Here is a 144,179-nt window from a genome sequence, read left to right as displayed (position 1 = left end):
TTCCAGCCAGGGCACTATCTGCAAGGAATTTGTATATTTCTTTACCAACTGATCTCATAATCAATGTCCACCAAAATCAAAGCATAAATCCACCCCTGCTCTGGAGGCTATAAACTGGTAAAGCCCATTCATTTACAGGAGACCAGGCCTAGAAAGGTCCAGTAAGCAGGCCCTGCCTCGTTGTTCCTCCTGCACATTAAACAATTACCTTTGATGACTGGAATTAGTTGGGACTACTTAAATGGACATTCCAGAGCAGAAAAACAGCAAGATGGAAAATTATACTGTCAGAAAGCTTTACAAATATTCCTTAGATGTAATTGGTGAGAAACATGAGAGAAAGAACATTCCTTGCAGGTGTCAGCTAGTTTCTGAAAAACCACAGGGATGAAGTAAACTTAGATACCCTGAGATGGGAGGGAGTGCATAGGGTCTGCTGAACAAAATGGCTTAAATTTACAGAAAACCACTATAAAACCAGTATGAAGGGCTCCAACAGCTGTACTTCATCTGGTCTAATAGGATAATTCTCTCTAAATAATTCCCAGAGACTATTATCCCCACTGCTACTATAGGCACCATCTCTCCCTACTATACCTGCTATCCCACTGCCACAGCCCCTTCCCAGAGACTATTATCCCACTGTTACTATAGGCACCATCTTTCCCTACTATACCTGCTATCCCACTGCCACAGCCCCTTCCCAGAGACTATTATACCCACTGCTACTATAGGCACCATCTCTCCCTACTCTGACGAAGTGCCGAGTGCGCAAAAAACGCTATGTCCCAGACACTCACCGCTTTTTACATTGTACTACTAAAATGCGCACATTAAAGCTGAAGTTTTGAAGAAATATGTAGTCTGTGTCCCAAAGTGGATTTGCAGTACAGCACCTAGAGAGCGGGATTTCTTATTCTTGGATAGACTGCATCGACTGGCAAGGAGCTGCCGGCGTCCTGCATGAGGCAGCGTCTGCACGGACATCATGGCTGGGTGAGCTCTGATGTGGTTCGCATCTTTTCTTTACTTTAAGACCATCTCTCCCTACTACAGTATACCTGCTATCCGACAGCCACACTCCCTTCTCAGAGACTATTATCCCACTGCTACTATAGGCACCATCTCTCCCTACTATACCTGCTATCCCACAGCCACAGCCCCTTCCCAGAGACTATTATCCCACTGCTACTATAGACACCATCTCTCCCTACTATACCTGCTTTCCTACAGCCACAGCCCCTTCCCAGAGACTATTATCCCACTGCTACTATAGGCACCATCTCTCCCTACTATACCTGATATCCCACAGTCCCTTCCCAGAGACTATTATCCCACTGCTACTATAGGCACCATCTCTCCCTACTATACCTGCTATCCCACAGCCACAGTCCCTTCCCAGAGACTATTATCCCACTGCTACTATAGGCACCATCTCTCCCTACTATACCTGCTATTCCACAGCCACAGTCCCTTCCCAGAGACTATTATCCCACTGCTACTATAGGCACCATCTCTCCCTACTATACCTGCTATCCCACAGCCTAAGTCCCTTCCCAGAGAATACTATCCCCACTGCTAGCCTAAGTCCCTTCCCAGAGAATACTATCCCCACTGCTACTATAGACACCATCTCTCCCTACTATACCTGATATCCTGCAGCCACATTCCCTTCCCAGAGACTATTATCCCACTGCTACTATAGGCACCATCTCTCCCTACTATACCTGCTATCCCACAGTCACACTCCCTTCCCAGAGACTATTATACCTACTGCTACTATAGGCACCATATCTCCCTACTATACCTGCTATCCCACAGCCACACTCCCTTCCCAGAGACTATTATCCCCACTGCTACCATAGGCACCATCTCTCCCTACTATACCTGATAACCCACAGTCCCTTCCCAGAGACCATTATCCCACTGCTACTATAGGCACGATCTCTCCCTACTATACCTGCTATCCCACAAACAGAGTCCGTTCCCAAAGGCAATTACTCTTATTGTGCTTTCCTAACCTTTTGCTAATTACAGCTGTTGCTATGTGAGAGACCAATGTGTGTGGAGCCCAGGGCAATCATCTCATTGCTCTAATCAGCGACCTTTAAACTTAGTGAAAATACGGAGTTCATTTCAGTGGGGTTTTAAAAAAATGCTCAGAATTCAATTTGTTATTTAAATGTTAATCAAAACATTGCTTCTCGTAAATAACTTGCTTGATTTGTCATTTGCCAAAATAAAAATGAAACTCTGACTGAGTTCATCCCAATTGGAGCAGCGCCTGTGGGGGGGGGGGGGGGGGGCTTCTCATTCCCACTTGCTCTTCGCTTACAGACACTTTTTATAAAAAGAAAAAGTTCAAATAACCCTTAGGATCCTCAGAAATAAATATCTATTAAGTTCTGTATTTATGTTGTCATTGATTAATTCCTCACTACTTCATTTGGTTTCGATTCAGAGCGATTTGATTCTAATTTAATTAGCATATAATTTGAATGTGTATAATTACTATAATTATGACGTTCAGGTAAGGCTGCTTTATGCTGAAAGGCAATTTCACATTTACCAGGCAGCATCTCCTTGCGAGGGGAAAGAGCTTCTTGCCCTGATAATCCAGGCGCTAATTAGCACATTGCGTTATAGAGAATAGGCCGGTGCTCCTGGGGGTGAGGGGGACAGATTTGGCTTTGATGGAATCGTAGGGGTAGTCTGCCTCTCTCTCTCCTGTTTACACCTAATTCTTTCTTATTCCCCAGGAGCTGCAGCGCTTATTTTTGTTAAACCTTCATATACATAGTAATAATCCGATATTGAGCCAAACGCCCAGAACGGATACAAAACAGTCCTAGTCCCCAAGGTGAGGGACAAAGGGACTCGCGGTTTTTTTATATGAAAATAAATTATTAGTTGGTCAGTTCGGCGCGAACCTTATGGACGGAGCCAGGACTTGCACAAACTCACTGCTCTCCGCGGTGCTGAAACCCTCCAACCCAGCAGCTCCTCCTTACACTCCCAGAGGTGCGCCTGTATTCTCAAATATGACCTGACACACAGGCAGAGATATGAATAGAAATATATGTAAAGACAAACTCTTCAAACTCCATGATAGGGACTTCAGGAATACACACATTTATGATAAGTGAAAAAGAAAAACAGAAAAAGATGGATTAGACAGAAGATAGAGGACAGACAGACAGACAGATAGATAAATGATAGATATAGAGAGAAATAGAGAGAGAGAGAGAGAGAGAGAGAGAGAGAGAGAGAGAGAGATGATGATAGATAGATAGATAGATAGATAGATAGATAGATAGATAGATAGATAGATAGATAGATAGATAGATAGATAGATAGATGATAGATAGATAGATAGATATGATAGATAGATATAGAGAGAGAGAGATATGTATTTAAAAACATAGAGTTCCCTGGTTAGAAACGGATATAGACAGGCAGAAGTCAAATTGTAGTGGCAGATTTATAAATATGGAACTATCTAGCTCATAAGAATAACATCTCATTCCTAATACATATAGAGGCAAGACCCAGGGTGTACAGTAGATAGAGAGATAAAGAGAGCAGAGGCATGCGGTGGGGCCTAAATCATTGAACAGAAACGAGAGAGAGAGAGAGAGAGAGAGAGAGAGAGAGAGAGTTGAAGTCTCTTGAGCAGGCAACAAGGGATGAGACCCCAGAGCCCACTGTCTAGTTTTAGCCTTCCCATAATGACCAAAATGCCGGTTTCACTTAGTAATGAAGATTTTTTCATATACAACGTATTCCATGTAGGGTAAGTTTATGGCAGAATAGGAAAGATTCCTCTCGGAACACAGAATGTACATTCGCTATTAGTAAAGTGATTGTTGTACTAAAGGAAAACCAAAGCAGTGCCCGTGATGGCCGCAAGATGGCAGTAAAGAGTCAATATTATTCTATACAGATCCGACTGTATTTTGTAAAGCCCATGGAACTGCTGCATTTTTACTATTCATGTAGAGATGTAAAATGCATATATATATATATATATTCTTAAGGTACTACAAATATTGCTTCAGTTAAATTAATATATACGCCCGTATAGTGGCGAATAATGCATAAAATCTAGCACGCACAGCACCAAGATAAAGGTCTGTAAAAGTTATATTTGGATCAGATTGTTGACAAGACATTTTACATGCTCGTGTGTGTTTATTAGCAGCCCTTCCCTGCAAGTGCCTATTATTTAGCTGCATCAGAGGATCAGGCAGATGAGCTAAGCTCTACTTACAGGGGGTATTAGTGGGCCTAATAACAGCCCTTTATGGAGTTAGTCATTGCTGACTATTGAAACCTTCTATCTGGGGACACGCCCAGCCCTTTTTCTTTTTTGGGGGGGAGGCTCCATTGATAGGCATTTGTCTGACCCCCCAGGGCAGAGCTATAACCCTCCTCCCCAGTTCCTTCTTGATCACTGAACTGAGTCCTGCCACCCAAAGCCTGTCACAGCTCCTGATCTCATTCATTTCTTCCCTCCCTTGTTCTGCACTGAAGAGGTTAAAAAGGAACTAAAACTCAGAGACAAAAACGTCCAAAAGATGAATTTCATACATTTACTAAAGGGATGAGTGATGAATAATAAGCCAATTAAACTTAGCCATTGCTAATTACCAGCATGACAGTCGAAAGGAAATACAAACTCTTATTATTACATTTTCAGGCAAAAATAGAAAATGTTTACATTTTAAATTTCTAGGGTAAATGTGTGGCTACAATTTCAACAAATTCGTTTGCCCAGATCATAAAGCACTTGTAATTGCGACTTGTACTGAAATGAACAACTGTCACCTCCTTTCTATACGTGTTTCCACTGCTCCCTGTCCTTGTCTCCAGCACACAATGTCTGCCTCCTTTTCTTTTTTTATTTCAAGAAACCCAAATGACTTTAATTTAGCATTTTTTCCCCCTTTTAGTGGCTGGAAACAAGACAAACACCAGTTAAAATCATTTTCATTTCAATAATTGCCTTCTGGTCAATTTAACAGTGCCTTATTTTGAAAGAAGCTGTCTAAATGAGATTCCTCTTCCGAGTGTGTTCCCAGGCCTGATCCTCAGACTTTAATTATTCCTGACTCCTTTTTCTCTCTCTCTGCATAAGACGCTGCACTGGATAATCACAAAGAAGTCCAGAATATCCTTGAACCCCCTCAATAGCGTCCACAGAATATTTGCATAGATGGCCTGCCTTTGGAAAAATACATAGAAGAGAATAATAAAGGAGAGGGTGCTTTCCTACCGTTAAAAGGCTCAGTTATCAAATTAAGTGCTTATTTTAGAAGCTTTCAAATCGCTTACATTTTATCTCCACTTGCCCTTTACCGTTTGACATGCAAATTTCGTGCAGTTAATTTGGACAATTAAAATCGATCTTCAAGGGATGTTTTGTCCCAGGGAAGATTTTTAGTTTTTTTCCCCCTGGACTAGCTTAGATAAAGTTGGTCAGGACAAATGATGTCTAGCAGATTAATTAGGTATTTGATAAGACATGAATCTCTAATGAGGGAATACAACACACATGGGGTTGCTCTGTGTTCAAAGTCAAAATTAATAACAGGGAACAAGATTTCTATTTGAGCTTGGAATGTCTGCTGCAGGGTATTTATTCTAGGGCTTCCACTGGGATCATCTGTAAACCGAGATTTCTTCAATCTATTATTATTACCCTTTATTCCGTTTTTTTTATCTATTGAAATTATTCTGGACACAGGTTTGTAATGTTATATTTCGTTTCATTTACAGTTCACTGAGAATTGTATCTATTTTAACACAAATATCTCTTTCTCTGTATATATATAATATTTTATATCTCAGTTATTCGTCCCTGTTTTAAAAAAAAATAAACAAAAAAAACCCCCAAGGAATTGAATTGAATTTACAGTTCACTGAGAATTGTTTATATTTTAATAAAAATATCTCTCTTTCTCTCTCTCTCTATATATACATAATATGTTCATCTCTGTTTTAAAAATAAATAAATAAATAAATAAACAAAAAAAAACAAGGAATTTAATTTCATGATCAGAAGTCTTTAATACGAAAATCAAAATATGACCAGGTTTTTTTTTCTATAATACAGATAAACGCATTTAAATTAGATTTTTTTTTTAATTTAAGCGTCTGAGTGAAATGTTAAATCAACATTTTAAATATCTCTTATTTATATATATATATATATATATATATATTGATTTTCACAAAGTGCATCATAAAAAAGGGGGAAAAATGATCCTGAATTTCTGGAATCCACAAGAAATGATTGGAATAAACGTTTACAATGGAAGAAAAAAAGGAATAATAAATCAACAAGACCTATATGAAACCTGTTTTCATACAGACAATTGGAAATACAGAAGAAATCGTCCCAAATATTCCCCTCATTTTCTTCCATCCTCTCTGCGTTTTAAAGATGAATTGGGATTTTTGATCATAAAAAAACTGTTAAACTGCTAAGAGATCTCATTGGGGGGGGTGTTAGTGTCGTAATCCACAAAGGAATCAGATGGATTTTCTGTTTTTTATTGAGCGTTTTCATGAAAAGAGCAAGTCTCGAAGTGCGATATTTTCTAGTTCCAGTTTGCCTTTGCCAGTACAAAGGGTCCAGTGCACACGAGCAACAAGTAGCTATGAACCCCCCCCCCCCAAAAAAAAAATCAGTCATATTTCTAAGGCGTCTTTATGGGTTTTAGTCGCCATAAACAGGCTGAACCCCCAGGATGAAGTCTATAATGTGCCCCCCTCCTAGGAGTCATTCTCAGCGTCCTTTCCAGGCCTAACCCCTTCCAGAATGAGTTCAGGGGATTCAGATCTCGGGGTCTCCAAGTTGCTGGCGTCTGTGTCGCTGTCGCTTCCCTTTTTGCCCCCTCCACCCCCGTTGTGCGTCTTGATGTGTTTGCTCAGGTGGTCGCTGCGCATGAAGCGTTTGTTGCAGACAGGGCAGGCAAAGCGCTTCTCCCCAGTGTGGGTGCGCAGGTGCCGCTGAAGTTCGTCGGAGCGAGTGAATCGCTTGCCGCAGAAGAGCCAGTTGCAGACGAAGGGCCTCTCCCCTGTGTGCCAACGCAGATGCGCCTTCAGGTGAGACGTTTTGCCGTAAACCTTACCGCAGCCGGGAATGTGACAGCTGTGCAGCCCCTTCCTCCTCAGGCTCGCCCCAGCTGGCCCCAGTCTTTCTGCCTCATGACAGTTGGGGCAGTCGCAGGTGGCCCGGCCTGAATACCTTCTGGCTGAACGCCCTGACCCCCCTGCTCCCGCCCCTGCTGCCCCGGCGAGAATGGGGCCCCCAGAGTCCGGATAGGAGGGCAGCACCGGCTTGAAGGCGTCTTGGGTGAGTAGGTGCTGACCCCCTGGGAGCAGGTGAGAGGCGCCGGTGGAGCTGAAAGCCGAGTGGGTCAGAGAACTGAAGTCCGGACTGTAAGCTCCGAGCTGTCCATGTGCGGCAGCCCCAGAATGGAGGGCCCCTTGCGTGTTCTGTACCTCCAGCCAAGTGCTGGGAGCAGCAGCGTGTACATCCCACCAGGCCGAAGCGCCTCCAGACACCTCCGAGTGGAAGCCAGACTTATACCAGGACTCGTACGGGTGAGCCATTCCCACGCGCGGGTACAGACCTTCCGCGGAGGCGTGAACCTTGGAGATGAAAGCAGACTGGCCGGCTGATTCCTGCGGGGACACCCCCGAGGCGCTGGAAAAGAGTCCACTGTAGTCACTGCTGAAGGCAGATGAGGTTGGGGAGGTGGAGGCCAGGCAGAAAGCGCTGTTGGCTGCGGCTGTTCCCCCGGTTAGGGCACTGGAGGCCCTGTTGGTGGCTACTGCGAATCCCCCGAGGCTTGAGCCCAGGCTGCAGCTGGACGAGGAGCGTTTCCAGGGGTGAAATCCGCCTTTGGCAAAGGCGCTGGACTCCGGGAGGCTACTCAGGGGGCTGCTGTTCCCAATCTTATTGCAGGTGGCGGCCAACATGGCTAGGGGAGTGGTACCAAATCTCGGTTCTTCCTAAAGAGGACAAAAAACATTATTATATAAAACAATTAGTAGGTGTAGAAAAGATTAGTAGGTGAACCCTGTCTGTTCACCCCTCACTTTCTACTCCTATTTCTCTTACAGAACCATGATCCAATTATATTGACTAATGCTTGCTAGCAGCAACCTCACCCAAAAGTTACCCCGCTACTCCCACTACTGCTGGACACTTTCTAGGTGCAGTTTTCTGACTAAGTTGATTAAAGTCCCGTTTCATGTGCAACATTTGGTCGGGGGTCCCTTTAACTTTTAAAATTACAGATGCATCTCTCCTGTGTCACCTTCATTTCCAGTTTGAAGAAAAATTGTGACCTTAAATAAAACTCCCGTTATGAGACCCAACTGTCATTGAAACTCGCCTTAGGTTAGAGGGTAACTAGGCATTCTCCCCAAACCTCACTTAACTGACCTGCATGCTGCCCCTGCTTCAGTGCCCCTCCCCCAGTGGGGCAACTCCACAGTGTGGTCACTTACACAAAGCCCCCCCCCCCCATGTGCTGCCTCTAATGCTCCCTCCAAGTGACCCATAACCCAAGTCCCTGACACTTCCACATACCAGGCACAAAGAAGCCCTCCCAGAATCACCAAACCCTTCAATGTGGTCCTTACATAATTAGAGCCCATATCAACTGCCCAATTCCTGCTGATTTAAACCAATGTCACACCCAGCGCACATCCCAAGACTAATATTCCCAGCTTTTAGAATTAGCCCTACTATTGAGATTAAAAATAGGGGTCAGGAATCCGCTCCACCTGATTTTAATATCAGGAACTGGACCCTGTATAAATGGGGTATCCTGTCAGCTGAGATATCCTTTTTTACAAATGGTGTTGTCTGTGGCAGGAATTCTCTTCTTGCTAATTGGGGGTAGGTTACCATTTCTAGCCATTATCCCTGAAACCGAGTCCCTCTCCTGAGAACTTACACTAGGATCAGGTTTATGTCTGAAATCAAAGTGCCAATAAAACATTTTATGGCTGCAATTCTTTTTTTTTTTTCTTTGAGTTCAGGGGTACAATAAAGACCGTGAATGGAAATTATTCGCAATTGCATATGAATTTGCATATGAATTCCGAAAGAGCAATCCAAAATGAGCGATTTACAACAATCTAATCGTAGCGAGGGAGCGACTACAGTCAATTCCTTGACAATATTAGTTCATGTATTTCAAGGGAACGGAGGAGACAGTTCTGGGCTTAAGTTAATTCAACCCAAGTGCTGAAGTATCTAAATACTAAATAGATGGGCAGGGGTGCCAGGCAATAACCATGATAGTGACAGCGTCAGGCAATATCCATAGTGGTGTCAGTGTCAGACAATGCCCGTTTTAAAGGCAATGGCAAGTCATAGAAGTAGTGTCAGGCAGTAGTATCATTACTGACAATGCCAGGCTAGCAGCATGCAATGAAGTTTTATTTATTACCAATTGGTGATACTGCCAGTCGACATCTGTTTAAGAGATAGTGTCGGGCAATATGAGTGTAACTACCTCCCAATGCCAGGGCTAGTGCCAGATAATACCAGACTCAGTGGCAATATCCGTGTAAAGCCACTGAGTTTATTCAGGAGTTAGCAGCAGTTCTAGGCACTATATGTTTAAGTTTTAAGTGCCAGGCATTGGTATTGCCAGACAAATAATTACTGTCGGTGGCACTACCAGGCACTGTCAATACCAGGCCGTATAATGGTATATAGGCTGTAAGGTATTATCAGGATTAGTGGCAATGCCAAGTAATGCCGGCGGCTTTGGCGGTACCAAATTACCAGAGTGGGTGCCAAGCCACAAAGGGAATAGACTAACAGGAGCAAGCAGTATGGCATGAGGGAGAGGTAATCATACAACCAGCCAGATAAATGGCAAGAGTAATGCGGCTAATACATTTGGCACTTGGCTAATGACAGAACTGAAGTCACCAGCAATTGTGAGTGCCAGTCAGTAACCCAGAAGCAAAGCTGCCAGTAATATCTGTACATGTGTGTGCCCCCCCATAAGGTTCTTCTTAGGAGCACCACATCTGAACATTTAATTATAATATATATATTTATATTTTTAGTTCAGCTAGTAAAAGACTGTGGCCCTTCCTTGCAACTTTCTGTCCCTCTCCTGTGCTACACCTGTGCTGGGCGAGAGAGTGGAAGCAAACTTACCCCAAGTATCGAAGTAGCCATAGCCCGTCCCTTGGCCCTGGATAGAGATCAGGGTGCCTGGGTGGGGATAAGGTGCTGCCAGGCAGGGTGCTCCCTTCTCCTCACACAACTTGTGCAGACTGAGGTTCCTCCTACTGCCTCCAACTCACTTCTAAGCCCTTCCAGCCGCTGCTTTGAAGTACCGCTGCCTGCAGCTCTCCACCAATCAGGAAGGGCGGAACGCCGACTGGAGGAGCGTCGCAGCCAATCAGAAAGAAGAGAAGCAAGACATCTGTGAACCGATGGCAGAGAGCGGGGTCTGGAATTTCTATTGCTTTGGGCTCCAGAAATCCGACTTTCAGCCCTCCCCTGTGGCTGCAAAAAAAGGACAGCAACCCATTGGCATCTAGATGCCGTTTGTTTCTTAGTGAAACCTATAGGGATTGATTGGGATATGTCCTGACTGTTAGGCACATTGTGCTGTGTTTCTGTGCCGACAGATCTGATGAAGAAGGCAAAGGGGGGCTTGGGTGGTTAATTACAAATCAGTAGCTGGTCAATTTAATCCTTTCTTCTGAGCTTGTTATAAATATTTGTCTCCATCCCATTGCCGATCAATAATGCGTTTTGCATCCGAAAAAGAAAATGATGTCACAATCGACTTTTTTTTTCTAGCAGGTTCAAGTTAAATGGAGAATCCGCATAAGAGAAAAGGGAAGCAGAGCTGGTATCCCACGCCTGCCTGGTGGTTTCTCATTTGTTTTACAAGACCCAAATTTAAACATCAAAATTGACCTGAGCAAAGAGTCAAGCTGGGACCTGCCAGGGGTGCAGGATATTTCATTCTGCTTTCCCTATTTCGTTTGAAGGCATCACCTCTTAGAAGTTAATTCTCTACACCCCTCTTCTAATCTTTCCCCTACTGCAATGTTTTATTTTTCTTTCCTTTGACAGGTTCCAGCTTCATATCTAATCGCTCGCTCCTGAAATATCCCCAAGGGAGGCTGAGAAATCACTTTGGTGCCCCTTGTCATGTGAGATGCTGGGGAATTGTCACAGATGAGTATGGAGATGACCAAGACTTCTTTATTTGTCACCAAGAAGGAAAATAAATCGAAATATCAATGATCCAAATGCTAGGAACATAGCAGCCCACAACAGGTGAATCTAGAAGCACAATCCAGTCTTATTTCTACTAGGGAGGTGTCCTAAGGATCCCTGGATCTATTCACACAGGGTCATTTTCACATTTTCTTTTACATATCTATTCATACATTTATTTATTCATTTATTTATTTGTTTTTTGTTTTATTTATTCATTTATCTATTAATTAATTAATTAATTAATTAAAATAAATAAATAAAGGCATATAAAGCATACCATTACTCTACCTGCAATTTAGATTATTTTCTCATTCATCCCTTCCCATTACTGTACTGTAATTTTTATGTAATTTTATTAGCTTCAGCTCTGGATTAACTGTCACATAGCTGCTCGTTTTATTTCGCATTTATTCGCAAATTACGAAATATTGTTCCAAGCAAGTCGATGGTTGAGCTGAATTTCTCCCCTGGCTGCCAGTGCAGTTGCTAAAACAAAGCTCGGGGTATTATGCTAAAGTGGGGAGATGGCTGTTAAAACATTTGGGGAATAATGACAGCATAACAAAAGCCTGAGTTGGAGAGAATCATCGTCCTTTTTAAAAGTTAAAAGCAATTTGAGGAGGGGAGAATAGCTTTCATCCGACGTTTTTACATTATTCAAAGCGGTCAAATAATACTTCTATTATAGTGGCTGAATGCAACCAGTCAAGCCAAGTGCAATTTGTGCAGAGTCTGTGCCTTTAAACCTCCACTTCTTTCTAAGAGGTGAATATAGAACAATTTCTTGCAAAGCCAGACAGAGAGCTCACAAATTGCTTCCCTTTGCTGCAATCAGGGCAATTTAACTGCAATGCAATTAGCCCTATTAAATGTCGATTCTGCATAAACAAATTTGACTAAGACGAGAATGTGGGGTGAAAGAACCCTCTAGTGAGTTACTGAGTTGAAATGATTTTTATTTTATTTTTTTTATTTTAAAGCAACAAATTGGAAGCAATTGAAACACACCTTCTTCCTTCCCTTTTACATGTATTTTATATGCTTTAATATTCAATTAAAAATTACCTTTTTTTTCTCAGATTGTGGGAGACCAGATATCGCTATATGTTACCTTCCTCGGCCAGTGCATATATTTATTTATATATATATATAATTTTTTTTAATTTACTTTTTTTTTTAAATATTAAATGAAATGTTCCTTTCTTCTACATCCTCACTTCATACGTGTATACATTATTAATATTATATATTATATAACATTATTATTATATTAATAAATTAATTGGACATTGGATATGTGCTTGCCGGCACCCAGATGGTTAAACAATAGTAATGCCTATTTAAAATAAAAAAGTAAAAATAATTAGCATTTGTTGGTGCTGGCTAATCAGTTCCCATTGTTGGGGATAAGTTAATATTGTATCCGTTCTCCTGTCAATGGAGAGCAGATTATTCGTAGGGATTTGTCCAGTCTATTTCATAGTGTAATAAAGGTGGCAATAAACAATTCTTTAAAAAAAAAGGCAGAAACCTACAGAATGTCTTTTTTTTCCCAGGCAACAGAACGAAGGAGTCTGGTGTTTCACATCAGGCAACAATAATAAGTATCCTGCCATTCATCAGCAGCAGGGCACCTTAAGATACCATATTTTATAATTATACTTTCATTTACATTTTATACAATCGACTGGTTATTATCAAATCAACTGATGCTGATAAATTAACACCTTCAGGGAAGGGAGCCAGCCCCTGTACCTTCTCTGTAGGAAAAGGAGGGAGGATCTGCAAATACATTCGAATGGGACTATTTATACAGATCTCTGTCCACTCCACTCACACCAGAAGAAGAGGAACTATCACCGGTCATTTCATCTAAACAGTCCCAGTAACGAAATGTCACCAAATAAAAATAATGATTCATAATTGCCCCTCTGTTGTCTGGTTTCAAGGTGTATAATATATATATATATATATATATATACATATATATATATATATATATATATATATATATATATATAGATATATATAGATATATATATATATATATATATATATATAGATATATATATATATATATATATCACAGGCACATCACACACAGACATATTTACACACACAGATCCAGTTTGTTGATTCGCATATTTAGCCCGAATGCATGAGCTGCATCCAGCCTAATGTAATCTTATACCCAGACAAACTGTAATTTTAAATGGAGATATACACACATACATACATAGTGAATCCACCGTGTTTGATGATTTTAATGACTGCAATTATTGAGAAGGCTTTCAGCTTGTGTTCTAGGAGGGAAATAAAAAATAAAAAGTTTATCTGAAGGGGTATAGGTATCAGAAAAGGGGGACATTTACACTGGGCGTGTGCTGGAGCCCAGGGGTGTAGTTAGTATCAGAATATTGTAGGAGACTGGTTTAGAGGTGCTGGAGCCAACACAATTGCAAAATAATCACTGAGATTGTTACATTGTGACAGTTCAGCTGAAGCTCAGTGGAATCAGGCAGTGTGCAGGGGAAATCACTGGGGTAGTAATATTGTGACAGTGGGGCTGGAGCCCAGGGGAGTACTGTATGAGTAACAGATCATTGTAGGTGAATTACTGGGAAGGAGGTGCTGGAGCCCAGACCATTGCACAAGAATCACTGAGAGTTACATGGTGACAGTGGAGCTGTAGCCCAGGGAATCAGGCAGGAAGCAGGAGAAATAGCTGGTATAGTAATATTGTGATATTGGAACTGGAGTTCAGGGAATCAGGCTGCAGCAGGAGAAATAGCTGGTATAGTAATATTGTGATACTGGAGCTGGAGTTCAGGGAATCAGGGTGCAGCAGGAGAAATAGCTGGTATAGTAATATTGTGATACTGGAGCTGGAGTTCAGTTGAATCAGGCTGCAGCAGGAGAAATAGCTGGTATAGTAATATTGTGATACTGGAGCTGGAGTTCAGTTGAATCAGGCTGCAGCAGGAGAAATAGCTGGTATAGTAATATTGTGATACTGGAGCTGGAGTTCAGGGAATCAGGCTGCAGCAGGAGAAATAGCTGGTATAGTAATATTGTGATACTGGAGCTGGAGTTCAGGGAATCAGGGTGCAGCAGGAGAAATAGCTGGTATTGTAATATTGTGATACTGGAGCTGGAGTTCAGGGAATCAGGCTGTAGCAGGAGAAATAGCTGGTATAGTAATATTGTGATACTGGAGCTGGAGTTCAGTTGAATCAGGCTGCAGCAGGAGAAATAGCTGGTATAGTAATATTGTGATACTGGAGCTGGAGTTCAGTTGAATCAGGCTGCAGCAGGAGAAATAGCTGGTATAGTAATATTGTGATACTGGAGCTGGAGTTCAGGGAATCAGGCTGCAGCAGTAGAAGTCACTGGGAAAGTTACATTGGCACAGTGGCACTGAAAGCCAGAGGAGCATGGGTAGAATAATTGTGACAATGGTGCTGGGGCCCAGGGAACTATGGGTATCTGACCATTGCAGGATATATTTTTACTAGCATTTATATAGTGGCACATTTCTACAGTGCTTACAATCTTGTGTCCCTATCACAAGGGGCAGTTTTATCAGGAGGCAATTAACCTGCCTGGATGTATATAGTTAAAGGAAACTGAAGTAAGAAGAAACCCACACAGACAGCAAGAACATACAAGCTTCTTGCAGATAGTGCCTTGGCTGGAATGAAACGCAGAACAGCAGCACTGTTGTCTGCTACCCCTGTGAGGCAACTTGGACGACTTCAGAAACCGAAGCGATCCGAGCTGGCAATTCACATTCTTGCCGACGGGAAGGCATTTAGGGGAGATTAGTCGCCTGAAGAAGTGGAGATTTGACGCTGGGCGTCTAATTTCCCTTAATCACCACTAGTGATGTGCGGGCCGGCACGATACTCGCAGGGTCGGGTTCGGGTCGACCTCGCACCCCCATTCGCCACCTTACACCGCCAGTTTCCGATACAGCTTCCGATTTTATAGCTGCACGCCTGCTCGCCCCACCCCTTTTGTGACATCATCGGCAGGGTGGGTGACGCAGGTCTATAAAAGGAACCCGGAAGTCGGGCTCGGGCGGTTGCTGGTGGAGGGAAGGCGGGTTTAGGTCAGGTGCGGGTTTTACCCAACCCGCACATCACTAATCGCCACGTCTGCCATCAGCCTGAATTATCATGAATCACTGGAATAATTACATTGTGACAGTGGAACTGGAGCCCAGGGGCATGAGGTTTACAGCAGGATACATTACTTGGACTGTGGTGCTGGAGCCCAAGGAATTTTGGGTATTAGATAATTGCATTGGTGCTAACTATAAGTTAGTTTTTGAACAATAATATTACTAATTTTGGCTAACCATACAAGTATATTACAGGATCTCTAATGCCAGCTGGTTATTTCCCCTTACATCTCACTTTTCGTGGCTACATGGTGACCTCACATCTGCCATTCACATAGGGATAATTCTTCTCTTCATTTTACAAGCCCCCTTCAGAAAAACAAAAATGACTAATCATAATCTCCTCCAAATGCTTTCCCAGAAGCTCACATGTGATCCCCGCTGGGGAAACATACACGTGCAAAGTTGCCGCCAAGTTTCCTTGAGAGAAAGCTCCGTGCTACTCAGGAAAGCTGAAGTGACTCGTGTTTTCCCACTGGCGATTTATATTATTGCTGGCGGTAAAGCATGTTGAGAAGATTTGTCACCCACTGTAGAGGAGATTAATGGCTCATCTATCATTGTCCTAATGTGTCTCCTAACTAAGCTTCTGCTCTCCTCTGATTCTTCTCACCCACATCATCTCCAAACCTACAGTATTGTAGGGATGTTTTGAGCAGTTAAACAACAAATGGAGAACGACTATGAGGACTTACCTGGAATAAGTTAAAGAATCCAGTCAGTAATTGAGATGAGTCTAGTAGTAAGCATCTTCCATGGCCCTGAAACAACTCATTTGACAAAATGCATTTAACGTGTCCAACTTGGACACGTTAAATGCATTTTGTCAAATGAGTCCAAGTGACTCCCCCACTAGTTGCAGAAGATGTGTGACATTAGAGAAGAAGACCAGTATCAAAATACAGATGGTACCTAGGATATTTGACAAGGTCCAGCAGGTCTCATGTATAAAGTCTAGGGGCACCAACTTTCAACTACATCTCTAGTTACTCTTACATTAGGATACAAGACAAGGTCCAGCAGGACCCACAGTATGTATCCAGTCTGAGCGAACCAATCCATACCTAGCATTTATAGATATCTTAACAATGTTGACAAGGTCCAAAAAGTTTTATGTAAAAGGTCTGAGGGAACCAACCCAGATCTATATCATTTGATTTATTGACTTAGAAATGATTAGAAAAGATTCAACAGGCCATCATAAAGTAAAGAAAAGTGAGCAGACCCCACCTTGATCTCTAACTGTCACAGGATCTTGGGATCTCATGATTAAAGGGAATTTCAACTCAGACCATGAAGCGTTTCACGTTCAATTGGCAGTTTACAGCCCTCTCCTAGAGGCAATTAGAAGCCTATTACAAGCCATTAGACTGATCAATGTACCTTAAACAATACAGATGATTTATATGGCACTGCACTATGAAAAGTCCCACTAACATCCATTGTAATGTTCTAGAAGCCAGCCTGAACTCGCTCATACATTCATCACTCGTGTAAACAAGAGGAGCAGTTGATTAATGTGGACATTTAGCTATTTAGAAAGCTAACATGCAGATGGAGGGGCTGGGCTCCCAGACTGGTGCTAAAGGATCTCTCTTTCTTATGCAGATATCCCACTGTGGGCTGACTTTTATTGCATGATAGATAATATATTGTGAACACATTGTCCCCTTCTACAAATACATTGTGAAGCAGATCCTGCGATTCATATCGCCCATTTGCCCATCAATCTGTCTCCCAATTTTGGCTACAAGTGAGTCTAAATATAGGCCTGCTGCACGACCTGCCTTTCACACACCAACATCACATTAAGACTGTTAACTCTTTGGTACAGAATATCCAGTCCAATACTCCAGGTCATTTAGCAAGTCATAGGCTGGAATACCAGTGCCATGTAAATGAATTTGAAGGTGGAGAGCTACTCCCTTGGCTTGATCAGTAAACAAACAGCAGCATTCCACCGGGTCACATCAGGTCTGGGGGCCAACGATAGGATTTTACTGTAGGAGTATGAGGGCCTGCAGTATTTGTCTGATGGGGTTTTTAAACCTGCCTGATAGTTAGCTGGTTGGTTTAGGGGCAGATATTGGTCAGGCAGGTATTACTGAGTACCCCATACATCAGGGGTCCCCAACCTTTTTTGCAACACACACCAGTTTCAAGCAAGACAACTTTCCTCGGACTGTTGTGGGGGGGGGATTTGTGTGGGGCATTCCACGCCATGCACTGATGTGTACCTTTTCAGCCAATAAAATAAAAAAAAATGGATCAGTGTGCTACAGTACATGATATTTTCATTACTTTAAAGCACTTACATTTTTTGGTGTTACTGTTCCTTTAAAGGAGAAGAAAAGGCTTCGTGCACTTGGGTGCCAAATGTTAGGCACCCCAAGTGATTATATTGACTTACCTGAAACCTCGGGCCAGTGCTCCTATCAGGAGAAAACTGCACCAAACCGGGGTTACACCAATGAGCACCCGGCTTCTTCTTTCTTCAAATTTCCCAGGGCAAATGCATGCACAGTTGAACGAAATATCCAAATTTTTATTTAAAGTTCGGCTTTTTGTTCTACTGTGCATGCACAGCCGCGCATAGGAAAAAGGAAGATGGAAGAGGATCGCTCTGTGGTGCTCACTGGTATAACCCTGGGCAAATTTAAAAAAAAGTAATTTTAAACAACTTTCCAATATATATTAATTTCTAATGTTTTAAAATTATTTCTGCACTGCACTGCAGGTTCTCAAAACAATGTACATTGGATCCGTTATCCAGAAACCCCTTATCCAGAAAGTTCCAAATTACGGAAAGGCCGTCTCCCATAGACTTTATTTTATCCAAATGATTCAAATCTTTTTAAATGATTTCGTTTTTCTATTTAATAACAAAACATGACCTTGTACTTGATCCAAACTAAGATGTACTTAATCCTCATTGAAAGCAGAACCAGCATATTGGGTTTATTTATTTTTTTTATCATTTTCTAGTAGACTTAAGGTATGACTATCCAAATTACGGAAAGATCTGTTATCCAGAAAGCTGCAGGTCCCTAGCATTCTAAATAATAGGTCCCATACATGTAGTAGAAGTCAGCCTTGCATGCATCATTACAGGTCTGTTAATCAGCTGGTGTCTGCTCTAGGGCATCAGAGGGTGTGAACTAGCTGTCTACTTGTTACATTGTGCTACACACATGAATAATAAAGTCACTACAAAAATAAATCCTATATAGGATATGTAATATATAATGATCATTGTGCGAGCTCACAATAACGGACCAAAATTCACTGTGGAATTCTATTAGAGCCACTGTAATAAATTTACTGCTGCCTTGTTAAATCAGCTCTGGACAACTACAGTGTCAGTTGATAATGAGAGATGAGCAAACAATTTCAGTAAAACTTGAATTAGGGATGAATCAATGTGATTTGCTGTATTAAAATAGATTCACAAATTGATTTGAATTGATTCGCGCCACTGTTTGCAGTTACATGTGATTGCTACTCAAGCAGCAATTTGAGGACAGAACGGCTTGGCTCCAAGTTAAAGGTATTGATTGTTTCTGGAAACACTGTCTGATGGCTATACTAGATATTAGAGGCGAATTATACACGTGCTCAATATGTAATATATATATAAGAGATTCTCTTATGTCCCCATCAGGAGTGTGCAGATTCATTGTGGGAGGAGGATGACATTTATGTTTATGTAGAAGGCTGAGGAACTATATATGAATATATAACACTATAGATATATGAAGCCTCCCTAAATCTTTGCAATTCAAATCCTCCATCTATGGAGTAATATCCAGGTGTCCTTTACATCACACAGAAGGACCATAAACCCTTTGAATTGGTGCCATCAGTGGCCTCGCACATAATAATTAAAGAGGATTTTAGAATACAGAGAATAGAGGATAACAGGGTAATTAACTTGTAAATGCAGCAAAACAAAGCAGTTTTTATATTCTACCCTGCAGAGTATCAAATATAAAGTCAGTGAAAAAGGATTTTATTTTTTAAACAAAAGGCAAAAACTGATCTGTATATCCCCTCATCAGTGGGTACACAAACATGATTTAATAGATTTTAAGATGGCAGCACAGATCTTAAAGCAATAGCATCAAAGTGTATGGTCATGTATGTCACATAGCTGCCAGTCCAGCTACTATAGAGCCCACACTTGCATAGTGGATAACAGATATGGGGCTAATTTACAAAGATTGGTGCTAACTTGCACAAGTACAGATGCCCATTGCAACCAATGAGACTTTTGCTTTAATTTCCTGATACTAGATCCATCAAGTCTAATTGCTGATTGGTTATTATAGGCAACTGAACTTGTGCAAGTTAGCTTTTATTTTGTTAAATGAGCAACAACGGTTTAGTGATAAAGGATAAAATCCATGGCTGTTCACACAAGTGTAGGATGGAACACCTAAAATGAGACTGTTGCTGCCAATAAATATTTTATTTGCAGGGGCTGAGCAAACAGACACCCTTATGTGTTATGTTTTATTAAGGTTCATTGGGCTAGCTAGGGAAACTTCACCCTGGACGCAACTTTGTATTTTAGTGAATTAGCGTTGTCCTGGCGAATTTTCGCCTGGCAAAGTGTGGTGATGTGAGTGAAGCCGTCGCTGGCGAATTTCAGGAGGTTAGTGAATTTGCCCCAGAGTGTCTTTTGCTTACTTCCTCTAGGGTATCAGAAATCTGCAAATGTCAGGTCTGTCACCCCAGTACTTGTCCTAGATAAAAACTATGAATCTCCACCAGGGGAGTTTACCTCCCACACAAACACAGGTAAATTTCAGAGGGAACCAACTAGGAAGAGTTTTATTAACAAAGGGTTGAAATGCCCAACAGGATTCTTGTGTCCCGCTTCAATTAAAGTTTTAAAGTATTGGCTTCACATCAATGCCATAACCAAAACATTGGCACAGTTTAGGGAGGATTGGGGTTGTAATAGCTTATAGCTGGGAACTTGGACTAGCACCTGGCAAAGGCACATAAAGTGTTTCTACTATCTTCTACCTTGTATACTGATAAATACACCCTCTCCCCGGTTTTAAAAAGTGATGCTCAAAGTTGGAATCTTCCTTTCCCCTGTTGCTGGAGTTCAGTGCCAATTGGGTATCAGTTCATAGTCTAACTGCCAAATCATAGCTGACATAAACATCACTGTGGAAGAACAAAGTAGGGTCACAGAGGCGCTGAATTTGGAAGGTGGACTGTGTATGCTGATTAGCAAACAACAAAGCATTTTTCTTTTTATGATAAAGTCTAAATCAGCATGGCTTCTATTTACAGCAGGAAGAGACATATACTGATCAAAGTTAAACACAGATACGGCATGTGCCTATATGGAAAGTATTTTTCCAAATGAATGAGTATAACCTCAACCAGTTTTGAATCGGATGTGTCATTCCTACTGCAGAATGGAAAGGAAAGGACAATAATGAGCAGATTTATGGATTATAAAGATGTCGGTTATTATTAGTTCGCGATGAGAGAAAAATCACTTTCTCAACATTCTTGCTTTTTTTTCCAGTCGATTATTCCCACATTTTTGCTGTACCAAATAACTCTGGAGCTCAAACTTACTGACACATTCAAACCAATGAGTACACCAATATTTGTTTTAAGAATCTTTCAATCATTCTGTTCAAGATACCCCTTGATATCAATATTGCTACAAGCGGATCTCACCCACCTACTGACCAAATTGGGCAGATCCAATCTCAGGTCCATGGGACATTGATGAGATCATTGATGATATCATAGTGGGGGCCTACATAGATCCACTGGACAATGATTGCAGCAATATATAGATAAAGTCTTTATCAGAATGTTCAAACCTGCCTAATAGCTATCCACCTCTTATGACCTGACTGATTAATATAGGGGTTCTGTGACTTATAGATTATTTTAAAAAAGCACTCAACCTTTGTTCTTGAGTGTTTACATCATTATGGAGCTCATCAGTGACTTCTGATTAGGGATGATGAATCCCAGTATCGTTGGGAATTATAAGTCTTTTTGGCAGGATTCAGATTCCTGGCTGAACTGAATCTGAACCATTCAAATCACGTGACTTTAGACCGCTACATGATAGAAGGTGTCAAATCACATTTTTTGGGATTTAGATAATTTGCATATTCAAATAGCTTGGATACGATTTTGTATACTTCTAATTTCTTTATGACATACAATAGTTCAGCATTTTCTCTATAACTTCTATGTAGCTTTCAGACATTTCATTAATTTTAGCAAAGCTAATAATGCCAGTAGCGAGACCTGGTTGTACTCAAAATGCGATGAAATTAAAGACAATGGCAATAACAACATACCGTAAAACCACTATTTTACATCCCCTGATTTTAAGTTTCCCCTCATTTTACTAGGGATGCACTGATTCTTTCGGCCGAATCCGAATTTGCATCTGCAAATTAGGGGTGGGAAGGGGAAAACATTTTTACTTCCTTGTTTTGTGACAAAAAGTCACGCGATTTCCCTCCTCGCCCCTAATTTGCATATGCAAGGATTCGGTTCGGCCGGTTAGAAGGATTCGGCCGAATTCCGAATCCTGCTGAAAAAGGCCGAATCCTGGCCGAATCCCGAACCGAATCCTGGATTCGGCGCATCCCTACATTTTACATTGTTGTTTAGTGGTCCCACCTATATATGATGCATAATACATTTTTCTGAACGTCGCTTAGCTTAAGGCACAAATAAAGCTAGAATTTTTTCACCATAATCAGAGTGCTGCTGAAATAATTTCTTGTACTCATGTAGAACAGTATATTATGTTATCTTCAGCCAGTAAGCTACAGTGAAGAAATAAGTTATCCCCTGCTACCATAAACCTCATATTCTAGAATTGTGAAGATCCTTCCAACTTTCCCTGTAATTTTTAGCAAGCAGTGTTAATTAGCTTCTATTCATACTGTATAAAAGTATATATTTGCACTCTCCTATCATTTTGCACACACAGAGACTTTATACTATAAAGTCTCTGTGTGTGCAAAATGATAGGAGAGTGCAAATATATACTGAATGAAGTGAGGGCTTACAAAATGTCCTGTGTTCTCCCTAAATTGTTGTGTACGCTTGCAGCTTAACTCTGGAAAAAAACATAAAATCCTTATACCATTCTGCTGCATAACAACCATGTACCAAACTCTGGACTCTTTAACCTTCACCAGACAGAATAACTTAATATGAATTGATTTAAGCCCCCACCTTTCAATATCCATAATTCAGCCACAATCATTTGTCCCTTTGGAACACAGACACATGGGAATTTAGGACTTATTCACACAGAAGCTCTTGTGCTATGTAAAACGCTCACTCTACTTTATAGCTTTACTGAAGCATCTGGCACACACAGTCATGCCAATCCCACTGAAATGAAGGATGTGGTTTATGCACATCAACAAAATGTACCAGTATAATTAGCACAATAGTCATTTTATACAACATTTTGTCACTAGCAATTCAAACATATAAGCGATGTAGCATGTGCCACAAGTGTTATTTTGTTCCACAAAAAAATGGCTGCTTTGAATGCATTTAAGAAATAGTCTTGAACATGGAACAAAATGGACATAAAAGCAGTTAAAAATAGTAATACCAAAATGTAAAGAGCTCAAAAATAAATGCCGGTGAAAATCTGATAAACATACACAAGTCACAGGCAATCAGAGAGGGGATTTCACTGCCACATTTCATCACAATGTTTGTATATGTAACAAACAGAATGTTCAAGTCTGGGAATTTCACCTTGGAAAGCAGAGTTAGTAAGGCTTTTGGAGATTCCAGATACCTGTACTCTTCTTAGACTGCCTGTGTATACACTTATAATATATATATATATATATATATATATATATATATATATATCTCTATAGGATAATTTATTTGTATTTACATTTTCTCCAGTGGCACAAGCAAATGTCACCTGTAAATCCCCCAGAACAGTTTTTACCAGCCAATTCACTTATTTAAAGGTTATTCTATGAATGCTAGCTATTCAAATGCTCATTAATATATGTTAAATCTAAACTTGTCTCGCTGGAGAGAGAAAATAAACACAAACCTATATACCTTAAGGGAAAAAAAGAGGCTCCAAATCCACAATGGAATATTTTAAGATACTTAATGACATGTCTTTTTTTGGTAGCTGAAATGAGTGCTGTGTATCTTCGCTCACCGCTGATCACAGGTAAAAACTTATGAAGGAAAATTGAAATTACAGAGAGCATACGGAATGCAATCACAAGGATAACAAGGAGCCAGTTATAAACTAGAAGGTAGTTAACTACTTTAAAGAGAAATCATCTTAGTATCCGCTGGCCTTGATTGAAGCAAGTTTCTTTCGCTGCTCCTTCAATAAGCAAATAGCAATTGGGAAACAGAGGAGATCTATGCTTCATTTTCCAAGGACATTAACCTCTTTTCTGCCCTTATTTGTTCACGAGGATTTAAAGGTCAAAATGAAGGGAATAGCTACATATAAACACAAGAAGACACTCAAAGATGGGTTTAGGGCCAAGAAGAAAAACTGATGGGGCCCCTTCTTCTTCGCACTAAGCAGAAACATGCATTGTTACTATGTACCATGTTACTGAATTAGCAATAGTCCCAGAAATTGTGGGGTTTTTATTGGCTTTCTACTAGTGACTTAAAGTAGATCCCTTAAGATAATACTGAGAGTGCTCTGTCTCAGATGTACACTTACAGCAGGCCCCTTAAGCTATCCCTCCCCAGACCAGATCTTACAGGCTCAAGAAGATACCACTAAGAGTGTCCTCCCCAGGTCCACATTTATCCTAGGTCCCTTAGGGGACCACTAAGAGTGTCCCCCTGAGACAGGCACATACAGAAGCTCCCTTAAGGTCAGTAAGTAGGGAAGCACTAAATCCACTATTTTAGGATTCGGCCAAACCCCAAATCCTTTGTGAAAGCTTCGGTGAATACTGAAGAAAATCCAAACCCTTATTTGCATATTATGAAAACGAGGGGGAAAAAGAACTGCATGGGGTTAAAATTTTTTGATTTACTTGTTTGTGTGACAAAAGTCACATGATTTTTTGGATTCGGCAAGGAACTTGGATTCAAGTCCAAATCCTGCTGAAAAAGGATTAATTCTGGCCAAATCCTGGATTTGGTGCGGCCTTTATAGGTAGATTAGAAAGTATATTTCACACGTATTCCCTGCATCCAAATTTCCAGAGACTTCGGGGCCGATTCACTAACTTCGAGTGAAGGATTCGAATGTAAAAAACTTCGAATTTCGATGTTTTTTTTGGGCTACTTTGACCATCGAATGGGCTACTTCGACCTTCGACTACGACTTCGAATCGAAGGATTCGAAGTAAAAATCGTTCGACTATTCGACCTTCGAAGTACTGTCTCTTTAAAAAAACTTCGACCCCCTAGTTCGCCATCTAAAAGCTACCGAAGTCAATGTTAGCCTATGGGGAAGGTCCCCATAGGCTTGCCTAACTTTTTTTGATCGAAGGATAATCCTTCAATCGTTTGATTAGAAGGATTTTATCGTTCGATTGAAGAAATTATCCTTCAATCGTTCGATCGAACTATCTGCGCTAAATCCTTCGACTTCGATATTCGAAGTCGAAGGATTTTAATTCCTAGTCGAATATCGAGGGTTAATTAACCCTCGATATTCGACCCTTAGTGAATTGGCCCCTTCATCTCCCTCGTGCTATTGTGTAATTGAATTTCAAGGCACCTGGCTATTTATCTCTATAATGTAAAATAAAAATATCAAACAGTTTGTATGGGTCTAGGGCCATTCTCAGGATCACCTCAAGGCTTTATATAAGGTCCTAGGTGGACAGAGAATGAATAGAAATAAAAGCAAGCTATACTAATAAAATCTAATATTTGCTACACAATATATGTCTATACTTTTGGCAACTTCTGGGAACCACTCTGGTACTGGGGTACCTACCCTAAAGACAAACTTGCATCTCTTTATGTTACAAACCACATGTCTGTGATGAAAAGGGCATGCAAAAATATTCTACATTTGTTTAGACACAGTGTTAATGTAGCCTCCATAATGCTACATAATGTCTAGAAAACATTACAATTACAAAAGTTTATTTTTAGGGCATTTGGGGACATCTCATGAATATAAATTAAGGCCCCACTGAACACAATTAAAAGGGCTGAACACAGCGATGCTGCTAGCAAATACACTGTAGTTAAACTATAAAAAGAAATTTTATGCGTATAACATAGAAATAACTGGTATGTCAGTTCAATGATTTTTTTTGTGTGTTATTGGACTTTTAAAAACCTATACTTGGTTACCATCACATTTAAGTTTTAACACAGAACATTACATATCAGCGTACAAACAAGCACGCCCGGTACATATGTTTCAGATTGCTTCAAGTACCTAGCGAGCCCTGATGTTTAGAGTGTAAATAATATTTCAATGAAAATCTTTAACACACTAAATAAAACCAGCCATTACTGCAGTGAATGTTTATCAGTATAGGAGCCAGTGCAAGGTCAGTCATCTCTGGAAAAGTCTGTCTTCAATATAAGAATGTGAGCAATCTCTTCTGCCTTTTATACTGTATATAAAAAAAATAAATGATGTTCAAAAAATGCTAAATATGCTTGATATGGAAATATATTTAAATTAACGGTTTATGTAATTAAATAGGCGCTCCTATTTAAAGGTCAGATGTAGCACAGATATGTATATATGTTTTTAGAAAGAAATTTCCTGCTTGGATTTTACTAATGCTAGAGGTGTGTAGGAGTATGATGCTGCCTAATAGGCCATCAGTCACATTTCTAAAAGATAAACGAAAATAAACATGAAAATTTATGCCATGCACAATATTTAAAGCCTCATGGATATATCTTTTATGTACTGAGAATTAAACATTTGAAAAAGAAAGTGCAATTTTCACATGGAAATCAACATTTTTTGTCCCCCCCTGAAAGCTTGCATCATTGCATCATTGCACGCACACTGTTGTGTCTGCTACAACGGTGCACATTTTTTTATGAATGGTGGCTAGCATCTTTAGAGTGGACATTTCTCTAAAAACAACATTAGTGTCTGATTCTCACTGACCCAGTGTGTAGAATTACCGTCACATTAGGGTGCTGCTAGCTCCATGGTTTACCAGTGTTACCAGGTACACTTGCACAAGAATCATAGTAAAAGACAGGACAAATGCAAAGCTCCCAGTTTGTCACAATGCATTTGTGGATGTGCTCGTAAGGCTTTGTTTCTCTCTTAGCTATGGACTCATTTACACAAGTGTAGGAACAAGATAGATACATAACCCCTAATTACAGAATCCTACAAGAGTGAAAAGAGGGATGTAACCATTGCCTGGGAGGTCACTGCTTACTCATACAATGCTTACCTATATAATGTTAATTCTTTTCAGCCTACCAGATAGCAAATGAAGTCTATGCGCTGTACAACCACTCCCCTCCTTTAACTTATTTATTCTTTCCTCTCACTTGTATTATCCTTTTTCTGCTCCACATTCTTCTATGTTTCTCAGCAATCATCCCTGTTTAGAAAAAAAGTCCCCCAATCCTGGCCCCTTTCTTCTCCAGACCTCAGCATATTACGTTGATTGCAAATCTTTAATACAGTATTTTGCATTATCACCTTTCTCCTAATTATGTAAAAAGAGGATCTTTCAAAATACTTGTGATAACTTATAACTTAATATTGGCTTTGAGCCACAAATATAACTCAGACTCTGCCCATGATGTGATGCCTGATTTAAGATGCCCAGAGGAGTCTTAAACCTTAAGGGACCAAATGCAATTAAACACATTAATGCTGAAGTTGAACGTACCATCCGTACTACAGTTTATAAGTCAGTTTAGTGCCCATAAAAAATATCTCAAGGCGATCATAAAGATTTATATTCTGTTACCATTTACATATAGCGTTTTTCTCTGTGTTCTTTAATAGTTATTAGTCATTGTATTCTGCTTGTCTCTATATGCTTGCTGGAGTCAGCCTGGATACGGTTTCATTGTTGTTATGTTTAACACTTATTTTCTATGCAGGCCTTCACCTATTCAATTTCTACTTAAGTTACTGGCTGGTTGCTGAGGAAAGTGGAATCCTAGCAACTAGGTAACACTATAAATTCCAAACTTGAAAGCTGCAGAATAATATTTTATATATTTTCCTAAATCTAAAATGAAGAACTATAGTAAATTGTTTTAGAATATCAGTATCCACAGCATACCAAAGGGGGCATAAACCTTCCATCTGAGGGTTACCCCATCTAAACATTGATGGACTACAACTTTCATCATGTTTTCAAGAATAAAAGCATGGTGGGAGGGGATTAATAAAACACTACACCATTCCTTTGGGTCAGTGGGCAAAACATGCATGAAGATCCTCCAATATTAATCTTGCCTACTCTTTTTCACTAAATTCCTACCTTCTTGGTTTTAACTGAATCTCCCCTAAATTACCAGTGTGATTTCACCCACTACACTCAGGTCCCAGATCTCGCACACAGCATAATTTATAGTTTAAGGGAAACTTGTACTCATCACTAAACAATAATTGTAGGTGAGGGTGGGGCCGCAAAATTTATTGTCAGATATGGGAAGCATGGGGGATCAGTTGGTAGCACTTTCCCCTTACAGCATTGGGGTTAGCCACTGTCTGCAAGGAGTTTGTATGTTCTCCCCATAAATTCTCAGACATTGACAACTGAATGTGAATCTGATAGGGACATTATAATGTAAAGCTAGGGCTACACTGGGCTGAAATGCACAGGCAGATTTTAGATATTCAACTATGTAAAAGTAGTAGCTGTCAGCTCCTATTATCTTCTGTCAGGTGGTAATTCACATTTTAATTTATGGATAAAAAATATATTTTGTTTAAAAGGCAAGGGATTTTTACACAGCTTTACATATAAAATGTCCCTATGTCCTTAAAGGAGAAGGAAAGCTACAGAGGCATTTTATTGCCAATAGATTAGCTGCAATAGTGCAAGCTAGAATACTATATTTATTCTGTAGAATGTTTTACCATACCTGAGTAAACAGCTCTAGAAACTCTCTGTTTGTTTCGGATAGGAGCTGCAGTATTAACATGGTGTGACATCACTTCCTGCCTGAGTCTCTCCCTGCTCTGGGCTCAGATTACAGTAGAGAAGGGAGGGGGTGGGGGAAGAGGAGCAAACTGAGCATGCTCTTGCCCAGGGCAATGAGGTTTAAGCTGAAGGCAGGAAGTCTGATACAGAAGCCCATGTGTACACAATAGAAGGAAAGAAATGCAGTGTTTCTTTTGACAGGGGACTCAGAGCAGCACTACTTTGGGGTTTTACTGGTATATTTAGATGGACCTTTCTGATAAGGCTTACTTAGTTTTAACCTTTCCTTCTCCTTTAATATTTTGATATAGGTATGTGCAGAGGATTTCTTGTCTTTGCAGACAGGATACTGTAGGGTTGTGGTCCCTTTTCTTACATTTTGCGTCTAATTCATGGTAGATTTGCCTTATAACGTTTCTACAAAAAGAGGGATTCTGATTTTCTACCAGAAAAATCAATACTGTCCATGAATTAGAAATATGTGAATGGAACAGGCAAAGAGATGTGACTGCATTACCTTGCCAAAACTACTGTGCAGATTCCAGAAAACACTCATGAAACTATTACGACTCCATCTATTTGTTCGTGGCAAATATCATTATTCACGAAATTCAAGAACCGTAATGATGGAAAATCACACAGAAAGAAAAGCAAAGAAAGAGACTGTCAGAGAGGCTGGTATTTTTATTCAAGGAATTCAAGAGGTCCATAATGATTGAAAATGACAGTGAAAAGCAGAGACAAAACAGGGATTCCATAAATGACATGAAACACAGTAAGTATAAGTCACACTGGAAACATACAGATAGGCTTTAATGTTATTTTAAACACTACTCCTGCTATTACAAACCAAAATGTTAATTTTTTGCTGTTTTTTTAAAAATATTTTTATACTCACAATTCTTGTGTATGTTTCTTGGGGTACTAAATTTTTTTTTTTGGAATAAAAAAAGAAAAAAGAGAAGCCCTGTAGGGGCAGGGTTGTTCAAGCCCATCAAGATAAATAAATAAAAAAAAGAGAACCCTGTGTGCTTATCCAGTCAATTCATGCATTTAACACCATACAACATATACTTATAGTGCAGTTTCATCTCCATTCCTTCTAATGTTTAATATTGTACTATAACCCAGAAGAAAGCAGAATGGATTACTTAAAGGAATTGTTCAGTGTAAACATTAAAACTGCATAAATATATAAACTGTGCAAAATAAACAAAAAAAGTTTTCAATATAGTTAGCCAAAAATGTAATGTATGTAGGCTGGAGTGACTGGATGTCTAACATAATATCCAGAACTCTGCTTCCTGCTTTTCAGTTATCTTGGTTTCCCCTGATTGGTAACCAGGTAGTAACCAATCAGTGACTTGAGGGGGGCATATGGGTCATAACGGTTTACTTTTGAATCTGAGCTGAATGCTGAGGATCAACTGCAAACTCACTGAATAGTTATGTCCCATGTGCCCCCCCTTCAAGGCTCTGACTAACTCAGAGTTAGAAAGCTGAAAAGCAGGAAGTAGTGTTCTGTTATATTAGACATCCGCTCGCTTCAGCCTTTATCGATTACATTTTTGGCTAACTAACTATATTAGAAACATTTTTTATTTTGCACATACTATATATTTACCCAGTTTTTATTTTTACACTGAACTGTTCCTTTAACAGCATTAACAGTATGGTTGACAAGGTCTGGTATTACTGGGTGTAAGAGGCACTAGGTAGGCACTAGGCCTATAGTGTATATTGTATTTATTTATTACAAGATGTTAAATGAAGAACAAAGATATTTGTACAACCTCTTTTCATGTTATAGCTCTTTTGGGCAAGATGTATGTTTAAATTAAAACATCACCCCCTCTGTCCAATTGCATATCTCAATATGTGCATGCAGCCAGATGTGTAACAATGGGGCAGAAATCCAGGTATTTCTTTGGCTAGAGTGCCGAGTATCAAGTGGGATCCTAAGCAATGCCAAGGTCAACATATGTGTCCAAAACAGTTCATCTCCTCAAAGGTACTGTGGGCTCTAAAAAGCTTCTTATACCAAAATGGTTGTTTTGCATTTCCATGACCCTCTAAATACAGGACAATTGAGAATCCTGCCTGGCTTTATGTACACCTGGCTCTCTATTATTTGTTCTCATGATTATAGTTGTAGGCATTAAATACAATTAGATTCATTGGACAAATTTACACTGGGGTAGTAACCCATAACACTCCATGCAAATACTTCCCTTCTAAGGTCAAAGCAATAAATGCATGTGCCCATACATTTATGGGCACTAATATACCTGAACAAATATTTACCAACTGGCCACCAACAACATGTCCAAATTATACTGCTGAAACTGATTTGGCATTCCATTGCATATATATGTATGTCAAACCCAATTCTAAGTTTGCAAATTACCCATACATGTACTGATTTGGATCATCCAGTCCAGCTGGTTGTACAGTATTTGTATTTTGTTTGCTGTTTCACCCCAGGACAATGAATACACTATGGGGGTTTATGATTAGCCCCAGCCCAATGTTCAGATTATACTGAAAGCCTGTAGAGACCTGTTGGGACAGGACCACATTAACACAGCAATGCAGTCCTTGTCCAAGCAAACATTCTAACTTCATATTAGTGATTTACGAATCAATATTGGTCAAGCAAGCCATAGAAAAGGCCCCACAGAGGGGACAGTTACCTGTTATACAGTTCTGAGGGGGACTGGGTTTGCAGTTTTACTGTATAAAATGCTCACAGGAAACAGATTATAACTATTCATCATAATAGATTTTTAAACAAGTGTGTCTTGTAATAATGAGAAAAGATGCACCAATTTAGTTTGCCAGTTTAGAAACATACATTTGTATGGGAAGCACAAACATATTGAACCCGTTCTTATTACACTGGATATAAAAAAAATGTTAGGCCACTTTAAAACTTCAATTATAGTGATTGGCAAGTTAAACCAAATTTCATAGTTAGTTAAAAGGAAAGGTTGAAAAGTGTTTGTTTCCTTCATATCGTGAATGTACATTTTTTGTTTTAGCCCCTGTATTCACTTTCTTATAATTGGGTGTCTTGATAGGTGAGGTATTTCAGTGCATAGAGGAAATATTGAAGATGTCTCTTGGAGATGGTGATGCAGAGCAGCTTGAAGGATTGTGAAGAAAGTTCCAGACGTGTTGAACAGGATGAGAGAAAGCTTTTAGGCAGGACACAGCAGAAAAAAAATGCAGGAAGCATTGAACCTAATGTTATATAATGAGGGACGAAGATGTAAGAAGCCAAAAGAAGGAAGGTGAATTATGTAGGAGTCACAGAATTTAATGGGAAGCCAACTAAGGAATTGGAGGAGTAGAGAGGCTGCAAACGAACTCTGAAAGGACATTATTATTCCAACTGCAGATTTTTTTTTGCCTAACTTTGCACTACATTCTTAATACATATAGTGGGAATTGGTAACATGGTTAACAGCAATCAAGCTGGGAAAGATGAGGGATATTTCCATGATATAAATAAAAATATAAAGGAGTCATAAAAAACAAACGGCTGAAATTGTACTTTGCTTTTCAAGATTTGTTCTAAGACCAGCGCTTCCAGTGGAAGCAAACCTTCATTCTTCTGCCAGACATTGCCCCACTTCCATTCTCCACTCCACAGCCCTTGGCATTTAGCATCAGCACTGCTCCACATCTATTCCATGGACATTATATTCCATGGTCTTCACTGATGAGGTCAGATGGAAGGACCACACAGCATCACTTATGTCAGAAATTCAATATGGTTGATGCTAATTATGGTCCCTTTGGAGTAAATAACTGTGGGTACTGGGTTTGAAAGTGCATCAACAATGTTGGCAACTTTCAGGGGTAGAGAAGAAGTTCCAGCCAATTGAATTAAATGTTTGTTGTGTAGATTTATCTGCACAATATTGTAAGCCTATGGGAAAGTGTGTGTAAAACATATTTGCAAAATACAGTTACATTTTATTTAACCAACTTTAAAATATAGGAACTAGTAGAAAATAGTAATTGTGACAAGTTTTGACCCCCTAGGAAGCAAGTATTTTGTAACACCCCATTTGGCACAGATCACAGCTTTCACATCCAGCTAATGTTCTTTCATTCCATGATGCAGGTTTTTTTTTATTTGCTCAATTTTCCTTACATCATTGGGTCTTGCATGTCTAACATTTACCCACAGATTTTCATTGATGTTTAATTCAGGGCACTGTGAGGGGAAAAAACCTTCAGCTTGCTTCTTTACGGGGATAATGTCATGATTTTTATGGTGTAGTTTTTATTTCTAAATTGCATTGTTTACATTGCAAATAATTCACTCTACCATGTAAAATGTTATTCCTGAAACAAGTATATATTTTTTTAGTTGTAATAATTGTATGTAGGTGTAGGCAGCCATTTCAGGTCATGTTGCCTGTTCATGTGCTTTCAGAAAGAGCCAGCACTTCAGGATGGAACTGCTTTCAGGCAGGCTATTGTTTCTCCAACTCAATGTAACTAAATGCGTCACAGTGAGACCTGGATTTTACACATGCGAATCTTCGGCGAAGTTCGCGTCACGGTTTAAAAAAAAAAAAAAGCCAACCGCAACGTAAATATGCTTAGCGGTTTCAAGCTTGGGCAATGGGACCTGCCAGTAGCGAATTTACAAGGTGGTCAGCTTTTTACAAAATGCGGCGTGAACCATGCCGAAAACGAGGCAAAAACCGAATGTGTGTCCAGGGCCTTAGATCTACCAGGGAGCTGTTATCGTCACGGTTTTGAAAAAAAAAAAAGGCAACTGCAGCGTAAATATGCTTAGCGTTTTCAAGCTTAGGCAATGGGACATGCCACTAGCGTATTTACAAGGTGGTCAGCTTTTTTACAAAATGCGGCATGAACCATGCCGAAAACGCAGCAAAAACCGCATATGTGTCCAGGGCCTTAGATCTACCAGGGAGCTGTTATCTTGTGCTAGGGAACTGCTATCTGGTTACCTTTCTACCTTTGTTCTGTTAGGCAGCTGGGTGAAAGGGAGGGGATGATATCACTCCAACTTGCATTGCAGCAGTAAAGAGTGACTAAGGTTTTATTAGAGCACAAGTCACATGACTAGGGACACCTGGGAAATCCCATGTGACTTGTGCTCTGATAAAACCTTAGTCACTCTTTACTGCTGCAATGCAAGTTGGAGTGATATCATCCCCTCCCTTTCACCCAGCTGCCTAACAGAACAAAGGTAGAAAGGTAACCAGATAACAGCTCCCTAACACAAGATAACAGCTGCCTGGTAGATCTAAGAACAACACTCAATAGTAAAAACCCATGTCCCACTGAGACACATTCAGTTACATTGAGAAGGAAAAACAGCAGCCTGCCAGAAAGCATTTCTCTCCTAAAGTGCAGGCACAAGTCACATGACCAGGGGCAGCTGGAAAATTGACAAAATGTCTAGCCCCATGTCAGATTTCAAAATTGAATATAAAAAAATCTGTTTGCTATTTTGAGAAATGGATTTCAGTGCAGAATTCTGCTGGAGTAGCACTATTAACTGATGCGTTTTGAATAAAACATGTTTTCCAATGACAGGATCCTTTTAACTGTTGACTTCCACAGTTCCTTTTTATTATCATTTCTTGATGACATTACAGACAGTGGAAATTGAGAGCTGGAAGTATTTTGCAGTCTTTTTACAGTCCTCTTCTGCTTTGCAGGCATCAGCTTCATTTTCAGATCCTCACTGAGAGGCCCCTTGTTGAGTGATATCCCAATGTTTGGGGTGTCAGAGATTCTATTAAGTCCTGCTGTCGTCAACAGGTTACAATGTCTAATTAGTCAGGGACCTTGCAAAAAACTGTGTTTTTATCACTGGACAAGTGTGTCCAAATTTTGGAATTACTATTTTTGTTGTTCCTATGTTTAACGTTTGTGAAATAAAAAGAGAGAATTGTAGAATACTTGCTGCACTGATGCCCTGGGCATTTAAACTCTTTTGGGTAAAACAATCAAAATAAAAGTTGGGAGACAAAAATGTGAAAAAAAAAACAGTTTTGTCCTGAACTTGATTCTTCCATATTTGCAGTCAAGGTAAATTGCATTTTTACTTCAATTCAGTTTCGAGGATTAGCAATTAGTGCATAAAGGACTGTAAATTTACCGATTAGTCTGAAATTATTGTTCTGAAAACTGATTAATGGGTTTAAAATTTCTGACATTTGTTGTTGAACAATCATTTTCTGTTGCACGTCTTGATTGTACCTGCAGAAGTCCCTGAGGGGCAGATTTATCAAGGGTCGAATTTCGAAGTTAAAAATACTTCGAAATTCGACCATCGAATTGAAATACTTCCACTTCGAATATCGAAGTAGAAGTTTTTTTCATCTAATTTGGATATCCTGCGGTCGAAGTAAAATCGTTCGATCGAACTATTAAATCGAATGATTCGAAGGATTTCAGCAATCGATCAAATGATTTTACTTCGACTTCCAAAAACTTAGAAAAATGCTCTAGAAGGTCCCCATAGGCTAACATAGCACTTCGGCAGGTTTAATTTGGTGAAGTATTGAAATCAAAGTTTTTTAAAGAGACAGTACTTTGATTATCGAATGGTCGAATATTCAAACTATTTTACTTTGAATCCAATTCAAAGTCGTAGTATCCTATTCGATGGTCAAAGTATCCAAAAAATGACTTCGAATTTTTTTACCTCGAAAATTCCCTTTAAATTCACTTCGACCCTTTATAAATCTGCCCCTGAATGTTCACTGCAAATGCTACACGTTAACCACATTAAAAAAAAACACTACGAAATATGCAACAAAGCAATTGCAAGGAACGTTTGTTGTTTGATAGTAAACTAAAGAAATTTCGGCTGCTAATTGTACTGAAAAAAAACATAACTTTCTATTTCTGGCACAGGCTGATACCGAATGTACAATCATTTGAAACCTTTGACGGTGAAATGATGGCATATTTCTACATGGTTTCTCTTCGAGGATGGCATATTGTGTGGTTAAAATGATTGTGAAATGATCGTTTTTCAGAGGAGAAAATCTGTATTTGGCCAGCTTCAAATCACTTTTGAAAGGCTAGTGAGAGTATTGTGCTCAGGGGTTTGTTTTCATGCTGCCCCACTGAAGCACCCAAGAAAGAACAGGATCAGTGGAGTAACTAGATATTACAGGGTCCCACAGCAAATTATTTTTCAGGCCCCCAAAATGTCTAGAGGTTTACCAGTTTTATCAATATTATTGGAAATTCTATATAATTTAGGGCCTCATTGAGCCCAGGGGACAGAAATTGGTCTCACCTTAGGGTTGCCACCTGGCAGGTATTTTACGGGCCTGGCAGGTAAAAATGATGGTTGATCCCAATGTTATTAATAGGGAAAAAAGATAAATATATAGGAAGGCCGGTATTTTTTTCCAGAAAAGGCAGGAGCGACCATGATTGGGCCCCTATACCTCCTGCCCCCCTGCAGCCGCAGGGTCTGCTTCCTCTGTAGTCACTCCCACTGGATGCAGCAGCTGTTTCAAGACTTCAGCACTGTGTGTAGTTCCCAGTTTCCCCCTACAGAATAAAGTACATTTCTCATGAGACAGTGTCGGAATGTTAAAAAAAAAACCACAAAAACATTTAACCCCCCCCCCAATAATAATCAGAGAGCCCAAAGCTTTCAATCCCTTTTGCAGGGGCGGTGAGTTTTAGAAAACCAAACGCCTGGCTGTCACAGACAGTATATGTTGGCTAAAGAAGCTAAATTCAAGACTTCGTTACTGCGCTAAGTAGCACTGACTGCGCAGCAGGACACGCCAATAACGCATTAGACATCCTCTCAACAGCAGCTGCACCTGTGCAAATTCTTACTTCCGTGTATGGCCTTTCACCCCGGTACCATCCAATCCCTGGCGACACGCTCCTTCCGCCTCTGGGACGCCGGCTGATAAGTGAGGGATCCTGAGACCCACACCTGCAGTCTTCGAAGCTCTTCCTATTTTGCCTGGAAGGACACGTGCTCAGCACCTAGGGTGAGTTCTACAGGGTCTGCCATAGCTGTGTGTTTAATCTTCACGCTGAATATCTAAAACTACAACTCCCAGGCTCCCCAAGCCAGTCGCATTATGGGAATTGTAGTTCAGCAACATTGCATTTTGGCAGCCTTTGGGCCATGTGGGGGCCTGTCAGGAAGAAATGAGATTTACACAGTTTTGCAGATTACATCTGTCTATCTCATCTCCTTGACACATGAGAAAACGTGTAGCCTACACCACTCCTCCCTCTATACATTTATATAATGAAAGGGATGACTGACACCCACCCATGGACTGGGATTCAAGACAGGCCCTGGCATTACAAGTACAAAAGAGGTCCAAACAGCCCCCGTACCAGCCCACTAAATAGTGACTTTCTTTGGCATCTTACAGCAGATTCCCTGGCATTTGTCAGAATCCTCAGATTGCCAGTCTGGCCTGCTGAAACCTCTCTTATCAAAGGGGTCCGAGCAAGTGTTTTAGGTACAGGGAGTAGATCTATTACAGCAGCTGGTTACAGTTCCTGTCCTAGTGGAGTTTACAGTCTGGAACACATTCACACACAGTAGAACATTAGGATTTTGGGGTAACTAGAAACTGAGAGAACATATAAACTCTGTAGATAGTAACCCAGTATTGCAAGGCAGCAAACCTAACCATCCACTGTGTCACTATATTATTGTTCAGCAATGTTTGTCAGGGGGACAGTATAACAAGTTGCACACTTTCCATCAAATTCATTCACTCCTTGACTCAATTCATTGCTCAGTGTTAGGGCTCTTACACATGAGCGTTTTTACCTGCGCTCCCCTGCGTTCCGTTTTTCGGCGTTCAGCCCAGGGGAGCGCAGGAATAGACGCATTTAATTATTTCAAATGGGGCTGTACTCACACAGGCGCATGTAGGCGCCGAACGCAGGAAAAATGCAGCATGTTGCGTCTCAACCTGCGTTCGGCGCCTACGTGCGCCTGTGTGAGTACAGCCCCATTTGAAATAATTAAATGCGTCTATTCCTGCGCTCCCCTGCGGCTGAACGCCGAAAAACGGAACGCAGGGGAGCGCAGGTAAAAACGCTCATGTGTAAGAGCCCTTATAGTAGCCTTGTCTGGCTTATCCTGTTTCTCCTCTTATTGACGGCATCAGGTGTCAGTTTTAGAGGGAGCACTCTGCATGTGTACTTCAGCCTTATTCACTATTACTTAGCAGCGTATGTGTGTGTGTATTTCAAGGCTTGATCAGTAGGCATGGCAAACGTATAACAGATTCTGTGGATTTTCCTATAGCCCCGATTATCTCCCAGTAGCGATAGGATTGAGAATGTTTAGAGGGGTCGGCACCTCTCCCAATATCCGTATAAGAAGAAAATACCAAACTCCAAAGCCAGTGAAGCGGGGAGAACCGCTGCGTGTTTATTAGTCACTTGATGTAACGTTTCGGGGGTGTGCCCCTTCATCAGACATGCAGTATCTTTAGTGTTATGTGTATTTAAACCTTACGTAAGTTGCATATATTATCGTCACTCCCCTGTGATAATTATAATTAACCCAAAAAAACTGTGTATACTGAATACATGTCCAAAATTTATGGTAAAAATCCAAAGTCCATATTTTTAATATATCAGTCTCAGGTGAGGGTTAATGTGCCCTCAAAACTTTCAACCAATCCAACTGGGAATACATTTTTAGTTAGTGTACATTTTATAAAGGTATTTTTAAATCTATCTTACCCTACCATCAAGCTGACCCTGGTTCAGTGAAAAAATCGAAAAGGAAATAGGAAAAAATTAATATCAACAGGAAGACAATGTATCAAAAATTAGAAAGAATGGTTATAAAAAAAAAAAAGATACACTCACTTTCTACAAGTAACAGTTCATATTGAACTCTTCATTTAGACCTCTTGGATATATTGTTTGAAATTGCCATATCCAAAAACACTCATTTTGTAACAGTTTTCTTTTTATCTCTCTTTCATTTCTCCCTTGTATTCTATCCACAATCTGCCATTTTAGCTGGGCAATCCCATGTCCTTGTTCATGAAAGTCTTGCCAGTGTGGTTTCTTTTTTCTTTTTTTCTCCTTTCCCCATTTTTTTCTTTACTGTTATTTTCCTCATGGATTGCCATGAGGGAGAATCGACACAAATGATAAAAAAAATTTGTGGAAAGAGGCTACAAAAAAGAAAATTTACTAAACGTAAATTAGGAAGTACTACACACATCAAGACAGGCCACCTTACAGAAAAGAGAGAAAAAGACGGGATTAAACAGAATACCCTTTATCGCCACATACGATACTAATGCTACAATGGTAAGTAAAACAATCTTAATATATTGGGGGGATACTTAAGTCTGATCCCATATATGGTAAACTTTTCTACCAGCCCCCATTGTTCTCATACAAAAGGGGTAGATCTGTGGGTGACTGTATAAAATCGAAACAAAGGGAACAAAAAAGTAAAAGTGCTAGCCCTAGGGAAGTTAACGGCACCTTCCCTTGCAAAAACTGCAGCCACTGCAACGGTATCCAAGGTGAGGTGATACAACACCCTCTAAAAGGAACAAAACACAAAATAAAAGGCTTCCACACATGTGATAGTAAAAATATTGTTTATTGCATAAAATGCCCGTGCGGTCTAGCATACATAGGCCAAACAAGCATGAAGTATGAAAGTCAGGCTCAATGAGCACAAATCAGTCATACGCAATTATAAACCCCCCAAGGAAAATAACAGTAAAGAAAAAATGGGGAAAGGAGAAAAAAAAGAAACCTCACTGGCAAGACACTTTAATGAACAAGGACATGGAATTGCCCAGCTAAAATGGCAGATTGTGGATAGAATACAAGGGAGAAATAAAAGAGAAATAAAAAGAAAACTGTTACAAAAGGAGTGTTTTTGGATATGGCAATTACAAACAAAGTATCCAAGAGGTCTAAACGAAGAGTTCAATATGAACTGTTACTTGTAGGAAGTGAGTGTATCTATTTTTTATAACCATTCTAAAAAATAGTTTCTAATTTTTGATACATTGTCTTCCTGTTGATATTAATTCTTTCCTATTTCCTTTTAGATTTTTTCACTGAACATCTCACTACCCAGGGACAGCTTGATGGTAGGGTAAGATATATTTAAAAATACCTTTATAAAATGTACACTAACTAAAAATGTATTCCCAGTTGGATTGTTTGAACGTTTTTAGGGCGCATTAACCCTCACCGGAGACTGATATAAAAAAAATATGGACTTTGGATTTTTACCATCAATTTTGGACATTTGTGGACACTTTATATCGTTTGGCTTGAGGTCACATATTTTGGATTTATTATGCAAATGCACCATGTGTGTTATATTATTGGTGAAAAATAATGTATTCAGTATACTCTGTTTTTTTGGGTTAATTCTAATTATCACAGGGGAGTGACGCTAATATATGTAAATTACGTAAGGTTTAAATACACGTAACACTAAAGATACTGAATGTCTGACGGAGGGGCACGCCCCCGAAACGTTACATCAAGTGACTAATAAACACGCAGGGGTTCTCCCCGCTTCACTGGCCTTGGAGTTTGGTATTTTCTTCTTATACGGATAACAGATCACATGTTGAAGCTTAAGTCTGTTCTTATAATACTGTATATATCCATATTGTAACCTAACTATGGCTCCAAAAAAGGTAAGGTATGATGCAGAAGGTGACTTACAATCCTGTGCCAGACTTTGTAACACCATTATCTTTATTCCTTAAGATGCCACCCAATAAGGCTGATGATGGACCAAAACAGCACCCTATCATTGGAAGATTTGGGACCTCTTTGAAGATTGGAATTGTTGGACTGACAAATGTAGGGTAGGTAAACACATTGATTTTATATGTTTCTTGTAATCAATGGACAACATGCACAAAAGAGCGTCCTTTTAAGTATGAAATGCAAGTAGCATGGTAAATAATGAATGATCCTGACATCTAGAAGTAACATGGCAGAGATGGGGCTACAGTGAGAGCAGCCAATCTCTGCATGTGATTCAGGGGCAGAATACATTTCTCTCCCTAAATTATGTGGTTTATGAACATAGCAGGGGTCAGTGTAGAAAGGGTAGAAAGGGAAAACTCATGTAGTTCGCGTTGGGGGGCATTTCGTATGCACAGTTGTGGCACAGTATAGGTAGAGATACTGATATCAGTCAGTGTATTTAAGAACATTGTTTGCTGAAGCATGCTAGAAAGTTCTATACACACCCACTTGCAGGATACTGCATGCTAACAGAATGGATGGCATTCATATGGACTTTGCACACAGTGGATCAGTCTGTAAGAGGCTTATAGCTCCCTACAAAATCTGCAGTTGAAGTCACAAATCAGTGAATGTGGATACGTTTGTTTTGAAACAATTGGTTTATAATCATTTTGGTTATACTCCTTATACCAATTGGCATTTGGAAGCACATAACTGGCAAATCTGCTGGGTCAGTATAGTAATATATCTGCAAAAGGCAGGCACTAGGTTTTTATATGTGGCATGTACATAAAAACCATAAAAATATATAAATATTTGCATTGAGTAGAACAACCTGTTCATATGACTTGCAGTGTGTGTGTTTCTTGGGTGCTGAATGTCGCTAAAATAACTAGTGTTCTGTATTTATATTTCGTCACCACTTACACTAAAATAGAACTGAAATGAAAACAAGAACATGTTTGGGTGACAGGTTCTCTTTAATTAGCTTGTATTTGTCTGACATAGGACATAATATCCAGAATAAAGCCCTAATGGTCATAATTTAGTAAACCCATAGGGGCAAATTCACTAATCATCAAAAACTCGCCAGCGTTGGCTTTGCGCACATCGCAACACTTCACCAGGACAACACTAATTCACGAAGATCCGAAGTTGTGCACAGGGTACCGAACGCTGGCGAAATTATGCCAGTGAAATTACGCTCAGCAGTTCGAAGTTAAGATAGCGTTGGCTAATTAGCATACGGCGTGTAGTTAAAGTATAATGGACGTATATGCTGCAGCAAATACATTAAACTACACAATGCCAGGGAACCTTAATAAAATAAAATAGAGTTGTTATAATACCCTACACATGTGCCCACAGTATAGTTTAGATGCCATATGTTAGCAAATGTAGGGGGGAAGGAGGGTACCCCAAAAATACATTTATGATCTTTTTCAGTCTATCACCCTTTAAATAGGAAAAATCACCAGTGTTTTTTGGGACTTGTTTCAACTTTTTTTTGAGGAACTCCTATCTACTCTATTGCACTTCACCTGGTCTGAGGTGGCGAAGGCAAGTCTGGCGATAGAGGTAATGTTCAGTAAAATCAAAAACGTAGTGAATTTGCGTAGTAACGCTCTTTCGCCAGTCCGAAAATTCGCCTGGCATTAGAGTGCGAAGTTGTGCCAGAGTCTATCTCCTTGACAAAATTACGCCAGCTAGCGTTAGTAAATCGGCGAAGTTTGGAAGTTGGGGTTAAAAAGAAGCTCATATCACAGTTTGGATCATGTGCAAATTTTTTGGGCACAGGTCCTTTTTATGAAATAGTTGTGTGCCAGCCATGTGAAAAGACTGCACTTGGTCCTTTGACCTAAAAGAAATGAAAAGCATCAAAGTAGGTTTGGGTTGCTAAAGCCAATATTTTGGTCTGATACTGCTTGAGTCAAACATTCTGGATAATAGATAACATATCTGTGTTTGTAAATGTTGTTTCCCTTGGATAATGCCAATGTATCGTCATCATTTTTGTTGGACTATGTGCACCATAAGGGGAAATTCACCCTGCAATTAAAGGGACACAATCATGGAAAAAGTATTTTATTTACACCTGGAAACAATGTGCAGTGTGTAGTTAGTCCGATATATGCTAAAATAGGTAACTGCTGCTTTTATTTATTCATTTATTTTTCTTCAGATGTGCAGGAAATTTGCAAGAAATAACTTTTTTTTTAAAAGTTTTCCTTTGTATTTTTTTTGGGAGTGAGGTTTGTTGTTTGAAGTTAATCCTTTTTAATAAGAGAATGTTATATTGTATTGCGACGCAAGCTTGTAAAAATAATTCCCACATGTTTTTTCTCCCTTTGTCAGGAAATCAACTTTCTTTAATGTGTTGACGAAAAGCCAGGCAGCAGCAGAAAAGTTTCCATTCTGTACCATTGATCCAAATGAAAGCAGAGTACCTGTTCCAGATGACAGATTTGAATTCCTCTGTCAGTACCATACACCCGCAAGGTATGGAATTATTTGGTAACATAGCTTTTTTTTATTTGCCAGTTTGTACATTAAAGGAGAACTAAACCCTAACAATGAATATGGCTAAAAATGCCATATTTTAGATACTGAACTTATTGCACCAGCCTAAAGTTTCAGCTTGTGAATAGCTGCAATAATCCAGGACTTCAAACTTGTCACAGGGGGTCACCATCTTGGAAAGTGTCTCCGACACATTATCAAGCAGAAAATGAGGTTGGCCTATAATATAACCTGATGCTACAGGGCTGATTATTAAATCCATGCTAGTTGCACTGGCTTCTGTGCTGCCATGTAGTAATTATTTGTATTAATTACTAATCAGCCTTAAATTGTGACATTTGTATTCTACATGTACTGTATATTTTGAGTTGGTCCCTAAGCTCAGTAAGTGACGGCAGCACAGATCATGTGAAGTGAATCTGGGGCTTCTTTGGAGGCACACAACTTTACTCCTTAATACCTGTGGTTGCCCTGGGTTGGTACAGAAGCCCAAAACATAATGTACAACATTTCCTGCCTTCTTCTTTAGTTAAGCTTTAGTTCTCCTTTAAACATCACTTATTTCGAACCTGCATTACTTCTGCAGCTTAGTCATTGTTCTGTGCCCCATGTATAAATAAACTGTTAATACAGTATGAATCGATATAAATACCTGTGTAAATTCAGTGATACTGAAAGTGAACAAAATGCTAAGAATATAATGCCAACCTAGAATATGCAGAATTCATTAAAGTGGACCTGTCACCCAGACATAAAAATCTGTATAATAAAATTCCTTTTCAAATTAAACATGAAATCCAAATCCTTTTTTTATAAATGTATTCATAGCTATTGTAAACTTGGTTAAAAATCTCAGCTGTCAATCAAATATTGCCTGCCCCTCCTCTATGCCTAGGCATAGAGGCGGGGCAGGCAATTGCTTTCACTTTCCATTCAGCACTTCCTAGATGTCACTGCTCTCCACACATTCCCCCGCTCTCTTTACCATTTCATTGTGTAACCAGTGCATTGGAATGCACATCAGGCCCCCCATTCTGATGCACAAACAAGATTTTGAGATTATTTTGAGATGATGCAAGGCTTGCCTTAATAATAGTGTCCACAATATGACTCCTGCCTTCTTGCTATAATTATGAATTCCCAGACCAAAGGAAACAAGATTCAAATACTTGTAATTAAAGTTTATCTTGCTCGATTAATGTGATAATTTTTTTTTGGTGACAGGTCCCCTTTAACTTCATTGGTAAACGTATCTGTATGTGCAAGTGAATGTGGAATAGTTTGTCTTATTGACTATATCCTCTCTTTGAGACACACTAGGAGAAAATGCTAGGAAATATAATTGAGGTGTATTTGTGAGATTAGTGACAGACCAAGGATGTCTGCATCTGATGCAAAAATCTTCTACATGTGCCATACCTTTCTGTACTGGAAACTCTTCCTTGGGAAAATAATTTTGACATAAAAGCAATTTCGAGGAATGATTTTTAAAGGAATTGCATAAGTAGCAATTTTTGAAAATTTTAACAAACTTGAGATTTATTTTATTGGATTTTTCATACGGTTACCAATGTACAGTATCACTGACTGCATAGCTGAGATTAAGGTAGCAATTCATCAGCCTTCAAGGAATCTGACCAGATTGTGTCCATATAGCCCTTATACTGGCATGATATCCAACTGATCACCAGGATAGCCACATAGCAAGGGTCTGTTTGTTTGGTTAGCCTGTTAAATCTGACCTTCCTCTCCCTCCCACCAGAGTTTACATACAGTATACCCCAAAAAGGTCTGGCAATACAGGGATATTGGCCAACTTTCTTAACCAAATTTAGGCATGTATGCCCAACAGTAAAGGTGTAGAAAACTCAAAACACTAGCATATCTGATAGTAACACATAAAAATGGGGAATCCTTTATAAGACCATTGCAAATTGACTGTAAGCTCCTTCATGTTGTTTCTTTGTGTCTTTTCTCCACTGAATAATTAAATTAATATAATAAATAAATGCAAATACAGAGATAAATAGTTAACTGGTGACAAATTAACCAATGCCATGTATGTTCTTCTGAATTCAAAAATTACTTCAAATAGAAATAGAGTACATTCATTTTAATAGTTTTTTTCTTTCTGTTCTCTTTTTAAAGCAAAGTTCCAGCCTTTCTCAACGTGCTGGATATAGCAGGCCTCGTGAAAGGAGCAAGTGCAGGACAAGGCTTGGGCAATGCGTTCTTGTCACATATTCGTGCATGTGATGGAATTTTTCACGTGATGCGTATGTAACATTTTTTTACCTATTGCAGACCTCTGATATTCTGTAATTATAGCATCCAGCTTGAATTGTCATGCTCATAGCATCAATGTTTTTTTTCATGTGTTAAGACACACTCACTACAGCGGGAGAGAGTTAATTTCCATTCCAATATGCAGTGCGATTTCAGCTATATAAACCTTGCCTCCTGCAGCACCTACACCCGCCCACAAATATGGACAGACTATCAGTTCCCTAGAAATTTGTACTGCTCTCTTGTTTGAAACCTCCTCCTTCATGTGTGTGTTGTATCTGCCATTTGGGAAAAAAAGCTTACCCTTCTAAGGAATCAAACAAGTACATTTGTCAAGGCCTAGCGAGTCTTAAAAGTGGAATTTGTGCAGAGCTGCACAGTGATTAAGATAGATTTCAGTTAGGTACTTCTGGGATTCCTCCCTTGGTCAGTTCAGTTCAGGTCATACAGCAACATCCTCTCAGTTTGGCTGAAATCTGGACTCTGACTTGGCTATTCAAGAACACAAATGTTCTTCTGTGTAAGCCTTTCAGTTGATTTAATCTCATGTATTGAGCTCACCCAACTTTCTCTTTTAAAGTGTACTGATACAATTTTACATTCATTGGACTCTATATAATATCAAGTTGTCCAGGCACAGAGTCAGCAAAGCCACCCCCAACCACAATGTGCTCTCCACCATGCTTTGTAGTTTAAATCAGGTTTTTGTGTTGGGTTTTCACTGCTATTTATGTCCGAATATCATGTAGAATTTTTCTGGCACAGGGTTCAACTTCTGTCTTATCAGAAGCTTTTTGGAACATCAAATTGGTGTCCGTCCATTAATACTACTCTTATTTATTGTTTTGCTATGTTGGGCGCATAAAAAAAAAAAAAAGACTTTAGCAAGTTAATTTACTGTTATCCTAGGGTTCTTTTTTTCTGTTTAGCATTGTACTCTTCTCTCTTGCAATTATCTTTGCAGTAACAACACAGAATATTCTCACTTTGAAGACTGTTTGTCATACTTTGGATTTTTTAAACTCCGGGGGTCTGTAGAAATGCTTTTGTAACCTTTTCCTGCTTTATGCATTTGTACATCATCTTCTAAGGTTCTAACACCTTGTTCTAAACCAAGATGGCTTAGCCGGAAGTGCACTTAAATGTTATAAATAACTACTTATGATGTCACACCTACATAATAATCCTATTTTTTTCTTTATAGAGTAATTTCACAGAAACATATGCTATATTGCTGTGGGATTTCATAATTATTCAATGGGAGCAGCTAGATGTTATTGGGCTTATTGATTATGAAAAATACTAAGTAGAACAGTAGAAATCTTGAGCAGCCCTGTACAAGGTGGGCTGTAATGCTTTGTGTTACTAGTTTTAGGGATTTGCTACTCTGAGCACAGTAGGCCTTATTGTTTAGGTTTCTGTTATAATCATAAGGCAGTATACAAACTGGTGATACATAAGAACTATTGCTAATTCTATTGCAGTACAAATGCATCAACTGATGGAAGTTAGAGAACAAGGCATATATTCTTATTTCCCCCCTGCATATATTTATCAGATTTGCATTCAAGTTTGTAGGATTGTACAGCAATATTGCACTGTTTTACACTATAATCCAGTATCACATTTCCCTTTACGCCTTTGAAATCATTTCAGTGTTATCTTTATTTAGTTTATAGAGAAGAGATTTACTGTGGTGGCAGTTATGAAATGATTGTTGCTTGCTTTACATCTTATTTTCTCCCTAGGAGCTGACATGCAGTGGCGGCTCCTTCACAGTAATATAGTATCTTACTTTATGAAAGCCTTTATATTAAGAATACTGCTATTTGAATTTGTTTTTCTATCAGCATATTGAGATGAGATTGCATTTATATAATGTGCCAAGTGTATTAAAGATTACTGTGTTATCCAGTTTGCAAAACATGTTTAAACAATTTACAGAGAGCATTTCAGAATAGGATCTCTCACAGTTGTACTTGGAATGAGCAACTTGCTTGTTCCCCCGTGGTGTAATTTGTTTTAAACTTAACTAACTGCCATATTGTCAGATATTGAATGGTGCGCACTTTGTTTGAGTTTTCCTTTTTTTCATGTTGTTATTATTAAACTGGCATAGACAGAACCTTATTTATAAAACAGAATATAACTGGGCAGCTTTTCAGGTCTCTGTATACCAACGGTGACCAAAGGGTAGATTGTGAGCTTCTAGTTCAAGTGTCCATCACTTGACTGAACTAATGGTATCAAAGTAATGTTTTAGAAAGTCAGTCTGGCTTACTGAGCTGCTACTGGGAGACAGGAGTGGGGAGACATTAACTGAAAACTCGATAGTAAATAGAAAATACAAAGCCTTTGCAGAAAATTCTTATTTGTTTGATGTAATGTTTGAAAATGTTCAGCTTTGATGCCTCTGGTTTAAGCCTTTACACCATTGTCAATTGCTTTCTAAGGATTTGCACTACAGCTACACAGACATGTATGTATATTTTTATTTATATAGTGCTAGTTATGTACACGGCTAACCCCATGTCATGAAGGTGATTATGATACAGTCCTGGGTTTTTCAAGTTTAACATACATTTCACTCTGCACGGTAACATGAAATAAGGTCTCCAAAATGGATAATTATCACCTTCACGGTATTGGTTGATGTCTCTGCAAGTAAGAATATATAAATATAGGCAATAATTTACCGCCTATTGCAAAATATTTGGATATTAGAAGTCCTGCAAACCATGTGTGGATATCGGCCCAAATGCATCTGGAACATGGATTTTAGGATGACTTGCATATCACTAATATTCACCCTGTTATGAAATGGCACATACTTGATAAGGTTTAGAAAGTCTTTATTTGCAGATGTAATCAGAGTCAGTGGTGGCTCTTTGCCAAAGTTGCCTGACATTAGTTAATATTACAGTTATTATCTATTGAGGTGTGGTTTGAAAATCATAATTTTGCCTGCTCCAGGGGCAACATCCTTAAATCTGCTTAGTACGATGAGAATTCAAAGGAACCGTAACACCAAAAACTGAAAGTGTTTTAAAGTAATTATAATTTATACAATCAAGCTGCTGTGTAGACATGGGGCTGTGCAGCCATTCAAACTGAAAAAAAAAGAGAGAAGGCACAGCTTACATAACAGATAAAACATCATTGTTTGGGACATAGGTTAATCTGTTATCTGTCATGTGCTATGTAAACTGTGCCTTTTTTTTCTATCTTGAATGACTGCCCCCATGGCTAAGGGTAGTGGCTGAAGGGGAGATTAGTCGCCCAGTGACAAATCTCTACTGCGGGCGACTAATCTCCCTGAAATGCCTTCCTCCCAGCAAGAATATGAATCGCTGGTGGGATGGCATGCATATTGCTTCGGATTTCCGAAGTCACCCTAAGTTTCCTTGTGAGTCAACTTGGCAACTTCGGAAATGAATGCCATCCCGTCAGCAATTCATATTCTTGCCAGCGGGAAGGCATTTAGGGAGATTAGTGGCTGGGCAACTAATCTCGTCTGCCACTACCCTAAACATTACCTTATTTATATAAACTATAGTAGTCTTTTTGAAGCAAATACACAGCTTTTACTAGTGCATGCTAACAGTATATTATATGTTAATTACTTTAAAAAGCTTCCATTTTTCAGTGCTACTCTTCCTTTATATGTCCAGCGGCTTAATAGAATAAGAGGACATACCAAGTAGTTTAATTACAATAGTCATTAACATAGTATCTATTTTAGAACTTAAAGAACAAGGAAAGTCTAAAATAGAATAAGGCTAGAAATGCTGTATTTTGTATACTAAACATAAGCATGAACTTACTGCACCACAAAGCCTAATCAAACAAATGATTTATGCTTTCAAAGTTGGCCACAGGGGCTGTCGTCTTGTAACTTTGTTAAACATTTTTGCAAGACAAGACTGTGCACATGCTCAGTGTGGTCTGGGCTGCTTAGGGATCGTCATAAATTAACAAAACAGCACAAGTCACATAATATCTGCCAGAAGCCAATAAAGCAAGACTGATTAATAATTAGAATATACAGACTGCACTGGGTCCTGTGTTGTCATGTAATTTAATGTGGATTTAAATAGTTTTTGTATTATTTAAAGGACATGTAAACCCCCCCCCATAAAAATGTAATCGGTGAACGGCCTCTTTGAAATCTTTAGATAACTGCCACTCTGGTTGTTAAAAGGTTAACAGGTTGTATGATCCCACTCACTCGTGCATAATCCCGCTCACTCGTGCATAATCCCGCTCATTCGTGCATACAACTCACTCAGGCATAATCCCACTCACTCAAGCATAATCCCACTCACTACAGCATAATCCCACTCACTCAAGCATAATCCCGCTCACTCATGCATAATCCAGCTCACTCATGCATAATCCAGCTCACTCATGCATAATCCAGATCTCTTATATGCATAATCCCACTCATTCACATGCATAATCCCACTCATTCACATGCATAATCCCACTCATTCACATGCATAATCCCACTCATTCACATGCATAATCCCACTCATACATGTATGAGTGAGTGGGATTACATGTATGAGTGGGATTGTGCATATGATTATGCATACTTATGAGTATGAGTGGGTTTATGCATATGAGCGAGTGGGATTACATGTACACATGTGTGGGATTACAGGTATGAGTGGGATTATGCATATGAGTGAGTGGGATTACATGTAGGAGTGAGTAGGATTACACATACTTGCTAATGAAGTTACATAACAAAACTTCTGAGCTAGGTCATCAGGCGTGGCTGGATATGCAAATATAAATGATGATGTCGCCGAAAATGACCGCCTGGTTGAAGCACATCTTGGATTCAGGAAAACACTACAGTGCAGGCTAACGGGGATACAGATACTACCTGGCCCAATACAGAGACAATGATGCATTTTGTGTGGGGAATATGTGCCCAACCTAAAAACATGGTAATGGTTTATAGGGTTTACATGTCCTTTTATACAAACTTTCTCTAACTCTCCATAACCAGTGGCTGCAGCAAAGTATCCTCCAAATTGAATCCCAGTCTATTTGTTAAAATCTGGCTCCATGATCTTTGTCCTTCCAGCTGTAGTTGGAAACCGTAAATGGGATGTAAATCCAATACAAATCTCTACACAGTCGCTAACTGCTCTACAGGGAAATAAATCTGCTTGAATTCTGCATAGCTGGGAAGTAAGGCGGGAGCTCCCCCTGCTGTTCATAAGTATGATTGTTTCCCTGCAGAGCAGTTAGTGACCATCTGACAATTCCTATCCACAGCAGTAAATGAAGCGGGAATTTCACTGCATACAGTCAGGTTTCTTATAAAAACGGTACACATTTTTTAATCAAAGTATATTGGAGATAGGTTTCTTTTTCATTAAAGAAAGTAAAAATGGGATTTTATTTTTTTTGCCTTTCCTTGTCCTTTAAGGAAGATGTACTCATCGGTTAATTTCCAGGGTGACATTATTTGGTTGCCCGTATGAAGCTTTCCATTGCAGTTGCTTCAGAAAATATACATGATAACATATGATTGCAACTAGGCTTTAAACAGCAGAAGCAAGGTATCTTGTGAAGGGCAGCCACCATTTGGGGAAATAACAGTTTAAAGATCAAACTTGTTTAAGTTTTCTCAGCAGGGACTTTCTAAATTGAGTCATTTGACCTTGTAGGCCACAAACCAGAGTGTTGAAGACTCAACTACTCTACAAGGACAATCTAGTACACAATAATATCTGGAGAGGGAAAGTCGACATGTACTGTCTGTCACATACCACTTGACCATTGCCAATTTCCTCCCGGAATAGAGACTGATGTGAAATAGAGCCACTCTGGAGCATATTGGATTCTGCAGCTTCTACTTGTTTCCCTCTCTTCTGAGTGCTGTTGTCTAATATGTGCATACCCAGCATGCAATGGCATTACAGGGACAAGTATTCCAGAAAATGTATTCAGTCAATAGCCATTTGAATGGAGAGGATATGTACCAGAGCACATAGTAGCTTGCTTTGACACACACTGAAGAGTGACGTTTAATCCTGCCATACTGCTACTCCTACAGCCAGATCTATTCAATAGGAATGCACGGGTATAGGATCCCTTATCCGGATACCCATTATCCAGAATGCTCTGAATTACGGAAAGTCTCTAATTTTATCCAAATAATCCAAATTTTTGGAATACTACTAGATATTTATAGCAGCCTTACAAAAGAAGACCAGTGGAACCCCCCCCCCTCTCGCGCGCACTCTCTCTCTCTCTCTAACTAGCAGGTACAATCCCAAATATATTTTATTGTGTGAGATGTTAAATATATAATTTTGATACAAAAACTTTATGCTTTTATAATTTTGATACAAAAACTTTATGCTTTTTTTCCTTTAAACAGGAAAATAATATTCAGTTGCTAAACTGGCTATTGTAATTTTGTAAAGTGATAGTACGATTTGAAAAATAGCTTCTTAATTGCTTATCCTGAAAACAGTTTTATTAAGAACCATACTGCAAATGCCTTGTATTTCCTCCTTTGTCTCAAATGAACTTGGCAAGCCCATTCTGCACTGGGCCTTTTATCTGTTGTGCCATCCCATTCATCACTATATGGTGATCCACAAGTGCATCCCACACTGCCCATGTGTGCTTTTGTCAAGAGCTTTGTACACTTTACACTATTACAGGGAAGTAATTACCCTATTTAAAGACCATTCATTTAGCAGCATGAAGCATTTGCCTTTTGGAATCCTTCTTTTTGGGAGCCCAGGCCTGGCAGCATTTATAAACTTTCTACCATCCCCTCCCTAAGATTCGGGTAATGTATAATAAATGTGAGGCTCAATCTCCATTCCCATGGCTGTTTATTAATACAGAAAAGTCATCCTCAAGTCCATTCCCTATAGAAAACAAGGTGCCGGGAAGTGTGAAATCCAGAGCAATGTCTGCAAGGATAAAATGGCTGAACATGATTTGACAACTTTTCCTTTTTGCCATGTAAATTGCTTTTGTAGCATCCCAAATTGAAATGACTCGGCCCATTTGCCTTTTAGGGCAGGTGATGAAAAATGTATTTACAGAGGGATAATTTCAGTTCGGTCTCTGTGGTCAATATTATACTTGGAAATGTTCCTTCTGGCGGATACAGAGAAATCGGAGATCATTTCAATCTTCAATGCATTTGTCAGAAATGTTATTCAAAGCATCATGAATTATTCCCAAATTGTGTCAATGGGAATATTATTTTTAACCTGTAATTTAAGGTTTTTCTTTCTTTTTTTCTTTTTTTTATCCTTTCTCGGCTTATTACTTTGTGAGGAACCAGAGTCAATTGCTTTGAAATCACATGGAAATCTCAATAGGTGCTGGACAAAGCTTAAAGGATTGTTGTCTGTAACACATTTGTGCAGTTTCACAAAATTAAAGCACATCTTAAAGCCTGGCTGTCGAGGAGTTGTGCCAATAATGGCTGGCAAATGGAGCTATTCAACCCTGTCAAATGGTGTGGCACTACTGACTCAGATGCAATGTCTAAGGAAAATTCAGGGGACAAGTACGCCAGCCAGCAAGTTAAAGAGCCACTCATACAGCATATATTAATTAAAGGGAAACATTCATACTAATAAGCTTGCCATTCATTAAAAAGGGCAAGGCAAACCTGGTTCTCTGGGGTATGCCAGTATGATATGTACCTCCAGTTATTTTAGCTGACTTTCCCCGGTGTCCTTAGCACAGACTTACTGTCAATAAATATCTGACACCCAACTCCTGCCTGAAGAGAGAATGATGAAGAGAAACAGATGCTGAGAGAGAAATGAAGAAGTGAAGATAAACTTGATTTTTAATTTATTGTATTTATAAAACTAATTATTTCAGTATTCTGAAGTTATAGTTCCCTTTTAAAAAAAAACAAAAAACACTGGGCCGATATATTTTTTTTAATTCCAAAAAGAGGACAAGCCAAGGGAAAAACTTTACTGAGCAAAGCCTAAAGCTGGCCATACATTTTAAAGATCTGCTTGTTTGGTCTGGCACCACACAAACTGATCATTCCTCAATATGCTTGTCTTGATTTTGGCAGTATCAGACCGATCCAGTCATTTGGACTGAGGGCCAAATATCTCATCACAACGAGGGGCTCCATACACATACTCTGTTTCTCAGAGTCCTGCTGCTGGTTAAGCACCTATAGAAGGTCCACATTGCAGGCTAGGGTTTCAGGCTTGGTGGTGATTCCGTTGGGTTGATATTAGGGATGCACTGAATCCACTATTTTGGATTCGGCTGAACCCCCGAATCCTTCGTGAAAGATTGTGCATATGCAAATTAGGATTCGGATTTGGTTCGGCCAGGCAGAAGGATTCGGCCGAATCCGAATCCTGCTGAAAAAGGCCGAATCCCAAACCAAATCCTGTATTCGGTGCATCACTAGTTGATATTCCTGTGAATCTGGTTGGGTCTTCTTCTTCCTGACATTTCAGTTCCATGCTGGTTGTGAGTATGACTGGCAGATATGCATGCAGCCGTATTGGTATGCTAACTCACACACACAGTTCTTTGGCTTGTACGTACTTGTATATAAATTGTGCTGCTGACTGTTGAGTGTTCAGATCTATCTCTGTCTGGCAAGTAATATAGTAGCTCCCATTCACTTTATAATGCAGATATGCTTGAAAGGGACTCTACAACGATGTATAGGATATGTTTTCCTTCTTGTGTACAGTGCTCATCTATGAAAGTATACAGTGATGCTATAAGTTTCTCTTTTTCTGTTTGTCATTTAATAATACATTTTCCCTTTCTCTGCATATTGGCTTATTAAGTAAAACAAAAATATCAGAATAAAAAAGATAACTTTAAGCGTCAGATATCTGTCCTTTAGACCATTTCAGCAGCTTATCTGCCCGTGTGTTGGGGCTTCCGATGGGTTTCCCTGATCGATACCAGGCCAAAAATCAAACAGAAAACAATTGGGCAAGTTTGAATTTTTGAATAGTTGATGCGGTCCTACAACCCTTCTTTATTTAATAAATATTCTTAAAGAAAAGGCTGGATTTTCCTTTACTCCTCTACTATCTCTCCTATTATAATTTTGCAAGAAAATGAAGGAATAACATTTCTTTTGTTTTGTTTTTTTTTTCAAATTTCCAAGCCACCTGTTGCTTGTAATGTGCTTGTATATAAATTGGGAAAGATTGCTCATCACTCATCAGGCATGGGTGGCAGCACAAAAATTACTTCTAAGATTTGCTTTGCAATAAATTCTTTTGTGTCTGTGACAGTAGCTTTGTTTTATACAATTAAAGTATTACATGCTAGAATAAACTAGATTGCAACCACTAAATAGTGATGGCTGTTTTCTCCCCCCCCCAACCCTTTCTGAGAATATTTGTTTACTGATCGTAAGAGTCTGGTAGCTGCTCTTTAACATTTTTTTTGCATTCAACAGAAGGATGTAATTGTGTGTACAGTTTTAGCAGAGCCTTAAATGCAGGTGCAATGTTCATAATGTTTTTTACTGTATCTATTTAATGTGGGAATCATTTCGAATGCATTTCCTTTTCATTACTCAATCACTTTGTTCTTTGATTCTTTGTCTTCTTCTTCTAACTTTAATGGCACAAATCAAGTTTTGCCATTATCCAGATTTATAGGTTGTGAGCAGAAAGCACTGGACAATAATGGTAGCCACACTGACCATGCTAGTGCCATTGCTAGTTGGTGATCATCACTTGAAAATGCTGTAGTGTGTATTTTTGAGCAACCTTCACCTGACCCAGGATTGTACCAGCAGAGTCAGCAAGATTGCTGTTATTATATATGGAACAGTATTTTTTGCCCTTCTGTGTGATCTCTAGCTTACAGGATGGTGACACAATGCACTTTATTAGCCTTAGCTGAGTTTTAGATGTAGCCAAAAGTTTAAATTCTTGTTTCACTATCTTTTGATTATTGACCCACACCTCATACACCAACTTCACTGGATTAGAGTCAAGGTATCCTTTGCTGTGTGAAAGCTCAGTTCAGAATGTATGTGTTTTTAAAGTAATTGAGAGCTTTGAGTTCAGTGTAGTTGTTATTGGGCCCCACTGCAAGAGATCATTTAGGGCCCGCCTAAACTTTGGCATTACCCATTTTACCAATTTAACCCATTTTACTACTGTTCAGTTGTGTCGAAAATGTAGATAGATGGTTTTGCTAGTGGAGTCAGCCCGATATCGCCCAGCTTGAAGTGAATATATCGGAGAAAGATCCACTTGTTTAACAAGCTTGCTCTTTAAGTGTGAGGCCATACATGGGTTGCTGAAAGCTGTCGATGGATGCATCTTATTGGGCAGGCTTTAAATCCCCTCTGGGATTCTGGGAAAATGTGTTGTTGCATATTATTAGTGCTGCTACAGTACTTCTGCATGGAAATCTGTTTCTCAAAAGAGCAAACATATTTTTTTTATATTTAATTTTGAAATCTGACTTGTGATCTTATAAACTTCAGTCACTCTTTACTGTTGCACAGCAAGTTGGAATGTTATCACTCCCCTTCCTTTTCCCCCACTGCCTATGAACAGAATAATGGGAAGATAACCAGACAATAGCTTTCTAAGTGCAGCACTCAATAGTAAAAATCCATGTCCCACTGTGACTCCTTCAGTTACACTGAGTAAAGGTGGCAATAGACACAGATAATATTGTATGATGTTCAGTGCAGGTATGGTGGGAAATGAGCTGGCCGACAGAAGACTTGACTATTGGTTGGTTTATTGATTGGGCAGGTCTCAACATTTTGATTATTTGATGTTATTGCTGAATCAACAGTGGTACAATTCAATTGTTTCTACCTATATATCTGATGATTAACGTGTGTCTTGAAAACGAATGATCATTGGTCACAGGAAAGATCGTAACTCTATAATCTATGGCCACCTTAGTTGAAACCAGCCGTAGCCATGACCGGGCAAAATTTCCTAAGATGGCTACCTACAAACCAAAGACACTTGTTGGTTCAGGAATAAAAATATATATATATGGTACAATGGATTATTTGCAGAGTAAACAGAGTAATTTAGAAGTATAAACTACACCATAAAAACACTTCTGTGTCCTTAGGTGCATTAGTGCTTTCAGTCATAGAAACCAATCGGATATTTGCTTTATTAGATTCACAACATTCTGTCAATACGACTATTATCTTATTGGTTTTTAGGATTTACAATGCTAGGACATTCTTTTTGTTAGATGGATTATTATATCTGTCCTTGTTATTAATTATTCCACTTTCTGAATCTGATATTTGTGATCCTGAGGTTCCTTCCTATGGTGCTTAACAGCAACATTTTAGATACCTAATGGTGTAAATCTGGATCTGACTGAGATAACCTACTACCATAGTTCACATTTTAGGCTAATTTTAAACTGAAACATTTTGTTTTCAGCTATTTACTGTATTAATGGCATGAAATTGCCTTTTTTTATGCAAATGTCCCCCTCCAAGAAGCTTTTAAAGAATCGCTGTTGGGCTTTTAAAATGTTAACAATAGCTTAGAGTTGAAGTACTCTCCGAGTACATTTAGCAGGTAGTCTGCATTCCCTAACAAGGCAAATTCACCAAAGGTAAAGTAGATTATTCACAAAACTCTACAGGGATGCTGGATTTAAAAACTGGAATAAAATATATATATATATATATATATATATATGCAGCATATAGTGTTTCTAGGTCTGCTTTTAAAGAGCTTTGAATGTGTGTTTGTCCACGCCTCCTGTTTCTGTCTCTGCAGTGCCCTGCCTTGGCTGAGAATGGGGGCCGTTCATTCCTTGTGCCCTAAAAAACTTCCCTTACTTCCTAACTTTCTTTTCTTTGTCTTACTCCTGGCATCAAACATTTACTGCTTTCAGTGTCAATTATTCTCCCCTGAAATTAGACTAATTAGCAGTTACGGTGTACTAGTTTTTATTGCTCAGTTTGCTTTGGAAAATGTGTAGATGCCCAAAGGGAATCGTTTATAAGAAGGAGGGGTACATATTGTTTGTACATTACTTGATCCCCCTGTAGCTTCACTAATATGCTCCCCACAGTTAGAGAAAACAACTTTAACTCTATACAATGGCAACGATTTGGAATAACTGGCCTCCCATTACTGGTTTACTTAAATCAGCATCAAATCGGATGCAACGGAAAACAAGGTAAGAAATACAAATGTCGGGGGGGGGGGGCGTGGCCAACGCTGAAAGGGAATGGTCGCATAGAGCTGAGCTCCGCTCTTCCATCGGCCCACTGACTGCTTCTTACAGCGTGACTATGGGGAAATCGCAAGGGAATAAGGCAAATAAGGACAGTGGTAAGACCCCGAAACATTCCGGGCACCATAAAGACATTCCGGCACTTTTTTACAAGAAAAGCCGCGAGGCAGCTCAAGCCAAGATGGCGCCCGCAATGGCTGAAGAACCCGATGACGCAGTGTCACAAGCGCCTGATTCCTCGGACGGGGACAGTGACGCGGACAGCTCAATCGATGTCCAAACTTACCTGAAAAGGTTGCCTTCCAAAAGCGATATTAAAGAAATGCTGCACACGATGACTGATGAGATCCGCACCGAGCTTCACGGTATCAAGCAGGAACTGGAGAGCGTGGGAGTCAGGACTGACTCGCTGGAAAGGAACCAAACGAAACTGGTGAGCAATCACAAACTACACCGAGCAATACTACTCAAACAGGCAAAAGAAATTGAGGATTTGCATAGACAAGTGGAAGATTTACAAAATCGGAGTCGGAGGAACAATATTAGGGTAAGAGGTGTACCTGAATCTGTACAGAAAGAAGCTATATTACCCACTCTCCTCCAGATTTTTAATGGCATTCTAGAGCGTGAGGCCCACATAGCAATCCCCATTGATAGAGCACACAGAGTGTACAAACCGAGGAACGCTCCACCTGAGGCGCCTAGAGACATACTGTGCTGTATAAATGACTTTCCGACTAAAGAAGAAATAATGCTGAAGGCGAGGAAGATCAAGAATCTCACTTTTGAGGATTCTTCCATCATCCTATTACAGGACTTGTCCCTGACGACGCTTATTAAGAGAAAGCAACTTAAGCCTCTACCAGACCAACTAAAGGCGAAGGGAATACAGTTCAGATGGGGCTACCCTTTTAGCCTAACTGCCAACAACGACAGAACTCAAGTGACTCTGCGCATACCAGCTGACTTGAAAGATTTCCTGCGGATTTTTCAACTAGAAGAAGTCGTCCTGGTCGGCTGGAACGATAAAGATAAAGGCCCCAAGGAGTCGTTCATGGAGATCGACAATGCCTGGCACAAAGTACCTCTGTCTCAAAGAACCCCGAAATCGTCGAGAAGCCTCTACAACAAAGAGACTATGCCCAATAAGAGGACACCGATTAAGGACTGGTCAGAGTCGTGAGTATATATTGCCTGGACTGTGATTATTTACATTCACATGGACTATGTGTGATTGCGCACCTATTTCCCCCATTAAAGTTTATTAAAGTTTCTTATTGCACAGTCAGTGGGCCACTACGCAATGACTGTTCTCCCTTAACACTTGCTAACCACCCCCCCACAGTGGTATACCGCACCTGCGGGCGGTTCAGACCCATTAGCATTTGAATTAGTAGTAGTACATACTTGTTTGCTTACATTTCAATGTATGTTGTGTTATGCATGTTTTGGTTTTACCCCCTCCCCCCTTTCCTCGGGAAGCAGGTCATACAGAGCGCATTTCCAGTCGCCTTAACCAAAATTTATCATTATGGGACGTAATATTGCTTTGACACTATGGTCACAAAATGTCAACGGGATGAATAATCCCAAGAAAAGGGCGCAGATATTTAGTAATTGCAGAAAACATGATGCGAAAATTCTTTACTTGCAGGAAACACACATTAAATCTGCCCATGCATCGGTAATGAGAAACAAATGGTATGACAAGGTGTTTTCTAGTACCCATCCGGAAACTAAGGTGAAGGGAACTTCGATCCTCATTCATAAAGACGTGCCGTTTACCCTTCTAGATTCGAAGATAGATGCAGAGGGCCACTATGTTATACTGAAAGCAACCATCTATAATGTTATGATGACACTGTGCTCGGTGTATATCCCAACCAACAACCAACACGGTTTTATTAGAAAGGTGACCCAAATTTTAGCCGACTTTGCGGAGGGTATTCTCCTGGTAGGGGGCGATTTTAATGTGGCACTCAACCCGCTTATGGATTGCTCTTCTCGGAAATCAGCCATTACCTATAAAGCGCTAAAGTCTATTAAGGGTCACCTCAACAAACTCAACCTAATTGACATTTGGCGGACCCATAATCCTAAAGAGAGAGATTATACTTTCTTCTCCAACTCGCATAATAGCTATACGAGGATAGACCACGTGTTTATTAATCAAAAATGGTTACATATCGTTAAGAACATACAAATTGAACCGATCTTGCTGTCTGATCATGCACCTTATCTCGCCACGGTGGAAATCCCAAATACTACGAAAGCAGCCTTTACGTGGAGGTTTAACGAACGGATTCTCTTAAATAAGACCGCTAGAGACACTATAGGCGACCTGATTAATGACACTATACTGTATAATAATTTGCCAGGAACGAATCCATCTACGTTGTGGGAAACGCTCAAAGTAGTTACCAGAGGCAACCTCATAGCCTTAAGTTCCAGACTGAAAAAGGAACACAACTCTAAAACACAACTACTATTTCAGGAAATCAAACTGTTGGAAGAAAGGCATAAGGAATCTTTGGCAAAACAAGTACAAACAGAATTGGAACTCAAGAGGCTTCAATTGCAACATCTTCTAGATTCTTATACGGAGCAGGCATATCTAAAATGCAAACGTGACTACTATGAATTTGGTAATAAATCCTCTAAAATCTTGGCTCAGTTAATTAAAGCGCAAAAACATAGAACGTACATAGCACGAATGAAAGATAAACATCAAAAATTGCATCATAACTATCCAGATATAGCGAAATGCTTCCAGGAATTTTATCAGGAATTATACAATTTACCGCCAGCAACGCCGATACACATTAAGCAACAGAAGATAGACAACTATTTACGACAATTACAGCTGCCTGAGGAGCTGTTCAAACAGCTAGAAACACCGCTTACCTTGGAGGAGCTCAATAAAGTGATCAAGGCCCTACCCTCTAACAAGAGTCCGGGCCCAGATGGCTACAGTGCAGGATTCTATAAAGAGTTCCACACCCAACTTGCACCTATCCTTCACCAACATTTTAACTTCATATCTGCCCACAACCATTTCCATAAGCAAGCTCAGGAGGCTCAAATCACGGTTCTCCACAAGGTCAATAAAGATCCGGCGACGTGTGGCAGTTACAGGCCGATATCACTGATCAATCTGGACCAAAAGCTGTTTGCCAAAATAATAGTTAATCGGCTTCAGAATATTATCCCGTTGCTGATTCATCCTGATCAAACGGGTTTTGTGAAAGGGAGAGAAGGAAAGGACAACTCGGTCAAAATCATAGACTTGATTTCTTATGCTTCTAAGACGGCTACCCCAACGCTGCTGCTGACAACTGATGCCGAGAAAGCATTCGACCGAGTTGACTGGAACTTCCTAGAGGCCACTTTGAGAGTATTCGGCTTCGGTCCCCTGACAATGGCTCGGATAATGGCCCTCTATAACGCGCCGTACGCACGTATAAAGGTCAATGGCATTCTCTCCCCTCCTTTTGACATATCCAATGGAACACGACAGGGCTGCCCCTTGTCCCCGATTTTATTTGTTTTGGTGATGGAGACCTTGATAACCGCCATCCGACAAAATGTGAACATCTCTGGTCTTACTGTTGCCAAGCAAGAACATAAAGCGGCTGCATTTGCCGACGACTTGCTGCTGGTGGTCACGAACCCTGAAATATCGCTTCCAAATATAATACGGGAATTTACGAAATTTGGGTCTGTGTCCAATTTTAAGATCAACTATTCTAAATCCGAAGTGCTGAATGTCAATCTTCCTCCCACAAGAGTGGAACGTATCCGTACATCGTTCCCATTTAAGTGGGCAGACCAAGCTATTAAATATTTAGGAATTAATCTACCTGCTCAGTTGGGGAGGATATTTGAGCTGAACCACGTTCCACTACTCATAGACATTTGTTCCATGTTGGATAGATGGCAATCCAAGCCTATTTCGTGGATGGGAAGAGTAAATGTCCTGAAGATGATGGTGATGCCCAAGTTACTGTATTTATTCCAAATGGCACCGATTAAGCTGCCTAAATCCTTTTTCAGCAATGTCAGAAAGGTATTTTCAACTTTCATTTGGGCGAAAAAGCACTCGAGAATTAACTATAACATATTGACTAGGCAAAAGATTGATGGTGGTTTAGCCCTCCCCTGCCCGGAACAATATTACTTCGCTACTCACCTACACAGGATCTGGCTATGGAAGCAGGACAGCACTACTAAACTGTGGAAAGAAATAGAGAAGCATGAGATACAGGGTAGCATGAGAAATATTATGAATGTAAACTATACAGACTTACCTGATCAGACGAGGTCACATCCCACCATAGGAGCTTCATTGGAGGTTTGGAACCAATTACGGGATGATAGAGGGATGTCTCCATTTCCGTCTCCAGAATTGGAACTGTTAAACAATCCAGGTTTTCCGCCCAGCTGCGAAAAGGGATTATTAGATAGATGGGCTAAGACTGGTGATGAAACCACTAAATTATACCAATTTGTAGAAAATGGGGTTATCGTGCCCTTGAGCAGGGTTCATGAACAATGGGGACGTCATCCTAGAAACCACTGGAACTACCTACAACTATCGAGCTATCTCCGTGCTACGGGACTACCACTGAAGATTAGACCTCCAACGGACTGGGAAACATTGTTACAGCAGCCCACCTTGAAACACCCTGTGTCCCAATTTTACAAAAAACTGATTAAAGGGGAACAGGATGTGAAAACACTGTTTGAGACAATGGGAACAGGAACTGAATGTAGACCTCCCTTATACCATCTGGTCCAAGATCATGGCGAGAGCACACAGAGGGGCCAAATCGACGAGAGCACAAGAGTCGCATTATAAGCTCATTAGCAGATGGTATCGCACACCACTTAATTTACACAAAATGTATCATAATGTACCGGCGACTTGCTGGAGATGTGGAAAGGAGGAAGGCTCATTCAGCCATATTTGGTTCTATTGTGCAAGCATGAAACAGTACTGGAAACAAATTTTTGACACAATTGCAGAAGTGCGGTCCCAGAGACTTATGGAGAGCATAGAGACAGCATTGTTCAGCTATGACAAGCGGGAACAAAAAGTGATAAAGGATAAACTCACCATACATATGCTCCAGGCAGCAAGAATGACAATTCCAAAATACTGGAAGAGTCAACAAGCACCGGATAAAGCGGATTGGATGAAAGAAATTGAATATATTAGGATGATGGAGGAGTTATTGGCAATCAAGAATGGGGCAGCTAAGACCTACAGACAAACCTGGACGGACTGGATCCGATATGTAGAGCCTAACTAGCTCTTTTAGGGAGAACGAAATGGGGTTTTTAATGCTGGCCTTCAACAGAGATTTGGCTACTTAAAATGGCTCTAGACCTGCTTCCCCCCCCCCAGCCCTCCTCTTTCCCCTGTTGTGTCCACACCTCTATTTTCTGCTCTTCCTTCCCTTCCTTCTTTGCCTTCCCCCCTATTCGAACCTTTGTTCAATGCTCAGTTGTCAGTTACCAATATGTATAAGCGAGAGACAACTGTTGATATTTCCATTGATGCGAATTGCCAGTCGGCGACATGGAAGTAATATATAATAATGTGCTGAAATTGGTGTAGACAACTGTTCTCTGACTCTGGATGACTTGTGCAAATATGTGACCCTCATCCCCCTTTTCCTTTCTGTACCCCATGTTAAAATGAAAAGTAAAATAAAGACTTACAAAAAAAAGAAATACAAATGTCGGATAGTGTGGCAGAGTTCATCCGTGTCACGTTGGACCAATGATGCTTACCTTATTTTCAGTCACAAATGACTTCACGCCAACATGGGTTTTGTTGGTATACTTTACAAGCTACCCATGGCAAGCCTCTGACGTTTTGATAAGCTACTTTGTCATAGTCCTAAAATGTTTTTGCTGAGACCCTAAAACTAAAATTGAATTGGAAATAGTATTTTCAGCTTAGGGGTTTGCGGTTCTTTACAATTCTTACTTTCTTGTCAGGAACCTGTAATATACATTTACATACCAGGAAGAGTTAATGGTAAGCTAAATTGCTTCCCCCCCTGTTGGCTGAAATGGATTTAAGTGAAAGTATGACCGTTTCAGAGGAAGTGGCGAGATGCCACACAACGCGTAAAGTGTATGATCCACGGTTTTATGATATATGGAATTCGTTTAAAGATGAACTATTAAAGGTGAAAATTTTTTATTATTAACTCCCTCTTGATTGCTCCGTGTTTTTTGACGTTTCCAATATATGTATACCGGTGGGGAACAGGCTACACGTGAATTCACAGAGGTGAATGATGTTCGGGGTGATACTCCTCTGAAAACGGACTCTAAGTAAAGTCAAAGTACCATTAACTTCCTCAATATTCATCTATATGTTGTGGCTACCTATGGGAATGTTTATGAATTCTCAAATTCCATTGTGTCCCTACATTACTGCATTTTTTTGGTAAGCAATTCGGCCTGAAATCTGGTTTCAGAACATGATAAACACGGTAACATGATAAAATAGAAACACATTGGGTGGTATAAATGTAACAATTATTAGCATAATATCATTATAAAAAGATACTTTTAGGATTAGAGCAAGCAAAGTATATTGATAGCTGCCTGCCATGGAGATTAAAATCGCCTGCTGTGGATGATTTCCCATTGTCATGAGAGTCATTGGATTCCACTGAATGGGTGGTTAACAAAAAAAAAAAACTGGTTCTACAATACATTTTTCCTGCCTGTCCTCCACTTTGTAAATATGAAGCGAGTATTGAAGTTTTATTGCCAGTACTGTTGGTGGATATCCAAACTCTCTCTTTCCTTTTTTTGTAAACAGAAAGATTTGTGTACATACAACATTCTATTACTTTTACAGATATCTGAATTTTTAACTATAAATTCAATACATGGTAAAATACATGACATCTGCATTATATATTACACAATAGGAAACGGGACTGGTCTTACTGTATTTAAACCTTACTGAAGCATATATAATTTGAGGAATTGTGGAATGGGATCATTGGTTGTGAGCAAGATGTGGAAGTTGCAAATTTGGGATACCTAATGCCTTCTCAAACTCTATATCTAATAACCCAGGGAGAATTCTAAGTTCTCTCCTAGTGTCATCATTGGTGAAGGGTATAGGGCAAGCTTCAAATTCTTATTGAGATGCCCCCATATCTTGAAGCTTGCTTTTAATAGGGGATGCTGACTTGTTGAAGAGGGAAGTTTATTCTGTCTAGTCCATACTAATGAATGTAATATTCCATTTACTCAATTATTTTCTAATGACTGCCATTGTATAGCTGAATCCCTACTAGTATATTCAACAATTGTAGCAAGAATACTTGATTGATAATAAATTTCCAAATCTGGGAGATTCAAGCCTATAAGCTTGATAAGCCTATAAAGAATATCCCTCTAAATCCTGCTACTGCCGCCAGACCAGATAAAGTATCTAATTTGCCTATTCAACTTCTTAAAAATGATTTTGATAACACAATAGGAACTGTTTGAAACAAAAATAACCTTAGGAAATTCCATCATTTCTATTACATTGGTCCGTCTTAACCAAGTACATTTTTTAGTAGTTTTTCCTTTCACACTGCAGGGTCTGGGCAGAAAAATAACCATAGTGGCTTGTAAATATAACTAGGCTCTGAAATTTAAAATGACGTGAACAAATATCCTCTTAATAACAAATTTATGGGAAATAATCACCATAATTATGTTGCAGTACAGAAAAATGCAGCTTTATGTTCAACTCCCAGCGCTCTTTTGCCATGTTAACTAGGGATGTAGCGAACGTCGGAAAAAAAGTTCGCGAACATATTCGCGAACTTGCGCAAAAATGCGAGCGGTTCGCGAACGGTTCGCGAACCCCATAGACTTCAATGGGAAGGCGAACTTTAACATCTAGAAAAGACATTTCTGGCCAGAAAAATGATTTTAAAGTTGTTTAAAGGGTGCAACGACCTGGACAGTGGCATGCCAGAGGGGGATCAAGGGCAAAAATGTATCTGAAAAATCTGCCTGTGTGTGCTTGGAAGAGATAGTGTAGGGGGAGAGCTGTTAGTGATTTCAGGGACAGATGATAGTAAGCTTGCTGGCTAGTAATCTGCTTGATACTGCTCTGTATTGGAGGGACAGAAGTCTGCAGGGATTTGAGGGACATTTTAGCTTAGGTAGCTTTGCTGGCTAGTAATCTACTGTTCTCTTTAAACAACTGCCATACGTTGACCTTGTAGGCATTGTTTGCCCAGTTTTTTTGGACGCAGCCACTGAAGCACAGTTGCCAGAAAAAATATGCCATATAAATGCTGAAAATAGTAATTTTTCGCCATACGTTGACCTTGTAGACATTGTTTGCCCAGTTTTTTTGGACGCAGCCACTGAAGCACAGAGGCCAGAAAAAATATGCCATATAAATGCTGAAAATAGTAATTTTTTTGGTCGCAGCCACTGAAGCACAGTTGCCAGAAAAATTATGCCATATAAATGCTGAAAATATAAATTTTTTTGGTTGCAGCCACTGAAGCACAGAGGCCAGAAAAATTATGCCATATAAATGCTGAAAATATAAATTTTTTTGGTTGCAGCCACTGAAGCACAGAGGCCAGAAAAATTATGCCATATAAATGCAGAAAATATGCATTTTTTTGGTCGCAGCCACTGAAGCACAGTTGCCAGAAAAATTATGCCATATAAATGCAGAAAATATGCATTTTTTTGGACGCAGCCACTGAAGCACAGTTGCCAGAAAAAATATGCCATATAAATGCTGAAAATAGTCATTTTTTGCCATACGTTGACCTTGTAGACATTGTTTGCCCAGTTTTTTTGGTTGCAGCCACTGAAGCACAGAGGCCAGAAAAAATTAAACCAGTAGGGTTTGCACCCTAGTTTGTAACGGTGGCGGAGGGAGGAGGAGGACGCTAAAGGACAGCTGTGTGTGGAGTCATGAGGCTTGAAGAGAAGGACAGCTGCATAGAAGTCAGAACAAGTCTTCCGGCGTGCAGTAACCCTCCGAGATCCACCCCTCATTCATTTTAATAAAGGTCAGGTAATCTACACTTTTGTGACCTAGGCGAGTTCTCTTCTCAGTTACAATCCCTCCTGCTGCACTGAAGGTCCTTTCTGAGAGCACACTTGAGGCTGGGCAAGACAAGAGGTTCATGGCAAATTGTGACAGCTCTGGCCACAGATCAAGCCTGCGCACCCAGTAGTCCAGGGGTTCATCGCTCCTCAGAGTGTCGATATCTGCAGTTAATGCCAGGTAGTCCGCTACCTGCCGGTCGAGGCGTTCTTTGAGGGTGGATCCAGAAGGGTTGTGGCGCTGCCTTGGACAGAAAAACATTTGCATGTCTGACGTTACAGACTGGCCAAAGGGCTTTGTCCTTGCAGGTGTGCTCGTGGCAGGATTACTGGCACCTCTGCCCCTGGAATGTTGATGAGTTCCTGAAGTGACATCACCCTTAAAAGCATTGTACAACATGTTTTGCAGGCTGGTTTGTAAATGCCGCATCTTTTCGGACTTGTGGTATGTTGGTAACATTTCTGACACTTTATGCTTGTACCGAGGGTCTAGTAGCATTGCGACCCAGTACAGGTCCTTCTCCTTAAGCCTCTTGATACGGGGGTCCTTCAACAGGCATGACAGCATGAAAGACCCCATTCTCACAAGGTTGGATGCAGAGCTATCCATCTCCGCTTCCTCATTATCAAGGACTGCATCATCCACGGTCTCCTCCCCCCAGCCACGTACAAGACCAGGGGTCCCCAAAAGGTCACCACTAGCCCCCTGGGAAGCCTGCTCCTGTTGGTCCTCCTCCTCCTCCTCCACAAAGCCACCTTCCTCCTCTGACTCCACTTCTGGCACCTCTCCCTGCGTTGCAGCAGGTGCCTGGGTTCGTTCTGGTGATTCCGACCAGAAATCGTGCGCTTCCAGCTCCTCGTCACGCTGGTCTACAGCCTCATCTGTCACTCGTCGCACGGCACGCTCCAGGAAGAAAGCGAAGGGTATTAGGTCGCTGATGGTGCCTTCGGTGCGACTGACCATATTTGTCACCTCTTCAAAAGGTCGCATGAGCCTGCAGGCATCGCGCATAAGCACCCAGTAACGGGGGAAAAAAATCCCCAGCTGTGCAGATCCAGTCCTACCACCCAGTTCAAAAAGGTACTCGTTGACGGCCCTTTGTTGTTGCAGCAGACGTTCCAACATAAGGAGCGTTGAATTCCAGCGAGTCTGGCTGTCAGAAATCAAACGCCTGACTGGCATGTTGTAGCGCTGCTGAATGTCAGCAAGGCGTGCCATGGCTGTGTAGGAACGTCTGAAATGGGCCGACACCTTTCTGGACTGGGTGAGAACGTCCTGGAATCCTGGGTACTTGGAGACAAAACGTTGGACTATTAAATTTAACACGTGCCATGCAGGGCACATGTGTTAAATTGCCTAGTCTCAACGCTGCCAACAGATTGCTTCCATTGTCACACACCACTTTTCCGATCTGCAGTTGGTGTGGGGTCAGCCACCGATCGGCCTGTGACTGCAGAGATGACAGGAGTACAGATCCGGTATGGTTTTTGCTTTCCAGGCACGTCATCCCCAAGACAGCGTGACAACGGCGTACCTGGCACGTCGAATAGCCTAGGGGGAGCTGGGGGTGCACAGGTGTGGAGGAGGAGAAGGAGGACCCAGCAGCAGAGTAAGAAGAAGAAGAAGACGAGGTAGAGAGCGATGGAGGAGTAGAGGTGGTGGCAGAACCGCGTGCAATCCGTGGCGGTGACACCAACTCCACTGTTGTTGTTGAGCTACCCATTCCCTGCTTCCCAGCCATTACCAAGTTCACCCAGTGGGCAGTGTAGGTGACATACCTGCCCTGACCATGCTTGGAGGACCATGCGTCAGTAGTCATATGGACCTTTGGCCCAACACTAAGTGACAGAGATGCGGTAACTTGGCTCTGCACATGTTGGTACAGGTGTGGTATTCCCTTTTTAGAAAAAAAATTGCGGCTGGGTACCTTCCACTGCGGTGTCCCAATTGCTACAAATTTGCGGAAGGCCTCAGAGTCCACCAGCTGGTATGGTAAAAGCTGGCGGGCTAAGAGTGCAGACAAGCCAGCTGTCAGACGCCGGGCAAGGGGGTGACAGTCAGACATTGGCTTCTTACGCTCAAACATGGCCTTCACAGAAACTTGGCTGGTGGCAGATGACTGGGAATGGGAACAGGTGGTCAAGGTGGAAGGCGGAGTGGAGGGTGGTTCAGACGGGTCAAGGAGAGCAGAGGTAGAGCAGTAAGATGCTGGACCAGAAGGAGTGTGGCTTTTAGTTTGCCTGTTGCCTTTGAGGTGTTGCTCCCAAAGTGCTTTGTGCTTGCCGCTCATGTGCCTTCGCATAGAAGTTGTACCTATGTGGCTGTTGGGCTTACCAAGGCTCAGTTCTGACTGCACTCATTGCAAATTACAATGCTTTTGTCAGAGGCACACACATTAAAAAAATCCCACACTGCTGACTTTTTGGAAGTGTGCGATCTGGCGGTAACAGTAGAAGTTGGCGGAGTTGGCGGTATTGGCGGCAATGGCGGGTGCGTTGGCCGGCTGAACACAGGTGCCGATACATGTTGTTGCCCTACTGATCCCTGCGGGCTGTCCTCCCTGCTTCTTCTAAGTCTTATTCTCCTACTGCCTCTCTGACTCTCCGTCTCTCCATCTGAACTACCCTCCTCTTGCTCTCTTCTACTAGGCACCCACAAAACATCAATCTCCTCATCATCATTCTCCTCAGATGCATCAATTTCTTCTGACACATCACAGAAGGAAGCAGCAGCGGGGACCTCCTCCTCATCACTCATTATGTCCATCTCTATCGTGTTCTCTGCCAGAATTAAATCTGGTGTAAGGTCCTCATCTCCTTCATCTTCTTCTGGCAATAATGGTTGCGCATTACTCAGTTCAAGAAACTCATGGGAAAATAACTCCTCTGACCCCAGTGAAGAAGGGGCACCGGTGGTGGAGGAAGTGTTACGTGGGGTGGCCATAGCAGTGGAGGATGAGGAGGATGTTGTGGTAAAGTTAGAAACGGTAGAGGATGGGGTGTGCTGTGTAAGCCAGTCAACTACCTCTTCAGCATTTTGGGAGTTCAGGGTCATTGGCTTTTTAAAACTGGGCAATTTGCTAGGGCCACAGGATTGCATAGCAGCACGGCCCCTAGCACGGCCTCTGCGTGGCGGCCTGCCTTTGCCTGGCATTATTTTTAAAAAAACAACAACAACAACAAAAACTCAGTTGGTTTTTCTGGAAACGATAATACACACAGCTAGATGGCGGGTTGAAGAAAACAGTGTGCAAATAATGCCTACAAGGTCAACGTATACACTACTACAGCGGTGGATACGGATTACGTAAAATATATTATGGCTGCTTGAAAAAAGTCACTCCGGTGTTTTTTCTGGAGACGGTAATATTATGGATATTTAGACAGAATGTGAACAAGGTCACACAGCTAGATGGCGGGTTGAAGAAAACAGTGTGCAAATAATGCCTACAAGGTCAACGTATACACTACTACAGCGGTGGATACGGATTACGTAAAATATATGAATGCTGCTTGAAAAAAAGTAACTCAAGTGGTTTTTCTAGAGACGATAATATTATGGATATTTAGACAGAATGTGAACAAGGTCACACAGCTAGATGGCGGGTTGAAGAAAACAGTGTGCAAATAATGCCTACAAGGTCAACGTATACACTACTACAGCGGTGGATACGGATTACGTAAAATATATTATGGCTGCTTGAAAAAAGTCACTCCGGTGTTTTTTCTGGAGACGGTAATATTATGGATATTTAGACAGAATGTGAACAAGGTCACACAGCTAGATGGCGGGTTGAAGAAAACAGTGTGCAAATAATGCCTACAAGGTCAACGTATACACTACTACAGCGGTGGATACGGATTACGTAAAATATATTATGGCTGCTTGAAAAAAGTCACTCCGGTGTTTTTTCTGGAGACGGTAATATTATGGATATTTAGACAGAATGTGAACAAGGTCACACAGCTAGATGGCGGGTTGAAGAAAACAGTGTGCAAATAATGCCTACAGGGCAAATAATGCCTAAAAGGTCAACTTATACACTACTACAGCGGTAGTAAAATAAAAAAAAGTAAAATAAAAAAAAAATGAATATTAAAAAAAAAAATTAAAGTTGGTGCTGCTGAACTACTAGGAGCAGCAGATTAGCACACCAGTCCCACTCCCCAACACTGCTAGACTAATAGCACTGGGCTCTTATAGTAGTAGTAGTAGTAGTAGTAAAACAACAAAAAAATAAATAAAAGCAGTCCTTACAAGGACTACTGTTATTGCAGCAGTCAGCAGATGAGATCAGAAGCCGGACAGCTGCCCACTGCAGCTACATACAGAGCACTGCAGTAGAAGGTAGATTACTAGCCAGCAAAGCTACCTAAGCTTAAATGTCCCTCAAACCCCTGCAGACTTCTGTCCCTCCAATAACAGAGCAGTATCAAAACGATTACTAGCCAGCAAACTTTCAACTGTCCCTGAAATCACTAACAGGCAGCAGCTCTCTCCCTACACTATCTCTTCAGCACACACAGGCAGAGTGAAAAAACGCTGCAGGGCTTCGGTTTTTATAGGGAAGGGGAGTGGTCCAGGGGAGAGCTTCCTGATTGGCTGCCATGTACCTGCTGCTCTGGGGTGAGAGGGCAAAAAAAAGCGCCAACAATGGCGAACCCAAAATGGCGAAGGTCGCGCGACGTTCGCGAACTTCCGGCGAGCGCGAACACCCGATGTTCGCGCGAACAAGTTCGCCGGCGAACAGTTCGCGACATCTCTAATGTTAACTGCTAGGGATATCTTTTGAGTTGCCTTTTACATCTTAACAGTTAAAGGGAAGTTATAATGACCAGTTATGATGTTGAAAGAGAAATCAACCATAGCCATGGTTTTATCTGTGCCACTGAGTATTGGAGGTGGAAATGCCTAGCATGACAGAGCCTTTAAACATCATGATGTAGGACAATGTGACTTGCCCTTGTCCAAACCACAAGGCTGAAGCTGCTACTGTTTAATTTTATGCTGTAACATCTGTCTGAGTGCTTTCTGCTGGCATTCCCCAGCCATCCCTGGAGTGCCATTGGGCTTCATGAAAACCAAAATTTATATTTTAAGAAAAGTTTTAATGGTCCCATATTACTTCTGGGCACATTTACTTTGCTCGAGTGAAGGAATAGAATAAAAAAACGTCGAATTTCGAAAGGTTTTTTTGGCTACTTCGACCATCAAAATTGGCTACTTCGACCTTCGACTACGACTTCGAACTCGAATAGAGCGATTCGAACTAAAAATCGCTTGAATATTCGACCATTCGATAATCGAAGTACTGTCTCTTTAAAAAAAACTTCCACCCCCTACTTCGCCACCTAAAACCTACCGAAACTCAATGTTAGCCTATGGGGAAGGTCCCCATAGGCTTTCTAAGCTTTTTTTGGTCGTAGAAAAATCGATCGATGGATTAAAATCGATTCGAAGGATTTAATCGTTCGATCAAACGATTTGCGGTAAATCCTTCGACTTCGATATTCAAAGTCAAAGGATTTACATTCGGCAGTCGAATATCAAGGGTTAATTAACCCTCGATATTCGACCATATGTAAATCTGCCCCATCATGTTACATTTTCTGAGTCCATATAATTTTACGTTATAAAAGTTACCTAGCTTAGTTTTTGCTTCATTGAAAGCTCTAATCAAGTCAGTTCTCTGGCACACAGGTCGCTGCCCTCTGGCAAAGAAAAGTGGTGGTTAAAGTATCCGCCTGCCACTGCTCTTGAGTGCACTCATTGCAGTGCCATTTTCTAAAACTACACAACTTTACATAATTTGGGCTTTCAGGAAAATGTAGAAGAGAAAATAGTCATCATCCCCAAATCTCTCTCTAAATGACTGTCATGCTGAGCCCCACAGTTGGGGAACCACTGTTGTAGATGATAGAAAGCGCACTGGTTCTTTAGAGAAGTTGTGTTTGTGGAGTCCCTAATTTATCTGGATTTTTCTGCCAAACCAAGACTCTTTTGGACGATTCAGATGAAAACAGATCTTTTTAACATCTTGTTTGGTCCTGCCAATATCTATTAATTGGTCCAACCAAATATGAAAAAGTTGATTACATGACCATATGATTATGACTACTAGGGGTGCTTTGCTCTGTTTGGACTCACTTGTAATAAGAAATGCAGAGATCTGTAGATTAGGTATGTCCAATTGTCTATGGCAAGTTGTTTCACTAGCAGTTTAAGGGGAAATACATAGAAGATAAAAATGTTTAATTAGGGTACTTTTGTTGTTTTAAAAACCTAAAATTTAGGATTTAATAGCTTTGTGCAATGTATTTAGTTTAAGATTTTACCAGAATACTGTACATCTGACACCATCAAATCACCTTTTCTTCCTCTTTTTTCCATTACAATTAAGTGGTCATTACAGCTGTTATCATTCCTGTTTAATTGGCACTCATTTTCTCCAGATCCGGATTTCAAACGTGTGCAATAATTCTGATCTTTCTCAGGATTAGGATGTGAGGTCAGATAAGGAAGCGATTGATATGACTTAACAGTTTGGATAGTTAATACATTGTAGAACCAGTATGATTTTCTTTTATTCTGTTTATAATAATCAATATATAACCAAGTTGCATAAATTCATATTGGTGGCAAATTAAATTCTGTTGGGTCTATGTAATTTTTTTTATGGCGATAGGTGTGTGTGTGTGTGTGTGTACTTAACATACTGTAGATAAAGTTGTGTATGTTCAAGAGTATTTCTCTTGATTATTGGAAAAGAAATTCCTGGAAGAATGTTAATTAACTTTGTATTAGGCAATCATAGTGTTATACTTTACATTAAATTATCCGCAGATGTGTGTATCGGAAAACAAAAACGGTGGTAAGCTTAATGTGTATAGGCTTTTTTTTGCTTTTTTTTTCAACATTTATGGCTTTTCATCATTAAAAGTCCAATTTAGGTCTCCTATTAGGGGAGCCAAAGATTAGCTGAGATTTGGATGGAAAGCTGATGCTTGCTGAAATTAAAATCCTGGAATCTTTGAAATAATGAAAGTTGCTTAAGTTTCCTAAAAAGCTGCATGTTCTGATTTTATAAGGGTTTTCTGTTGTTTAATGTTGTCTCCAGCTTCACTGAACATAGATCCAGCGCCCCGCTCCCCTTCCTGATAAATGTAAATGTCTGCTGGGTATTCGGCTTTAACCCTTGTTCTTTTCAGTAAGATTGTTCCTTGAAGCATACAATGGAGAAATTGAGTCTTACCCAAAGTTCACAGCCTTGTATTCTTATTTATCCTCCTGAAACACCTTCTTTATGTAGAAATTTTTCCATGTGTGAGTGGAAATTGTTATACTATGTGTCTCTATCTCTGTACAGTAGAGATTTTTGGACTTTCAGTTTAAAGAGATATTTACAACAGAAATTAAACTTTTTTTTTTATTATTTTTTATTTTAATTTATCATATATTGTTGTCTTTACATGCTATTTCTAGTTTTGCCAAAAAAATATTTGCACAATGCTTTTGCACTACTTATCTGATCCCCATGTTTCTTGATGGGGGGCTGCCATATGTAGTCAGTAGTCCTTTAGCATTATAAACTCTAACTGACCGGATGAGAAGGGACAGTCAGGTTGGCAAAACAGTCAGGTTTAGGAACCATGACCTATAGGTAACTCTTAGGGACATATTTATCAAAATCTGAATTTTTCGGAGTATTTTAATAAAAAAAGTCCGACCAAACTAGATTTCATGATTGAACCTTATTTATTAAAAAAAAAGCACGATTTAATCAGATCAAACACAAAAAAGTCAATTGAGAATCCAAACAATTCGAGTTTTTTTCCACCAAAAATCTGTGGAAGATGTCCAAGAGTCTCTTGTTTTTTTTTTTTTTTTTTTTTTACAGCGATGCTATTTGTATAGAATGAAAACATGTGAGTATCTGTTGTTTTAAAAAAGCTTGCATGAAAATGCGTGGTCTTTGCCAGGAAAGTGTTAGTTTCAATTTACATACAGTATGTACAGTGATTTATTTGGTTTTCCCTGTTTCTGTTTTTTTATTCTTGCATTAATTACTCTTGTAAACATTATCTGAATTTCACAATAGTAAACTAATGGCACCCAAACAGTTGTACTTCTTGTCAATGTTGAACATGTTCAAATATTTTCAGTCCTGGCTGGAACAATGATTTAAACCCTTGCAACTTGATATAGGAGTGTTTATATAAATTTTTGCTTTAACATAATACTGATTATGAAATACATTGCCGATAAACTTGGTTTACACTTATTATGGGCACCTGAAATTCCCTCTACTTTCTATAGTGGTTGGTGCACAGAATCACTGGAAGGAAAGGGACTTCAGGTCCCAGAATCCTTCACTTTACAATAAAACAAGGTGAGGGAAAGGTTGAATTACTATTCGGTTCAAGAGGGCCCTTACACACAGGAATCTTAAATGTGATCCCATTTGGTGGCTTTATGAAAGGGTGGTATCATTAAGCGTTTAAAGCTTAATAAAACAAGGGGTCTTTGGATTGCTTTATTCAAATGGTATTGTTGATGAAATGGTTTATGGTTCTGATGGGCCCTGGGCAAAAGTACCCCTCTAAAGGTCAATTTAAAGTTCCCTTCTTGAAAAAATATATATTGATTGATTTATAGCAGTTATTTTCTTTTCATATTAATCAAAAGGATGATCTGTTACATAGAAAATTCTAGTACAAAATATGCACAGCCTTCACTGGTAGTATCCATTTTATTGCATCATAGTATATATTTAAACATTTTCAACTTCTGGTCTCATTGTGGTAACATTTACATACTGTTCTTGCCTTAGATCTCCCATATGTTTCATATTAAAAAAAAACAAACAACTTAGCTGCTCCGGTCATAAACTCTTGTTTTCCACTAAGGGGTGACTGCCACTGAATTATCCTTCCCAGGGTTTTTCTACACGCTATGCTGACCTTTAATGTATGCCAAGAAAGTAGAATTTTAAAGGGATGCTGCCATTATAACTTTCTACAACATTCTGTACACCAAGGTCCATGGTTTAATGCATGGTAGAAGAATTACAAAAACATGCAATATCAATTTTTCTATTTGCTAATGCACACAAGAATGGGGAGAACATACAAACGCCTTGCAGATGGCACCCATTGTGTAATCGAGCATAGGACCCTTGTGCTACTGCGCTGCCCTCATTCTATTTACATTGGCGGAACTGCTGGGAGTTTGACTAAGTCAGGGCCAGTCTCTTGAGAGAACTCTGGTATGTTGTGGTGCACTGTGTTTTTGCTAGTTACCATTTATCATAGGGGTGTGATGCAAAACTTGTATTCAAGCCCAAAAGGCTATAGTTACATTACTGATTCTTAATAAGTGTTAACATGACCAGTTTTCCGCATAAAGGCAGCCATACACAGACCATTAAAAGCTGGCAACAGACAGTGTTGGCAGCTTAATTTCCCTTTATGGGGTCTCTTGAGTGGCTGCTCTGACGACATCTGTCCAAAAAATCACATAGATATATGACCACCTTTAGTTGGTAACATTTACAGCACCTTCTACTGGCCATGCTCCCTGACCTTTAATGCAGAACATCATTTGAAATTTGATCGATTTACTATTGGCATTTTTGTAATGCTGCTGAGAATTATATGAATTCAAAATGAACTGTTAATAAATGCAACTGCTGACAAGAAAATGTTACGGATACCACCAGGCCTTCCCATTAATGCTTCCATGTTGGATTTTCTCGCAGCAGTACAAGTTTGTCAGTGACTCATTCTGCTTAGTTGAATCACTTTGGATGCTCTGCTGGTATGTTAAAAATGCACCATTCAAAGGTCTAACAACCTGTGATTTATATCAAAGGATTTTTGTCTTTAGATTCAAGGGTTTTTAGTTCAACCTTTTGTTTAACAGTAGTGAAGAGAATACGCAGTTAGTTGGCCATACTCCATGGGTTCTGCAAAGCCTGCTGTTATGATCCAATCATTTGCCTCGTGGCCAACCAGGGTGACCAAATTGGACACGGTTATGCTATATTGGTAGCCTTGTGTCTTCATGTATTGTTAGCTTTATATTTGAGGATTTATGTCTAATACTGTGTGTGTTTGTATAAGTGAAATTAATTCTGCAAAAAAGGCTATTAATCCTGAGATGTAGTGTGTTTGTTAGGAAAATGGACTAAAGTAGGTCTGTTTAACAAGGCTCAGGTTTTTGATATTGTAATATTGAGTGCATAAATATCAATTTTAGTATTTTTAATGTGTGATTAAGGGGAGAAATAGGGGCATATTTTACCTAGAGAGTAAAGAAACCTGGTGCTTTAATAGATTTGAAAGTTGAGTCTTTCAGTCCAAAAGAAACAGAGCGATTATTCCTGTGGTTGTAGGAAGAATTAAAAAAGAAACAAAGAAAAGAATAATTTGAGGAACAAAAGCTTAGAACCCTTGGAGAATTTAATTGTGTGGAACTAATTTATGGAACCATACGAGTTAAGAATATCACAGCCAATACTGCTTTAGTTTTTTTTAATTAATTGCTGTTTTATTCAATTTACATCTTTTTTTGTAAGTGCTAGGCTTAGCCTGACCTGGTGTTTAACCCTTCTGTGGGCCGTATGCTGTAATGTAAATTTCTTTTGTGCCATAGCCCTAAGCACAGCCTATCAGCTAAAATATCATTCAGAATGGCTCCTTAGGTAGATGTATAACATATAAATGCTGCAGAGAAGCACCTAGATATGTGTTAGCGATATCCTGAAATAATATTTTGCTTTGAGCGGAAGGTTGTGGTAAGATGGTACATGGTGTGTTTTCATTGCTTGTTGAAAGACTTTCGTGCCATTAAAATAAGCATTTTGATGGCGCCTGAATTAAGAGTTTTTGTCAGTCTCTTCTCATCATGGGTGATTAGACTAAAACGTCTGCTTGTCTTGACTCAAGATCGCCACAGCTTCAGATAACATGCTTTGTGATTGAAGGTCGAAATATTTTGAATTCTAATAGGCTGCCAGATGAATTGCTTGAAATAGACTGTAAAATTTCAAGGCTTCCTTTTTTCCATCTGCTGCGAAAAGAACCACTGGGAATGGTTGAGCTTGATGATCATAGAATTACTAGATGGTGATTCTAAAACCCTCAAAGGGAAGTTGCTATGGAGATGTAGTTCCAAACTGTGAAATGACTCACCTTTGAAAGGCTTTGGGGTCTGAGAAGCTGAACACATCATTGTTAAGGTGTCCATTGGTTAGGAAATTGCTAGTGCCTGTGTAATCAGCACTCCTGTGGTAGTTAATGATCTAAAAAGGTTTGTTCCGAATGATGTCGGACAACAGCAACGAGCATAAGATGATTTCTCTCCAACACTGTTTGTTCGGTCTGCTGCTTATAAAAAATATATATATATTAACTTATTCCTTTTTATTATATATATATATATATATATATATATATATATATATATATATATATATATATATATATATATATATATATATATATATATATACATACAGATGAAGCCAATTTGGTTTGGTATAGACCATTGACAAAGGTCTCAAGGAAGACTGAAATGTTGGAATAACAAATAAACTTTTATAAACACCAAATTTTAAGACCCTGCCTTGCTTAGTTTACACGATATTCTATATAACTCTGTGTGTGTGTGTGTGTATATATATATATATATATATATATATATCTATTATATATATATATATATATTATATATATATCTGTTGTACAATTCACTACTGATTCATTCCTTGGGCATTGCCTAACCATGGGTGTTGGTATGGTGGATAACTGATATCAAATTACTGCTTGTTTACTTTCTATAGCATCCACCATCCCTGAAATTGTAGCCATCTAGAACAGGGATCCCCAACCTTTTGAACCTGTGAGCAACATTCAGAAGTAAAAGGAGTCGGGGAGCAACACTAGCATGAAAAATGTTCTTGGGGTGCCACATGAGTGCTGTAATTGGCCATTTGGTAGCCCCTATTTGGATTGTCAACCTACATTGAGGTTCTATTTGGCAGTACACCTGTTTTTTATACAACCAAAACTTGCCTCCAAGCCTGGAATTCAAAAATAAGCTCCTGCTTTGAGGCCACTGGGAGCAACATCCAAGTGGTTGGAGAGCAACATGTTGCTCGCGAGCTACTGGTTGGGGATCACTGATCTAGAAGCATCCAGGAATGTTACCAGTTAATGCAGACCAATCACCATAGTGCAAAAAATGTTTGAATGATACACACACCGTCCAAAAATTGTATGAATCGAAGGTTCTTCATCTTTGCATCTATGGCTTGCTTAACAGAAAGTGAGCCTGCTCGACTTGCTGAATAAATTTAGAATGCACTGAATAAATGAAAACTGATACGTTTTTAACATTGCTAACCATATGCTAGAGATAATTACATTTCTGCATATGGCTCAGATTTATAGATAAGGATTATTTAATCTAAATTTTGTGTTCCTTCTCCTCCTCTCATAATTGCTTGTAAGTGTAACATGAAATTGTTTTAGGTTTTCAATATGCTGCACAATAGATAAAGTAGAATGCTTTGGACACTGGTCAAACGTGTATATATATATCCGAATGCTGTATACAAAAATTCCAAAAAATGAAGTGCACACTGGGAGTCTTTTCAGGAGTAAAAAAATCTAAATTTTATTTAATGCATGTTTAAAAGCAGGTCAACTTTTCCTAAGACCTCTATCAAGACCAATTGGGAAAGTTGTGCTCACCACTAATTTTAGAAACCATTAGGTGGGGGTGCAATGAGGCTGTGACCACAAAATACATATAGACAAATACAAGAGGTCCTCTGCACTCAACCCATTATCAATATATTTAAGACATTGAGACAGTTTGTGCACACACATACACCTCACTTTAATTCAGTGGGTTGAACAAAAAGATTGCATAAAAATGTGAGTAACTAAAGCCTTTTTTTTTTTAACACAATCACTCCATTTTAGGGGCTCAAAAGTAAATGGACAAATTAAAAAACTTAAAATAAAATGTTAATTTCTAATATTTTGTTGAAAACCCTTTGCTGGCAATGACAGCCTGAAGTCTTGAACTCATGGACATCATCAGATTCTGGGTTTCCTCCTTTTTAATGCTCTACCAGGCCTTTATGGCTGCGGCTTTCAGTTGCTGTTTGTGGGTCTTTCTGTCCGAAGTTTAGTCTTCAGTAACTGAAATGCTTGCTCAGTTGGGTTCAGATCAGGTGACTGACTTGGACATTCAAGAATATTCCACTTCTTTGCTTTAATAAACTCCTGTGTTGCTTTGGCTGTATGTTTTGGGTCATTGTCCATCTGTGTTATGAAACGCCTCCCAATCAATTTGACTGCATTTAGCTGGATTTGAGCAGACAATATGTCTGAACACCTCATTCGGCTGCTTCTGTCCTGTGTCACATCATCGATAAACACTAGTGTCCCAGTGCCACTGGCAACCATGCACACCCAAGCCATCACGCTGTCTGATGACGTGGTTTGCTTTGGATCACGAGCTGTTCCACGCCTTCGCCATACTTTTTTCTTGCCATCATTCTGGATCTTTATTTCATCTGTCCAAAGAAGGAGTTTTCCAGAACTGTGCTGGCTTTTTTAGATTTTTTTAGCAAAGTCCAATCTAGCCTTTCTATTCTTGATGCTTATGAGTGGCTTGCACCTTGCAGTGCACCCTCTGTATTTACTTTCATGCAGTCTTCTCTTTTTGGTAGACTTGGATATTGATACTTCTACCTCCTGGAGAGTGTTGTTCACTTGTTTGGCTGTTGTGAAGCGGTTTCTCTTCACCATGGAAATGATTCTGCGATCATCCAACACTGTTGTCTTCTGTGGACGTCCAGGTCTTTTTGCGTTGCTGAGTTCACCAGTGCATTCTTTCTTTCTCCTGATGTACCAACCAGTACATTTTGCTACGACTAATATTGTAGCAATTTCTCGGATGGGGTTTATCTGTTTCTGCATCTTAAGGATGGCTTGTTTCACCTGCATGGAGAGCTCCTTTGACCGCATGTTGTCAAAATCTTCCACATACAAGCACCCCCCCCCAGGCAAATCAACTTGGCTTTTATCTGCTTCATTGATAATGACATAAAGCAGTAATTAGCCTCACCTGCCCATGAAATAGCCCTTGAGTCAATGGTCCAATCACATTTTTATGCAATCTTTTTGTTCAACCCACTGAATTAAAGCTGAAAGTCTGCAGTTCAACTGCATTTGAATTGTTTCATTTAAAATCTATCCAAATGTGTGTGTGCGTATGTATATATGTATATATGTATATATGTATATATGTATATATGTATATATGTGTATATATATATATATATATATATATATATATATATATATATATATATATATATATATATATATATATATATATATATATATATATATATATAAAAATCTGGTTTGTGTGCCTGTAGCCTTGGCCAGCTGTATGTTACCAGTGAGCGATGAATGTGTGGGAGTTAATTCCAGCTATATTCAGGAAGGAATTACTTACTTTATATTTGCTTGTTTGCCTGGTCTCATAGAGGGCTAGGTGTCACATTTTCTTCTCCTTTCTTTGGAGGTTGCAAAAGGAAAACGGCACCAGTGTGACAGCTTAACAATGAGCGTTTTTATCTGTTATATTTCTCTGTGATTTCACAGGAGGGGAGGCATTATAGCTAAATGAAGTATAAAGCTATGCAATATACCCTGAATCGAAACAACACATATATTTGGTACATTGAAATAGACATAATGAGAAGATTGTCATTTCCCTCTGCAAGAAAGCCTAATAGAGAGTAAACAAGTAAAAAGAACAGCAATATTATAGCAAAATTTATAGCAAAGTGGGTTGATTTCTCGGGTACAAAATAGCCTTGTTACTAAACATAATTTTGAAATATTTGCAGAAAAATGCATTGATGTACAGTTTTTTATGAGCACCATGAGGAAGATAAATGGGGTTAGTATTTTTCTGAATGGTTTGTAATGCTCAGATCAGTTAATTTTTATGACCTAAGTCATCAGCTCACCTCTTGAGTTGGAAAGAATTATCTCACAATTAACTCAGTTTAGGAAGGACATACATTTTTTAGCAATAACTTATATTTTGTTTACTTATCCCTAGTTTCCATGCTGTAGGTTATGGTTAAAAAAAAATAGGGCACATAGTCACATTTCACTTATACATGTATACACACTATTGTGCAACTGCACATATCACTCCACTTTGTTTTTAATTACACCACTTTACTTCTTTTTTTCTAAAATGGGCATTGGTTTAGGCAGTCTCTCTCTCTTAAAAGCCGCTCAGCAGTTGGTGGGGGAGGATTTAGCACATAGTTTGAAACCAAGGCACAGGAGATATTTACACAAAGAATTGTTACTAAACAGAGAGGTAAAATTCCTTTTTTACGATGATTAGAGGTAAATAAGTTAGGGGCCACCATGTGGGGTTTTACCTTGACGTGGTATGGTGGCTTATCAATAATATGATCATAACTTTGTAACAAAAAAACCCTGTTTCAAAATTACATGCACTGGCATATTTACTTGAATCATTTAGACAGGGTTCTAAACGTTTTGAAATTGGCCCAGCTATGCCGCAAAGTTCATGTACCGACAAAGACGCGAAGTTGCGCCGAAAAGACCCGAAGTTGCGCCGAAAAGACCCGAAGTTGCGCCGAAAAGACCCGAAGTTGCGCCGAAAAGACCCGAAGTTGCGCCGAAAAGACCCGAAGTTGCGCCGAAAAGACCCGAAGTTGCGCCGAAAAGACCCGAAGTTGCGCCGAAAAGACCTGAAGTCACGCCGAAAAAACCCAAAGCCACTATAAGACCCAAAGTTGAAGTCCACAACTGCAAAAAGCCCGCAAATTTTTTTTTAACTTTACTTTTCCTTTAAATGCATTATTTTGATGTGAATGATGACTAGCTCAGCTAGTAAGCCAATTTGTGCAACTCTATATTATTAAGTAAAAAATAAATAGTAAAAAAAAAAAAATGCACACTCACACGCACAACTGGTGCACTCTAAACTGTCCTCAAATGCCTGGGTGCCGGTCAACACATTAGTATAGCAGAAAACAAACAAACCGCACTCCAATGACTTTGTGTCTCAAAAGCCAAGTGAAAGTTTATTCTTGCTCAACATTTCTGCGCTCCAACTGAGGCCATCTTCAGGAGGGTGAATGAATGAATATATATATATATATACAAATGTCTTTACACATCCCTACACAGGGCGGAAATTCGAGATACAAGACCACTATACATGTGACATTGAGTACGTGGTGTATATGCTTAAATGTCCCTGTGGGCTTGCCTATATTGGGGAGACCATTCAGCCTATACGTGACAGGATTAGCCAGCACAAATCGACCATTAGAAAGGAAGTACATAAATTACCCGTTCCGGCGCATTTTCATGCAGCACGACATTCAGTAGCAGCCTTGAGGTTTCTTGTGTTGGAGTCTGTTGGGGGGGGGGCAACAGACTCTTGCAACTCCAGAAAAGGGAGAAATTTTGGATACATACATACATGCATGGATACATACATTACAAATGTTACACGCGAAGGGGAATAGAGAGTATGATCGATATGCCTTTATTTGAATTTGATATACTAGTTATATCTTAACTTTAGTTGGTTATAAGTAATTTTTTCTGTTCACAATGTTTAATCTTATTTTCTTTTGATACACTGGGTGTTCACTTGACACCATGGGGTTGTGCTTAATTCACTATAGTTAACTCATCATGTGTATATGGGGGGACTTATGCCTATGACCTTAAATAGGATGTGATGTCATTGTAACCATTCATGCTTGAAAATGAAGCGGGAGCTTCGAAACGTTGCGCATTCTTGTTTGGTAAAAAACATTTTCTTACATTAAGCAAGTTGTCTGGACTTTTTTGTTTGAGATATATAGAGATATTTTTTTTTTTTTTTTTTATAAAAAGATATATAGAGTTTTTAAAAAAAAAAAAAAAAAAACCCTGTTGTTTACAACATAAATCTTTTTATTGGCTTTTAAAAATGTACAACTTTTCCCTTTGTTTTTGAGTGTTTTAAGACTGATCATCAACGACTGCAAATCATTTGTAGTTTCTATATTCAGAATTTCACATCCAAGTGTAATTTGCTTTAATTTCACACAATTTAACCTATACTTCACACAATCTCCATTCAGCCTTAATGGCTGTGTTCTATGCAGAAGAAAAGCAGATAAATCTCCACAATTAGCCCAGTCTGATTACCACTAGTTATGGCTATAGGAGGCACAACTTAAAAGGCCGGGGAGTCTACCATAGCTGTAAAGAAGGAAGGCACAAAGTGTTGTTGGTGCATGTCAGGCCACGTACAGCACTAAACTCCTAACTTTTGTGTTTTTATTTGTGTTGGCAAAGCAGATCTGTCCTCGTGAAGAGACTCCAACATTTCAGCTCCTGTACTCCCTTAAATGTCCTTCCTAGCTGGAGGCAGACAAAGACTGCCTCGCATTTTATCGGCTAGTTTTGCATGCAATATTATAAAACTTAAAGTCCAATCAGCACCTACATTTAAATACCACAAATTACAGCAGCAAAACAATAATTCTGCTGATTAGCCCTTTTCCATTTCTTGTAAGTGAACTGTTTATGCTGTTGAGTACCTTTGAAAAAAAAGCAACAGCCAAAACAGCCTTGATTAGTCAAGGAGTAATTGGATGACTTGATTTCAAGCAAGAGAATGAATTGGTTGATGATAGCCTGCAACTAAGTGTAGTGGTTCTGTTCAGATGAATACATAACATACAGTCATCAGATCTTGACATGGGTAGAACATGTTTCTTGCTTTGCCTTATATCTGAATATTGTGTAGATGAGACCAAGGATGTGAGATATTGTCCGAGTCACGCAACATTAGACTGTAGGCTGTAATAATATCTTCCCAAATTAAGGTCTGAATAGGAAGGAATAATACACAAAAGTCATGAGAAATGCGTCATTAAAATATTTACGTATAAAAAGTTATCTAATGATCTGTTATTATTGTTGTTTAGTAAAGTCACTTGTTTAACATGGCTCAAGAACACAGCCTCGTACCTTTGCATAGTCATGGGGCTCTGTCATGATTTCAGATTTGTCACAATCACATTGTGGTAGATGAGGGTAATCATTATAAAGATTAAGCACAGTTTATACTGAGCTGCATGTTCTGATGGAAACAAAAAGTATCAAAATCTGTATTCTCTGATACTTGTAACTGTGAATTCAATTGTTAAATTAATAAGTAATTGTTTGACACATACAATTATTGTTGCAAATAGTGTATTTGATTTTGTTTTGTCTTCCTTCTGGTGGGTTTTTGGTTTTCTTTGTTTAGTTTTTACGACACACACGCACACGCACACTGCAAAAATTTACAGCACTCCAAGGACGATTTGAACATTTAGCCGAAACATTGGACTAAATAAACCCCCACTTTGTTTGATTTAATTATCTTGTTGCAAATCATCCTTATATATATATATATATACATATATAATATCGTCCGTTCGTGGAGCGCACACCATGAGATATGTAGTAATATAAACAACAAAGTGAATCCAGAAATGACGGCACTCATTTCAACAGTCCAGTAAAGTGAAACCATGAAGGTTTATTGTGATCCAAATATATCTATCTATATATATATATATATATAATGTCATGTATGGATGGCAAACCGCTTCCAAATTACACCCAGTTGCACGGTTTAAAAATTAGTATATGTCCATAGAAAGAAACCAGCAACTACAGGGTATTGTTGAAAAATCAAAAAAGTATATTGAAGAAAAGCATGTACAGCCGTACATGCTTTTCTTCAATACACTTTTTTGATTTTTCAACAATACCCTGTAGTTGCTTGTTTCTTTCTATGGATATATATATCTATATATCTATATATCTATATATTGTTAGCAAATATATGAATGAGATCTATATCACCTGCACGATTTTTCCTATTATAGCAATAAGGTCAGGTATTGGATTTTTATAAATACTTTATTTTTCCCTCTGTCTTAAGGATGTAAGATGTGCTGACACCATTATAATACATAACGTCCCCTTTTGTTTGGATATTTGCATAATATCTTGTTATTTAGTTGCCCCACTATGTCATTTGAAGTGCATAAAGTCAGCACACATATTTCAGTAATATCCGCTTACTCTACTCTTCTGCTTCTACTTGCCAATTTCAAATTATGGCTTCAGCTGCATCCCAAATGTGTGTTAATAGCATGTGCTCCTAATAAGGGCCAGCAACATTTCCTTCTGATGGTGTGAATACTTGTCACTCATCTATGACAAATGCAGCTTCCTCTACTTCTTTGATGGCCCCCTAAAACCATACCCTCAAATCAGGCCGCTGAAATTAGCTGCTGTGTAAATTGTGCATCTGAGAGGTTCATTATCTAATCACCACCAGAACCACAATGTAAAGTAGATTGAGGCAGGGAGAGAGAGGTCTGCCAGATGATTTCAGTCCAACCCTAGTTTCCCTTGGAAACTACTACTGCTTGGGAGTTCTGTGTGCTCGTAGTCGTTTCTGGCAAGGATCTGCCTTGTCCTTCTTGCTGCTGTACTTGATTTTTATATTTTTTCTACAAACATCCCACCCTCCAATAAGCACTAACAGCCAGACAATACGAAGCAATGGGTAAAGATTACACTGTGGCATTACCTCCCTTTACTCCAGGAACTTAGGTTTTAGACTGAGGTGTTTGGTCTAATGCCCAACTGACCCACTGCTTCTTACTGCCCCTTAAATATCTTCACCAATAAATCCTGTTACATGCTGGTTGCATCCTCTAAGTATTCATTACCACATGAACTTTAGGCTGAATAAACATTTTTATACTGTCAATTGTGTTCTAGAACAATAGCAGATTATATTAGAGGTATTTCCCTTTATGGCGCCTGATCTCCGTAATTTACTCGATCATTGTACACAACTTCAGCCATGGTGTTACCCATTCAATTCAATGGGAAAACTTCAAGCTGCTAAATAAAGGCTTAAAAAGCCTAAAATCAATACACAGCAACTGCAATGTGTTGTGTATTTTGTATAGATTGACCTTGGAGTGTAATATGTCCTTGTGTTCATTGAGAAATGCCCTTTAAAACAAGAAGCCTATTAATCAGATCCTGGAGTCCAGACATAAGTAAGAATAAAGTAAATGTAGGATTTAGTTTTATCCCACAATCCTACAAACAAACATAATTTGGCTGGCTTTGTATGAAATAGGCCCTAATGATTTTTATGGAAAATTAAGTTGCAAGGGAATGGAATGATTAAAACACTGTAAAGCTATGAATAATATATAGATACTACAGGAATGAAAACAATAATAAAAAGTTCTACTTTAAATGGTTGCTTATAGCAATTTGCAATTGCAGTTTATAGCATTTCCCTTATACAGAGTAAAGCAAGCAATAAACCGTACTCTAGAGCAGGGTCAACATCAATGGCAGCAGAGAGCAACATAGTACATAGTTACATAGTTAAATTGGGTTGAAAAAAGACAAAGTCCATCAAGTTCAACCCCTCCAAATGAAAACCCAGCATCCATACACACACCTCTCCCTACTTTTAATTAAAATTCTATATACCCATACCTATACTAACTATAGAGTTTAGTATCACAATAGCCTTTGATATTATGTCTGTCCAAAAAATCATCCAAGCCATTCTTAAAGGCATTAACTGAATCAGCCATCACAACATCACCCGGCAGTGCATTCCACAACCTCACTGTCCTGACTGTGAAGAACCCTCTACGTTGCTTCAAATGAAAGTTCTTTTCTTCTAGTCTAAAGGGGTGGCCTCTGGTACGGTGATCCACTTTATGGGTAAAAAGGTCCCCTGCCATTTGTCTATAATGTCCTCTAATGTACTTGTAAAGTGTAATCATGTCCCCTCGCAAGCGCCTTTTTCCAGAGAAAACAACCCCAACCTTGGCAGTCTACCCTCATAATTTAAGTCTTCCGTCCCTCTAACCAATTTAGTTGCACGTCTCTGCAGTCTCTCCAGCTCATTTATATCCCTCTTAAGGACTGGAGTCCAAAACTGAACTGCATACTCCAGATGAGGCCTTACCAGGGACCTATAAAGAGGCATAATTATGTTTTCATCGCTTGAGTTAATGCCCTTTTTTATGCAAGACAGAACTTTATTTGCTTTAGTAGTCACAGAATGACACTGCCCAGAATTAGACAACGTGTTATCTACAAAGACCCCTAGATCCTTTTCATTTAAGGAAACTCCCAACACATTGCCATTTAGTGTATAACTTGCATTTATGTTATTTTTGCCAAAGTGCATAACCTTGCATTTATCAACGTTGAACCTCATTTTCCAGTTTGCTGCCCAGTTTTCCAGTTTAGACAGATCACTTTGCAAAGTGGCAGCATCCTGCATGGAACCTATAGTTCTGCACAATTTAGTATCATCTGCAAAAATAGAAACAGTACTTTCAATGCCCACCTCCAGGTCATTAATAAACAAGTTGAAAAGCAAGGGACCTAGTACAGAGCCCTGCGGTACTCCACTAACAACACTGGTCCAATTAGAAAATGTTCCATTTACCACCACTCTTTGTAGTCTATCTTTTAGCCAGTTCTCTATCCAGGTACAAATACTATGTTCCAGGCCAACATTCCTTAATTTAACCAGTAACCTTTTGTGTGGCACTGTATCAAATGCTTTAGCAAAGTCTAAGTAAATCACATCCACTGCCATCCCAGAATCGAGGTCTCTACTTACATTCTCGTAAAAAGAAATTAAGTTAGTCTGGCAAGATCTATTACGCATAAAACCATGCTGGCACAAACTCATAGTATTATGATTTGCTATGAAGTCCAGTATCTTATCCTTTATTAACCCCCTCGAAAAGCTTTCCTAATACTGACGTCAGACTAACTGGCCTATAGTTTTGAGGCTGAGAACGGGATCCTTTTTTGAATAGAGGCACCACATTAGCAATTCGCCAGTCTCTCGGCACTATGCCAGATCTCAATGAATCCTGAAAAATTAAGTAAAGAGGTTTGGCAATCACAGAGCTAAGCTCGCTAATTACCCTCGGATGAATACCATCTGGCCCTGGACCTTTGTTAATCTTAACATGTTCAAGTCTCTTTTGAATTTCTTCATGTGTGAACCATGCATCATTGCTCATGGGCCACTGGGGGATCACTGCTCTAGAATTATGTCATGCACTTTATGCAGTAGCCAGTAACTGTATAACACAGCTGCATTTACTGGACTTTCTATGTATAAAATATATATAATAATATTATAATAATCTAATACGATTGGTTTGTGTTTGCTATTTTTGCATTTTATTTAACTAAAATTACCTTCTCCTGGGTATAGAACATATGTGAAAATCTGTCTCAGAATAGATAAGGACCAAAGTAAGAATATTAATACAGAGGCTTTTCCAATTTGTCATAGTTAGAAAATGCGTTTTGAAAGTCTCTTCACTGACTGTAGATGTTGAAACTGCTGCTTACATGATGTTCCTATCCTAATTTAGTCTGTTTCCCATACCCAGCTATGCCTGCACTGATTCGGAGAAGTGACAGCCCAATGAACCATTGCATGGAGGCAGAGAGTGGACATTTACTAAATCCTAAATTGGCATATCAATTTGTCCTGGAGGTGCAGCCTATTTCTCTTAAAAAGGATTTCTGTCACATGACTACAGAGAAGGACTGCCGTGCAATTCTTTATAGTGCTACTGAGGTTATTGAATCTGTGTGTGTCAGGTCAATTACTTACAATAGCCATGTCATGGGGTGGGTCACGATTTTAAAGTGACCCAGATCTGCTGTTCAAAGAAAAAGAAACAATTGTATCTTAGTAAATGCAACAGACTTCATTTAAAAAAAAAATGGATACGAGTGAAGTGAAATAATTATCCTAGGTCATGCAGCTGGATGCCTATGGGTCTATACATGTCCTCAAATTGCCTCCAGCCTACTCCTGATCTCTGCTGGAGACATCAACAATTTATTATAAACTAGTAAACATGAAGTACTGTAAATAACTGGCCCACCATATACAAGTGCTTGTCCAATGTTATTCTAATGTAACAGCAGTGTTATGTCCATGGCTTTTTTTGTTTTTATTTGCTCTAGGTCTGAGTTCTGAACTTCCTACCCTTTCTGGGAATCATATTGCAACCAACCACAACGTGTATGGATCCCTCTAAATCTCGTAGACAGTTGTGTGACTTTAAATAGACAGGTCATCGGTACAGTGGACACCACATTTAAGTTTCGATTCACAGTGTCCTATTTTATAAATCTGCATAAAATGGTTTTAAAAGGCATAAAGTGTTGCAAGATAAAGGCCAATTGTAGTCCATATATATTATTAATGCCTAACTCCAGTTTTAAAATGTATTTTGTCTAAAAATAACATACATATGTACAAATAATAATGAGATCACATTTATATTGCCCAGTCAGATTTCTGTTCTGTTGAAGATGAAAAGATAGTTGAATAGGCATGATATACTGTATGCAACTTAGTATACAGGTACCATGTGAATCTGTCCATAGTTGCTAAATATCAAAGAAGGACTGAATATATAATAGGTTTTTTTGCATCAGTAAATGCAATGAAAAATCCTCATACAGATATACAGTTCTTATACAGTTCCCTATATATTGTATTCAGGGCTTATGCAAAGGATATTATATATAAGTAATAATCATACTGCTGGATTTAACTGCTCCTCATGAAAAATTGTTCCCCCAAAAGAACGGCATTTGCTAAATATTTATAGCACAAATGCAGTTTTCAGCTTAAAGATGAATTGCTACAGAGTGGCAGCTCATAGGTGCCTCTTTAATTTGAATGCATTGAGCAGTGCTTAATTGCTGTATAGCATTGCATTTAGTGTAAATTCAACACTGCAGAACATGATTACCAACTGCAATTTAATACAAATGCACTTTTCCCTCTGACAGCTCCAGTCTCATTATCATCATCTTTTATATCGATGGACATTAAGTGCCTTTATACACCTTACTCACATCCAGGTCTGACCTCCCCCCACCCCCAAGAATTTGAGCTGGAGCAGGGCAAACAAGATCTGATGCTGGTGTTGCTGTACGATCTGTACCATTCACTTCTCCGTCACTCAGAATAAGATATTAGAATTCACTGGATTCCTAAATGCCAATACTAGATAAACTCCCCAATAATCTCTCCTACCCATAGACCTCTTGTACTGTACATCTTGAATTATTTTGATCATGTTTGTATGTAGTGGCAACATTTTCTTTCTTGTACTATCAAAACAATTCCACCCTTGCATATCAATATAACCCCTTTATGCAGCCTGTGCTCTTTTGAGTGTTTAGTGGATCCTATGTGACATCTCCAAACTAAAGCAGTATTGCATGAAGAGAGATGTATCTTGAATAAACCCTGTGTATCTTGAATAAACCCTGTGGATAATTTTAAATAAAAATCAAAACATTCTACTGCACTGGGAGATGTCGATTCAAGGCTGAGTTAGTCAAGGGGTTGCTTCTTACTTCTCATGCTTTGTGATAGGACTTTCAGAAAGCATCTAAAGAGTAAAGATTTAGATCTTGACCAGTGAAGGACGATAAAAGCCACCAGCTCGACCCATGCAGACTAAGTAGGCTCAGAATCCAATAATCCTTACATGTCCCAACATGTTGATGGCCAAATTAGGTGTCCTTGCAAATGAGCAAAAGTGTATGTCCAGATTTAGATCTTCTGCAAAATGCAATATGCTTTAAACAAGTGGAGAAAAATATTTTGATTTTAATAATCTGTTTAGGGGCAGATTTATTAAAGGTCAAATTTTTCTGCTCTAGCTTTTTGTCTCAAAAAATCCAAAAAAGTTGCAGGGAAAAAAATGCTAATTTTCTGGGATTTATTATGCGACAAAACTGCAACAAATCTGAATCTAGAAATACTTCATCTAAAACTTTTCAAAGTCATGTAGCAAAATGGCAGATGTCCCTTTTACAAATGGAAGATGTTTCCTGCCTTCATGATCTTTGAGGGTTTCGGGCATTTTGACACTGGTTTTTGTGCGACAATCCGAAAAATTTGTGGTTTTGTAGCGGCAATTCAAAAAAGTTGCACAATTTTGTCGTTGCTTTTTGTGTACTTGCTTTTATTTTGTTCTGATTTTTTTAGTAAAGTAAGGCTATTAGTTGTTGGAAGTTTGGTCGCATATTTCTTTTGAATAAAAAAGAGAACAGTTTTAATAAATACCCCCTCCCAGTGTATTTTTATTCTAAAAATTTAGTATTTTATTAAGGTGTGGTATCTGTTATTTGCAAACCTATTAGCCAAAATGCTCTGAAGAGACCATCTCCTATAGAGTCCATTTTAGGCAAATAATTCAGGACTTAAAATGATTTCTTTGTATGATGGTTAGTAAGATGCATGAATCTATACTGGTGGCAAAACACTCCTATTGGGGTTATTTAATTGTTTAATTGATTTTTAGCAGCCTTATGGTATGGAGATCCAAATTACAAAAAAGATCCCTTATGCAGAAGTATTCTGGATAATAGGTCCTGTATCTGTATAATAGTCTGATCAAACCTATGTAAATAAAATAGGGAATTGTTAAAAGAAGGACATTATTATTTATACCTTTATGACCCATTTTATTTTATGCTCATTTCTCTTAGTTAAACTTTTTCTTTACATTGTGCCATAGGTGCTTTTGAGGATGATGATATAATCCATACTGAAGGAAGCGTCAACCCTGTGCGAGACATTGAGATCATACATGAAGAGCTCCGGCTGAAGGATAAAGAAATGATCATAGCTGTTCTTAATATGCTTGAGAAAGTGGCAGTAAGAGAGGGAGACAAAAAGTTGAAACCAGAATATGTAAGTAATGCCCTGTTACCTCTGCCTTCTTTCCTAATTCCTCTTTATTTGGGGTAGTGTAACATAAGCTATAATATTTTCTAGTTCTTTGGCTGGCCTGCCTTTTTTCTTTATTTTATGTTTGCCTGATGACCATGTTCAGTGTTTCTTTTTTTAACCTCATTCTTTTGGCTTCATATTACAATTTTTAAAAAACATTTTTGAACCAGTGGTTCTTCAGCTGTTGCCGGACTACAGTTCCGGTTTGTTGGGCAACTAAGAGCATAGTTCAGCAGAAGCTGGAGGGCTATTGTTTGCAGACCGTTCTGTTGCAGTTTCCTTCAGTCTCTTTATTTCAGAGTCTGGCTTGTTGCCATTTGTTGTTGCAGTTGTTCTTTTTTTCTCCTATTTCTCTTTTTCCTCCTTTTCCAGTTTCCATATTTCCACAATTTGCTTACCCTCTGGCACCTGCACTTCAGTATGCCCCTCTGTTTGTCTCTGGCCTTTTGTATACCTCTCTGTAGTTGCTCATTCCCCTCTGTACATTACTTGGGGTCCTCTTTCATTTTTTTAACCTCCAGATTCTTTGTAGTTTCCCCCAATACCTACCAGGAGCTTTTGTTCCTATCTGTGCCTTTGTTTGTTCCTACATAATTTCTTTTTATTTATAACAAGCTAAAATGCACAAGACGTTCAATATTCTTTTTGTGTTTTAACGTGATCACTGGTCAAAGGCCATTGTACTTAAAATCATTAGAGAGGAGATGCTTTCTGTGCTTCCAACCTTGGGTCACTGTGATGAGCTAATGAAAGAGCTTCTACAAGTCCTCACTCAATGTAATGTTCAGATCGCCTTTTTAAGGTTACCTTATTGATGCCTCATATTATTCAGTGTCAGATAGGTGAACATTTATGGCAAGTAACACATTTAATAGGCTGTAAAGTGTTTTATTACAGAATGTTTTTTTTTTCTTCTGGTTTCCATGAGCTAGCACTTGGTCAAATGTGTAAGTTTCCCACCCTTAATGTCCTGGGAACCTAATTAATATGTAAATAAAAGTGTTTTGTTGCCAAGTGAGGCTGCATTAACAAGAAAAAATCAAGAAAGACAATGTACACGAAATTGGAAGATGACTGTAATCAGATATTTTCACACTTTAATCTTTTTGTTTTACTCGCTAAAATTAATAGTACTCTAATTCATATATATTCATTAATAGTACTCTACATCAAATTTCTGTCACAAATCTTCATTCAATCTTCACTTTTACATGTTTTAGCCAACAACATTACAAGGCCAAAGAACTTAGCAACATTAGAATGATGACATATCTTTAAAGGGGCATTATACCCCCTGGTTCAGTGTGAGCTTCGTGAATAGGGCTTGAGCTGGTTTTAATCACAGAGCATGTTTCATATTTCTTGAGGGAAACAAGGAAATCAAATCTACTCCATGTTTGGTCCTTGTGAGGCAGATAATTATTTTACCAGTGAACAGATAATCCCCCTGCATAATGGGCTCCTGTTAACAAAACAATCACACCAAAGGTGAAAGATAGAGGGTAGTATGATGGTAATCTAATCATATACCTCTCAAAGACCAAACATGGAGTTGATCGATTTCCCTGTTTGGCCTATGAAGCTCAAGGAATAACAAAATACATAGATTTTTTTGTGATTAAAACCATGGCAGATAGCATGTTTAGCACATTTAACTCGTGTTGAACAAGGAAACATACTGTCCCTTCATCAATAAGCCTCAATATATCGCTATATATATCAATAATATAAATATAGTTTGTGAAGTTCATCTGCTCATCAACACTGGAGGCTGCTGCTAAATAAATGCAAGACACCTGTGCTGGAGATAGCTAAAGGAGCGATTTCTACAAAGCAGACTTAAAACTTTATCTCTTTTCCTTCTGTGTAATGACTGTAGGGGCCTAGTCATTTGCAGGTGCTTTCTAAATTAACTGTAACAGAAATAGCTTTGCCTTTTTAATCCTTAATGTTGAAGAAGTAGATTATAAACCTCCCTTAAAGGGTTACAATACCTGTGCACTGGACAAGGTAATATATTTTGGCACATTTTGTGTTGTTAATGCCTGATGCCACTCCAAGTGCTGCTAGACCTAACCCACACTGCAAACTTGTATCTGTTGTGGTTGTATATGGGTCAGTTGGTTCAATCTGTTCATTGCAGTTACAGACCTGGTGGTAACAGATACAAAGATCTTTCATTTCTGTATAGTACATATTCCCAGTTCCAAGAATATTTAGGAAGTGTGTTCACTGAATAACTTACTCTTTCTGAATTAAAGCAAATTAGTATTTGCCCCATCCAACCATTCCCCTGTCCAATTCTTTTCTTGGCCAATGGCATATCTAAAGAGAATCCAATCTAATGTAACTGCCAATTCAGTCACAAAAGGCAGAATCAGCACTCAACATTTGTCTGTATATGGGTATCTTTACATCCATTTACTCTGCCCGACAGGGTCTATAATGTGAAGGAAGTAGAATAGCCCAAAGAAGTAAAGTGATACTGACACTAAAAATTTTACTTCAAAATATTAATCTACATGAAACGTTACCCATAGGTCATGTTGATTGTTTTTCGCTGAGAGCTCTGCTTTTGTAAGTAATTATTACTTAAATGTTCCTAACCTGACTGTCCCTTCTTAACTAGTCAGTTAGAGTTTCTAATGCTAACAGACTACTGCTGCACAGATATGGCAGCACCCTCGTAGAGAAAAAAGGGGGTAAGAAAGGTAATGTAAATGCATCAGGCAGATACTTATATGGCAAAATTATAAATAGCATTCATGTGAAGAATCTAATTTCCTTTAAACAGTAAGGGGCACATTTACTAAGGGTCAAAGTGAAATTGAAGGGAATTTTCGAATTCAAAAATTTCGAAGTAATTTTTGGGTACTTCGACCATCGAATAGGCCAAATTCGACTTCGAAGTGAAAATGCTTTGACTATTCGACCATTCGAAAATCGAAGTACTGTCTCTTTAAAAAACTTCAGCTTCAACACTTCGCCACCTTAAACCTGCCAAATTGCTATGTTAGCCTATAGGGACCTCCTAGAACCTATAGCCAGTATTTGGCTACGTTTTGAAAAGTCGAAGGATTTTTTTGTAAAATCGTACGATCGTACGATTAAATAGTTTGAATCGTTCGATTCGATGCACGATCGAAGTACGATCTTAAAAATCCTTTGACTTCGAATGTCGGACTAGCTTATTAGATGGTCGAATTTCTAAGTTTTTTTCACTTCGAAATTCGACCCTTGATAAATCTGCCCCTAAATATATGTAAGAATATCTACAATATATTAGGGATGCACCGAATCCATGATTGGGTTCGGGATTCCACCGGGATTTGGTCTTTTTCAGCAGGATTTGACCAAATCCAAGTGCCTGGCCAATCCGGATCCTTGAAATCATGTGACTTTTTGTCCACGAACAAGGAAGTAGAAAAAAAATTTGCACCCAGAACGTGGCATATGAAAATTCAGGTCCAGATTTGCAAATTAGCATCTGGATTTGGTTCAGTATTTTCACAATGGATTCTTTTATGCTGACGTCAAGAATGTAGATTTATAGCATGAAGGACCAGCACCCTGTAGATAAAACAAACTTGTGGACTTTTTTATTTCACACATATACATATATACATGCACACACACACTCTGTCTGTTTCATACATTTACTGGAGTGTTATTTTCTGACTGTGGAGAGTTTATTCTTAAAGAATATAATTTCTGTTAATGATCTGTTTATGCAGTCTGTTTTGTCCGCAGATAAGACAGTTTTTTCAAATCGCCTTTCTGCCAGACTAAAATATACACCTTCAAACACATTTGCCCTTGTTTAGGGATAACTCCTACTCAGCCCAACATCCCAATGCTTAACCCTGCCAGAGCTTTAGCCTTAAAAACTTAGAGAGTAAATTTTACAGAAAATTCATTAACAACTTCAAAAACTGGTCCAGTACTTGCATTTGTAAATAAGGAATTTGGCATTAGCTATAAATAACAGGTATTTAACTTGATACAAATGTAAATTTGTCATTTGCATGAGCTGGGCAAATTCAATTTTTCACATGTGAGATTTTGTTGCATGTCTGTACATAAGCTTAATTTTGGCCACTCATCGCAGTTACCTGCTGAAGCTATTAAGGAGGGCTCTCTCCCCATAGATTAATCCCCTCCAACATTAGGATTTGTTCCCCCCCCCTCACACTGACAACCAGAGCAGGCATTCAGAATTTGCAGGTGGCCAGTGTGACGCACATAATTGCCTACAATTTTAGGCAATGAATAAAAATGGTCTACATTACTAGTCAAAGGTTGTATATGCAGTGCCAAGGGAGATCTATGGGAAGCCTTTTAGGGTTTAAAGAACATTTAATAGCAAGGCTGCACAGAGCTTTCTTAATCATAATGCATTTGTAATACAGCACTTTGATCATCTCCTCGTTGGAAACCATGTTACATTAGCCACTTTTAAAACATTTTTTTTTTTTTGTGAGTCAAAATTTGCAACAGAGGGAGTAAAAATGATTATACATTTAGACCAAGCACAGCGAATTTCATTAAAAAGTTTCAGCAATCCCCCTTACTTGTTGAAAGCAGTGGGGAGTTGCTCCCCTGAGGTGTAGCAAAATAGCTATGCTAGTGTAATTTTTTTTTTTTTGTCTTTTTTTTTTCTGTTTGTATTGCATACAAAAAAATTGGGACGCCTATGAGCGTGAGTATTATTTACTGTTTAGAATTGCTTTGTTTTTATTGTAAATTTAATAAGCCACGCAATATCATGTTTGAATGAGTCCAATTAAATTATTTTTGTCCGAGGCGTTCAGCCCTTGTTTGTTAACAGCACCCTTAAATGTTTCCTATATTTTGTCAGCACCTAAACTCTTAAAATGCACTTTCAGTTCGGAGACGCTGGCTTGACCCCTCCGAGCAGGCGCCTTTTTAACACCTGCTTGTACAGAGGACCTAACCACATGCAGCTTGGAGATGTGCGACTGGAAAACTGATCAGCAAAGGCTTGAAGGCATCACTTTGTGTCACTAGCTGTTTGCTGTTTCCATTTCACAGACGATTAATCTTTTTGTGAAGAAAGGCCAGAGAAACAAAGCACATCGGGCTCTTCCTGCAGCGACTCCTCCTGAATGCACACTAGCTTGATCACTAAAAGGCCTTTACATTTCCAGCAGAGAAAGATGTTCTGAGGCTGAATGCAGCTGGTTAGGGGTCAGCAGTGCAAACCTCTTGCCATTGTGTAACGGAGGCTTTGGACTCACTTTTTTGTGAATTGGGAGGAACAGGGGATGGCGAAATTAGATTTTGGCCCAAAAAATAACCCCCTTCCAAAAAATTAAGAAAGCCACAGCAAGCCTTATTCTGCATACGTTCCTATTTCAGTAACACACTATTGTCTTCCCCTGTGTTGCCCCTAACAATGCAAATATGTTGATTGTTGCTTAAAATAATCTATTCTATTCCTTGCTGTACCTAATTATATTGGAAAATATTAACATATATTCTAAAATGTTGTTGGGACACTCTATAAGCAGAATGTATTTCATCTTTGTTTGACTTCTTTGCCTTTATGAAAAGGGAAAAAAATTACCATTTTTTTACACAAGTTCATTGAGTTGCTAAGGAAATGCAGAAGGACTTCAAGTCTCAGAATACATCACTTCAATAATGAACAAATGGAAGGTGTTGAATGACTCTGCCAGCCTAAGGAGATTTTGGAAAATAGTTTCTACAAGCCAGAGGCAGACTGTTATGGTTATCTGAGGGAACATATAGCAGTTTAGATAGCGTTTGTTTTTGTTTTTTTTAACAGAAGCTGAACTGAATATGACAAAGGAGGGTATTTTTCCTCTCTTTTGCTTCAATGTTGAAAAATAAACCCAAAATCAAGAGCCATATTTATCCTCTTATTTGTGTAAAATATCATGTTCCATTGCTGCCATGCTGTTAGCAAGTGTTGCCATACTGAAAACTCTGCCAAGGTATCGCAAAACGTTTCCACAGGCTCCAATATAGCAGTTCCGCCTGTTTCTGTAAAACGCTAATTTAGCTTTACTGAGCAATAACATTCACAGTTAGACATCTCTCAGGCACTAAGTCTGGGATGGCTAGATCATTATACCGTTTTACCCTCTTATGAATTATTTATTTGCAGAATCCATTATTGGTCAGTAGTGTCCTTTTAAACTTAGTTTTTATGAGGAATTTGGCAACGTATAAAGTGCACCCGAGACACGACTTCTGCATTTATTATATTGCTTGTCTATAGACACCAGTGCAGCTCTCTTCCCTAGTTCTCATAGGTGTACTGGAGATATGAACATTGGCTGCTCGAGGTCATACCGACAGACTTAAATTTGCAGAAAATTAGTATTACTGAATATTTATGAAGCAATAAAGTAACTATACACCCTACTTTTATATATTTTAATCTTAAAGCAAGCCTTTCCAAAAAATAAAGAGAATATGTACCATATTCATAAGCAGGGTACACATTCCATATATTTTCTGTTATCTGTATATTTAAAGGGTTGCTATACCTTTACCTCTTACACTTGCCTATTTGTTCTTTGCACAGGTGAGTACCTCAATGCTGCAATAACATTATATCTCATACAGTATATCGCTTAGGGATGCACCGAATCCAGGATTCGGCCTTTTTCAGCAGGATTCGGCCGAATCCTTCAGCCCGGCTGAACCGAATCCTAATTTGAATATGCAAATTAGGGGCAGGGAGGGAAACTGTGTGACTTTTTGTCTGAGAACAAGGAATGCTAATATGCAAATTAGGGTTTGGTATTTAGCCGTATCTTTTGCGAAGGATTTGGGGGATTTGGTGCATCCCTTATATCTTTGTATAGCAAGAGAGATAGTGGCTTGTTAGGTGAGGCTTAACTGGCCATACAAGGAGAGATCTTCTGGTTTGGCAAGGTCGTCAAATGAGCGGATCTCTCCCTGATATGCCCACCTTGATTTGGGAGATATTTGGCTGATTCAATTGTGATCCCTGGGGCCCAATGATCAGATAACATCACATGAAATTCAGGTGGTTTGATTGAGGGCTGCATCAACGATGCGGTCCTCAGTCCGACAGGATTTTTAAACCTGCCCGATCAACATCTGGACGATTTTGGGTCAGATATCGATCGGGGAAGTCTGGTCGGAGGGCCCCATACACTACCAAATAAGCAGCCAACTGAGTCTGTCAGCAGCTTATATTGGCCCATGTATGGTCATCTTAAAATTGCAGATGAGCCAGTAATCCTTTCATATATAGTTGAGAAGGTACTGCAAAGGAAAATATATGTATGAGGTTATTAATATTTTTATTAGACATTACTATCAGCAAAATAAACATTGACGTTACAGAGGCCCTCAGTGACGGGGTGGGGTGTATTGTGTGTATTGAATCAATGATTCACCATATAATATTCCCTGTGCATTAGTGAAATCTTTCTTTTGCCTCCTGCTGACTTTGTTGTTTTTCCCATATCCTGTACTTTAATGATGGTGTTTCTCTCCCTGTTAATTCTCTGTAGGACATAATGTGCAAAGTCAGAAACTGGGTAATAGATGAAAAGAAACATGTGCGATATTACCACGAATGGAACAACAAGGAGGTAGTATAAACTGAATCATTTGATTGTTACATCTGATCATTAGTTTTGAAGTTTCCCATGCTAAATGATGACAGAGAGATCATTCTGGTAGAGAGGATGCTAAGGGCTGAGCATGTTTTTTTATATGCCATAGGGTCTCCTGATAGAATCTTGTGGTACTTAACACTTCATTATTTGCTGTTCTGCACATCAATATACACACTTCCTTTGTTTGGAAACTTTAAATACCCAACAGGGAACCTGGCTGCAGTGTGTTTCCCAAATACCTGGTCGATCCCTTTAGTGCAGGGCCCCCCAACTTTTTTTTACCAGTGAGCCATATTCAAATGTAAAAAAAGTTGGAGCGCAACATAAGCATGCAAAATTGCCAATTATGGGCTGTGATTGACCATTGGTAGCCTCTGTGTGGACTGGCAGACTACAGGATGTTTTTTTCTGGCAGAACACATGGTTTTTATTCAACTAAAACTTGCTTTCAAGCCAAGAATTCAAAAAGAAGCACCGGTTTTAAAGCCAGTGGGAGCAACATCCAAGGGGTCTGAGAGCAACATGTTGCTCACGAGTCAGTGGTCGGGTTTCACTGCTTTAGTGGGTCTTATAAATAGCAACAGGCATTATTATTATGTACATCTTTTTAATTACTTTTCCAAATTTTTAATTGCCTTTCATATGAATATGTGTAACTGTGACCAGGGCCGGTCCTGAGTTACCTGGGGCGGCAAAAAGCTGCCTCTGGTAACTTTAAGAGCCGATTTTTTCCGTTTTTTAAAAGAGAAATTTAGCTCTGCTAGTGTAGGGAGCACAATAGCATTCACTGAACTAACGATTCACCCCCCCCCCCTCGGCACGAGAAGTTATAAGCGCGGAGCATGAGGGGGGGGGCAGCACCCCTGAAACACCTGTGACTTTGACTACTAAATAGTGCTCTTTTAAGAGATAATCGTTCATGCGCCGGTCATTTGTTAACATAAGCATCCTTTTAAAGTGGTTGTTCATCTTTAAATTAACTTTTAGCATGATGTAGAGAGTGATATTCTGAGACCATTTGCAATTGGTTTTCATTTTTCATTATTTGTATTTTATGATTTATTTAGCTTTTTATTCAGCAGCTCTACGATTTGCAATTGCAGCAGTGTGGTTGCTCGGGTCCAAATTACCGTAGTAACCATGCATTCATTTGAATAAGAGACTGGAATATGAATAAGAGAGACCTGAATAAAAAGATGAGTAATAAAAAGTAGCAATAACAATACATTTGTAGCCTTACAGAGCATATGTTTTTAGATGGGGGTCAGTGACGACCCCATTTGAAAACTGGAAAGAGAAGAAAAAGGCATATAATTCAAAAACTACTACAAATAAATAATGGAGACCAATTGAAAAGTTTCTTACAATTGATCATTCTATAACATACTAAAAGTTAACTTAAACGTGAATCACCCCTTTAAAGGAGGCTTGTCACAATAATAATATTAACATAATGTGAGTCAAATGGGTAGCAAATGTATAACTCTGTAAAATAATTCAAAAAGCAGTTCAGGGAAGAACGAGGCCCAAACATGCCTTTAACACAATTATAACCCACCCAAACAGGTGTCTGGTATCTCAGTAGAAACAATAATGTTGCATGATAATCGGTAATAGGAAGATACTTATTTGTACATTCTGCTTGCATGAATTTTAATGTCCAGTGCAGCCTGTCCCTCCAGGTGTTGTTGAACTACAATGTCCAACATTTACTGACTGCTGAGTCAGTGTATATTATTGCTCAGTGCCTCCTGGTATTTCTGTCGCCCCTTGGCACTTGTAAGCTATTTAATGCTATTTAATGTTTGGCCACTGAGGTTTGAAAGTGATTAGCTTGCTTCACAGAGAAAGGCTTCAAAGGGATGCCATTCACTTGCATTGTGTATGAATGCAGAAGATTTAGTGCTGTTCCAGGACATAATAATAATCATTCCCTGCTTGCATTGCTATAACACGACTTAAAGGTGAGCTACGCTTTTAAAGTGATACAGTATTCACTTCTTGTGGACTACAGTATGCCAAGAGTAATGGGGGCCAATTATGCATTTGATATACTTAAATATGAATTAGTACAGTTTTATTTGCTTGTTGACTTACTTTCATTATTGCTCTTCTTTTTCTTGCTCTCCCTTTTAGGTTGATGTGTTAAATAAATACTTATTCCTGACATCCAAGCCAATGATATATTTAATTAATCTATCAGAAAATGATTACATCCGCAATGAAAACACATGGTGAGTTTTCATTTTCTGTTTTATGAGATGGATGTGTTATAAGTTTGTGTGTTGCAAATGGACAGCTGGCTATGTATACCACGATGGATACTGAAACCTCAGTCCTTTGGCTTGTGCATGATTTGGTCAAAACATCCCATGGGCCATAAGTATTAGAGCAGGGACACAGAACCTGTAACCTAAATGAAAAAAAAAACACAAATTCAAGTGCATTGACACATGATGTGATTTGGGGAAGACTGCAACATTGCTAGGCACTATCACCTGACACGGGCAATTCACATAGTAGGGTAGCCAATGGGGGCAGTTTGTGGTTGGGCTTAGAGTCCTGCAGCGGGTCGGGTACCCGCGGGTACCCGCGGGTTACCCGCAAAAACCTGCGGTACCTGGCGGGTTGTGCTGAGAAGTTCCAGGTGCGGGTATACCCGCGGGGCGGTGATTCTGAGGGTGTGCAGGTCCTGGGTCGGGCCGCGGATCTTCTCATTAACGATATTTGCACCTTTTTCTGGTCACGCCGTGTCCCGATGACGTCACTTCCGGTTTACAATGAATGTACTTCCTGTTTTACTTCTTTTTTCCTTATCATATCGACTTCTGATGATGTCACTTCCGGTTTCTAATGACAGCACTTCCTGATTCTTGATGGTCAGCGGGTCGCGGGTCCGGGTTGCGGATAAGGTACTTGCGGGTCGGGTCGGGTAGCGGGTCCAAGCGGGTAAGAATGCGGGTTGCGGGTCCGGGTTGCGGGTTGCGGGTACGGGTCGGGTACGGGTCCCAAAAAATGGACCCGCGCAGGACTCTTGGGCTACTTAAAACAATGCTCCTTCAAAAACCTGAGATTGCCTAAGCTGCGGCAAGGTATAATAAAAGCCTTCCTCTGTTTTTTCTTCATTGCACTTGAGTGATGCATACTGGCTGAACTGTGGAAGTATAGAGCATGCTGGATCAAAATTTAAGTAAGCAAATTCAGAATGCTCATTCCATTTTTGGGTTTCAGACTTTTCAATATTTTCATCAGTCTGATATTGAGCAAATTCATTTTATATATTGGTATTGCTGTTTCTGCTGCTACTTGTTCACAAATACTGTACAATAGGACAAAGGCTGATATGTTTTAACTTACACAAGCCATTTAGACGTTTAGCTGATACCTGCCCTTCTAGGCATATATACTGTACAAATAAGGAGACATGTAACGTATACTGTCAGGAAATGCCTACCCCATAGGGGTAAGTTGCAAACACTAACAGGAGTATAAAAGGAGTAGCAGTGAACATTGCTAAAGTGCATTGACCTACAAATTCCACGAAATGAGTGTCACTATGGGATTGGTACAAGGGGCTTCACTTTCATTTTAAAGATATTATCGCCCAAATATGCAGATAAATAGCATTGCAGATTGGCTGAAGACCATTTTTGGCTTCATGAGGAATGGGTGAGTATATTCAGGAAATAAAGGTTATTGAGATTTAAAAGGAGGATGTTATAATAAGCTGGCCCCCTGTGCCTTTTTTTACCATATAGTGATAGGGCCGGTGGCTCAATGCTATATGATTTTTATAGTCGGTGGCCTAATGTTGACTTGTTTCTAGAGTCGGTGACTCAGTGATGGTTGCTAGTGTCAGTCGTACACAGCTTTAGGGTTGCAGGGCTCAGTGACACAGTGCTTGCTGGATGCAAGGGTCAGTTGCTTAATGCTGTCTAATGCTAGTGTAGCGCTATAGTAAACTGCATTGTATTTAGCAGTTATAGCTACTTTCCTTTGTGGGCTGATACCACAGATGGGCTCTCTTTTTCAGGGGCAAGCCCTCGCAATGCGGTGGAGGCAGGGTGTAGTGTAACTGCAACTAGGTGCAATAGCACAATGATGGGCGCCAGTAGTTCTTTAACGGTTGAACACAGAACTGTATTTATTAAATAATAGCACATAGATCATTCAGCATATTGATCCACAATGGAGCATAGAATAACACAGCAGCATAAAGGAAGCATATATGCACAGCACGTATAGGCTGAATCCCCACAGGCTAGGGAATATACAGCAGAGAGTAATTTGGCAGCGTGTGAGGAGTATTGCCCAGTTTTCAGGATATCTTCCAGTGGCAGACTAGGGGAACTCCTATCATCCCTAATCTCAACACTTTAGTCCTTACTCCGGGTCAGTAATACCCTGGGATCTTAATACCTCTAATCTCCTTGGCGGAACCTTGAGCTGCTCAACTAAATAACCTCTCTATCACTCCTAGAGTGATCTATAATTGAGTATACTGTAGCTGTCTAATTACTAGGGCCAAAGCGCCTAGGGTCGACACTACCCATTCCCTTCCAGCCTGCTTGGTTGGGCTAAAGCAATGGATCCAGACCTCGTGGTTCCTAAAACATTTATACTCTGGCACAGTGCCATCTGGTGTACACTGTGTGACCTACAGGGGTTACATAAGCACAAGGTCCCCATAAGGACCTTTTAGGCGTCCATATAACTAGGAATGTGCCTGTCTGTAATGTGTAAGGGTGTCTAAGATTTTCACATCCTTACACTAGGATCAATGGCTTTAATGCCTTGTGGTTGCTAGGACCAGTGACTCAGTGCTATCTATTTGTGAGGGTCAGTTGATGAATGCTATCTTGTTGCTAGGGGTAGATTTGTATTATTTAATTTGTATTTCTTGTCTTTTTATTAAAGGACCAGTAACATCAAAAAAAATTTTTAAAAAATTCGTTAGTATACAACGAAAAAAACACACCAAGACGAATTAAACTTTAAATAGCAAAGCCTTTATTAAGAAATAACTTACTGAAATTCCACTTCCGCTCCTCTTCAGAAACGGCGACACGGCGACCATCCATTCTACGGCGTTTGATTTCTCCTCCCTTGCTGTTTCTCCTCCATGACAGCTGTTCTCTGACCCGATCTCCTTCTCTTCTTCATCCTCCGTCCTCCCAGGTGTCCAACAGCAGCAGTAGAAAGGCGATGTGGGTAGCCTCCCAAATGTCTCTACAAAAGGTGCAGTAGGGTAGAGGAGTGCAGACACGAGCGTGCAGCCTGCGGGGGAGCCGAGCTGAACCGGTACTTATACATCCGCTGAGTCCTGCGCCATGGAAACGCTGTGTATCTAGAGCCCAGCAGCAGCGGTATGGGGGTCGCCTTCCTAGGATCTCCATGGACGTGCAGCTTGTGGGGAAGCCGAGGCAGAACCCCTGCCTATACTTCCTGCGCTGCCAACTCCGGCCGGGCAAAAGGGCCAATGCAACTTTAGGAGTCCGACCACAGCTCCTATCTCCGCTTACCGACACCTCCGTTCACGCCCACGGCCGCTTTGAAATTAAATGAGCGGCGGCTTCATTATTTGTGACCTCTTCCCCTGACCCGTGTTTGTCCATTTGTGTGTCACGACCCCGTTTTGTTTCATTTGTGAGGGTCAGTTGATGAATGCTATCTTGTTGCTAGGGGTAGATTTGTATTATTAATTTGTATTTCTTGTCTTTTTATTAAAGGACCAGTAACATCACAAAAATTTTTTAAAAAATTCGTTAGTATACAACGAAAAAAACACACCAAGACGAATTAAACTTTAAATAGCAAAGCCTTTATTAAGAAATAACTTACTGAAATTCCACTTCCGCTCCTCTTCAGAAACGGCGACACGGCGACCATCCATTCTACGGCGTTTGATTTCTCCTCCCTTGCTGTTTCTCCTCCATGACAGCTGTTCTCTGACCCGATCTCCTTCTCTTCTTCATCCTCCGTCCTCCCAGGTGTCCAACAGCAGCAGTAGAAAGGCGATGTGGGTAGCCTCCCAAATGTCTCTACAAAAGGTGCAGTAGGGTAGAGGAGTGCAGACACGAGCGTGCAGCCTGCGGGGGAGCCGAGCTGAACCGGTACTTATACATCCGCTGAGTCCTGCGCCATGGAAACGCTGTGTATCTAGAGCCCAGCAGCAGCGGTATGGGGGTCGCCTTCCTAGGATCTCCATGGACGTGCAGCTTGCGGGGAAGCCGAGGCAGAACCCCTGCCTATACTTCCTGCGCTGCCAACTCCGGCCGGGCAAAAGGGCCAATGCAACTTTAGGAGTCCGACCACAGCTCCTATCTCCGCTTACCGACACCTCCGTTCACGCCCACGGCCGTTTTGTTTCACTGATCGCTCTGCCATTCATCTCGCCCATCGGATCCCATTCATGGACAGCTGCTGCCCGTTTAACAATCGTGCGAATTGTTTATTGATCATTAAAGGTTATTGTAAGTGGGGACTGTTTAACCCGACCCCCTGCACATAAACCACTCGCTGGGGTCGGCTGGGCTCATTTATTCCTTACAGATCCGCAACCCGAATGAATGGCAGAGCGATCAGTGAAACAAAACGGGGTCGTGACACACAAATGGACAAACACGGGTCAGGGGAAGAGGTCACAAATAATGAAGCCGCCGCTCATTTAATTTCAAAGCGGCCGTGGGCGTGAACGGAGGTGTCGGTAAGCGGAGATAGGAGCTGTGGTCGGACTCCTAAAGTTGCATTGGCCCTTTTGCCCGGCCGGAGTTGGCAGCGCAGGAAGTATAGGCAGGGGTTCTGCCTCGGCTTCCCCACAAGCTGCACGTCCATGGAGATCCTAGGAAGGCGACCCCCATACCGCTGCTGCTGGGCTCTAGATACACAGCGTTTCCATGGCGCAGGACTCAGCGGATGTATAAGTACCGGTTCAGCTCGGCTCCCCCGCAGGCTGCACGCTCGTGTCTGCACTCCTCTACCCTACTGCACCTTTTGTAGAGACATTTGGGAGGCTACCCACATCGCCTTCCTACTGCTGCTGTTGGACACCTGGGAGGACGGAGGATGAAGAAGAGAAGGAGATCGGGTCAGAGAACAGCTGTCATGGAGGAGAAACAGCAAGGGAGGAGAAATCAAACGCCGTAGAATGGATGGTCGCCGTGTCGCCGTTTCTGAAGAGGAGCGGAAGTGGAATTTCAGTAAGTTATTTCTTAATAAAGGCTTTGCTATTTAAAGTTTAATTCGTCTTGGTGTGTTTTTTTCGTTGTATACTAACGAATTTTTTAAAAAAAATTTTTGATGTTACTGGTCCTTTAAGTTTCTCTACTGTTCATTTATGACATTGAAACAGTGCTTGATATATGCCCAGCTTTACTCATCCCAGGGATAGTTTATTGGTCATATCAGGCCTGCCACAGGGGATCTCACAATCTAAGGTCCCTATTATTGGAAGCACAACACAAGAGGTCAAATTAATCAGATGCCAGTTAACCTGCCTGTATTTTATTGGAGAGCAGTAGGAAACTGGAATACTTGGACGACAAACGGACACAGGGAGGACAGCTTATTTGATGATGCAAGTCAGCAGCGCTAAATCAGCGTTTCTATATGTTAGCCATTGCCAAACACTTGGATTCTCCATAAATACAAATCAACTTGCAGTATTTTCATCTCCCTACCCATAACTTGTTAGATGCACATGGTTCCAATTCTCCATTTAAAAGAAAAAGAAAAATCACATTTCCATATGATATCAAAGATCGTCAAGGCTTTAAACTGAAAAATAAACATTCAAAGATTGTCAGCCTGAGCAATTATTAATGTCAGATGGCTGCTTCCAATAAATCACCAGAGAAAGCTCTGGAAGAAGTGGCTCAGATAAAATTGACCCGATTAATATTAATGTTTGTGTTCTGCATTTATTTTGAAAAAGCTACAATTTTGGCTCCTTTAAAATGCTACTTCTGCTTGCATGGGTAGTCAGGTGTAGTCCACATGGTCACCTGAAGCAGCATCTATTGATTTTACATGAATGTGCACCCTAGGGGCTTACAAAATATGTTGGATGATGCACCCATCTTAAAAAGAATGTCAAGAACACTGCTGAGATCATAAGCCAGATGAACACCATGGAATTCCAGTACCTTGATGTCTTTGTGATTATTTATTACCATAGTGTAGATCTCTAGTTATGTCCATGCCTCTGCATTTGTTGGCCCCTTGTCAATCATGTATTTCCTTTTATGCACCTAAAAATAAATTTCCTTTACTAGTCAGCTGTATTGCTAGTCGAATGTCCTGGTCCGGCCCTGCATTGTTAGACCTCTGTAAGATTACAAGGCCCTTTCTGCTTCTTTGTAATTGTATAGTAAATGGCTCTCCCAGACTGTTGCCATTTCCAGACCTTAATAGTAGACAGGCTGCTAAGGAGACGCCAACATTCCATTACTTGTCTCCATGCTCTTTTTAGTGCTTGTGAGACTCTAATGCTAAGTAACGTTTCCTAACCTTCTGCCCCCTAAATTAAACTTCATTCAAATCAGAGTCACCAGCATGCAGCGTATCTTTTGTATGTGCATAGTTTTTAATTTATTTATATATTAATTTTAAAAGCCTTGTGGATGTTAGGGCAATTGTACTTGAAAGATCAAAGCCTGTGCAGCTGAGTGATGTTCATAACCATTTTCGGCACAGTTTGGGCCACCTGCTGTTGCTATTTTCCCTCTAGCCAGCCACGGAGAACCCCCTGCGCATCTCTGCTCGTAAAACATGATCGATGAAGTCTTTGTCATCTCTTTATGAGCAACCAGCAGTGCATGATGGGAGCAGGCCTCTCTTCAAGCCACAACTATTGCCATTTTCTTCAGCCCCTTAACCTCTCAGTTTAAAGCTGCTGAAGAAAAGCTAAACAGAAATACAGAAGGCAACTACAAAAATATTTTGGTAAAGATTTAAATTTGGGACATAATCTCCAGTGAAATATAATACTTAAACAGAGAGCTTGCAGTTTCTGCCTTCCAGTATTCACTGACTTTTAACACTATCTTTGTTGGATAAGCATACCACAAATGGCTATCCCGTGTGTTTGTGCCATTTCTGCTATTCCTAATTACGTTGCTATAGGAAATGAAACGCATTCTTTCTGTCAGCATAATCATAAGTGACAGGATTAGTAAACGGCAATTAGCAGTGTTTTGAATGGCTTCTAAACCTATGCATCTCAGACTTTTTGACTGCTTTTTCTTTTTCCTTTGTGGTGTGGGCCCTTTAACAGAGGTTGCTGAAGCTTAGTTGGCAAAGAAAAATGTAGCTTTATTTCTTTACAGCAGAAGGTAAAGTGTTACACAGCTCAATTCAGCATGGCATCAGATCAGCAGAGCATTCTTTTCCTAGGTCTTTGTTGAAGAGAGCCAAAACCAGACTGACTCTTGCTTACTGGGAGCGGCCTTTTATACCCAAGGCTCCCAGCATGCTTTGTGACATCAAACATTTTAAATTAAACAAATATTCAATTTCAACAATAATTAAAATTTTTAGACGTACATGTACATAACAGTCTTCACAAATTATAACATAAAAAGGTAAAAAAAAAAAGAAAACTCCTTTAAACAAAGTTTAAATTCCAACCTATGCAAATACCTGTGCACAGCTGACAATTAGGATACACCTTTGTGTTTCACCAAACCCTGAGCAAACTGAACAACTTGGGATAACTCGGGTAAAGAGTATTTTAAACTTGTTTAAAGTTTGCACGCTTCAATCCAAAAACTGTATTGTAGGTTTTAGTGGCAAGTTAGATGCTTTTCTAAGAGAGAAAAACTGTTTAAATGCTTTAGCATTTTAGATCTGCAAAACAAAGAAAGAAAGCAAGAAAGAGAATAACTGTCCACAGATATCTGTCACATTCCTGCACGGTTTAAAATGTACTGCTTTAAACAAATACTGCCATCAGAATGACTCTTACTCTGTACTATGCCTGAGAAGATGCAAACTGTTAAAATAGGCTAGAGATGTGATGGAAACAAACTGAAGCATCTCAGATTTGAGGTCAATAAAAAATGTAGAGCATAACGAAACAAGCCATGGTTTGGTTAAGATGGGATTTGAATCATATAGGCTTATTTTGGTGTCCTGGTCTTAAGCAGACCTTTGCCTGATTTGAACACCAAGATGAAGGCCCTGGTTGGACTTATGTTCCCAGTGTTCTGTACATAGTCTAAATCCCCTAGTTGAAATTCACAAGCAAGCCCCAGCTTGGTTTCTGTCCCAGGAATGGTCTCTTATCTTTCCATTTTCGCATCAATTGAAGTGCCCCCTGCTCAAAGGATTTACATGTGACACAGCTGCTGATGGTGCATGTCTAGATCACTGTCAATGGGAAGATACATACATCTGGGCCTGCTTTAATAGTCACAGATAGTTGTTATCCCAGCTACAAGTAGCCAATCATAATGATCCTGTCACTAGCAGTAACTCTATGCACAGCAGCTTTTTTTCTCTGACTGCATTGGGATTGTAACAAATATAGTTCAGCTTGAGAGCTACAGATTACAAGATCAGTACCTTGGCCTTGAAACAGGAGGCTCAGTTTCTTGATATGACCCTCCATAGGCTTTTTTTAGTGTCACATCATTTTACTATAATAGACAGGGCTGTAGACAGGGCTGGAAGAAGGAAACCTGGGCAATACTTGAAGGTTGGGGCCAGGTATATTAACAGTTTAGGTACAGCCTATGAAGGTCCTAAACTTTGTAGAGAGAAGGGCCTGGCTGAAAACGCCTCTTGGGCACTGCCAAAGAAAATGATGTTAGGTGGAATTGTTTAATCACACTAGTTTCCTTTGAAATGGCAGCTACATTTTCCTCAATTCTACTTTGTCCAAAAGCTTTTAGTGGATGGATGATTTGCGTGTGTGAATATAGTATAAATACTATAATGAGTATACTATAACAGTTCATCTCTCTGTTGCCAAATGTTCATTACTGCTCATTCTGACTTTGCTGTGATACCTGCATTCATTGCTGCTTTCAGTCATACATTTGTTTTAATCCTTTGACAAATCATTCTTCCTTGGTGCTCCATTCATTCCTAGTTTTGATAATCATTTTTTAATTTAAGTACAGCTACACATAACAGAGGTTCCTCTAAACTGAGCCTTAATAGGACTTGTCAATCATCACTAGTAATGAAGTGTAAAGGGCTGGGACTGTCAGACTGGTATTTAATTAGGGAGTTCTGTTGCCCTGACAGCAAACTGGTATATGCACATCATGTGTAGAACTGATTCGGAGTGAATTGAAGAGACTGTGTTGGGGTACAGTAGAGGTTATTCAGTAGAGGTAATGCCAAAAATAAGGGGGTTCCAGTATATTTGTAATACCCTATGAATCCCTCATATCCCTGATCTCCTCCACTGTCTAATTTGATCTTACAAGCCAGTGATCCCCAAAGAGTGGCTCAGGAGCAACATGTTGCTCACCAACCATGTAGATGTTGCTTATTTGTAGAAGGTGCTTATTTTTGAATTCCTGGCTTGGAGGCAAGTTTTATTTGCATAATAACCAGATGTACTGCATAACAGAGCCTCATGTACACTGCCAGTCCACATAGGGGCAACCAAATAGCCAATCAGAGCCCTTATTTGGCCTCCCCAGGAACATTTTTCATGCTTGTGTTGCTCCAATACCCTTTTCCATTTAAATGTGGCTGGTGGGTAAATAAGGTTGGGGACCCTTGCTATAAGCACTATAGTACTGCTCACTACATAGACCCTACCCCAGTGATGTCACCTCCCCCCCCATTCAAAGCCAAAATGGCAACCTCCCCACCTGACAGTTTTGTCCAACTTGTCTGCTTCCAATGTCTATTTGGGTTCACTTTAGATTTCTTGAGTGGTGGTGTGATATCGCAACTGGCAATCTAGAAGACAGACTGCTATAAGCTGCCATTGACTGATACTTTATATTGGGCCTGTGCAGGAACTGCTTGGGCCTTTTGGACCAAGAGCCTGTTTGGATTTAACTTTAGACCTGGCATAGGTTAACATTCATTTAAGTGCATATTACAGGGAATCTCCAGTATTTCCAATACAATAGTTCATTTCTGTCTGCAGTGTATAGAGTCAGAAAAGGAGTCTGTACAATCTAAAGCTAAGTTGGACACTACTACTTTCAGTGTTATATAGCATTTCACAATCAAACGGCTATAATTAAAAAAATTCTATCTGTTCTGCATTTCTAAATATACGGGGGGGGGGGGATCAGAAGTAACCTGGTCTGTATTTTCTACACATGTTACTTATTAAAGAATTTCAGATACATTTGGCCAACCTTTAAAAGTATATTGGCTAAGCTTGTAAATGCAGCTGTTGTTATGCAAATTTTGGTTTGTTTGAAAAACTTTAATGCATGTATTTTATTTGCACATACTGTATATCTTTTTGCTGTATCAGATACTGTAATATGATTTAGCTTTATTATTTTTGAACCGTGTTTCTGAAGCGTTTGAACGCTGAGTTTAGCCAGGTCTTTCCTGCAGTTGATGGGTTACAGTCTGTAGGTGGTGCTGTGGCATGCCTGCAACAAGCCAAGTGCTTGCTTGAATATTGAAAAAGGAAAAAAAAAGTGTTGCTTGGTTTAACCACTTATGTGCCATGGAATCCAATAACATCTCAATTAGATAGAAACGAACAACTGCATAGCAGTTACTGTTCTGAATTGAGATCTCTTGTCTTGACGCAATTTAATTTTTGCACATTTAGGACCCATGTGTTCTAATCTTGCTTGCCTTTTAAAGATATAATGTGCATGGGTGCACTGCAACATGCAGCTATGGGTTCCTGAGCTTGGTTTCAAATTGGGAAGTATCTGCATGGACCTGTATGGTTTCACTTGGTATGTGTTGGTTTATTCTGACTCTTCAAACAGTTTAGTGGCTTTTGATCCTTATGATTTTTAAAATCATCAAATTATTATTTGCTTAAAATATTTGGTGGATCTCAATAAATGATTGATTTAGTGTATCTCTAAAATTAATCGCATACTTTATGTTGGTCACCCATGTAAAGCAGGCTTTTGTGTGTTTTAATTCCTGGCAAGCCTTAATATTGCCAACAGTGTTTAATGATTATATATATATATATATATATATAATATATATATGCGCCAGTGGCTCCTTCACAGGAGATAGAAAGTTTTGACAAACATACACTTCACGGTGAGTGTCCAATTTGAAATGATTTGAATAAATGCAAACCGCCATCGTGGGCAACACAAACAGCCTGAAAGCAAGTTATCAGAATAATTGTTGCAGTGTTATGAATGGGAGAGGATGTGGAAAATAGGGCATGAATAGCTGATGTTACATATGTCCTTGATTACCTTGCCTTGTGCTTTTATCCTAATAAGTGACATTCTTTGTATTCCCTTGGATGGGGAGACAGTCTGACACTGAAGAGGAATAAATATTGCATGTGCTACACATTAAGCTGTCATCCAAGACAGCGTTTAGGGGAAAAAAGAAGGCAGAAAAATAGGTAACCGGCAGAATTTCATAGAAAAGATTTTGAAATGTATTGAGGCTTCAGTCGTAATTGCTGGCTTCTTGCTTGCACGTTGAAGTCCTTTCCTTTGGGTTATCCTGGCAGGTAAAACGACCATGCATATATCAAAATGCTGCCCTTATTATTTGGTTTAAAGCACGGAATGGCACATGTAACAGTTCTATTAAAAATTAGATCTAATTTGCAAAATAAACTGGTTTGGAATAAAATCCACTTTACTCACTTTCAGGCATCACAAGCATCAAAAGCCATATCTTTTATCTGTCAGCATTAATTGTGCACCTGAGAAAGAAACAAACATCATTAGAGGAAAAGGTGTTAAATTATTTAAATTGGGTTACATTTTGTACCAAAATCTTTTGTAATGATGAGGAGAATCCTATAATGCTGGTATTTTTCCTGGCAAAATTTTACCTCCAGAATTTTACAGTTTATACAGTTTATACAACAAATCCATAATACCTCCATAATACCTGTTGTGATTTTGTTGCAATTTTAGCGGCCTAAAGTTTTTTTGAATTCTCCCCTCCCATTTTGTTATTTTGCTTCTTTGTTACCTGTAGAAAAGCCAGGAATTGAATAAAATGCCAGGAATTGGACATCTATAATACTGGCCAGGTGGGAACCCATGGAATCAGTGCTGGGCACATGTACTGTATGGCTTCCTATGTGGCAGATTTTCAGCAACTATAAAGTCTGTTAAAATAAGTGTTGTTCCCAAAGACTAGGCCTCAGTACCCTTTATTCTGACAAAGGTGGCCTAAATGCAAACTGTCGGGGAAGGGCTCTCCAGGGACACTACCTTTGATGTGAGGATTTTATTAAAAATTGTTTTTCTTTCACTGCGGTAAAGTTTGTGGATTATGGTGTATAAACTACAGTCAAGACACAAATAAGAACAGGAACCTGATGTAATATTAAATGAAGTGTGAACTCCAATGAAATGTGTCTCACTGTTAATTAAAAAGCATTTATATTGTGAAATTAGGATGTAAGAAACAATTCATGTATTTTGTACTGAATTTAACGCTGGAGTGTTCCTATTGAGATCCTTTTAATCTCCATAAAGATAAGTCCAACAGGGGTCACTGTACTAAATACCCTTATAGTTGAAAGCCTGTAAAAAATTGTATATTTCCCCTTCAATAAGTCTCTTCTCCATTGTTCAGGGATACACCATGGATTTGCATTTCCTAAATCTCATGGAAGCATCACAGACGAAGGCCTTCGAGCACGGGGCAGGCAGATATTTCAGTGACCTAATTTCTTTTTATCATTGAATGATCTTTCATTGGTCAGCAGCCCCATTTAGCCACTATAGACAGTAAGATGAAAATACAGGACTCTCCAAACGTGTGTTAACTCTGGATTACTACAGAGCACCAACCATTTGCCCAACTGGTAAATTGATCTGAAGTCCCACTGAGGAAAATTGCTTTCCCGCGCTCCAAAAAGCCGTTATCTTAGTAATTGCACCAGGATGTGTTTTCATAGGCTAAAAAAAGACACTTGTGTTTTTGCACTTGCAAAGTTATTTCTCAATGTTATGATTTTTCAATATACAAATGATAACTGCAGTGAGTGTCTCACAGTCAAAACTAATACCATCACTTGTTTCTGCCTCCCCACCCTCTTGTAAGAATTTTCCGAAAGGTGTGTGTGGAATGAAAGACTGTAAATTCTAAACTGGAGTTCGCAACAAGAAGCTTATCAGAACAAATTGCCTGGCCCAGCCCCTTCCTCACTCAAAACCTAATGACCCTTTATCATCATGGTTTAGATTGCTGGACACAGATGTGAGAAAATACAAGTAATCGTCAGGTAACTACAGTCGCTGCACTGATGTTCTCTGAGATCCAACTGCTGGGAAGATAAAAAGCTTCCCACTGAGCCAGTGACTTTCCTGTTGCAAAGCACATCATGATCTCATACACCAAGTTTTATTTGCAGCAGAATCACAATAAGATATATTAGGACTTTCCACAGGTTAAACCTATTCACAAGAGAACAGCTTATTCCTTTTTAGCTGTTAGAGTCCTATAAATGAACGTTGTTTATTTTATGGCACACAGAATGCTTGCTGTTTTGCAGTAGCAATAGCAGGTCTCTGTGAGATTGTATATGCCTCGTAGAAATGTGAAACAAACCCAACAGACTCTATATACTGATTTCATTAAATATTATTCACATTTGTTGAGACCTTCCCTGATGGTAAGTGTGGGTGGCAGGATTGTAATTTTGATTGCTATGGCAGCTTGCAAGTTCTTTAGACATTAGAAAATAAACGGGATGTATATATTTGGACTAATCTGTCCCTATATTAAAAGGTCGGAATATGTAAGTTTGCATGATCAATACCTTTGCATTCCCAGCATTTCAGATGCATTCCTATGCAGAAGATCACTGTATATTACTCTCTTCCATAACATTTTCAACACTTTTAATATTCCTATTTATTTGTCCAACAGAAATATTGAGCCTGTGTTTACCTTTGGTTTTAATGGAAATCGACTCATCCTTAAATGGAAATCTAATCTTCTTCCTCTATTAACAGTGTCCAGCAGATTGCCCTCTTGTTTGCTGGTTAAAGGTGTAGTTCACCTTCCAACATTTTTTTTCAGTTCAGTTGTTTTCATATAGTTAACCAGAAATAAAGACTTTTTGCATTGATTCTCTATGTATTTGTGATCGTTTTTCTAAATTGAAATCTATAGTTTGTTTTCACCTTCCAATGTCTTTCTAAAGCAGCAGGGGTCAGTGACTCTTTAAATGTTCTAAATTGATACATTTAGTCAATACATTTCTTATCTTTAGCCCTGCTCAGCAGAATCCCTGAGTTCCATTAAAGGCACCTGTTATAACTGACACACTAGTTGCTAATATTCCACAGATGCTGCTGAGAAATCTACAGTCATATGAAAAAGTATGGGAACCCCTGGATTCTGGATGGTTGTATTTTTGACCATTCGTCCATACAAAATCTCTCCAGTTCAGTTAAATTTGATGGCTGCAGAGCATGGACAGCCTGCTTCAAATTATCCCATAGATTTTCGATGATATTCAAGTCGGAGGGCTGTGACGGCCATTCCAGAATATTGTACTTCTCCCTCTGCATAAATGCCTTTGTAGATTTCCAAGTGTGTTTAGGGTCATTGTATTGTTGGAATATCCAACCCCTGTGTAACTTCAACTTTGTGACTGATGCTTGAACATTATCCTAAAGAATATGTTGATATTGGGTTGAATTCATCCGACCCTCAGGGCCCAGTCCCTGAACTAGCCCCACAGCCCCACAGCATGATGGAACCTCCACCAAATTTGACAGTAGGTAGCAGGTGTTTTTCTTGGAATGAGCTGTTCTTCATCCGCCATGCAAAACGCTTTTTGTTATAAACAAATAACTCGATTTTTGTCTCATCAGTCCAAAGTCCGTTCCAAAATGACTGTGGCTTGTCTAAATTAGTTTTTGTGTAAAACAAGCAACTCTTGTTTGTGGCGTGAGTGCAGAAAGGGTTTCTTTCTCATCATCCTGCCAAAAAGATGTTCTTTGTGCAAATTGCGCATATGCCACTCCTGTATTTTTCATGGTCTGCCAGAGCTGGGTTTTAAAGCAACTGTGCCTGTTTCCTTCCATTTCCTGATTACATTCCTTACAGTTGAAACTGACAGTTTAGACCTCTGAGATAGCTTTTTGTAGCCTTCCTCTAAAACCATGATACTGAACAATCTTTGTTTTCAGAACTTTTGAGAGTTGCTTTGAGGATCCCATGCAGTCACTCTTCAGAGGAGAGTCAAACAGAAGCACAACTTGCAATTGGCCACCTTAAATACCTTTTCTCATGATTGGACACATCTGCCTATGAAGTTCAAGGCTTAACCAGCTAATCCAACCAATTTGGTGTTGGCAGTAATCAATATTGAGCAGTTACATGTATTCAAATTACAAATTAGAAAATCCTTTATCCAAAGATAACTGTCCCAAGGCTTTTTTTCATAAAAAATGTTGTTTTATTAAATTAGCATTAAAATTCAGTTACAAACAACCCCACCAGGCCCACTGGTGGGGTTGTTTGTAACTGAATTTTAATGCTAATTTAATAAAACAACATTTTTTATGAAAAAAAGCCTTGGGACAGTTATCTTTGGATGAAGGATTTTCTTATATGTTATCGCCTGAGAACTGGGGCCAGTCCCTTAGGCTTAACTAAATGAAAATCAGATGTGGACTCCCAATTGATGTATTACAAATTACCCACATTTTTTTGCACAGCCAGTTTTTCACATTTGATTTAATTATCATACATTTGAATACTGCTTCACTAAAAATCTTTGTTCAGAAAACACCCCAGTATGCCGATGTTCCTGGGAAATGAAAGACATACCACTGTTATCTTTTTTTGTTGAGATAGAGTACGGTAAATTATTATACAGGCTGAGAGGGGTTCCCAAACTTTTTCATATGACTGTAGCAACTAATGTAGCAAATTGTAAGTTCAGCAGCTTCCCCTGGTTCACTGAGCTGCCAGACTGGAACACCAGAGACAATATATATATATATATGCAAATTCTGAGGTAATTTCCTGTTTGTTGCCTATATAATGTGATACCTGTGAGATGCTGATAGATTTTTCTGGCTTGACAAAGGGCACATGTGTTGTCCGAAACGTTGCCTAGAGTGATGTTCTGATCTTTTAATACACCTTTTGCAATTGACGAGTGCTGCTTCTTCTTTACAAACTATATATAGATATAGATATATATATATATATATAGATATATATATATAGATATATAGAGATATATAGATATATATATATAGATATAGATATATAGATATAGATATATATAGATATATATAGATATATATAGATATATATAGATATATATAGAACCAATACAAAAAAAGCCGCACTCCTAGGTCTTATCAAATAAAGAATTTTTCAAGTGTTTGTTTATTCAACGTTTCGGCAACAATCCGCGTGCCGTCTTCCTGAAGACGGCACGCGGATTGTTGCCGAAACGTTGAATAAACAAACACTTGAAAAATTCTTTATTTGATAAGACCTAGGAGTGCGGCTTTTTTTGTATTGGTTACATGTTCGTTTGACCTGCACCCAGGCTGTTGGCCTTTGGGTCATGAGTGCACCGTAGTGGGTTGTTAGATATATATAGATATAGATATCTATATATAGATATATATAGATATATATAGATATATATAGATATATATAGATATATTTATATATATAGATATCTATATATAGATATCTATATATAGATATCTATATATAGATATCTATATATAGATATCTATATATAGATATCTATATATAGATATCTATATATATATATATAGATATCTATATATATATATAGATATCTATATATATAGATATCTATATATATAGATATCTATATATAGATATCTATATATATATATATATATATATATATATATATATATATATATATATATATATATATATATATATATATATATATATATATATATATAGTACAATACAACAAATCCCTGAATCAGAAGGTATTCACATGACTGCTGTGAATTATATGCATTGATAAAATTGTGGGTTGAGGATTGTTTTTAGGAAAATGTTTTCAATATCCTCAATGAAAACGTTATGACTTTATACCAGCAAATAGAAGCAGGGTAGTGTGAGGTTATAGGTTCAACCATTGATAACCCCACATGCAAACATGCTAATAGATTTATCTAGTAAGCTGTAGTTCATTGTGTGTTCGTTTTATTTTTTCCCCTTTTTCAACATCATAGAATCTTGTCTGGTGCAAAGTTAAGTTTGAGCTCTTTAATCTGAGTGATTAGCTGAAATAATGACCCTGTCAGCCTTAATCACATTAAAATGTGGTTAACATCATTTAATTTTTTCACTTAATATGCAGAAATTTCCAGTAGATTTGCACTGAAGGCCATTGAAATTCCATTAGAACAAGAATAAAAATTTCAGGCATCATTTCTTCAGAGAAGGAAAACGGTCTAACTTGGAAACTGCTGAATACGGTTATAGGATGGAGCCTTTATTGTACTGTATTGTGCCCAAAAATTCTGCAGATGCCAAAATTTTGCAGAATAATAATGACATTATCCTGAATAATTTGTTGTTACTGTGATCAATAGTAATGTTTTCTAATAATATAAAAAATGGCATTATAGAGAAGGGTATATTAATAAATGTGGGCCATGGCCTGAACAAATGGAGAGCATACGAGGTGACCACACATGGTATAGTTTAGCAGGAAGTGAAACGGCGCTGCAATGGTTTTTGTTTTATTTCCGGGACAGTAATCAAGATATTTTATGTAGTTTCTGTAATGAGCACTGTATAACCCAATCTTTCTCTTAGTATAATACTTTTTGAGATGAGTTCACTATACAGAGAGTTTATCTATGGATTTTGTTTTACTACCTTTTTTTCTCCTCCCACAGTTGTTCAAAGGAACTACCGGAAGTTGGAATGTGAAACTTCCAGTTTTAGGCTCATAGGCTGGTTTTGCTTTTAAAGGGTTTGTTCACCTTTAAATGAATGTTTAGTACAATATAAAGAGATATAAAGAGTAATAATATTCTTAGACAATTTGCAATTGACTTAATTTCTCCATTTGTATTATTTAAGTTTTTGATCAACGACTCTCCAGTTTGCAATGTCAGCAGCTATCTGGTTGCTATGGTCCAATTTAACCTAGTAGCCAGGCAGTGGTTTGCAAAAGAGACGGGAATATAACTTGAGGAGGACCAAAATAGAAAGATGAGTAATAAAAAGACAATAAGAATAATATTGTAGCCTCACAGAGGAATAGTATTTTTGGCTACCAGGCACAGTGATCCCAATAAGAAAGCTAAAAGAAGCAGAAGAGGAAGGCAAATTATTCAGAAATCATAAAAAATAAATATTGTTGCTAACCTCTTAAATAACTTCTGAAGTGATGGAATTCCAGTCATCCCTGTTTGTTACTTTTTGACTGCTGATCAAATTGGCCTGTGTATGCTCTCATCAGACTTCAAGTGTTCCCCAGTACAAGTAACTCCAAATAGACAGGACTTTGCCTGGTTATTCTGTCTCAATTTGTCCACTAATATGACTGGTTGGGTGGCTTCATTACAAACTTAACTAAGGTGTGGTTTATAGATAGTATCAGAAAAAATAAAGTGTAAATCCACTTGCAAACAAAAGTGCATGTTTATTTTCAGTTTTACAGGACACCAAATTCAACCCGAACACAACATTTTGGGAGGTGTGAAACCCCGTGCCTCTAAATAGTTTGTAATTGAACTTTTTGTTCATAGGTATATTCTTCCAATGACCAGACACAGTTAAGGGAGGGCATTGAAGAATATACTTGATATTATAATATAATATGGGTGCACGTTGTTTTTGGGCTTATATGTTATCAAGTGCCTATGGCAAACTTTAAGACAACTGATATAATTTCAGAGAATCATCTCCATTATTTGTTGTGCAAAGCAGGATTGGGATTCTCTTGTATACAGAATACTACGAAGCACACACCTGACAAAGGCATCGCAGCTGCTGCACATAGTACTTTCTCTGCCTTGTTTTGTCAGTAAATAAATAGCAGGTCTGATGTCAGTCACTTCAGACACCTTTACACCTCTGTGCTCATTTACTTCTCCAATGTAGCTGGCTTGATTCTGCATTCTCAAGATCATCTGTCAACACAACACAGATATTCTCCTTTGTTATTAGGCTTGTGCTGCTCTACACTGTCAGGGTTTTTTTGCCAATTATACTTCAGAAACAATAGAGTATTCACTGGCTCACGGTCTCACAGTGGAGGCACAGAAATGATTTGTAAATCTATATTCATCGGAATTTCACAATAGAAGACCCAGAGAATGCAAATAAATCTTGCCAAGGACTCTAAAGAATATTGTCAAGATGACAGTGAACAACTTACCACTTACACTAGCTAGGATCCAGAGTATGAAGTGGGATAGCAATACTTTAAAAAATAAAAAAGGCGCCCTGATGAAGCCAGTGATGGTGAAACATTTGTAGGTGTGGAGCTGAGGTGTAAGCAAGTTCCATGAGGAAAGTGATTTCTATTACAAAATGGCAGAGAATGACAGATAGATAAAGATAAGGCCTTTTACATTCTATATATAATTCAAAGCAGTAAGAGTAGCAACGTATGCAGTAATAGGATTTCTTATATCTGTCTGTAACTGTGCAAAACATCCGATATCTTCAGGAAGCAATTGACTACTATACTGCTAATGATTAACAATGACTGTATCTAATAATTCTTTATCATGGAAAAGGTTGCTGGTAATAGTAGAGTTTGCACTTGGTACTTCAATCCATTAAAAGTGGAATTAACATATATCACATGACTACCATATCACATGACTACCACGCCGAAGAGGGAAGGTTAAGCATCAGAAGTACCGCACGCTGCCTAGCAAAATACATGTAAAGGTGTCTCTCTCCATGGGATGTAATGAAAAATTTTTTTGAATCCCAAATATGTGTACTTGAAATTTAAAACTGAGCAAATATAATCTGGTTGAAAATTCTCCAATATACCAACTACAATCTTAAGGAACGTCACCAATTGTTTCTACCGTTTCTTTCTGCCGCAGCATATTGGGACATGTGGCCTTGATTGCATTTAATGCTAATTGCCACCTCAGGGATAAGCTCACACAAAAAGTCTCCATTGTTTTTAACAGTTAATCGTCATGGATTTTTTTCAATTGGGACATATTAGTAAATTCATTCAATCAACTTAATCCCCTCCATGATTTGAGTTGTGATTTGTTTTTGTTTTTTATTGGTAACAACTCATGGGTTATTAATTGCAAACTAAGTTGTATTGGGATTGAACATTGAATTTATGAATTGTACATTAATTTATATTGTGAACATGAATTGAATTGATGAATTTGATTATGGATTGTACAGTAGAAATAATGGTGTAAAAGCAAGGAAATGTATTATGCATAATATATAGGTGGCACCACAAAACAACAATGTAACATGAAGGAAAACTTAAAATCAAGGGATGTAAAATTGAGGTTCTACTGTATTATAAATTTGATGTTTAATCAATTAAAGTAATTTCAATCAATAATAATAAATATAAATTAATTGATTGGAAAAAATCTACCGAGTGAGATTTATGTGGTACTTTTTTTTTTTTGTAAAGCACAATGAAGTGGTATCGTGTTGACTAGAATAAAAACCATTCTTTATTAGTTGTGTTTTAGTAGTATTGACCAATATTTTATTGGATTAAGTGGAAGTCCACCTTTACCTTAACACTATTTTAAACACATTTTCTTTGTCTTCATGATTTGTTTTGTGAGTTTTTCTTTCTAGCCTGCTGTTGTTTTTCGGGGGTCACTGACCCCAGCAACCAACAAACACATTGAATGCAATGCTTTAAATTTTATTGTTATTTTTAATGCTTATTAAAATTATAAGAAATCTGCGGAATAGAAATAGAAGATCACAAAAATTTCAAAATTGTCTTGGAATTTTGCTGTCTATGACATACAAAAATGTTTTTACTGTAAACACCCCCTTTAATCAACATAAGTCAATTATTATATAATATCTCTTAACCAAAAAAAGAGCTATTGGTTTTATCTTTTGGGCCCACTGGAAGCCTGCTTCACTGTCCACATTGCCTTTATGGTAATTCACCACTGAGTGATACCAACTCTTTGCCAGTAACATGGGCATAAAAAGGGTGGGGCCAGGGTGTAATGGGGTAGGGAGCCAAGATGCAACTAGGATCAAGGTTGGCATATAAGACTGTAGCAGAACTGAAAGTGGAGTGGTTGGTTTAGTTAAACCAGAATAAGGAAAATCTTTATTAATAGACCGAAATACTACAATCCCGATGACTAGTCGCAGCAGGACACGCGGCTGTCCAGAGGACATTGCAGAGATGTTGCAAAGAACAGTGTTTTGAAATTAGCATTCTGTGTAATAGGGTGAGATGCTTTAAGCCCAGCTGCTCTCCAAGAATGCTATTTGTTGTGCTAGTCTTGCATATTTATCGTAATTTTTGGAAGGGGTTCAGATTTATTTTAATTAATGGAGACTGTCTTATCCAGCTTTAGATCAGCTATTCTTATAAGTAGACACCTACACACAGTTCACGTCCTCTGGCTTCCTATGAGAAATCTAGTTGAATGTGGCAGTTGAATTATAAAATGTTGCTATGGTAAAGGTAATTATTATTAGAAAGGACTGCGATTAGAGATTGGCCTTCACATGCCTGCCTTAAGGAATACACTAGAACCCCCATTTTACTTTTTCTATGGAACCAGAAAATTTGCTTTATCTCTGTAATAATATCTCTGTAATAATATGACAACTACCCTGTTTTTTTTATATTCATTAAATGCTTTTTACTAAGGCATAGGGCTCCATATTATGGAAAAACATCTTATCCAAAAATGCCAGGTTCCAAGCATTCCTTATAATCCATCCCCTACCTGTAAAAACAGTCTTACAGATGTCTTTTTCATTGGTCTTCCTTTAATCTTGTATTTACTGCAGCTACACCCCCCCTTGTCTGACATGATTGCTGAAGTATTTCAGGGTTATTTATTGTTTCCCCTAAGATGCCTTTTACTTAGACTATTTGCACATCCTCGGGCCATTATTTGTTAACACTTATCCAAAATAATAGTAAAATCCCCCCTATTTAAATCTGGGACATAAGAATGTCCATGAAAATACACATCACATATAATACTATCCATTCACTGACATTCTGGAGCTGGTCTTGCTGCAACTTTTAAGGCAAAATATCCTGTTCTCCCATTTGTCCAACTGCTTGGACTTTAAGTTCAATAAGGACCTGGTGTTGGCCAGCATGTCAAGGCTTGCAAAAAAATGCTTTCAACCCAGAGTTGTGCAACAGACTTGGCAGGCTTGAATGATATAGCTGGTGAGCAGTGCAGCCTGTACTTAAGGTGTTAATCCTGTAAAAAATGTATTGTAAGTGGAGGAAAATGCTTTGGCAAAGCACAGTATCACAGACTAAATGGCAACAACCCAAGTTTAAGCTGAAAACAGCCTTATGACTGGGCAGTCATAAAGGCCATAAACATTCTTTGAAGGCCAAATCTGACCAGTGGCCCTCCACTAGTACAAACAAAATCTAACAAAACAACTGCCTTTTGCAAAAATTCTGCATATAGAGAGACAGGATTTGGGTGATTTTAATAGAGTGAGCTCTAATACATCTTCTAGGCACATGGAGCCCCCTAAAAGATATATTGGATCATTCATCTGACACCCAATTCCTGAATGAAGACAGAATGGGGAGAAGCAGATGCTGAGAGAGAAATAGTGAAAATAAACTAGATTATTTAATATTACAGAATTTTTAATTGATTGTATTTAGAAAGTTTCTTATTTCAGTATGATGAAGCTAATATTAAAGTTTCGCGATCGTTCCCCTTTAAGTAATAATCGGTTATCCACAAACCGCCAGGTCCATTATGTATAACAGGTCCCATACTTGTACAGAGAAAAAAAGAAAATCAAAAAATAAGTATTAGCTGCTCAAATGGACTTTCTGGATATTGGATATCTGAATAATAGGTATCTGCAGCTTAGAGCACACTAGTTTTCACAAGGTGCCAAGACCCCTTTTTGTACCATGTGACCTGCATAACATGTTAATGACACTCCCTCCCAATGAACAATATAGGTGCATCTGCCCCCACTTCTTCATTATTCCCTTCTCTCTGTTGCTGTTAAATTTTCAATAGGAGGGGGTTCTAAATGCACTACACCTGAAGCAATCACTGCCTGCCAGTGCCATGACCTTGGAAAGCTATACACAAAGAGATGGCATCATAAAACCATGCGGTCCTTATGAATATGTATGCACTACTTGATAATCATGAATGTAGCACAGTCATGCATGCACTACAACATAATGTTGTGCCCTTTTTTTTGTCTACAGGTTGATAAAAATTAAGGAGTGGGTGGACAAGCATGACCCAGGTGCCTTGGTCATTCCTTTTAGTGGGGCCTTGGAGCTCAAGCTGCAAGACATGAGTGATGAGGAAAAGCAGAAGTATCTGGAAGAGAAAGTGACACAAAGGTTAATTAGCATTCATTTTCCCTGCACTTTATTATCAACTATTTCCTTGCTGTAATTTAATTGCTTGCACTGATAGAATAATAAATGACAGAGTAATTACCATTATAAAGAGGGGAATCTTCTCTTTTCTTTATCATGAGACAGAGTTGAAAAGATTTATTTTAAATTAAGTTTTAACTGTCATCTGTCATCACTGTGCAGTGTTTTTAATTATAGCATAGGTGTTTTTTTTTCTTTCCCCCTTTTTTGGGGGTGGAAAAAGCTCAAAATTCTATGGTTTTGTAAAATAAGGAAGGATGCAGTGTTTTGTTTAGTGGTGTTGTGTGAATGTGTTTGGATAGAAGGGTGAAAGAGGTTCCCAGTACCAAGCACCCTAAGGCAGCTGCTGTTGTACTGCAACTCTCCATCAGCCAAAGGATGATTTCCTCTTATATACAGTTTTTTTTTTGTTTTTTTTACCCTCCAGAGGCGCTTCTTTTCATTTTCATGACCACCAGTCAGTAATGTTAGTTTGGGCTCAAGCAAGAGTTAAAAGGAATTTTAATGTCAAAAATGAACCTTTAGTATGATCTATTCTAGATTGTGGTTTTCAAGGACAACTCGTTCTGTAACTGATACTGTTCTCTGGTTGCTAAGGTCCACTCACCCTAGCAACCAAGCAGTGGCTTCAGTATCATATTTTAAATAAACAGGAATGGGACAAATTGAGGGCCATATGGAAATAATACACTACAAAAGATATCCTGCTTTCTGATGACTGGAGCTAGCAATGAAACAGCATTCATAAGACAGTTGGAAAGGGAGAATAAAATTAAAACCTAAAGACTGGGGTTTTTACATAATTTGGATCATCATTTAAGTCTGCTAAAATCATTAAAACATTAAATAAACTCAACAGTGATGTTTGCCACCAGTATGGATTAATGCAGCTTAGTTACCACCAAGTACAAGGAAGTATTGTATTATATGCTTTTTGGAGATGGGCTTCAGAGATGCTCATGCATGTAAAGACCCCACGCTGGAAACCAGTTAAGGACATCATTATTGTCAGACTAAGTATACATGAACAGATTTTGTTTTTTTGGGCCAAACTGACCAGATATCCACAGTGCAAGGATGTCTGTTCCTAGGACAAACATTAAAATCATATGAAACCTTGTATCACAGGGATAATATATGTACATGTAAGACCAGCTTTAACCTTTTACACAATATGCAATCTTAACCAATGCACATTTTAAATGTAATTATTTAAAGGCCACTTTAAATGGGCTGCCTGGTCTCTTTACTCCCCTGTTCATTCAGTGTCTAGTGCATATATATACAGGGTTAAAATAATCCTGTAAATGGGGAGAAACAAGTTGTTACACCCCACCGCCCCCAAACTTATGTTGGAGTAGCAGTTGGTAGAAAGTTCTCCCTGAGTTCCCTCTTTCCCGCTGTAAACTGATTCATCTGCTTTGCTTGTTCCAGTGCCTTAGCCAAGATGATTAAAACTGTATACGCCGGACTCCAACTGCAATACTTCTTCACCGCTGGCCCAGATGAAGTACGAGCCTGGACTATCAAGGTAAGGCTTCTTCTGTTCATCATAGGCTCCCCACTACTGAATCCAGATCACTATCAAACCACTTTGTAGTTTGGTCATGTTGGAGGCTTGCTAGTCATTACAGATCAGCTCCTTTCCCTGTCCGGGATAACTTTAATTATTTGGAAGCTGCTGGAACAGTAAAAGTGAAGGGAGATTGATTGAGGCAGGTAACAATTGATTCAGCCTGTTATATAGTCTCATTTCTTCATCCTGTGGGATCTGGGTAACCCCCCCCCCCCCCCGCTGCAGCCAGAGATAAGAAATGGCAGCATTGTACTTGTCTAATCTGTGTGACTGCCGCCTTCTCCACTGAAATTGATCTTCATTCTACATTCACTAACTTTGTTTTCAGGTGTTTCCCGTCTTATTTTTGTTTGCATACTCACTGGTTCTATTGTCCCCTATAAAGATATATATATATATTTCATAATTAGTTTGCAGCTGCTGTAATGCCGCCGTGTGTTAATTCATCTCTTTAAGTGGTTTATAATTTAAACGGTAGACTTTGTTTGTGCAATGCTGTGCATCTCATCTAGACACTAATAAAAATGCACGATGATATGGGATTAAAATATTGATATTCACTGGTTGTGCCAGTGGCAACCGGCTAATTTGTTCCCAGAGGATAAAGGCAAGTGTAATGCTTTGCTTTTAAATGGAAATACTCTCTCTGATAGCTTTCAATTATTCCCACATATACTGAAGTGTGCATGGCTACAAATGATGTATTACAAAATATGTAGTTATGGCAAGAACATACAAAGGACTTTTGCATTGCTTTGATTTCCATCAAAGACATGACATAAAATAAATTAAAATCCTATTAGTGCAGTGGGTGGGGGGGGCTTTTAAATATTTGCAGACCTTGGAGCATTGAAGGGTTCTAATAAAATTAAAAAATCAGAACAATTTTCCGTGTCAGAATTCATCCACATCTGTGTACTAACATTATTCCCTTTACTCTTCCATCATCTTTACTGGAGGATGTAACAAGATGCACAATGATACCGCAGCTTTGTCACATAGTGGGCTAAGGAGGAACCAATGTGCCCATTCATAATTCATTGATCATACACCCACACACAAGCTTTATTATTATAAATGGCTCCTGTACCCAAAAACTATTCTTAGCAACTTTCAGTATACATTCATTATACATTCTCACTGGTTTTAGGGTTAGTTCACACAAGGAGATTCGGGGAGATTTTGTCGCCTGGTGACTAATCGCCTCGTCTTCTGAGCGACGATCTGCCGAACTGCCTCAGCGTTTTTTCCCATAGGCTACAATGAAAAGATGCCTGCGCTAATGCACACGCGGCGATGCCTTTTCTATAGTCACCTAAAGTTCACACACACACACACACCTGGATTTACACATACACACTTCAAGATATCAAAGAATTCTAAGCATATTCTTGGTAATTTTTTTTAAATGTAGTTTAGTTTATATTCAGATTTCTATTTCACGTATTTATTTGCCTCCCCCTACCTGACTTCCTGGTTGCTGCGATAATTAACACCTAGCAACCAAACAAACAAAGTCTAGGAGCCGCAGAAGAAAAAACATTATTCAAAAGCCACAAAAAGAAGTCTTAGAATACAAGTCTACACCATATTAAAGGTTCGTTTTAAAGGGTTCATTTCAGTGTTTATAACCGAATATTGCAATATTTAAATTTTGCCGTTAAGATATGTGAATAGGCTACATGATGTAATTGTACTGTGTAAAGCTCCTCCAGCATTAGCTTCTGATAGCTTGTCCTTCCCAAGATGGATTGTGACTATTTGGTGTCTAATGTGCTCTGTTATGTGGTCAGGTAAGCATCAGTGAATAGCCATATTACTCCAATACATCTTATATTGGAAAAACTCAGCTTTACCATGTCAGGTTCCTGAGCACTCTGCCATGCTTTATTAACCAGCATACGGTCACTGCTATTGCTCAAAGTCTCCTTTTAGTTGCAATTTGTGTTTTGTATATTATATCACAAGCCATGTGCTTTTATTTCTCTGGCGCTGTTTAATTTTTATAGCAAATTAGCTGTTTTTGTAAAGGTGTTCTTATTTACACAAAGACCCCTTATCCTGAAAACCCCATGTCCCGAGTATTCCAGATAGTAAACACAATACCTAAATGATATGCAAGCATATATTTAGTATTTTCATGTTTTGTTCTATGTAGGGATTCATAATATCCACTATATTGTGGTTCAGCCAAATCCCAAATCTTTCATGAAGGAATTTGCCAAATCCAAACCCTAATTTAAATATGCAAATTAGGTTTAGTAAGGGTTAAAAATAAAAAGTAGGGAAAAAAACTGACATTTCCTTGTTTGTATGGAGAAAAAAATCACATGGTTTTAAGGATATGGACACGGTTAGACACTTGAATTCATCCAAATCCTGCTGAAAAAGGCTAAATTCTGGTAAATCCCTAGTTCTATTCAAATGTTTATGTTTTTATAGAGAATGTTTGTTTAAAATGACAGAATCAGTCTGAAATTTTAATTTAAATACAATCAAATGTTTTTGCTATGTATCTTCTTAAGAAAAGTGAGTTATAACACAAAAATAGAATGTGTTGGGTTTCACAAGTAATGTTCATGTAGGGATCTAATTGTGTATATGAAAGTTGAGGTTGCACATACATATATTCACACACATACCAGGCTGTCAACAATATAAATATAAAATAGGAGTTTTATGACAATGTAGGAAAGTAGGGTGGATATAGCTGTTGTTAAATTGCAACACCCAAAATGCTTCAGCTGTTGGAGGGAGGGTGGGTGGGTTTTTGGAGTTTAACAACAGCTAGGGGGTTGCAGGTTGGTCTGATTGTGTAAATAGCAATAGCAAATATTATCAGGCAGGAGTTTGTTTGCAAAGGCATTTTCTCAAACACTGCCTGGAGCCAAGTGTTACAGTTCAGACCCAGCCTATAACTAATCATTTCAGCCAAGTCCAGGTTCGCATACCCTAACAAAACCAGCCCCAGGGCAATCCATCTTCCTAAACATTGCATTTCTTCTGCTCTACCCATTTGACAGAAAGGGACAAAGGCTCCTCAGGCTGCAGGCAAGATCCACACAGATTTCGAGAAGGGTTTCATAATGGCGGAAGTAATGAAATTTGACGATTTCAAAGAAGAAGGCACAGAGGCATCTGTCAAGGTGAGTACTCCCAGATTTACATTGCAAGGCGTCTCCTCCCCACCGGCAGCAGCATCTGCTAACAAGGGAATCTGCCAAACATACCCACGTCTGCTTCTGTGTCTTCTCCCAAGGGGGCAAGCACAATTACCACAGTCCCACCAGCTTGGGGAAACATGACAAGATAATATCAGATAATAAGTAACCAAACCAGCTTTCCATTTTCCTCATATATCCACAGAATATATTCCCTGATGGAAACTGGTTACGCTGTTGTGACAGTTACATGTGCATTTATCTGTATAGTGTCCAGACATTTAGGCACTAAGTTTGCCCAGTAGCAGTAACCCATAGCAATGTTTGCTTTTAAACAGGTGACCAGTAAAACCTAGCTTAGCAATATACATTAAGTTGTGGGTAATAATGAAAAATGTAGATTCTAGTACACCCTCTATGAATTTCCTTTTCCATGCTGCTATCAATGAAATTTAATATTGGGTATAATTAATTTGAATTGACTTATCAATCTCAACAGCACTTTAAATCTATGGAATTGTTATTGGTTAAATAATGAAATTGATCATCCAGCCCTATTAGCACACAGTCACTATTATTTAGATCAATTCATTTTTAATCAAATTAAATTTTTGACACGGCACTTTATTGAAGGGGAGTAATGCAACTTTTCAGTAGAAGCACTGTGCACTTGTGTGTGTATATATTGTGTGTGTGTGTGTGTATATATATATATATATATATATATATATATATATATATATATATATATATATATATATATATATATATATATATATATATAAAGTTCCAAAGGTGCACTCCGTTTTCTGTGTAAATGCCCGGGTGCCAGCAAACGTGTAATGATATATCTGCAGTAATAGTGACACTCACGGGACTCTTCTGAAGCTTAACAAATGTGATACTTTATTGGAGACTCAACGTTTCGATCCCCCACAGGGATCTTCATCTTCTCCTGATGAAGATCCCTGTGGGGGATAGAAACGTTGAGTCTCCAATAAAGTATCACATTTGTTAAGCTTCAGAAGAGTCCCGTGAGTGTCACTATTCCTGCTATTCCTGCCTAAATGTACTTTAAACACATAATGACACTGAAGGGTACCTCTAATAATTCAGTATTGGATAGTTGAGGAAAATCTCTTTTATTGTTGTTAGCTGCATCAGACTTGTCCCAGTTGTGTTAGAGAAACAGCTCCTATCAGAACTTCAGCAGTTTCTTTTTGGCTATCTATTTTCTGAACACTAGAGGGCAGGTGCTGATTAGGTGCTACCAACAAGTAAGTAAGCAATACCTTGAATAAGTCAACAAACTCTTTACAACTGTTACTTTTTTTTATGCATCCCCTATTTATTAGATATGTTCTGAATTTCTTAAAGCACCTGATCCAGTTTGTGTATCTTGTTTAGCATTTAGTCAGAAAGTATTGCTGGATTTAAGTCAAAATCTGTTGGTTCTAGAGAGTAGAAATGTAACAAGGCTGGACATGCAATTTCATATAGTTGCCAAAAAAGTACAAAATGTCTTGTTGCTTTTAACCAAATACAAGTCTATTGGGTGAGCTTACAAACCAGTAGAATCTTTCAGTTAAATCGCTAGAGTACTACAGTAGAACCCCCATTTTTCAGGGGACCAGCAAGAAAATGGTGTAAAATCCAAGAAAATGTATATTCAGGGAAATGTATTATGCATAATATTTAGGTGGGACCACAAAACAACAATGTAAAATGAGAGAAAACTTAAAATCAGGGGATGTAAAATTGAAGTTCCACTGTATCCACTGTATTTTGCAATGACCAAAGTGTGCAGAAGGTGAATTATCCCTTTTCTCAACTACATTCTGCTACATTGTTCCAGGTGACCGAATCAGGAGAGAGGAGAATACAAACAGATACTACAAAGTTACTTGTAGTATACTTATGGCATCTGTTATCTGGAAACCTGTTATTCAGAAAGCTCTGAAGAGGCCGTCTCCCATAGACTACATAATAATCAAATCATCCTGATTTTTACAAATTATTTCCTTTTTCTCAATAATAACCTTGTACCTTGATGCTTCAGGAATCCATATTAGTGGAAAAACAGTGGCAAAACCTACTGGGGATCATTTATAAAGTTCATGCAGCGCATATTTATTCCCAAATGGTTGCATTGCCCCTGTATTTTTTTTTTGAATACTAAAATATTGCACTGCTGTGCCCATCTTTCGGGGGTTTTTTTAATTTTTTTTTTGCAAATTGCATTGCGAACAAATTTTCGCCACTGTGCGAGACTGTTGTGCGAGTAACTATAGTTGACAACAATTTAAATTCGCAATTTACTAAACTGTTTTGTGAATATTTTCTCAGCCACCAAAGTAAGGGGCCGATTCATCAAGGGTCGAATATCGAGGGTTAATTAACCCTCGATATTTGACTAGGAATTGAAATCCTTCGACTTCGAATATCGAAGTCGAAGGATTTAGCGCAAATTCTGCGATCGTACGATCGAAGGATTATTCCTTCGATTGAACGATTAAATCCTTCGATCGAACGATTCGAAGGATTTAAATCCAACGATCGAAGGAATATCCTTCGATCAAAAAAACTTAGGAAAGGCTATGGGGACCTTCCCCATAGGCTAACATTGACTTCGGTAGCTTTTAGCTGCCGAACTAGGGGGTTGAATTTTTTTTTAAAGAGACAGTACTTCGACTATCGAATGGTCGAATAGTCGAACGATTTTTACTTCGAATCCTTCGATAGTCGTGGTCGAAGTAGCCCATTCGATGGTCGAAGTAGCCCAAAAAAACTTCGAAATTCGAAGCTTTTTACCTTCGAATCCTTCACTCGAAGTTAATGAATCGGCCCCTTAGTGTTTGCATAAATATTCACAATTTGGGATTTTTTAAAAAGCTCTTCTGGACATTCGCAGTGTGAAAACAATTCTCAATTCTGTTTGCCCATTAAATACACCACTCTTATTCAGCTTTATAAATAAAGGTTTGGGACCTGTTATCCAGAATGCTTGGGACCTTGGGTTTTCCGGATAATGGATCTTTCCGTAATTTGGATTTTCATAACTTAAGTCTACTACAAATTCATGTAAACATTATATAAACCCAAATGGGATGGTTCTGCTTCCGTTAAGGATTAATTTTATCTTAGTTTGAATCAAGAACAAGCTGCTGTTTTATTATTACAGAGAAAAAAAATTGTTTTTTTTTTTTTTTTTAAATTATAATGGAGTCTATGGGAGATGGGCTTTCCATAATTCGGAGTTTTCTGGATAACAGGTTTCAGAATAACGGATCCCATACCTGTATAACCATGCCAATATATTCACCGTGCAAACTAATCTGCCCTGCGCGAAGTTTATAAATGAGCCCCATTGTGGTTATTTAATGTTTATACACTTTTTTTTATTTTACGAGGCTTAAGGTATAGAGATCTAAATTACGGATAGGCCCCTTATCCCAAAAACCCCAGGCCCAAACATTCTTGATTACAGGTCCCTTACCAACTTTAAAACTATTGAACATTTGTAATTAATGTACAATGTGGAGCTGCTCAAAACGACAATTTGATTAATTATACATAGGTTTTTGGGAGACGTTTCCTTTTAAAAATATAATTTATTTCAATATTCTTGGTTGAGCTATTTTTCTGCTCCATGGACCCCACAGAGACCAAGACAGGAGCCTGTGCCTTATAATACGACACTATACAGATTTATTTCCCAAGCAGTTTTATTGTTGTAGCACTGGCCAAACTCATATCTTTGGCTTTCCCAACGCCATCATCTCCAGACTGCTCACTTTCCCTGCGCCTGGAACACCAGCACAGCAGAACTAATTTAATGCCAGCGCTGCGGACTCGGCTCTGAATAGCTCTGTGTGGGCTTTGTAGTCTACAGGGATATTTCATTATTAGCAATCATATCTGCTTAAGCAAAGCTGGATTCTACAGATGGCTGCTTTCAAGTGCAAATGAACTGGTTAGACGTGTCTTGTTTAATGCATACTCAAGATTCACAAATGGGTATTGATTTTTTTTATTTTTTTTTGAACCAGTTGTTACAGATAGCAAAGGAAATGGATTAAATGGTCTCCTGAGTATTTAAAGGAACACGATCCCTTTTAATTAATGGCAAACCCGAATTGTGTAGAAAGAGACTGATGCTTTAGATTCAGTTCCCCGTGTCAGGGAATTGGTTTTTGTTCCATTGTATTATAATGAAATCTGTCGTTCGTTTTTGTTTTGTATTGAGATTTTTTTTATCAAAATGTCTTAATGTTAATGTCCGGGGGAAAGCATAGATTGTTGCTTATTTGCTATTACACGGACTGGATAATGTGTTGTGCTACAGCTAATTGCTGCCTTACCAGTGTCAAGTTCATGGTCACTGAGAGTCTATCACAATAACTTGTGTGGAGGGTTGGCATATTGATGCAACTTATTCCATAGTATTGTTTTTAAATGGCACTAGATGGCACTTTGAAACTTGTGGTTATTTTGCATAATGAAAGAAATATGAGTCTAAGAGCCTTTGGGGCAAATTCACTAAGCGCCGAACGCTAGCGTTACTTCGCTAGCTTTTGGCATTTTCGTTACTGCGCAAATTCACTAACGAACGCTGGCGTAGTTTCGCTAGTGTTACTTCGCACCCTTATGCCTGGCGAAGTTTCGCTAGCGACGTAACTACGCAAATTCACTAACGCGCGCAGTGTACTGAATGCTACCTTTTACGCTAGACTTCCTTCGCCACCTCAGACCAGTAGATAGAGTAGAGTAGATAGATAGGGATTGCTTCAAAAAAAGTCAAAAATTTTACTAAGTCCCAAAAAACGCTGGTGTGTTTTCTACATTATGGGTGATAGGCTTCCCCCCTACATTTCCTGACTCATGGCAACTTACCTAGACAGTGGGCACATGTGTAGGGCAAAATAAAATTTTTATTTGAGGTTTTGAAGGTTTTCTAGCCATTTGTAGTGCTGATACGTATTCCTCCATTGAAATTTGAATTTGGAGCCGTATTCAAATTAGCCTTCGCTAGCGTAACTTCGCTTCACTTAGCGAATCAACGCTAGCGCAACTTCGCAACCTTACGCTACCCCTGAGCGCAGCTTCGGATTTTAGTGCATTTTCGAAGCGCTGGCGAAACTACGCCTGGCGAAGTGTGGCGAAGTGCGGCAAAGTTACGCCTGGAGCAACTATGAATCTTAGTGAATTTGCCCCTTTATGTCTTTATGTTCTCTAGGCCTGACTCATAAAACAATGCAAGAGGAGTCAGGTCTCCTCTAGGTCTGTTAATCAGCTGGCTTGCAACATTGTTTCAGGAATCAGAGTAAACAGTAATACTTTCTATAGCAATTACATTTTCAAATAAAACCATTGGAAACTTTTAATTTATATATTTTGGAGGTCTACGTACATTTTTCTGTGTAAAAATAATTTTTGTGAAGCCCTTTTCAGTGCCAGATAAGAAGAATTATAAACTCCGGTCCTAGTGAAGGGAAGATTTATATTTTCCTCTAGTAAAGTTTCAACAATCACTGATTGTCTGTGTTCTATAAATGGCATTATCTAGTAAAATATTTCCTGGTTCCTTAGATTGGTTCAGATAAGGACTCCCGGTGCTAATAAAGGGATTGCTGTATTCATGCACCTTCCCCTCCCTAACACTCTGGGGAAAAGCAGTAGGTGGATCTGGGAGGTGGATGACAGTAACACAATGAGAAGATCACATTCATGTGTGCCTGTGCTGTATTCTTTTCAATGATAACATTCCAAGGCAGCCCATACTCTGATATAACTGGCAGTTAATATTTAGGCTTCCGGCCCACAGACTGCTTCTCCCCCCATTCCATTTCAATTGCGGTTTTGTACACAATGGTATATGAGAAAAATGAAAACATCAGTATTATATTTAGATACACAACATTTATACCTGCAGAAATCTGTACTCCAAAGCTTTTCTTTTTTTTTTTTAGATCAGGTTTGCTGTAATTTGGTTATGTTTAAATGTTGGGGGTGAGCCAATTAATATAATAATTTCTCATGTTTGGGTACATACTGATAAGGGTTGTACATAGTGAGATGGTGTTATATAACCAACCTGTAGTCAATCAGAGCTTTAGAAACAAAAAAACCGTACTGTGCTATGTAGTAAAAACACAAGCACAGTATGTTTTAAGCAGACATAATTTTCTTGTAGTCTAGTAACATGTAGCAACCAATCAGCAGGGAGTATTTACATGACCACTGTTTAAAAGTAAGCATCTGCTGGATTGCTATGGGTTACTAGACTTGAACAAACACTTCTTCTATTACATTGCCCAGATGTCTTTTTCTTAGGATCTGTATCTTGATTCGCCCAGTGCAGTGCTATACTCTACAGTGTTATTGTTTTCCTTTTTGGCATTTATCTTTCTTTCCATCAAAGCAGTGGATAACATATCCACAAAGGGTTGCAAACAGCTTTATCCATGTCTTGACTTTGAAGTCCTGGATCATTGCTGCTATTGACAAGCTGAAATTTTAGGCTGGTGCAATAAGTTCAGTATATAAAATATGGCATCTTTAATCATATTCATTTATATGGTATTGTTCACCTTTAAGGAAGATAATAATGTAGACTGTTCTATATATTCCATTCTAACATTATATAGAATTTTCCATGACCTTATGTCAGGCAATAGAATTATAGGGACGGTGGAACACCTTCAGAGCAGAAATTGCATGATACATTTGACCTTCAAGTGTTAAATCTGTTACATTTGCTGATCACCAGAGGTTAGTTTAAGACAATATGGTAGTTTACATTCTAGCTTCAACTTTCCTTTAACAATGCCTTGCACACTGTGGAGCCCCCAGGCAGACACCAAAACTAAGCAATGGCTTCATTATATAGCCCCAAGGCTATGGGGACTTTTGTTGCTGTAGTGCCTACCTGCATGAAGACTTGGTAGCAATTTATTCAGTTTGACCCCACCATGATGCCATAGGAACAAATAAATAATAACCTATTATAATACACAAAAGCCATGAATATCCTGTAAAATATATCCTTATAAACGGTGAGTTCTGATGTCATCAGTTATAAACGGTGAGTTCTGATGTCATTTCTGTCACATGACTCACTTAAATTTGTGTATTATAATAAATAAAGTACCCCCAGTTGCAAAATATGAGGATATTAGAAGTTACCTCGGAGTTCCATGACCTGTATAAAAACACTCGGCCTTCGGCCTCGTGTTTTTATATGGTCATGAAACTCCTCGGTAACTTATAATATCCTTATATTTTCCAAGAGGGGGTACTTTATTCACTATATAACCAGCAGAGGTATTTTTTTGAAGAATACATTTTCCTAATTAAAGGAATTGTTCAGAATAAAAATAAAATAAATTCTTATATACTGTAGTTAGTTAGCCAAAATGTATAAAGGCTGGAGTGACTCGATGTCTAATTTAATAGCCAGAACACTACTTCTTGCTTTGCAGCTCTCTTGGTTTCCACTGATTGGTTACCAGGCAATAACCAATCATTGACTTGAGGGGAGGCCACATGGGTCATATCTGTTGCTTTTGAATCTGAGCTGCATGCTAACGATCAATTGAAAACTCATTGAACAGTTATGTCCCATGTGGCCCCCCTTCAAGTCAGTGACTGACTCAAAGTTAGAGAGTAAAAGTAGTGGAAGTAGTGTTCTGGCTATTATGTTAGACATCCAGTCACTCCAGCCTTTATAATTTACATTTTTGACTAACTAACTATATTAGATCCATGTTTTATTTTGCACAGCCTATTTTTTTTACCCAGTTATTTTTACACTGTTCCTTTAAGCACTAAAGGGAATTAAGGGCTTCTTGAACTCATACTGGTGGTGTTCGATATTAGATATTTGCTTTCTCTGTGTATACTAACCTACAGGATCTGAATAAAGGGGTTGCCCTAAAACATCACAATTCTTGCACTTCACAGCATTTGCATAATGTCATGTGTGTGCCATTTGGAATGAGTGTGATAAAAGTTCATATGCATTTGGAGCAGAGCCAGCTTCACATTAAAGGAATTATATATGATATTAGCAGTCACTATGGGCACATGTTACTCTTCAGGGTGTATGAGAGTAGCTGCCATATAAGTTGTTCAAGCAAAATAAATTTTAACAAAACCATTGAAATACGGTTCCCAAACTCTGAGGGTGGAAGTGGTGGTGTCTCAGAGGGGATTTTGAAAACCACTGCCATAGACATTAATGAAAAAGAACTCTGTATGAGAAATATCTGAATACTTTTCTAGTAATAGTGAGTTTCAACAGCTGAGTACCTCTTGTTTCAGCAAGGAAAGCCACTTGCAACATTTATTATTTTCCATGTCCCCTGCTGTCTTTGTCCTCCTACTGGAAAGTCTGGTCTTGGTGCTGTCTCTTTGCCTGGTGACAAACAAAAATGAGGTTTGGCAATAACTGACATAGTGTGTCCCAGTCTAGTAACCCACAGCATCAAATTAGCAATTTGAATGAAAATAAAATCAAACATTGTTTTTTTTGGTTTCTATAAATTCCCAGGTAGGAAAAATCTTAAAGATTGCACCCTTGCATTCATTTTACCCTTTTCTTCTTCTTACTAACTACCTATTATATATATAGCTCTTTTACCCTCTATTTTCATTAACATTTGTATATAATTTGTATGTTTGATATATAAACCCTTCTGTTGTACATCCCTGTGTAATATGTTGGTGTTTTATAAACAATAATCTTGGGTTTTTTTCAGGCTGCTGGAAAATACAGACAAGAAGACAGGAATTACACAGTAGAAGACGGAGACATTATCTTCTTTAAATTTAATACACCTCAACAATGAAAAAAGAAATGATTTTAACTTTCAATCAGAAGTAGGAAAAAACGCTACTAAATATCAAAAATACCAAATATTGGTAAATATTTTTTTATTTCAATTTAGACAGAATAATCTGTTTAAAAAAAAAACCAAGCAAAATGATTCCCCCCCGCCAACGAAAACAAAACAAAATGTTTATATTGCATTTGGACTATGCCCCCTCCTGCAAGCAATAGCAGCTCAGTCAATGTGCTTTTCAGATGATTAAGACCCTTCTGCAAAGCACAGAAGCCTCTCTGCAACCACCCAAGTCTCATGATAGTTCATTAATCTCCATCATGTATGCCAAGGCTGACACATCTGACAGAAAGGACAATGTGCAGTGCTCCATTCGGAATCTACAGATAATGCATGTTTTACAGTACTCCAGATGTCGGCACTCAATAAAACATTTGACAAAACCAGGCTGTTTGTGTTTGGGGATGTCTGTATTGAGTGGCGGTGGTGTGCTCAATGCGATACTGCACCTGCTAGATGCTGATTACAGACATTTTAAGATGCGTGTATGATTCTATAACTGGCAGTGTGGGCAGCTGCAATTGTATCCCAAATGTGAAAAAAAAAATTATATTGCCTTTTTTTTTTAAAGGGGAACTGTAATTTATCTTAAATCCTTCAAAGTTGTATTTATGTTTAAAGGAGAAAGCTTACCATGGGGTAGAAATATTGTATATTATGTGTTGAGGTTCTGGGTGAGCCCAAGGCAACCACAGCCCTTTAGCAGTAAAGATCTGTGTCTCCAAAGATGTCCCAGTAGCTCCCCATCTTCTTTTCTGCTGATTCACTGCACATGCTCTGGGCTGCTGTTGGTTATCTGAGCTTAGAGACAAACTCACAAGTATATATCAAATATAAAAATACAAGGCTGACTAGTAACTAATTCAGATTCATATTACCTGTCAGTTCTGAAACCTGTGCAATTTACACCGGAATTTAATAATCACTCATTTCGCATCAGCTTATATGACGGGTGAACCTAATTTTCTGCTTGCAGTGGCATAATGAGCCCCCCTTAAACTTTCACCCACTGCACAGGGATGTGCCCTGTAGTTCTGCCTCTGTATGCATTATTATTTGTAATAACCCCTAAGCTTCTCAACATGTATCTAGAGCACACTGAGCATGTGCAGTGTCAGACAGTCCTAACAAAATCCAAGATGGTGACCCCCCTGTGCACAATTTTAAAGGCTTGAATCATTACTGTTATAGAGATTCTGAAACTTAAGGTTGGTGCCGTAAGTTCAGTATATAAAATATGGAATTTCTACCCATTTGTTGTTAGGGTTTAGTTCTCCTTTAAATTCACCTGTCACACTGTAGGTGCAGGTTACAAAGCTTCACTCCAGTTGGGGGGGCTCTGGAACCTGCACCAGTGAGGGAAGCCATGTTGGGGGACACCCATGCACATAGTGAGTAAGTGCAGCAATTTGCTCATTTTGCACATTCATGTGACATAATATACCTTCTGACCTGCCCCATCTCTGACATCACAGGAGGAGGCAGGGTGGGCTGCTGCAAGTTTACAAAATACTACTCCCAGAAGACTAAGCAAGAGGAACGTAGTGAAAAGAAACTGATTAATGGCAGTCATAGATTCTACACGAGGACCATTATTTAGCTACTTGTATGAGATTCTGTCAATTTCCAATTAAGTCATGCAATGTTTTGCTTTGCGTGTCTCCAGTTTGGAATTTAAATTTACTTTTTGACAGGGTTCCACATATGCTAGCATTTGGTTGACAGTCAGATGAAAAGCAGACGTTTTGTGCTTTCCTGACATTGCTGACCCCTAAAAATAGAGAGAGAATTAGAAAGGAGAGAATAAAATAGGGGAAATAAGACCAATGGCAAGTTCAATGTCTATCTCAAACTAAAAGTTAATTCAAACATGAAATTCCCCTTAAGTAGCTAAATCGGCATTAATATAATTTGTTGGCTTTACTTCAAAAGAGAGACCATATTTCTAAATCCTTAAATCCACAGTATTATGTTCCTATAAACAGTTCCCAGTTGCAGAACATATGTATGTGCAAAGTTCGAAATCCTCCTTTAACATGACAAAAGTAAAGTGAAAGCTTTTTTGGGTATAGTCTTGTTATGTTTTGTACAGGGATATTCAGTGACTGGTTGAGTATCCTGGGGGAAATATCTAGGCATCCAAAGCATTGGCTACATGTCAAAATTATATAATGTATAGAAATATCTCGCTATGAGGATCAGTAAAGCATAAACATTTGTCTATATACAACCTACACCATTAATATATCAAATGGAAGGAGTGTGGCTGTTAACTACAGCTCCCAGAATCCTTGTCTAGTATTTGATTTCCCTATACTTTACCTTAAAGCTTGGCAAATAACTGCTGTCTGAGAGCCCCTTTAGTTATGAGGGGAATTTCACACTCTTCAGTGAGTCTCGTTTCTCAGTCTGCTAGCCGTTTGCGGAGAAGTAATCAATTAAAATTTCCGTAATGACTTGCTCCCTTGCATCTCTAAGCACTTTGGTAACCTGTCATGCGGACCCGATTTCTCTCTATTTTTATAATGTGCTCCTTATAACGTGTTCTAAAGTGGGAATGATTTGCAGCTCATAAATATTCATGGGCAAACTGCTTCAATACAGTTCAGAAAGTCTACGAGGGGTGAATGGGGATACAGCTCACTGTTTGCTGTCATTCTTTTGGGTGATTAGAATAGAAACTTCAACTCATAGTATCATATTTATTATTCAATTGAAATAAACTAACGGGAACCTGTCTTCTCAGATCCTAACTTTTTCCATATAGAGTGACAGTTATGATCTATAGAACATGTTCCCCTGTTGGACTAGGATTATAATATATTTTTATATGGAATCCTTAAACCCCCCACATAATATATAAAATTATTAACTATTATGTGATGATCCTTTAATAAAAACAAGTTTTAAAAAAAAAATTATTTTTTTCTCTGGTAGGAAAAGTTCTCCTATCATAAGTGTTGCAAAGAGGTTGGAAAGGGGGCCGGGTTAATCAGGATAAGATTTGGGAGTGAATGTTAATTAGCTGGCCTGGACAATCTTAAAACTATAGCAGGATATCTGAAGTGACAAGATATTGACCTTGTTATATGTTTAAGGGCTTTAGACCTGCTAGTGAAGATTTCAGACCATAATAAATGCCATCACATGTGTATCAGAAGCACTATGCCTTGGGTTTGGCCACATAATTTTGTGTATGTATGTTATTGTTTTTATAGGTTAGTTATGCATGCAGTGCTGTACAGCAAAACAATAACAGGGGTCAATACAATAATAAATAAAAAAGTACAGTCAAGAGCTAAGAATCAAAGACACAGGAGTTTAGAAGTCTCTGCCCCATAGAGCTTTCAATCTATGTATTCAGACTAGCAAATATACATCATAATACTCAGATCATGTATCTGATCTGACAAATGGCCGGGTTTGTTAGATCTTGTCTGAAGCCTGGATCCCAAGGAGTAGAACTTCAAAGTAACCAAAAGGAGGAACCAGGGAGGTTATGGCTTAAAGGAGCCAAATGCCCTTGAACTATGCAGTTAAATTCTAACTCCTCTGGTTCCTCTGTCTGGTTCTATCCAAGTCAAACTCCTCAGAATCCATGTTCCAATATCTTGCTGTCTGCAATGGAAGATGTAGGATTTAAAGTCTTAGGCTGTGTATGTGCTATTAACAGCAGATCTGGATACATAGCTGGCCACAGGGACATAAATGAGTAATTAGCATGCCTCCTTCCATGATTACTTGAGTAAGATTTAAAACCTTTTTCTTACTTTAAGAGAATGCAAAGGGTCTTGGGCATGGCTAGAATTAATCCATTCTTGGCCATTTCGTATTTGCACCTTGCCCTTCATAAATGACCACTAATAACTAATGGTGGAGAATCTAAAGCAGTGGTTCTCAAAGTGTGTGGCTAGGCCCCAAGTTGTGTTGCCACCTTTTCTGGAAAAAAATACCGGCCTTCCTATATATTTATCTTTTTTCCCTATTAATAACATTGGGATCAACCATCATTTTTACCTGCCAGGCCCAAGGGTGGGGGCTTTAAGCAGTGCAGCTCACCCTGAAGGCCATTTTGGGTGGGAAATTAAGAGTATAGTCTTTTGCTGCCCTAGATACACCTTGATGGTAACGCAGGGTAAGATTTGAGGTGAATATGTGAAACGATTTTTTGTCCTTCATGTGGATGAATTAATGATACTCCAATATTTTCTGATATCTGTACCCTTTTCATGACCACAATAGGTGACTTGACCAAAGGTTGGATTAAAGAGGTCTTAAATAAAAAAAAAATTGACATCCGCTGATCTGAAGCAAGAGGACTTGCTGAGCAATCTTAAAAACATTTCACCATCAACTTGAGTGGTTTAAGAAACCAGTTCCTTTAGACTTAGCACTGCTAGATACTGTATAACATGACATGGATGTAATAAAAACATTTATAGACATTATGAGATATCTTTTACATAAGAGTAGGCAGCTCTTGTATTCATCTCCAAGAGCACATGTAACTTCCATGCCTTCGTCTGCTGCCATCTACTGTTTGTGGCAACGTTTTATTATGAATTCTTAACTAGCAAACGTTCTGCATTGCCTGGGGTTCAGGGTATTCAAGTGGCACTGAAAAAGACTTCTGTTTCAGGGATGAAAATACCAAAGGCGTACCAAAGAAGTAACA

General features: G+C 39.0%; 2 protein-coding genes across 5 annotated transcripts; one reads left to right on the top strand and one right to left on the bottom strand.

Moving 5' to 3' along the window:
* Positions 1 to 6,176: 6,176 nt before the first annotated feature.
* On the bottom strand, positions 6,177 to 10,349 carry sp9.S (Sp9 transcription factor S homeolog). The gene is made up of 2 exons (XM_018238873.2): positions 10,199 to 10,349; positions 6,177 to 8,022 (listed from the first exon to the last, which is right to left on the bottom strand). Exons 1-2 carry the CDS (start codon positions 10,217 to 10,219, stop codon positions 6,778 to 6,780), a joined length of 1,266 nt encoding a protein of 421 aa, XP_018094362.1. The 5' UTR covers positions 10,220 to 10,349; the 3' UTR covers positions 6,177 to 6,777.
* Positions 10,350 to 36,486: 26,137 nt separating this feature from the next.
* On the top strand, positions 36,487 to 139,882 carry ola1.S (Obg-like ATPase 1 S homeolog). Of its 4 annotated transcripts, none has more exons than XM_018238870.2 (12): positions 36,500 to 36,618; positions 39,691 to 39,732; positions 40,367 to 40,467; positions 42,710 to 42,853; positions 45,023 to 45,150; positions 92,275 to 92,450; positions 100,025 to 100,105; positions 102,269 to 102,366; positions 125,685 to 125,825; positions 127,299 to 127,395; positions 130,464 to 130,586; positions 139,361 to 139,882. In XM_018238870.2, the coding sequence occupies exons 2-12, from the start codon at positions 39,730 to 39,732 to the stop codon at positions 139,448 to 139,450; spliced, it is 1,182 nt and encodes a 393-aa protein (XP_018094359.1). In that variant the 5' UTR covers positions 36,500 to 36,618; positions 39,691 to 39,729; the 3' UTR covers positions 139,451 to 139,882. The 4 variants fall into 4 exon arrangements, with proteins under 4 accessions (XP_018094360.1, XP_018094359.1, XP_018094361.1 ...); XM_018238872.2 differs by having other exon boundaries at positions 39,691 to 39,737; XM_018238871.2 differs by lacking the exon at positions 39,691 to 39,732 and having other exon boundaries at positions 36,487 to 36,618.
* The last annotated feature ends 4,297 nt before the right edge of the window (positions 139,883 to 144,179 follow it).

This window comes from Xenopus laevis, chromosome 9_10S, assembly GCF_017654675.1.
Source record: "Xenopus laevis strain J_2021 chromosome 9_10S, Xenopus_laevis_v10.1, whole genome shotgun sequence".
Lineage (NCBI taxonomy): Eukaryota > Metazoa > Chordata > Amphibia > Anura > Pipidae > Xenopus > Xenopus laevis.
This window is presented reverse-complemented; position numbering and strand designations above follow the sequence as displayed.

Excerpts from the sequence above, each read along its gene's own strand:
- sp9.S (XM_018238873.2), bottom strand. The coding sequence starts at position 10,219 with ATGGCTACTTCGATACTTGGG. Across the intron at positions 8,023-10,198 it reads TGGCTACTTCGATACTTGGG|GAAGAACCGAGATTTGGTAC; the intron begins GTAAGTTTGCTT and ends TGTCCTCTTTAG.
- ola1.S (XM_018238870.2), top strand. Across the intron at positions 45,151-92,274 it reads TGGAATTTTTCACGTGATGC|GTGCTTTTGAGGATGATGAT; the intron begins GTATGTAACATT and ends ATTGTGCCATAG. Across the intron at positions 102,367-125,684 it reads ATCCGCAATGAAAACACATG|GTTGATAAAAATTAAGGAGT; the intron begins GTGAGTTTTCAT and ends TTTTGTCTACAG.